Source organism: Oncorhynchus mykiss, chromosome 25 (genome assembly GCF_013265735.2).
Source record: "Oncorhynchus mykiss isolate Arlee chromosome 25, USDA_OmykA_1.1, whole genome shotgun sequence".
NCBI lineage: Eukaryota > Metazoa > Chordata > Actinopteri > Salmoniformes > Salmonidae > Oncorhynchus > Oncorhynchus mykiss.
In genome coordinates, this window is record NC_048589.1 from 23,211,952 (window position 1) to 23,333,847 (window position 121,896).

Sequence of the window (121,896 nt, forward strand, 5' to 3'; positions counted from 1 at the left end):
GACAATGCAGTAATAACCAACAAGTAATCTAGCTAACAATTCCAAAACTACTACCTTATACACACAAGTGTAAGGGGATAAAGAATATGTACATAAAGATATATGAATGAGTGATGGTACAGAGCGGCATAGGCAAGATACAGTAGATGGTATTGAGTGCAGTATATACATATGAGATGAGTATGTAAACAAAGTGGCATAGTTAAAGTGGCTAGTGATACATGTATTACATAAAGATGCAGTAGATGATATAGAGTACAGTATATACATATACATATGAGATGAATAATGTAGGGTATGTAACATTATATTAGGTAGCATTGTTTAAAGTGGCTAGTGATATATTTTACATAATTTCCCATCAATTCCCATTATTAAAGTGGCTGGAGTTGAGTCAGTGTGTTGGCAGCAGCCACTCAATGTTAGTGGTGGCTGTTTAACAGTCTGATGGCCTTGAGATAGAAGCTGTTTTTCAGTCTCTCGGTCCCAGCTTTGATGCACCTGTACTGACCTCGCCTTCTGGATGATAGCGGGGTGAACAGGCAGTGGCTCGGGTGGTTGTTGTCCTTGATGATCTTTATGGCCTTCCTGTGACATCGGGTGGTGTAGGTGTCCTGGAGGGCAGGTAGTTTGCCCCCGGTGATGCATTGTGCAGACCTCACTACCCTCTGGAGAGCCTTACGGTTGTGGGCGGAGCAGTTGCCGTACCAGGCGGTGATACATCCCGATAGGATGCTCTCGATTGTGCAGAAAGATTACCTTACCAGAAATATGTTTGTTTCTGTTTGCGCGATGCGTGGTGAAACCAGCTGGCTGCACCGATTCCGATAGCGTCTCTCCAGTGAGCCATGTTTCCGTGAAGCAAAGAACGTTACAGTCTCTGATGTCCCTCTGGAATGCTACCCTTGCTCGGATTTCATCAACCTTGTTGTCAAGAGACTGGACATTGGCGAGAAGAATGCTAGGGAGTGGTGCACGATGTGCCCGTCTCCAGAGTCTGACCAGAAGACCGCTCCCTTTCCCCCTTTTACGAAGTCGTTTTTTTGGGTCGCCGGCTGGGATCCATTCCGTTGTCCTGGGTGAAAGGCAGAACACAGGATCCGCTTCGCGAAAGTCATATTCTTGGTCGTACTGATGGTGAGTTGACGCTGCTCTTATTCTGACAACATATCCCGAGACAGCCATGTTTCCGTGAAACAGAGAATGTTACAATCTCTGATGTCTCTCTGGAAGGCAACCCCTGCTCGAATTTCATCTACCTTGTTGTCAAGAGACTGGACATAGGCGAGTTGTATACTCGGGAGCGGTGAGTGATGTGCACGTCTACGGAGCCTGACCAGGAGGCCGCTCCAACTACCGCTTCTGCGGCACCGTTGTTTTGGGTCAGCTACTGGGATTAGATCCGTTGTCCTGAGTGGTGGTCCGAACAGAGGATCCACTTCGGGAAAGTCGTATTCCTGGTCATAATGTTGGTAAGTTCACGTTGCTCTTATATCCAATAGTTCTTCCTGGCTGTATGTAATTAGACTTAAGATTTCCTGGAGTAACAATGTAAGAAATAACACCGAAAAAATACAAAATACTGCATAGTTTCCTAAGAACTCGAAGCGAGGCGACCATTTCGGTTGGTGCCATTTTGAGCTAGAAAAAATGACGACATCTGTCAAGTATGGTGGAGGCAATGTGATGGTCTGGGGGTTATTTGGTGGTGGTAAAGTGGGAGATTTGTACAGGGTAAAAGGGATCTTGAAGAAGGAAGGCTATCACTCCATTTCGAAATGCCATGCCATACCCTGTGGACGGCGCTTAATTGGAACCAATTTCCTCCTACAACAGGACAATGATCCAAAGCACAGCTCCAAACTGTGCATTAACTATTTAGGGAACAAGCAGTCAGCTGGTATTCTGTCTATAATGGAGTGGCCAGCACAGTCACCGGATCTCAACCCTATTGAGCTGTAGTGGGAGCAGCTTGACTGTATGGTATGTAAGAAGTGCCCATCAAGCCAATTCAACTTGTGGGAGGTGCTTCAGGAAGAATGGGTGAAATCTCTTCAGATTACCTCAACAAATTGACTAAAACTAAAATGCCAAAGGTCTGCAAGGCTGTAATTGCTGCAAATGGAGGATTCTGTGACGAAAGCAAAGTTTGAAGGACACAATTATTATTTCAATAAAATCATTATGTATAACCTTGTCAACGTCTTGACTATATTTCCTATTTATTTTGCAACTCATTTCATGTATGTTTTCATGGAAAACAAGGACATTTCTAACTGACGCCAAACTTTTGAACGGTAGTGTATATAAGTACAGTAGCTAGAAAAACAGTTTCAATGATTTATTCCTATTCAACAATATGTACTATATTTAACAAAAGACAAGTACATGGTAAAGAAAGTGTTCTCTTTCCAGTATTTTCGCTCCTCTGAAGCAGCAGGTAGTCAGCAGGTTGTCACAGTCAAAAACACAGTTCTTGGAGAGCAATTCTGAGGTACTAATTTTGTGCGGACCGAGTGAGCGTTTATGCGGTGAAGTAGAACTAGAACAGAACAAGTTCACAAATAAAAAACATCTTTATGATACCTTGTGTAGGGATTTCAAAGAGACAAAAATGGGGACAGATGCGGTAAAGTGGTTAATGGAATGCAGACCGTGGAGGATAGGTATTTGGTATTTTATTAGGATCCCCATTAGCTGTGCAAATGGGGGCAGCTGCTCTTCCTGGGTCCACACAAAACATGAAACATAATACAGAATGATATAATACAGAACATCAATAGACAAGAACAGCTTTAGGACAGAACTACATAATTTTTTTTAAATGCACACGTAGCCTACATATCAATGCATACACACAATCTATCTAGGTCAAATAGGGGAGAGGCGTTGTGCCGTGAGGTGTTGCTTTATCTGTTTTTTGAAACCAGGTTTGTTGTTTATTTGAGCAATATGAGATGGAAGGACGTTCCATGCAATAAGGGCTCTATATAATACTGTACACTTTCTTGAATTTGTTCTGGATTTGGGGACTGCGAAAAGACCCCTGGTGGCATGTCTGGTGGGATAAGTGTGTGTGTCAGAGCTGTGTGTAAATTGACTATGCAAACAATTTGGGATTTTCAACACATTAATGTTTCTTATGAAAAGAAGTGATGCAGTCAGTCTCTCCTCAACTCTTAGCCAATAGAGACTGGCATGCATAGTATTTATATCAGCCCTCTGATTACAATGAAGAGCAAAACATGCTGCTCTGTTCTGGGCCAGCTGCAGCTTAACTAGGTCTTTCCTTACAGCACTGGACCACACGACTGGACAATAATCAAGATTAGACTAAACTAGAGCCTGCAAAACTTGCTTTTTGGAGTGTGGTGTCAAAAAAGCAGAGCATCTCTTTATTACGGCCAGACCTCTCCCCATCTTTACAACCAATATGTTTTGACCATGAGAGTATCTAAGGTAACGGCAGGTAAGTTAGTCTCCTCAACTTGTTCAACAGCCACACCATTCATTACTGTCACGATCGTTGGAAGCATACTCGGACCAACGTGCAGCGTGATCTGGGTTCCACATCTTTTATTAGAAATAAGTGAACCACACAACAAAACAATAAAGCCAAAACATGACGAAAATGGAGTGCTAACATGCAACTATACATAAACAATATCCCACAAAACACAGGTGGAAAAATGCTACTTAAATATGATCCCCAATTAGAGACAACGATAGCCAGCTGCTTCTAATTGGGAATCATACCAAACACCCACATAGAAAACAAAACTAGAACCCCACATAGAAAATATAAACTAGACTAACCCCCCAGTCACTCCCTGAGCTAATCCACCATAGAAAATAAGGACTCTCTATGGTCAGGACGTGACAATTACCAGTTTCAGCTGACAATGCTCTTAGTTTTAGAGATGTTCAGAACCAGTTTATTACGGGCTACCCTTTCCAACACAATCTGCAACTCTTCGTTAAGGGTTTTCTGTGACGCTGGATTGGCACACATTCAACAATTGTTTTTTTTATTTTTTGTTTTTTTACCTCAACACAGTGTGAAATATACTTTAAAACAATAGCCTCAATGTAGGCAAATTTAGCTGGGGGACAATGGGGAGATTTGGGATGTAGATGCATGTGGGAAAATGGTGCAGCCTTTTTACTACTTCTGAGCTCCTATGTCAAGCACCAGGAAATGGACTCCAACATCTCAGAAGAGGTATGGTCTTGTCTTTTCGTTTAAGGAGTTTGTAATCAGCTGGATGGCTATAGCAATTAGCCTTGAATCACTACAAGTGGTGTGGTGCAGACCAATTTATTGGATGCATATGACAGCTCCCCAAAGCACAAGAAGTATGATTGCTCTGACTTCTGAGGAGGCCGAATCACAGTAAATGCAGTACGGGCCACTGCAGATGTCGGATTGACCACGCAGAGGCTTTTACTCAATGCAGATGTCAGTGGGTGCATGGCATGGAGGAGCAGGCAGGGTTTGGGGGTTATGGAGTTTTCGGGGTTAATGGGGTAGAGGGAGGCCCAGCAGCTAACAGCAGCTCCACTTAACCAGAGCACTGTGTATTTTATGAGGCATGGCCTTGTCATTATCAGGCATGTTTCCATTGCATATACTTGATGTTGGGGGCTCCACTCCAGAGGGAAGCTTTCATGGTTAAGTAGCAGTCCCTCCCTCCAGCTCAGTTTGCATGTTGAGGCAGGCCTCGCCCCTGGAGGAGAAATTAAAGGCACTGGTTTTTACTGTTTTTATAAGGTGAGTGATTGGTTTTCATCTAGAGAGGATTACATGCTCTCACCAAACTGGCCTCATAAGTATTTCAGTAGCTGTAAGAATAGTACTGCTAATACAGTATTTATTCAGTTGACATTGAGCTTCAACCACATCATACATCCCAATAACAGTTATGGTGAATGGTTTTATCCCATTAGTCATTTCACTAGATGTCTCTAGTTAGTCTGTCTCTCGTTGGAGATTTCAGGCGTAGTTGAAACTCTTCAGTGCATTACTTTGACTAACAAAACAATTATTTCAGAACTTTCCTGGGTATAGGACCATCCACAAAATGTATGTCAGAGGTGTGTTTTTCGAGACTACCTTCTCTCCTTAAAGCAATTATATCACAGTTTGATTATGATGTGAGAATAAAATGGGACAGGGGAATCTACAGCACACACCCTTTCACTGCTCACACAGCTCATTTTGGTTCCAGAACTGTCTGAACAGAGCAAGGGCACAGGATGTTACATGCATCCCTCGCCTGTTAACCGTGAATCTCATCGGGGCCTATAGAGACGTAGTGGAGATTTACCGTCTCAGACAGGGGAGTGGGTGGAGGAGAAGGCAGCCGTGTGCCAGGTCTCTGTGTGCTGTCACGAGCCATCCATGTCAGGACATGCCCTCTCGCCTCCCTCACACACCCTCCACACACACAAAACTCCTCTCCAAACACAGTGCCAGGCGAGTCACACACCTCAAACACAGCCCAAAAACAGGACAGGACAGGAGACTTCTCAGTCACGCTCAAATAGTCTTAGTCCAGGACAGACTACATTCACCACAATATAACATCTCTACTGCTTTGCCTAGGCCCTAGAGGAACAAAGTGTTATTGAATTTAAATTGAATCTGTCTCTCTCTTTTCCCTCTTCACCGATGAAGCACTGTTTATCAAATCAGGATGTCCTCATCCTCAACTTGTAAATCAAATCAGGATATACACTCCTCAGGAAAACTGAAACAGCGAAGATGGAACAGCATCTAGTCTAATGGTGAACACTTGTGTGTGATGTAAAATGTGGAGTAATGTAGAAACTATGGTAGAGTATGTTCATGAATGATGGATCACTACTTCGGAGAGAGAGTACTCATAGGGCAGAGTCATGTCATTCGAGATCGAAGACGATATTCAACGTTTGTCCAGGTCGAAAAGACGTCGGGAGATGACTTCAAAAACACCACACTATAAATACAAAGGTATGTGGACAATCCTTCAAATTAGTGGATTCGGCTATTTCAGCCACACCCGTTGCTGACAGGTGTATAAAATTGAGCACACAGCCATGCAATCTCCATAGACAAACATTGACAGTAGAATGGCCTTACTAAACAGCTCAGTGACTTTCAACGTGTCACCGTCATGGGATGCCACCTTTCCAACAAGCCAGTTAATCAAATGTCTGCCCCGGTCAACTGTAAGTGATGTTACAGCTCAGCCTCGAAGTGGTAGGCTATACAAGCTCACAGAGTAGGACCGCCGAGTGCTGAAGCGCATAGCACGTAAAAATCATCTGTCCTCGGTTGTAACACTCACCACAGAGTTCCATACTGCCTCTGGAAGCAACGTCAGCACAATAACTGTTAGTCGGGAGCTTCATGGAATGGGTTTCCATGGCCAAGCAGCTACACACAAGCCTAAGATCACCATGCGCAATGCCAAGCATCGGCTGGAGTGGTGTAAAGCTTGCCGCCATCTGGAGTGATTAATTACATCTGGCAGTCCATCTGGTAGTCCAACGGACAAATCTGGGTTTGACGGATGCCAGGATAGTGCTACCTGCCCCAATGCGTAGTGCCAACTGTAAAGTTTGGTGGAGGAAGAATAATGGTCTGCGGCGGATTTTCATGGTTCGGGCTAGGCCCTTCAGTTCCATTGAAGCGAAAACGCTACAGCGTACAACGACATTCTAGACGATTCTGTGCTTCCAACTTTGTGGCAACAGTTTGGGGTCCTTTCCTGTTTTAGCATGACAATGCCCTCGTGCACAAAGTGAGGTCTGTACAGAAATGGTTTGTCAAGATCAGTGTGGAAAAAATTTACTGGCCTGCACTTCAACCCCATCGAACACCTTTGGGATGAATTGGAACGCCGACTGCGAGCCAGGCCAACATAAAAAAAGTAGGATCAGAAAACCAGTCAATATCTGGTGTGACCACCATTTGCCTCATGCAGTTCGACACATGCAGTTCCCACTCCTCTTAATTGGTTGTGTGAAGTTGCTGGATATTAGCGGGAACTGGAACACGCTGTTGTACACGTTGATCCACTGCATCCCAAACATGCTCAATTGGTCTGGTGTGTATGCAGGCCATGGAAGAACTGGGACATTTTCAGCTTCAAGGAATTGTGTACAGATCCTTATGACATGGGGCAGTGCATTATCATGCTGAAACATGAGGTGATGGTGGGGGATGAATAGAACGACAATGGGCAGCAGGATCTTGTCACGGTATCTCTGTGCACTCAAATTGCCATCGATAAAATGCAATTGTGTTCATTGTCCGTAGCTTATGCCTGCCCATACCATAACCCCACCGCCATCATGTGGCACTCTGTTCACAACGTTGACATCAGAAAACCGCTCACCCACACGACGCCATACACATGGTCTACAGTTGAGGCCGGTTGGATGTACTGCCATATTCTCTAAACCAAAGATGGAGTCGGCTTATGGTAGAGAAATTAACATTAAATTCTCTGGCAATAGCTCATGGACATTCCTGCAGGCAGCATACCAATTGCACGCTCCCTCAAAACTTCAGACATATGTGGCATTGTATTGTGTGACAAAACGGCACATTTTAGAATGGCCTTTTATTGTCTCCAGCACAAGGTACACCTGTATAATGAGCATGCCGTTTAATCAGCTTCTTGATATGCCACACCTGTCAGGTGGATTGATTATCTTGGCAAAGGAGAAACATTAACAATCAGGGATGTAAACAAATTTGGGCAAACATTTGGGAGAAATAAGCTTTTGTGCATATGGAACATTTCTGAGATTTTTTATTTCACCCCATGAAACATGGGACCAACACTTCACATGTTGCATATATATTTTTGTTGAGTATATAAGAATAACATTGCTAATGCCTTCAACAATCACTTAATTGCAGCAGGCAATCTTTTTGAGAAAATGTTGACCACAAATGAAGGAAGAAAATACATTGCGAAAGTATTCGGCCCCCTTGAACTTTGCGACCTTTTGACCTAAATGTTGACCTAAATGACTAATGATGATAAATACAATCCACCTGTGTGTAATCAAGTCTCCGTATAAATGCACCTGCACTGTGATAGTCTCAGAGGTCCGTCAAAAGCGCAGAGAGCATCATGAAGAACAAGGAACACACCAGGCAGGTCTGTTTGAAGCCTGAAATGTGGCAAAAGGTCGCAAAGTTCAAGGGGGCCGAATACTTTCGCAATGCACTGTATATATTTGAAGGGATTATGCATGAGAATGCTGATGGTCAGGGTTTCTCACAAAGCCTCTTCACAGGGGAGAAAGTTATAGATGCCTTGCTCAAGATAGACACTAAGAAAGCAACAGGGGCTGGCAAATTTGACCCAGGGTTGCTGGCTAGAGCTGTACCACTTATCACTCTTACTAATATTTTTTTTTACCTCACGTTGACCTCTGAGGTCATACCTAAGATTTGCATAACTGCCTATGTGCTGCCTCTGCACAAAGGTGGGGATACTGGTGACCTTGATAATTATCGACCAATCTCTGAGATGTCCTGTCTTGCAAAAAAAGAGTAATTGGTAAATGAACAGCTGCGCTCTTTCTTGTCTGACAACTGCAAACTGAACACATTTCAGTCCAGTTTTAGACCAGAGCACAGTACTATCACAGCCACCACACTCGTTGTAAATGATATTGTAAGAGCCTTGGATAAGAAGTTGAACTGTGTTGCTTTGTTTGTTAACCTGTCGAAGGCTTTCGATGCAGTTGATCATTCTCTTCTGCTGAAGAGACCTCATTGGGGTTGGCCTCAGATACATGTTTGTGGTTTCAGAATTATCTCAGGGATAGATCTCAGGCTATTATTGCAGATGGGGTAAAATCTGTTCACAAAGGAGTCCCACAAGGTTCGATTTTAGAGCCTTTATTATTCACTATATACATAAATTATACGTAATTTGCAACCTTCATTTTAATGCTGATGACACAGTACTATATGCAACAGCCCCATCACTCGCTCAAGCATTTACGTTCCTTCAGTTTGACTTTCAATTGCTTCAAGATGCACTTGTAGATCTAAGGCTGGTGCTTAATTCAAGTAAAACTAAGTATATGGTATTTTCACAATCCAAAAGTATACAATTTGAAAATCTGAACATTGCTACCCATGATGGCTCTCTTTTGGAACGTGTTCCCACCAATAAATATCTTGGAATTTGGTTAGATGATAATCTCTCTTTTAAAACTCATAAACTCAACAAACAAAAAAATAAACATCCTCTCACTGTCAACTGAGTTCATTTTCAGAAAACTTAACGTGTAAATATTTACACATGTCAACAACTGAAACATAAACTGAACAAGTTCCACAGACATGTGACTAACGCAAATGGAATAATGAGTCCCTGAACAAAGGGGGGGATCAAAATCAAAAGTAACAGTCAGTATCTGGTGTGGCCACCAGCTGCATTAAGTACTGCAGTGCATCTCCTCCTCATGGACTGCACCAGATTTGCCAGTTCTTGCTGTGAGGTGTTACCCCACTCTTCCACCAATGCACCTGCAAGTTCCCGGACATTGCTGGGGGAATTTCCCTAGCCCTTACCCTCCGATCCAACAGGTCCCAGACGTGCTCAATGGGATTGAGATCCGGGCTCTTCGCTGGCCATGGCAGAATGCTGACATTCCTGTCTTGCAGGAAATCACGCACAGAACGAGCAGTATGGCTGGTGGCATTGTCATGCTGGAGGGTCATGTCAGGATGAGCCTGCAGGAAGGGTACCACATGAGAGAGGAGGATGTCTTCCCTGTAACGCACAGGTTTGAGGTTGCCTGCAATGACAACAAGCTCAGTCCGATGATGCTGTGATATATAGCCCCAGACCATGATGGACCCTCCACCTCCAAATCGATGCCGCTCCAGAGTACAGGCCTCGGTGTAACGCTCATTCCTTCGACGATAAACACAAATCCGACCATCACCCCTGGTGAGACAAAACCGCGACTCATCAGCGAAGAGCACTTTTTGCCAGTCCTGTCTGGTCAAGCAACGGTGGGTTTGTGCACATTGGCAACGTTGTTGCCAGTGATGTCTGGTGAGGATCTGCCTTACAACAGGCCTACAAGCCCTCAGTCCAGCCTCTCTCAGCCTATTGTGGACAGTCTTGTTACTGATGGAGGAATTGTGCATTCCTGGTGTAACTCGGGCAGTTGTTGTTGCCATCCTGTACCTGTCCCACAGGTGTGATGTTCGGATGTACAGATCATGTGCAGGTGTTGTTACACGTGGTCTGCCACTGCGAGGACGATCAGCTGTCCGTCCTGTCTCCCTGTAGCGCTGTCTTAGGCATCTCACAGTACAGACATTGCAATTTATTGCCCTGGCCACATCTGCAGTCCTCATGCCTCCTTGCAGCATGCCTAACGCACATTCACGCAGATGAGCAGGGACCCTGGGCATCTTTCTTTTGGTGTTTTTCAGCGTCAGTAGAAAGGCCTCTTTAGTGTCCTAAGTTTTCACAACTGTGACCTTAATTGCCTACCGTCTGTAAGCTGTTAGTGTCTTAACGACCGTTCCGCAGCTGCATGTTCATTAAATGTTTATGGTTCATTGAACAAGCATGGAAAACAGTGTTAAAAACCTTTAAAATGAAGATCTGTGAAGTTATTTGTATTTTTACAAATTATCTTTGAAAGACAGGGTCCTGAAAAAGGGACGTTTCTTTTTTTGCTGAGTTTATAACTAAGCTGGTAAAGAAGCTGAAATTGAGAACTTTATTTTTTTATAGAAATAAATCTAGTCTATCACAGCACAGAAGGGACATCGTTTTGGCCACTTATGTCAGTGCTTGATTATGGTGTTGTTTTATATACGCATGGATCAGCATTAGTACTGAGGAAATTGGATGCAGCGTTGCGCATTGTTACTGGTGCAAACTTTTGCACACATCATTGACTTAAATGTATCCAAGATGGCGTAGCAGTCAGACATCTTTGTCCTTCGTCTTGACGTGTCCCATGTATATATCTTTTTATATATTTTTCTAAACCTCAACTTCAAAATACTCTCCTGCAGCCCGCGTCACCCAATGTGGTGTGGATCTGTTTTTTTATTTACCTCGGAACCGGAATCCCCCATCAGAAGCTAGCCAGCTCACTAGCTACTAGCTAGTAGCTAACCTTTAGCTCAGAAAGCTCTCACCAGTTTGTACAACGCGATTCAAACCAGAGCATACCGGACCTATTTTCTCTCCATATCCCCGGCTAGGTTCCTAGCTCTGAACCTTTTCAAATGGATCATCGCAGCTAGCTAGCTGCAATCCAAGTGACTACTCCTGGCTAACGTCTGTCCCGAAGCAAGCACCAATTAGCCTGGAGCTAGCCCATGCTAGGCCCATCTCCCGGCTAGCTGAAGAGGCCCATCAGCCACTCCTGGGCTACAATACCCGGACCCCTTCTACTGCCGGTACGGGGCACGGAACCCCGCCGATCCTTCACGACTGGACTACCGACGTAATGTGCTCGAGGGGGTAATCAACAGACCCCTACGTCGCAACATCCCCTGAATGCCCATCTGCTAGCCTGCTAGCCGCAGGCCCACTAGCTGTCTAGAGAATATCGGACTTTTAGCTAATAGGCCCATCGGCCAATTTCTCGGGCCACTATACCTATTTTGACAATTGGCCTGGGCCCCTTTTACTCAACGAAGCCCTGCTTATCCATCCCGACTGGAATACCGACGTAATCTGCCCAAGGTTTTTTTTTCCAACAGACCCCTCTGTCGCAACGTCCCCTGAATGCCCATCTGCTTGCCTGCTAGCCGCTACTAGGTAACTTAAACTGGGACATGCTTAACACCCCGGTCATCCTACAATCTAAGCTTAATGCCCTCAATCTCACACAAATTATCAATGAACCCACCAGGTACAACCCCAAAACCACCCTCATAGATATCATCTTACCCAACTTGCCCCCCAAATACACCTCTGCTGTTTTCAACCAAAATCTCAGCGATCACTGCCTCATTGCCTGCATCCGTAATGGGTCTGCGGTCAAAGGACCACCCCTCATCACTGTCAAACGCTCCCTAAAACACTTCAGCGAGCAGGCCTTTCTAATCGACCTGGCCCGGGTATCCTGGAAGGATATTGCCCTCATCCCGTCAGTAGAGGATGCCTGGTTATTCTTCAAAGTGCCTTCCTCACCATCTTAAATAAGCATGCCCCGTTCCAAAAATTTTGATCCAGGTTCTCTCCAGACCTGACTGCCCTTGACCAGCACAAAAACATCCTGTGGCATTCTGCATTAGCATCGCATATCACCCGTGATATGCAGCTTTTCAGGGAAGTTAGGAAACAATATATACAGGCAGGCAGGAAAGCTAAGGCCAGCTTTTTCAAGCAGAAATGTGCATCCTGTAGCACAAACTCAAAAAAGTTCTGGGGCACTGTAAAGGCCATGAAGAATAAGAGCACCTCCTCCCAGTTGCCCACTGCACTGAGGATAGGAAACATTGTCACCACCGATAAATCCACCATAATTGAGAATTTCAATAAACATTTTTCTACGGCTGGCCATGCTTTCCACCTGGCTACCCCTACCCCGGTCAACAGCCCTGCACCCCCCACAGCAACTTGCCCAATCCTCCCCCATTTCTCCTTCACCTAAATCCAGATAGCTGATGTTCTGAAAGAGCTGCAAAATTTGAACCCCTACAAATCAGCCTGGCTAGACAATCTCAACCCTTTCTATCTAAAATCATCTGCCGCAATTGTTGCAACCCCTATTACTAGCCTGTTCAACCTCTCTTTCGTATCGTCTGAGATTCACAAAGTTTGGAAAGCTGCCGCTGTCATCCCCCTCTTCAAAGGGGGAGACACTCTAGACCCAAACTGCTACAGACCTATATCTATCCTACCCTGCTTTTCTAAGGTCTTCGAAAGCCAAGTTAACAAACAGATTACCGACCATTTTGAATCCCAACGTACCTTCTCTGCTATGCAATCTGGTTTCAGAGCTGGTCATGGGTGGACCTCAGCTACGCTCAAGGTCCTAAACGATATCATAACCGCCATCGATAAGAAACAATACTGTGCAGCTGTATTCACCAACCTGGCCAAGGCTTTCGACTCTGTCAATCACCACATTCTTATCGGCAGACTCAACAGCCTTGGTTTCTCAAATGATTGCCTTGCCTGGTAAACCAACTACTTCTCTGATAGAGTTCAGTGTGTCAAATCGAAGGGCCTGTTGTCCGGACCTCTGGCAGTCTCTATCGGGGTGCCACAGGGTTCAATTCTCGGGCCGTCACTCTTGCTGCTAGTGATTCTCTGATCCACTTCTACACAGACACCATTCTGTATACCTCTGGCCCTTCTTTGGACACTGTGCTAACTAACCTCCAGATGAGCTTCAATGCCATACAACTCTCCTTCTGTGGCCTCCAACTGCTCATAAATGCAAGTAAAACTAAATGCATGCTCTTCGACCGATCACCGCCCGCACCTGCCTGTAAACTCTCCTTCCAGACTCAAATTAAGCATCTCCAATCCAAAATTAAATCTAGAATCGGCTTACTATTTCGCAACAAAGCTTCACTCATGCTGCCAAACATACCCTCGTAAAACTGACCATCCTACCAATGCTCGACTTCGGCACATAATTTATGTAACGAATCTCGTCCTCGTCTAATGAGGAATATGACAGATCAGACCAAAATGCAGCGTCGTACGTGTCCATGTTAACTTTATTAATCTGAACACAAAATAACAAAGGTGAAACAACAAAAAAACAAAACAGTGCTATCAGGTGACAAAACACAAAACAGGAAACAACTACCCACAAACACAGGTGGGAACAGGCTACCTCTGATTGGGAACCATACCAGGCCAAACACAGAAATACAAAACATAGAACAAAAACATAGAATGCCCACCCCAACTCACGCCCTGACCAAACCAAAAATAGAGACATAAAAAAAGGAACTAAGGTCAGAACGTGACAATTTACAAAATAGCCTCCAACACTCTACTCAACAAATTGGATGCAGTCTATCACAGTGCAATCCGTTTTGTCACCAAAGCCCCATATACTACCCACCACTGCGACCTGTACGTTCTCGTTGGCTGGCCCTCGCTTCTTACTCGTTGCCAAACCCACTGGCTCCAGGTCATCTACAAGTCTCTGCTAGGTAAAGCCCCGCCTTATCTCAGCTCACTGGTCACCATAGCAGCACCCCCCGTAGCACGCGCTCCAGCAGGTATATCTCACTGGTCACCCCCAAAGCCAATTCTTCCTTGGGCCGCCTTTCCTTACAGTTCTCTGCTGCCAACGAACTGCAAAAATCACTGAAGCTGGAGACTCATATCTCCCTCACTAGCTTTAAGCACCAGCTGTCAGAGCAGCTCACAGATCACTGCACCTGTACATAGCCCATCTGTAAATAGCCCATCCAACTACCTCATCCCCATTTATTTATATTGCTCCTTTGCACCCCAGTATCTCTACTTGCACATTCATATTCTGCACATCTACCATTCCAGTGTTTAATTGCAATATTGTAATTACTTCGCCACCATGGCCTATTTATTGCCTTTACCTCCCTTATCCTACCACATTTGCACACACTGTATATAGACTTTTCTACTGTATTATTGACTGTATGTTTACTTATTCCATGTGTAACTCTGTGTTGTTGTATGTGTAGAACTGCTTTGCTTTATCTTGGCCAGGTCGCAGTTGTAAATGAGAGCTTGTTCTCAACTAGCCTACTTGGTTAAATGAAGGTGAAATAAATAAAATAAACACAATTTAGGGGCCTTCCGGGTGGCGCAGTGGTAGGGATATACTTGTCTCATCGCGCACTAGCGACTCCTGTGGCGGGCTGGGCGCAGTGCACGCTAACCAGGTCGCCAGGTACACAGTGTTTCCTCCGTCACATTGGTGCGGCTGGCGTCCGGGTTGGATGCGCGCTGTGTTAAGAAGCAGTGCGGCTTGGTTGGGTTGTGTTTCGGAGGACGCATGGCTTTCGACCTTCGTCTCTCCCGAGACTGTGCGGGAGTTGTAGCGATGAGACAAGATAGTAACTACTAACAATTGGATACCACAAAATTGGGGAGAAAAGGGGGTACAATTGAAAAAAATTATAATAATAATAATAAATAAATAAATACAATTTTCACACTTCGGTTGGCTGGGACTCCCTGACTTTTAGAATTGTTTTTATTTTTTACTTAACCTTTATTTAGAAGGGCCAGACACTGGTTGATATTTGTTTATAAAGCTGTCTAACAGAAACTTCCTAATTATCTTAACTCAAAAATCCAGTGGTCAAACAGTATTTATCAGACTCGTTCACAGGACATGCTAGCGCTAGAGATAACCTGGATTCACTCTGAGTTTGGCAAAACGGCATTTGAATATCATGCTCCACACTCATGGAATGAATTGCAGAGAGAACTCCAGTTAGATGTTTTGGTGCCTGCTAAATGTACATTACATGAACTTTTTATTATAAACTGTGATTGCTTTTTGTAATGTGTTTTTCTTATACAAAGTCATTTATTTAAATATTTTTAATCTCCATCTTGTACTTTTTACATGTTTTTAATTTTGTTTGGTTTTAAATTCTTATTAATTGCTGTGTTGTTTTTATTGTTGTATCACAGGGCACAACTGTAAAAGAGACTCTGTCTCAGCTTGTTTCTCCTGTTTAAATAAAGGTTAACAAATAAATATACACTACCGTTCAAAAGTTTGGGGTCACTTAGAAATGACCTTTTGTGTTTTATAGAAAAGCACTTTTTTTTTGTCCATTAAAATAATATCAAATTGACCAGAAATACAGTTTAAACATTGTTAATGTTGTAAATGACTATTGTAGCTGGAAAAGGCTGATTCTTTTTTAAATTGCTTTTTTTTCAAATACAAGGACATTTCTAAGTGGCCCCAAACTTTTGAACGGTAGTGTGTATATATAGACAACTTCCTAATAATGACTTGCTTTAACCCATAAACGTATTAATGAATGCCTAAACTTAACCGTTGAAATTTGACGTTTATCCCCCATATTAATAGGAGGTGTGTGCAATGCTGTTGGGAATGTGTTTGAGAAGACTTAAAAAGGGTTGGGGAGTAGATTCATATCGGTACGGTTTGGGGGATACTAACTTGTCTAGTAATGCAACATAAAAATGTTTATATATTTTAAGAAACATTTAGATAAATGAGGTTCAGGCTGATATGTCAAATCATGGGGGTAAATAAAAGTTATGTATGAGTTTTAGTGACTTTAATAGAGTTTATTATTAGCTTTCTTGGTTTAGCCACAGAGTTTCTAATCCCAGATGTGCAACAAGCAGACCAAGCAGACCAGGCGGGGTTTGGGGTTTGAGAAGTCAATGAGAGAAGTGAAAAAGTATTTTGTAGTTGTTAATTTTCTCAATCTAAAGGCACAGCCTAGATTCAAGCCAATGTCTAAAGTAGTTAAACATATTATTACTCCAACCTTGTGAAAGTGACAAACTGACACATTTTGATTTTCGTCAAAAACTGATTCATATTGAAGGAGTACATTTGACTTGACAACCTGCACATGTGCAGTTCGAGGGGGGGGGGGGGGGGGGGGGGGGGGCGTTAGACCCGATGACTTGTTTCTGCGGATTAGGTTAGCTAGCCAACATCGCCATTGATATCGCCTACAAGTGTGATCAGGGATTTCTATTGGAGAAGCAGTTTCTGTCTATCTTCATACTGTACTGCCTTTGGTTTAACGTTGTCTGTGTGTGTGACGAGATTGAAGCCCAGGCGATTCTGATGCACAATTTCCCACAAAGCACCTGTTTTTCCTCAGAAAATTCAATTTTCCGCTTCCTCAGTAGACCATGATGTTCTCAAATGTGCCCGCTGTTCCGTTTGTGACAAAGCTGTGCCATTTTCGCAGTTCCCATGGCAAGACTGAGGCCCAGGGTGTATTGCAGGCTCAGCGAAACAGACAGAGAGATAAAGAGGAAGAGAAACAAATTATGAGGGAGGATTCAATTAGACAGAGGTGGCTTTCCTCCAGAGGCAAGAGTGAATCATGCTGCCAGACCACTGGCCTCTGTGGGCCAGCTCAGAGTCTCAGACACCAAGGATCTATTTGTTTGGGGTATTATATGGTTATAAACTGGTTGACCTTATTTCATCAAATCACACTTGGTCAAGTCAACTCTGATACAAAAGTGAACTTGTCCAGCAGGACCCTGACTTCAAATTGGCCATCATGCATGTTGCCCAGCTTTTTGCCTGTTCCCTGCACTGCACTATACATTTCACATTATACACATTGAGATAACAGCACGGTAGCTTAGCCTACGTAGAACTTGCAACATATATTAGGCACGTGATATTGAGCAGAAATGGAATCTTCTAATTGTTTATGCAAAAATAAATCAAAAACAGATGGGAAAACACGTGCATTATCATAATTATGATTATTCTAAGTGTAAATAGTGTGACTGAGACAGATGACTCTCTAATCTCAACCACTCAATTACCCTCTTACCCCTTAACGGGGCTTTTATACACTCTAACAACCACTTCTATTATCCCTTTTAGTATTAGCACAGAGAGAGAGAGAGAAATAGAGATAATTAGAGAGAGAACGCACAGGAGGTTTGTTTTAATGTTGGCCATTAAACCAAATGAGTCCTGTGAAAAGGGATCAGAAAACAAACAGGATGCTCTAGAGTGGTCCCAACATCAACACAGGGAATTACCATTATCATTATTATCATCATTATGTTTATCAGACCTCTCGCTCTCACTTATTGCCTCAGTATGAGACTGCACATTTCTCTGTCAAGTTGCCATTTGGAAATTCATTTAAAAAGCCACATTTTAGATTGAGGGCAACTCGCTGCAACTCCCCAACGGGCTCAGGAGAGGTGAAGGTGGAGTCATGCGTCCTCCGAAACATGACCCGCCTAACCACTTCCTCCTTAACACACACCAGCTTAACCTGGAAGCCAGACGCACTAATGTGTCAGATGAAACATCGTTCAACAGGGGGGAAAGGGTTGCTAGAGTGCAATGAACCAAGTAAAGTCCCCCCGGCCAAACCCTCCCCTAACCAGGACGACGCTGGGCCAATGGACTCCTGGCCACGGCCAGTTGTGGCACAGCCCAGGAATGAACCCGGGTCTGTAGTAACGCCTTAGACCGCAACGCCAATCGGAAGGCCCACAGCTTTGACCTTTCTGAAGTGGAAAATATTTAAATAAATGTAATTAACTAATTAAGGACAATTAACGACCTCAAGAGTCTCCATTGTACCCCAGGAACAGCTGCAAGTACACACACACAGTTGCTATGGATACCTTAAGGATACCTTATTTTGATAAGGGATAACCCCCTCCTCTCCCTCTGTGTGTACGATGGATCTACTTTCATGTGTTGCTCTGATGTTACAAATAAGGTTCTTTACCCGCTGCCCCTAACAGACTACCTGCATTGTCCCTTTATAAATACATACATTGAGCTGATTGTATTTAGATTATGTATGAGCAGGCTGAAATACATTGTGCTGTCAGTTTGTTTAGTCTTAATTACTTAATTAACCTTTCTCAACAGACCAATTAGTACAATTCTGGGACCCACCTTAGCCACCCCCTCCCCTCCTCTTCACCCTCCTCCTTTTCCAGAGAGGTCTGTACAGTTGAGTTGCTGGTAATCACTCACAGTCTGTTTCTACATAACTACTAGGCTCATTACTGGTGGAGAACAGGCATATGGTACCAGAGCAGACAGTCATGGTTTCCAATGTTTGCTCTTTGTCAGGGAGTGAGGGCGGAAGGGGGCTGTCTGGCAGCCCATTTTCATTTCTAGCATCTCTCAATTCCAATAAGAGATTGTAATTGCTGTCCTACTCCTACAAGTGTAAGACACCCCCCACAAATATGAATGTGCGTGTGTTGGTGCCCATACATGCATGCGTGTATGTATGCATGTTTGTATTAACACAAGCTGCCTCTCCTCAGCCTCAGAAGGGGCTAGGCTGAGCAGCATGGCGGTCTAAACACTTCCGCATGCATCACATCACTGACTGCACAAACAGGTTACATAACATTCACTCTAGGGAACAGCCCTCTCCTCCCCCTCCACACCTCTCGCGTCATCCTGATTCAGTGCACGGAGGCAGGCAGGGTGATGACCAGGCTCTGCCACAGGGGTTAAAGCTCTCATCCCACTCCCCACTAGGGGAGAAACCTCTGCTTAGAGGCTAACCCCAGCTCAGCTATCACTGTCAGTACTGATCACAGCTATGGTGGGGTGAGAGGGGGAGAGGGAGAGAGGATACTGCCCTAAAAAAGGGGAGAAAGAGAGGGGGAGAGAGAGAAGCTCAGTCATATTTATGTCAGTGTTTTCTGTTGCAGTGCACAGAGGGATATATATGGAGAGCCAGAGGGGGAATGGAGAGCTCAATGAGGCCAAGCTGAGGCCAAGCGTCGGCAATATTTTTTCCATATGTATCTGTTTTACATTTGTACATCCCCTTTGCAGCAATGCTGTCCATGGAGGACCGCAGTCTTTTCCAAATGCATGTAGACTCTAGTCTACAGAGAAGGTGGCCAGTTTTGTTTCCCAGCACAGTGTCCCACATAAACCCAGCAAATAAACCTCAATTACTGAATAATTTATTCAGCCTTTAAAAGCAGACTGTTATCAATGGGAACCGTAGATAAAGAGGATGGGCTGGATGGAGGCAGATCAGAGCAGAGCAGATGGGAGGATTTCAACATAGCTGTGTGTGATGCAAACTCACAAGTCACTAATGATCTGGGACATGAAATGTTACCTGCAGCGATGTTGTCTGTGTTGTTGTTGTAGTAGACGTTGTTCTCACTCTCTGTGTGTGTGTGTGTTTCTGCACACTTGTGTTTACGCATCTGTGTTTGTGTCTGTCTGTATCTGTGTCTGTGGGAGACATTAGTAAGTTTTGACAGAGTGTGGGCTATAGGTTGACATGGGAACAGAACTCCTGTCAGAGTGATTTTTATTGGGATAGGACAGGAAAGTTGTCGGGGTTATAGAACTGTTGCGGGATTGGGACAGTACACAACAACAATTAACAGGACAGGACAGGAATTAATTCATTTTTACTCACGTGTCAACCTCTTGTGTGGGCTGTGGACATGGACCAGGACAATACAGAATGCTGTTACAGTTACAACTCTTCCATCTAACCCCACAACACAACACCTCTCCCCATCCTAACCCAAACATAGACAACAACATGACCAAGCCCTCACCTCTGGATGCGGAATGCTAATTTAGAGGAGACGAGGAGTTGCCCGGAGAAGATAAGAGAAGGGTTACATGGGGAGGAAGTTTGGATGGGATGTTGGGGTGGGGGGTTCCAGTATGGTTCTGTAGATAACAACAGTCTGGTCATTACTGAAGGTGTCAGGTGAAGAGTGGGCGAGGAGGAACATGGTGTGTCAGACACATTTCCCTGTGTGGATCTGCTCATTAATCTTCACACGACCTTCATGGATGGGAGAATGAGAGAGAGAGAAAAAGAAAGAGGTGTAATATCAGGATGTGCTGATGAGTGTTTTTGTGGACAGGTTTGAAGGATGAGGGTGTTGTATGGAGATTACATTTCCTCCCTGTTGACAGTGATGGGAGACAGCTGTTTCATAGCGCCAGCAGCATACCACACTGCATCCCACTGCTGGCTTGCTTCTGATGCTGAACAGGGTCGGTCCTGGCCAGTCCCTGGATGGGAAACCAGGTTCTGCTGGAAGTGCTGCTAGGGGGCATTCTTCCCTCTGGTCTAAGGAGATCCCAATGCCCCAGGGCAGTGAATGGGACATTGCCCTGTGTAGGGTGCTGTCTTGCTGATGGACGTTAAACAGTTGGCCTGACTCTCTGTGATCATTAAAAAACCCATGGCACTTCTTGTAAGAGTAGGGGGTGTTAACCCCGGTGTCATGGCTAAATTCACCACCTGGCCCCATTCCATCATGGCCACCTAATCATCCCCCTAATTGTGTGGTGAGTGTTATGGCACAAAATTGGTTGACGTGCATCACCTTGGGGTGGCAGGTAGCCTAGTGGCTAGAGCATTGGGCCAGTAACTGAAAGGTTGCTGGATCTAATTCCTGAACTGACAATGTAAAAATCTGTTGTTCTGCCCCTGAACAAGGCAGTTAACCCACTATTCCCTGGTAGGCCGTCATTGTAAATAAGAATTTGTTCTTAACTGAGTTGCCTAGTTAAATAAAGGTTACATTTAAAAAAATGAAAATAAAAAACTACCTGGTGGGTGCTACACATGGGTGGTGGATGAGGTGAGTTTCCCCCTAGTATGTAAAGTGCTTTGAGTACCTCAGTAGGTAGAAAAGCGCCACATATACTGAACAAAAATATAAAACGCAACAATTTAAAAGATTTTACTGAGTTACAGTTCATATAAGGAAATCAGTCAATTGAAATAAATGAATTAGGCCCTAATCTATGGATTTCACATGACTGGGAATACGGATGTGCATCCGTTAGTCACAGATACCTTTACCAGTACGTATCTGGTGTGACCACCATTATCCTCATGGAGAGCAAAACATCTCCTTTGCATAGAGTTGATCAGGCTGTTGATTGTGACCTGTGGAATGTTGTCCCACTCCTCTTCAATGGCTGTGCGAAGTTTCTGGATATTAGCAGGAACTGGAACACGCCGTCATAGACATTGATCCAGAGCATTCCAAATGGTCTGGTGAGTATGCAGGCCATGGAAGAACTGGGACCATTTCAGCTTGGGGCCGTGTGTTATTATGCTGAAACATGAGGTGATGGCAGTGAATGAATGGCACGACAATGGGCCTCAGGATCTCGTCACAGCATCTTTTTGCATTCAAATTGCCATCGATAAAATGCGAAATTGTGTTCGTTGTACATTTTATTTTTTTAAACATTTTTTTCATAGCTTTTGCCTGCCGATACCATAAATCCACCATGGGGCACTCTGTTCACAACGTTGACATCAGATAATTGCTCGCCCACACAACGCCATACGCCATCGAAGGTGAGCCTTTGCCCACTGAAGTCGGTTACGACCTCGAACTGCAGTCAGGTCAAGACCCTGGTGAGGACGACAAGCATACATATGGGCTTCCCCAAGACGATTTCTGACAGTTTGTGCAGAAATGTTTCTGCTGCGCAAACCCACAGTTTCATCAGCTGTCCGGGTGGCTGGTCTCAGACGTGAAGAAGCCGGAGGCGGAGGTTCTGGGCTGGCATGGTTACACGTGGTCCGCGGTTTTGAGGCCGGTAAGACGTACTGCAAAATTCCCTAAAACGACGTTGGAGGCGGCTTATGGTAGAGAATTGATTGTTCATTTTTCTACCATAAGCCTCGAATTTGGTAACAGCTCTGTTGGACATTCCTACAGTCAACATGCCAATTACACGTTCCCTCAACTTGAGACATCTGTGGCAATGTGTTGTGTGACAAAACTGCACATTTTAGTGCCCTTTTATTGTCCCCAGCACAAGGTGCACCTGTGTAATGAGCATGCTTTTTAATCAGATTCTTGATATGGCACACCTTTCAGGTGTATGGATTATCTTGACAAAGGAGAAATTCTCACTAACAGGGATGTAACATTTCTGGGATCTATTATTTCAGCTCATGAAACATGGGACCAACACTTTTACATGTTCCATTTATATTTTTGTTCATTTAGTATGATATGTTCCGAATTACAATTCGTAAGATATTACGACCAGGCTGGGTATTTTGGTTTGGGGGTTAGGGATTAGTATGGGGGCTGTTGGAAGGGGGGTAGAATATTCACGATATGGGCATGTGCAATCAAAGGAAGGGTGAAATTCCCACTAAACTTCTGACCTGGGATGTGGGATGTTCCACTGTCAAAATTGGATTTCAACCTTCCATATCCTAAACCCACACTAGTCCAGACACTCACTTTGGGATTTAGTCATCCGATTAGAGTTAATTGTCTGAAGCAACATCATAATGCTCTTAAATGCATATTTGCAATGTTCAACACCTACTCATTTATACCAGACATGTCTGATTATCCGACCTTTGGCCCACCAGTTCTGTGGTGTGTGTGTCCTAAAACACAGGATTGTGTATGAGTGGGCTATAGACAGTGTCTCTGTGTTTTATCTAACCTATATTTAGCCAGGTAGATCATCGAGAACACAATTTACAATGACAATAATGTGTAATATACAGTAGGCCTACACTCATCCAGCCTGATCACCTGCACTCTCCACAACCATTGAATTATTTATCCAGCCTGGTGAAGTAACACACATTAATAATTAATTCCGTCTCTCTTGCATGATATCACCCGCCCTGTAGCACATCTAGTGTAGAACCTGACAGAGGCGTGTATTTGCTTGCTGCCCGTCTACTGTATCTGTCTTGTTTCTCTACAGGAAACATTTGCACACAGAATAAGAATTAAAACATTTTCAGAGGTCTCAATTTCCCCAGTGCCAATGTCTTAATTAGTTGGGGCAAATATTGTTTGTTTCTGAAAGGGGAGACTGTAATTGAGAGAGTGTATGCTGTATCACAACCGGCCATGATTGGGTGCCCCATAGGGCGGCGCACAATTGGCTCAGCATTGTCTGGGTTTGGCCGGTGTAGGCCATCATTGTAAATAATAATTTGTTCTTAATTGACATACCTAGTTAAATAAAGGTTCAATAAAAAAAAGCATTACAAATAAAAAAAAACAATTGTTAGCTAGTAGGCAGTAGTGTCACTTCTCTGATCTACAGGATCATACTGCACTGATCCAAGGCAAGTACAGGGAGGATGCCCGGCTCCCACTCCAGCTCTCATCGGCCGGAAGCACTGCGCTGAAAGACTTCAACACACACATTCCGTAACATGGGTTATTTTATCAATTTTCAATCTGTTATTCAACAGCAAAATCACATCTCAGAATAATGCTGCAACCCCCATGAGAGCAGACAACCTCAGATCACATTAACATTAGAATAGCTGCTATGACAGCTATGGGACAGAAACAGGTTGTGTTATTATAGAGGAATCAATCAAACACAATGACTGTGTCCCAGGTGGCTGTGAAATTTGATGACCTATATCCCCCCTGTTTTCATCATGGTTCTCCTGGAGACTTCCTCACTTCCTGTAACTGGGATGAGGGGGAAACAAGCAGGATGATGGAGAAGACATCAACGCAGTGTTGGCACAACATCAGATAGTCCCCTGGGGGAGCGAGACAATGCAGATATATGTGCAGCAGTTTACCTAGTGTCTCCAGAGACATCACTCCCTCTCACAGAGACACTGGACCCACAGGAAGTTGCTCAATGTGTTTTTCAGCATGGTTGTTGTTGTTTGTGTGAGTCATGACATCCACAGGAAGTTTTGTATGCAACTTCCTGTAGTCAACCAGCATGAGGGCACCTCCAATTTAGTAGAAAGGTTACAATGCGGAAAGAGGGAGAAATTAACATCCGCCATCCTTAATTGTTCACACATTCTGAGTGTGAACTTTTGGATCGTTGTGCCCTGTCTGCAGACATGCTGCAGCTGCATTGTTCACACAGAGACTCAGAGCCTATGGGCACTACTGCACACAGGGAGTGGGGAGTACTGAGTCCCCCTCGGGTGTGAGAGTGAGCGGGCTGAGACAAATGAACATGTCAGAAACATCATCCTGAAACTGTTTGCAGCATAACGCAGACTTTGCTACATTGAAACATGAGCCAGGATTGGTAGTTTGTCACCCATAACAGAGAGGAAAAAGACAAGATGGATATTGAATCCCATCAAGGTATTCATGAAAACAGCACATGGGGGAGAGTCTGTATCTGCTTGGCGATTGGCAAAATTCAGCAGGAACCTTTACGGAATATATTCTTTGTCTTATGTGAATCGGGGGGTTGATGTGTTTTGTTTTGCCGTAATGGGGGATATTCAAAAGCGTTATCTACACACGTTTACATTAAAATAAGCGTGATATGAATATTTCATATCAATGACGGGGGGGGGGGGGAGAACTTTTGAGTTAAGCAGTCTGGTTTGGGTGGTTAAATTAGCTTTTTGCCAGCGATCTTTCCAAACAGACAATGTTCTCACTCTCCTGCTGTGGGATAGATTTTGGAATTGTATTAAGGTCCCCACTAGCTGTTGATTTGATTTAATTTATCATGACACTAGGCGAGGCCCAAATGCAGACACAGGTTGCAGATGGTTGGAGTTTAAGATGTTTAATAAATCCAAAGGGAAAAGGCAAGAGAATGGTCGTGGACAGGCAAAAGGTCATAACCAGATCAGAGTCCAGGAGGTACAGAGTGGCAGGCAGGCTCGAGGTCAGGGCAGGCAGAAAGGTCAGGCAGGCGGGTACAGAATCCAGAACAGGCAAGGGTCAAAACTGGGAGGACTAGAAAAAGGAGAAAAGGCAAAGCAGGAAAAATGGGAAAAACCGCTGGTAGGCTTGGACATACAAGACAAACTGGCACAGAGAGACAGGAAACACAGGGATAAATACACTGTGGAAAACAAGCGACACCTGGAGGGGGTGGAGACAATAACGAGGACAGGTGAAACAGATCAGGGTGTGACACTTCTGCTCTTCCTGGGGTCCACAAAAACATGACATAGAACAGAACATTAATAGACAAGAACAGCTCAATGACAGAACAACATACATTTAAAAAAGGCACACGTAGCCTACATATCAATACATACACACAAACTATCTAGGTCAAATACGGGAGAAGCATTGTGCCATAAGGTGTTGCTTTATCTGTTTTTTGAAACCAGCTTTGCTGTTCATTTCAGCATATCAGATGGAAAGGAGCTCCATGCAATAATGGCTCTATATAATACTGTACGCTTTCTTGAATTTGTTCTGGATTTGGGGACTGTGAAAATACCCCTGGTGGAATGTCTGGTGGGATAAGTATGTGTGTCAGAGCTGTGAGTAAGTTGACTATGTAAACAATTTGGAATTTTCAACACAATGTTTCTTATAAAAAGAAGTGATACAGTTTGTCTCTCCTCAAGTAGTATTTATATCAGCCCTCTGATTACAATGAAAAGCAAGATGTGCCACTCTGTTCTGGGCCAGCTGCAGCTTAACTAGGTCTTTATTTACAACACTTGACCACATGACTGGACAATAATTAAGATAAGACAAAACTAGAGCCTTCAGGACTTGCATTTTAGAGCGTGGTGTCAAAAAAGTAGAGCATCTCTTTATTACGGACAGACCTCTCCTCATCTTTACAACCATTGAATCTATATGTTTTGACCATAACAATCTAAGGTAATACCAAGTCATTTTTATCTCCTCAACTTGTTCAACAGCCGCACCATTCATTACCAGATTCATCTGAGATCTAGAACTTAGGGAATGATTTGTACCAAAAACAATGCTCTTACTTTTAGAGATGTTCAAGACCAGTGTATTACTGGCCACCCATTCCAAAACAGACCACAACTCTTTGTTAAGGGTTTCAGTGACTTCATTAGCTATAGTTGCTGATTCGTGTATTGTTGAATCATCAGCATACATGGACACACATGCTTTGTTTAATGCCAGGGGTAGGTCATTGATTAAAATAGAAAAGAGTAGAGCGCCTAGAGAGCTGCCCTGCAGTACACCACACTTTGCGTTTGACATTAGAGAAGCTTCTATTAAAGCAAACCCTCCGAGTTCTATTAGATAGATAGCTCTGAATCCACGTTATGACATTGGTTGAAAAGCCCTAACACATACAGTAAGTTCTTAACAACAGGTCATGGTCAATAATATCAAAGGTTGCACTGGGATAAGTTATTTTCCTCTTCTGGTGCATATCTTCAGGATAGTCTTCATTAAAGAAGATATACGTTCCTCTCAAGTTCTTGGCTCGTTCCAGAACAGCTACCTTGTCCTTGAACCTCAGGAACTTGACCACTATTGGCCTGGGCCTGTCACCTGGGCCGTTGGCGCGTTTTCCAGTTCTGTGGGTTCACTCAACCTCAATCTTCCTGTGGTCCATCTTCAGTTTCTCTGAGAATATTTCCCTTACTTTGTCCTCAGTCTCATGTGGAGATTCTGCAATTCCGTCCACAACCATCTTGTTCTGCCTTGTCTGCCTTCCGTATCTCAGAGGGAAGTTGGCCGAGCTACAGCGGTGTTTGTCAGACCATGAGACATCCTGAAAATCAGTCTTCTCACAAAAACTTATGTAGCGTCCGAACAGTTTGGCCTACAAACTAATATGACCACTCTATGGAAAGTTTTGCTCGCCCCAACAGCTTAGACTTTTAGAGTGTTATGTAACCATAGCAAACATATACAAATTTGAGTGGGCGGATTTATGTTAACTATGTTACGTCTAGTCTATGAGACCAGGCTACTGTGGTGTTTTGTATTTGTATTTTGTATTTATTATGGATCCCCATTAGCTGCTGCCAAAACAGCACCTACTCGTCCTGGGGTCCAGCAAAATTAAGGCAGTTTAAACAATTAAAAAAACATTACAATACATTCACAGATTTCACAACACACTGTGTGTCCTCAGGCCCCTACTCCACACCACTACCACATATATACAGTACTAAATCCATGTGTATGTATAGTGCATATGTTATCGTGCGTGTGTGAATGTGTCTGTGCCAGTGTTTGTGTTGCTTCACAGTCCCCGATGTTCCATAAGGTGTTTTTTTTATCTGTTTTTTAAATTTAATTTTACTGCTTGCGCCAGTTACTTGATATGGAATAGAGTTCCATGTAGTCATGGCTCTATGTAGTACTGTGTGCCTCCCATAGTCGGTTCCGGACTTGGGGACTGTGAAGAGGCCTTTTGTGGCATGTCTTGTGGGGTATGCATGGGTGTCCGAGCTGTGTGCCAGTAGTTTAGACAGACAGCTTGGTGCATTCAACATTTCAATACCGCTCACAAATAAAAGTAGTAATGAAGTCAATCTCTCTTCCACTTTCAGCCAGGAGAGATTGACATGCATATTATTAATATTAGCTCTCTGTGTACATCCAAGGGCCAGCCAAGGATCTTAAATTGAAGATGTGGCAAATAGGAGTGGCAATATCGTCTGCTATTATCCTCAGATATTTTCCATCCAGATTGCCCTGTTCTGAGCCAATTGTAATTTTCTTAAGTCCTTTTTTTGTGGCACCTGACCACACGACTGAACAGTAGTCAAGGTGCAACAAAACTAGGGCCTGTTTTATAGCTTTATTATATACAGACTTCTCCCCATCTTAGCTACTACTGCATCAATATGTCTTGACCATGACAGTTTACAATCTAGGGTTACTCCAAGCAGTTTAGTCATCTCAACTTGCTCAATTACCACATTATTTATTACAAGATCTAGTTCAGGTTTAGGGTTTTGTGAGTGTTTGTTCCAAATACAATGCTTTTAGTTTTAGAAATATTTAGGGCTAACTTATTCCTTGCCACCCACTCTGAAACTAACTGCAGCTCTTTGTTGAGTGTTGCAGTCATTTCAGTCACTGTAGTAGCTGACATGTATAGTGTTGAGTCATCCGCATACATAGACTCTCTGGCTTTACTCAGTCAGTGGCATGTCGTTAGTAAAAATTGAAAAAAGCAAGGGGCCTAAACAGCTACCCTGGGGAATTCCTGATCCTAACTGGATTATATTTGAGAGGCTTCCATTAAAGAACACCCTCTGTGTTCTGTTAGACAAGTAACTCCTTGTCCACATTATAGCAGGGGGTGTAAAGCCATAACACATACGTGTTTCCACGATCGATAATGTCAAAAGTTGCACTGAAGTCTAACAAGACAGCCACTCAATCATTTTATCGTCAATTTCTCTCAGCCAATCATCAGTTATTTGTGTAAGTGCTGTGCTTGTTGAGTGTCCTTGCCTATATGGATGCTGAAACTCTGTTGTCAATTTGTTTACTGTGAAATAGCATTGTATCTGGTCAAACACAATTTTTTCCAGAAGTTCCAGTTCCAGTACTAAGGGTTGGTAACAGGCTCATTGGTCGGCTCTTTGAACCAGTAAAGGGGGCTTTACTATTCTTGGGTAGCGGAATGACTTTAGCTTCCCTCCAAGCCTGAGGGCACACGCTCTCTAGTAGGCTTAAATTGAAGATGTAGCAAATAGGAGTGGCAATATCGTCTGCTATTATCCTCAGTAATTTTCCATCCAGATTATGAGACCCCGGTCCGATATACTTGGATGTGTAGTGTCAGCATTTGTTGCTGGCATGTCTTCCCTAATTTGCTTATCTTACCAATGAAAAAGTAATTAAAGTAGTTTGCAATACCAGTGGGTTTTGTGATGACTGAGCCATCTGATTCAATGAATGAAGGAGCCGAGTGGCTTTTTTCCCAAAATGTAATTTAAGGTGCCCCAAAGCTTTTTACTATCATTCTTTATGTAATTTATCTTTGTTTCATAGAGTAGTTTATTTTTATTTAGTTTAGTCACATGATTTCTTAATTTGCAGTACGTTTGCCAATCAGTTGGGCTGCCAGACTTAAATGCCATAAATTTTGCCTCATCCCCCTCAACCATACAATTTTTCAATTCCTTATCAATCCAAGGGGATTTAACAGTTCTTACAGTCATTTTCTTAATGGGTGCGTGCTTATTAGTAACTGGAATAAGTAGTTTCATAAATACATCAAGTGCAGCGTCATTACACACCACAGACCAGGAAATGGTCATTGATCCAAGATGGCGTAGCAGTCAAACGTCTTTGTCCTTCATCTTGTCGTGTCCCATGTATATATCTTTTTAAATCTTTTTCTTCGCATATCTTTATTTATATTGTTCTAAACCTCAACTTCAAAATACTTTCCTGCAACCCGCCTCACCCACTGTGGTGTGGATCTGTTTTTTCTAAAGTATTTTTATTTACCTCGGAACCGGAATCCCCCAACAGAAGCTAGCCAGCTCACTAGCTACTAGCTAGTAGTCAGCTAACAACTGCTAGCAGTCATCAGGTAACCTTTAGCTCAGAAAGCTATCGCCAGTTTGTACAACGCGACTCAAACCGGACCTATTTTCTCTCCATATCCCCGGATTCCTACCGCAAGCTCCGAACCTTTTCACCGGATCATCGCAGCTAGCTAGCTGCAACCCGAGTAACTACTCCTGGCAAACGTCTGTCCCGAAGCAAGCACCCATTAGCCAGAAGCTAGCCCATGCTAGGACCATTGTCCCGGCTAGCTGAAGAGGCCCATCAGCAACTCCTGGGCTACAACACCCGGACCCTTCTACTGCCGGTACAGGGAACGGAACCCCGCCGATCCTTCACGAATGGACTACCGACGTAAGGAAAGCTAAGGCTAGCTTTTTCAAGCATAAATTTGCATCCTGTAGCACAAACTCAAAAAAGTTCTGGGACACTGTAAAGTCCATGGAGAAAAAGAGCACCTCCTCCCAGCTGCCCACTGCACTGAGGATAGGAAACACTGTCACCACCGATAAATCCACTATAATTGAGAATTTCAATAAGCATTTTTCTACGGCTGGCCATGCTTTCCACCTGGCTAACGATCAACAGCCCTGCACCCCCCACAGCAACTTGCCCAAGCCTCCTCCATTTCACCATTTCACCCAGATAGCAGATGTTCTGAAAGAGCTGCAAAATCTGGACCCTTACAAATCAGCCAGGCTAGACAATCTCTATCCTCTCTTTCTAAAATGTTCTGCCGAAATTGTTGCAACCCCTATTACTAGCCTGTTCAACCTCTCTTTCGTATCGTCTGAGATTCCCAAAGATTGGAAAGGTGCCGCGGTCATCCCCCTCTTCAAAGGGGGAGACACTCTAGACCCAAACTGCTACAGACCTATATCTATCCTACGCTGCCTTTCTAAGGTCTTCGAAAGCCAAGTTAACAAACAGATTACTGACCATTTCGAATCCCACCGTACCTTCTCCGCTATGCAATTTGGTTTCAGTGCTGGTCATGGGTGCACCTCAGCCACGCTGAAGGTCCCAAACGATATCATAACTGCCATTGATAAGAGACATTACTGTGCAGCCATATTCATCGACCTGGCCAAGGTTTTCGACTCTGTCAATCACCACATTCTTATCGGCAGACTCAACAGCCTTGGTATCTCAAATGATTGCCTCGCCTGGTTCACCAACTACTTTTCTGATAGAGTTCAGTGTGTCAAATCAGAGGGCCTGCTGTCCGGACCTCTGACAGTCTCTACCGGGGTGCCAGAGGGTTCAATTCTCGTGCCGTCTCTCTTCTCTGTATACATCAATGATATCGCTCTTGCTTCTGGTGATTCTCTGATCCACCTCTACACAGACGACACCATTCTGTATACTTCTGGCCCTTCTTTGGAAACTGTGTTAACTAACCTCCAGACGAGCTTCAATGCCATACAACTCTCCTTCCGTGGCCTCCAACTGCTCTTAAATGCAAGTAAAACTAAATGCATGCTATTCAACCGATCACTGTCCGCATCTGCCCGCCCGTCCAGCATCACTACTCTGGAAGGTTCTGACATAGAATATGTGGACAACTACAAATACCTAGGTGTCTGGTTAGACTTTAAACTCTCCTTCCAGACTCACATTAAGCATCTCCAATCCAAAATCAAATCTAGAATCAGCTTCCTATTCTTCCTATTTTCGTTTCTTTGCATCATCAAAATATGAATCACTACAAAATGTATTGTATGACCTCTTATATTAGGCCCAGCCTTTAGAACTTTGGTTTTCCTAGATATGGATATTATATTATGATTACTACATTGTAGATTGTCATCTAGTTGAAAGAGCTGTCCTAAATGTCGACATTAAGTAAAATCCTCACATAAATCGCCTACAGAGTCTTAAAACATGTATGCGTACGTACAGCAGTGTTCTAGAATATCGGACAGTTGGCTTTCATACCCAAGCAATTTCTCCAACTGTCAACACAGTCAAATTAAAAGAGGTCGTGTACCAGGAGACGCATTGGTTGAGAATTTTGGCAAAGTACACATTCAGGCTGTGCTTCCCCCTCAGATAGTGGTCTCAGAGCAGCATAGCTTAGTCACAATGGGACACCGGACTATCGTGTCACTGCATCTGTGGACTGAATTACGCTTAACGCTTAACACACTGAATTCACTTTTTGTCACTTATTATATTTCACTCTCTGTTCTATAAGAGATCAGAGGTCATGGGCATTAGAGGTGGGTGGATTTAACATTTGCGTCTTGTGTTCATGGGAAAGTTTGTGAGCCTATGCATGCAGCCCCAGGCTGGTATGGCATGCCAACACTGATCGTGGTACTGGAGGGTGAGAGGAGGAAAGGGTGACTGTGACACAGATGCTTTTGAGAGTGCATTTAACAGCTGACAACACTGACAGCCTGCGCCAGTTAATACCAAGTGATTACTTTCCCACACATCCACACAGGCTGACACATTGATCCACCTGTTGAAAGTAACAAGCTTCATTTAACAGCGCTGTAACTGGCAATTTGGCCATCAGAGAATACCTCCACATGCTATTAACATGGATAACAATGGCATTCTATTGTAGGTAGCTGAGTAGCACCACAAAAGCATCCCTCTCACCGAAGCCTGGCTGTGTGTATTCACAGTCAACCTGCTCCTGTCTGCTCTGATAGCAGCTTAGACTACAGAGCTAGAACACTGTAGGAATCATGGCTAATTAGTACAAAGGTAAATCCCCCGCAGAAACAGCTAAAATCAATTAGCCCACACTCTGGATGGGTGAGCTCAAGCCACGCCACCTTTCTCACGATCCTTGGGAGCTCTGGGAAGCTGGGCTGATCGGTATGGAGCGCAGCCCCACTCCCAGATGTCCCCCTGAGGCTGGATCACTCCCCCTTACACCCCTCCCTTACATCCCTCTCTCCAACCTGTACCAGACAGACTGGCCATCACATTACTGTTACAGAGGCAACTTCCATCATTCTCCCTGCCTGTGAGTACAAACCATTCATCCAACCAAACATAACTGAAGAGAATACCACCTATCCTACATTATATCAATCAAATTTCAATCAAATGTATTTTATATAGCCCTTCGTACATCAGCTGATATCTCAAAGTGCTGTACAGAAACCCAGCCTAAAACCCCAAACAGCAAGCAATGCAGGTGAAGAAGCACGGTGGCTAGGAAAAACTCCCTAGAAAGGCCAAAACCTAGGAAGAAACCTAGAGAGGAACCAGGCTATGTGGGGTGGCCAGTCCTCTTCTGGCTGTGCCGGGTGGAGATTATAACAAAACATGGTCAAGATGTTCAAATGTTCATAAATGACCAGCATGGTCGAATAATAATAAGGCAGAATAGTTGAAACTGGAGCAGCAGCACAGTCAGGTGGACTGGGGACAGCAAGGAGTCATCATGTCAGGTATTCCTGGGGCATGGTCCTAGGGCTCAGGTCCTCCGAGAGAGAGAAAGAAAGAGAGAATTAGAGAGAGCATATGTGGGATGGCCAGTCCTCTTCTGGCTGTGCCGGGTGGAGATTATAACAGAACATGGCCAAGATGTTCAAATGTTCATAAATGATCAGCATGGTCGAATAATAATAAGGCAGAACAGTTGAAACTGGAGCAGCAGCACAGCCAGGTGGACTGGGGACAGCAAGGAGTCATCATGTCAGGTAGTCCTGGGGCATGGTCCTAGGGCTCAGGTCCTCCGAGAGAGAGAAAGAGAGAAGGAGAGAATTAGAGAACGCACACTTAGATTCACACAGGACACCGAATAGGACAGGAGAAGTACTCCAGATATAACAAACTGACCCTAGCCCCCCGACACATAAACTACTGCAGCATAAATACTGGAGGCTGAGACAGGAGGGGTCAGGAGACACTGTGGCCCACTCCGAGGACACCCCCGGTGTATACAGTTATACAGTTAAATGTGACAGGGTAGGAACCAGTGGAGGCTCCTCAGAGGAGGAAGAGGAGGACCATACTCAGTGAAATTTCCTCAAAATTAAAAGTGAAACATGAAAAAAGTTATCCTTTTTAGATGAAACTGTATTAAATATATTCATTTGTCACCAAATAATTGATTAAAATACACTGTTTTGCAATGAAGGTCTACAGTAACTTCAAAAGCACTGTCTGGGGTAGCACCATGGTGTAGCCGGAGAACAGCTACCTTCCGTCCTCCTCTGGACACATTGACTTCAATAAAAACCTAGGAGGCTCGTAGGCTTCACCCCCCCACCCCCCATCCCTTCCATTTATTATGACCACTTCCAGAGGACGTCCTCCAACCAAACAAAACTTTTGCAGTATGAACTGACATGTTGTCCATCCAATCGTAGAATTAGGATCAGAGAATGAACCTAGTGATTTGTATTGTGATTGTGCTACAGAACATGTGAGCGTTCTGTGTTGAGAAGTTTGGTGACATTGTTGGATAGAGGTTAAGAGTGAAAAGTGATAGTTGAGCATTGTTTTTATAATATTCAATTCAAATTAGTTTTTTTCAATTAACAGGAGACAGAGGAAGTATATTATAAATAGTTTTCTTGCTTGTAGAACTTTATTTTTGTGTCCAGTTAGTGCAATTTATTTACATTTGCCTTGCTAACTTCAGTAGCTAGCTACTAGCGCAAGTGTGCAGTTTTCTCCACCAGAAGGATAGAATGGCCAAAAAATTGTGGATTTTTTGTTGAAGAACCCCTTTCATTCTCTGGAGTACACGGTGCGAATTAAAAGTGAGGGTCGACCTCTGCCTGAGATCAGTTTCATGAAGAAGGATGAAAAGGTGATTGCGTTCAATACCAACTGGTATCAAAAGTATAGCTGGTTAACAGGAGCATTTCATCAAGCCTCCTCTATTGCTGGCCTTGCCTGCTTTTTGGAAAGTCTGAGCCTTGGTCGAAAGGTGGGTACAGTGACCCGAAGAACATCGATCGCTCAGCAGGCAGCATATAATCTAGTCTAAATATAATTAATATGAACAATAAATATGAGGTAACTGCAGTTTGACAGGGTTTTCATCCCCCCCAGGGTCAGGAGTTTTTTTCCCGTTTTTAAAACCATGTGACCTGATTAGGAAAAACTGGTCCCATCATAGCCCCTATATAACCTTTTACAACTGATTAATCACGGTCATATCTTATAGGATCCAGAGTTTTCCTGGTTAGGTCAACAGATAAGGAAAGACTCTGGGCCATAGGGGGTAAAAATTGCCCCCCCGCTCTGGGACCAATGGTGTCACCAGTCTGCTTGCAGTTGCATTTCTGTTCAAAATTGTGTATCAATGTGCCCAATTTGTTTATTAACAACTTTTCATGTTCAAAAATGTGCACTCTCCTCGAACAATAGAATGGTCTTTTTCCACTGTAATAGCTACTGTAAATTGGACAGTGCAGTTAGATTAACAAGAATTTAAGCTTTCTGCCAATATCAGATGTCTACGTCCTGGGAAATATTCTTGTTACTTACATCCTCATGCTATTCGCATTAGCCTACGTTAGCTCAACCGTCCCGAAAGGGACCCACCGATCCTGAAGAAGTTTTTAACCTCTTGAAGCTAGGGGGCACTATTTTTATATTTGGAAAAATTATGTTTCCAAAGTAAATGGCCTATTTCTCAGGACCAGATGCTAGAATATGCATATAATTGACAGATTATGATAGAAAACACTCTAAAGTTTCCAAAACTGTCAAAATATTGTCTGTGAGTATAACAGAACTGATATTGCAGGCGAAACCCTGAGAAAAATCAAACCAGGGAGCCGGCTACTATTTTGAAAACTCCTATCGCTTCCTCAAGGTGTCAACAGTCTTCAGACATAGTTTCAGGCTTTTATTTTGAAAAATGAGCCAGAACGATAACATCGCGTCAAGTGGTCACATGAGTTTTGCTCGCGCAACAGAATTTGGACAGCTATTGTTTTTCCCTCTCCTACTCTGAAAGACATTTGCGGTTGATATATTATCGATTATATATTTTAAAAACAACCTGAGGATTGATTATAAAAAACGTTTGACATGTTTCTGTGAACATTATGGATACTATTTGGAATTTTCGTTTGCGTTGTCGTGACCGCTCTTTCTTATGGATTTCTGAACACAACGCGACAAACAAACGGAGGTATTTGGATATAAAAATAATCTTTATGGAACAAAAGGAACATTTTTGTGTAACTGGGAGTCTCGTGAGTGAAAACATCCGAAGATCATCAAAGGTAAACGATTAATTTGATTGCTTTTCTGATTTTCGTGACCTAGCTACTTAATGCTTAGTGTACATAATGTTTTGTTATGCTGTCGATAAATTTACACAAACGCTTGGATTGCTTTCGCTGTAAAGCATAATTTCAAAATCTGAGACGACAGGTAGATTACCAAAAGGCTAAGCTGTGTTTTGCAATATTGCACTTGTGATTTAAATATTTTTTTGTAATATTATTTGACTGTGGCGCTATGCTATTCAGCGGTTGCTGATGACAATTATCCTGCTTAAGGGATGGGTAGCGTCAAGGAGAGGTATATCTATAATTCCATGTGTATAACTTGTATTATCATCTACATTTATGATGAGTATTTCTGTTGGATCGATGTGGCTATGCAAAATCACTGGATGTTTTTGGAACTAGTGAAAGTAATGCGCCAATGTAAACTCCAATTGTTTTATATAAATATGAACTTTATCAAACAAAACATACATGTATTGTGTAACATGAAGTCCTATGAGTGTCATCTGATGAAGATCATCAAAGGTTAGTGATTAATTTTATCTCTATTTGTGCTTTTTGTGACTCCTCTCTTTGGATGGAAAAAATGGCTGTGTTTTTCTGTGGCTTGGTGGTGACCTAACATAATCGTTTGTGGCGCTTTCGCTGTAAAGTCTATTTGAAATCGGACACTGTGGTGGAATTAAAAACAAGATTACCTTTAAAACGGTATAAAATACATGTAAGTTTGAGGAATTTTAATTATGCACTTTCACTGGCTGTTGTCATATCATCCCGTTAACGGGATTGCAGCCCTAAGATGTTTTTAATACCAGAATTACTCTATGTAATGACTGGTATTGTCTCCGCACTAACAATGGGAGTCATTGTCATAAAGGCAGGCGGGAGGAAACGAGATCAGGTGGGAACATTCTAGCCAATGAGAGGGCAGATACGCACATGAACGACAGACAATTCCGATTTGAAGTAGCAACTTCGAGAAAAACTAAGATGCAACGAGCGTCCACTTATTTCAATATATTCATAACAACCTAATCATTACGGAACTTATTTTAGATCAAATAAGCCTATATTAGCAAATTAGCAATATAAGAAACGTGTTGACCAAATTCAACACTCTCTCATAAAGGTCCATACAAAAAATACCTACCTGGTCTGCTTGGAAAGATTTTGACAGTGGAGTGGAGCCTCTCGCTTTGCCTCTTTCTCTCTGTTTATACTGTCTACAAGTCCAACACTATTTTGGGTTCCCTGGGAAACACTGATCAAAACATTGGTTCCTACCTTATCACATAAACATAACTCAAGAGAATACATCCTACCTGCCTAATAAGTGTGCAATACAATGAGATAATGACCAGTAAGGTACAGTAAGATACTGTGCCCAGGGCATAACTGATTGTTGACCCTAATGGAGCTGTACCGTTAGTTAGCTGGGAAAACACTTAGTAGAGGGAATGTTGATGAAAGTAGCTTCCAGTTGAATTTAATCCACATTAAGGAAACAAACATATTTCCAGCCATCCCCAGCTCCCAGGATGCTGTGTGTGAGGATGAAGTATGTTGAGATTCCCTGAACAGTAATAGAAACTGACAATAAGGAGTAGTTGGAGGGGAGGATTTCATTTGGAAATAGAACAAGACAACGATCTCTTTTCAAAACAGCAAAGCAGAGATACTGTATCACATTTGGTGAGGCTTGTGTAAGGTTTTCATTCCGCTGTGACATACATAACAGGGGTTGTGAGGTGTTGGGTTGACTGGTACTGAAGATGTGAGCCTGACAGAGACCCAACCAAGCAGACAGATTCAGAAATCAGACGTTCCATCTCAGAGGAGTAGCGCGTGCAGACACACACCCTCCCGGTTCCAGCAGCTGTGCACACAGAGAATAACATTTACCCAGCCAAATCCAGCGTGTTCTAATTAATTACTGCCTCTTCCAATGAAGAGAAAAAAAAGAGTACCTGAGTATTTACAAGAGGAGACTCTTAGAGCAGATGTTTGTGCATGCCCCTCCCGTGGTAAAACATGGTGCTGCAGGCTACTGTGGATTCACTGAGGAGAACTACAGCTGGGGCTGGGATGACTGAGTTTGATCCAACCACAGAGAGACCATGATTCAGCTCAGACTCACATCCTCACATGCCAGCGCATGGCTAGACCGAACGAATAAACAATCACATAAGCAAGTATGCAGACAGACAGACAGATTATATAAACAGACAAGGCAATATACAGCCCTGGCAGACATTGTGTTGGACAGGCTCTGTGTGTCTCGCCCAGTTCACATTATTCTCTCCCGTCTCGGTCTTTCCTCTTTTTGTTTATCTTTCCCTCTGCTTTCTGTCTTCCCCTTTCTCTCTTACGTTCTCTCTGCAATGTTATGTATGCCAGCTCCCATGCAGATCTGGGCTTGGACAGATGGTCACAAGCAAATGTGTTTACTTCCACACGGTTCCCAACAAAATTAACAGATGCCTGCATGTGTCTCCACAATAATGGTGTTAATAATGAAACAGAGCTGAGCTGATGGGAGAACAGCAGAAAGTGGATGGCAGTGAAATTAAGACAGTATTGACCCTTACCTAGTCCCTCACTGCAGAGATTGAACAGGCATTCCCACAAGCATACCCACACACCATGCACACACCCTTCCCACAGGCCTACAGTGCCTTCAGAAAGTACTCACACCCCTTGAATTTGTGTTACCAAGTGGGATTAAAATGGATTTGTCTTCTATTTTTATTTGATCTACACAAAATACTCTGCAATGTCATAGTTTTATTAATGAAAGCTGTCTTTCTAAAAGCCTCTCTAAAAGTCTCTAAAAGCTATGCACACCTGGATTGTACAGTGTTATTTTTAAAAATTATTCAAGCTCTGTGAAGTTGGTTGTTGATCATTGCTGGACTGACATTTAAGTCTTGCCATATATTTTCCAACCGGTTTAAGTCAAAACTATAACTAGGCCACTCCGGAACATTCAATGTTGTCTTGGTGTGCAACTCCAGTGTATATTTGGCCTTGTGTAATTGTCCTGCTGAAAGGTGAATTTATCTCCCAGTGTCTGTTGGAAAGCAGACTGAACCAAGTTTTCCTCTAGGATTTTGACTGTGCACCGTGCACCTTTATTCCGTTTTATTTTATCCCCCCAAAAAACTCCCTAGTCCTTTTATTTATTTATATACACTGCTCAAAAAAATAAAGGGAACACTAAAATAACACATCCTAGATCTGAATGAAATATTCTTATTAAATACTTTTTTCTTCACATAGTTGAATGTGCTGACAACAAAATCACACAAAAATTATCAATGGAAATCAAATTTATCAACCCATGGAGGTCTGGATTTGGAGTCACACTCAAAATTAAAGTGGAAAACCACATTACAGGCTGATCCAACTTTGATGTAATGTCCTTAAAACAAGTCAAAATGAGGCTCAGTAGTGTGTGTGGCCTCCACGTGCCTGTATGACCTCCCTACAACGCCTGGGCATGCTCCTGATGAGGTGGCGGATGGTCTCCTGAGGGATCTCCTCACAGACCTGGACTAAAGCATCCGCCAACTCCTGGACAGTCTGTGGTGCAACGTGGCGTTGGTGGATGGAGCGGGACATGATGTTCCAGATGTGCTCAATTGTGGGATTCAGGTCTGGGGAACGGGCGGGCCAGTCCATAGCATCAATGCCTTCCTCTTGCAGGAACTGCTGACACACTCCAGCCACATGAGGTCTAGCATTGTCTTGCATTAGGAGGAACCCAGGGCCAACCGCATCAGCATATGGTCTCACAAGGGATCTGATGGCAGTCAGGCTGCCTCTGGCGAGCACATGGAGGGCTGTGCGGCCCCCCACCTTCTTGCCACAGCTCGCATTGATGTCCCATCCTGGATGAGCTGCACTACCTGAGCCACTTGTGTGGGTTGTAGACTCCGTCTCATACCACCAGCATTCAAAGTGACCAAAACATCAGCCTGAGAAGTGGTCTGTGGTCTGTGGTCACCACCTGCAGAACGACTCCTTTATTGGGGGTGTCTTGCTAATTGCCTATAATTTCCACCTGTTGTCTATTCCATTTGCACAACAGCATGTGAAATTTGTCAATCAGTGTTGCTTCCTAAGTGGACAGTTTGATTTCACAGAAGTGTCATTGACTTCTTTGTCACTTTTGTTTCGCTACAGCTCCCATACGGGGAGCTCGAAAGCCATGCGTCCTCTGAAATTCAACCCGGAAGCCAGCCACACCAATGTGTTAGAGGAAACCTTTCGGTTACTGGCCCAACGTTCCTACCCTACTTTGCGAGGCACCTGCCGCCTAAGAGTGGTACTTAGTGATGTGGTGTGCTTGATTTACCCCAAACATAACGTTTGTATTCAGGACAAAAAGTAAATTTCCTTGTCACATTTTGCATTATTACTTTAGTGCCTTATTGCAAACAGGAATATGGATTTTTTTTAAATGTTGTACAGGCTTCCTTCATTTCACTGTGTCATTTATGTTAGTATGGTGGAGTAACTACAATGTTGTTGATCCATCCTCAGTCATCTCTTATCACAGCCATTAAACTCTAACTGTTTTAAAAATCACTGTTGGTTTCGTGTTTTTTTACCCATCTACCAATAGGTGCCCTTCTTCGCGAGGCATTTGAAAACCTCCCTAGTCTTTGTTGTTGAATCTGTGCTTGAAATTCACTGCTCAACTGAGGGACCTTACAGATAATTGTAAACTCAGCAAAAAAATAAAAAATAAACGTCCCATTTTCAGGACCCTGTCTTTCAAAGATAATTCGTAAAAATCCAAATAACTTCACAGATCTTCATTGTAAAGGGTTTAAATAATGTTTTCCATGCTTGTTCAATGAACCATAAACAATTAATGAACATGCTCCTGTGGAACGATTGTTAAGACACTAACAGCTTAAAAACGGTAGAGAATTAAGGTCACAGTTATGAAAACTTAGGACACTAAAGAGGCCTTTCTACTGACTCTGAAAAACACCAAAAGAAAGATACTCATCTGCGTGAACGTGCCTTAGGCTTGCTGCAAGGAGGCATGAGGACTGCAGATGTGGCCAGGGCAAAATATTGCAATGTCCGTACTGTGAGACGCCTAAGACAGCGCTACAGGGAGACAGGACGGACAGCTGATCATCCTCGCAGTGGCAGACCACGTGAAACAACAGACCGCGTGAAACAACACCTGCACATGATCGGTACATCCGAACATCACACCTGCGGGACAGGTACAGGATGGCAACAACAACTGCCCGAGTTACACCAGGAATGCACAATCCCTCCAGTGCTCAGACTGTCCGCAATAGGCTGAGAGAGGCTGGACTGAGGGCTTGTAGGTCTGTTGTAAGGCAGGTCCTCACCAGACATCACCGGCAACAATGTCGCCTATGGGCACAATCCCACCGTCACTGGACCAGACAGGACTGGCAAAATTGCTATTCTCTGATGAGTCGCGGTTGTCTCACCAGGGGAGATGGTCGGATTCGCGTGTATCGTTGAAGGAATGAGCGTTACACCGAGGCCTGTACTCTGGAGCGGTATCAATTTGGAGATGGAGGGTTCGTCATGGTGTGTCACAGCATCATCGGACTGAGCTTGTTGTCATTGCAAGTAAACTCAAGGCTGTGCGCTACAGGGAAGACATCCTCCTCCCTCATTTGGTACCCTTCCTGCAGGCTCATCCTGACATGACCCTCCAGCATGACAATGCCACCAGCCATACTGCTCGTTCTGTGCGTGATTTCCTGCAAAACAGGAATGTCAGTGTTCTGCCATGGCCAGCAAAGAGCCTGGATCTAAATCCCATGGTGGGGCTAGGGCCATTCCCCCCAGAAATGTCCGGGAACTTGCAATTGCCTTGGTGGAAGAGTGGGGTAACTGGCAAATCTGGTGCAGTCCATGAGGAGATGCACTGCAGTACTTTAATGCAGCTGGTGACCACACCAGATACTGACTTGATACTTTTGATACTTTTGATTTTGACCCCCACTTTGTTTAGGGACACATTATTCAATTTCTGTTAGTCACCTTGTCTGTGGAACTTGTTCAGTTTATGTCTCAGTTGTTGAATCTTCTGTTCATACAAATATATACACGTTAAGTTTGCTGAAAATAAACGCAGTTGACAGTGAGATGACATTTCTTGTTTTGCTGAGTTTATGTGTGGGGTACAGAGATGAGGTAGTCATTAAAAAATCATGTTAATTACTATTATTGCACACAGAGTGAGTCCATGCAACTCATGTGCCATTTTTCTCCTGAACTTATTTAGGTTTGCCACAAAAAAAGGGTTGAATACTTAGACTCAAGATATTTCAGCTTTTCATTTTTTTATATATTTTTTTTATTTCTAAAAACATAATTACACTTTGACATTATGGGGTACTGTGTGTAGAGACAAAACACAAAATGTAGAAAAAGTCAAGTGGTGTGAATACTTTCTGAAGGCACTGTAAACATATCCACGCTTTGATGATTTGAACCCATTTGATTGGCCCCTACTGAAGAGCTTGATTAATGGTATGAAATGCAATAAGCAACACGGTGACTGCGTATACAGTATGCAAACATTCAAATCAAATAGAGCGTGTGGGATTATCCCCAATAAGTCTTATTTAAATATTACCATCATTCTAGCAGTGTGTGGGACCAACTTGGGATACCTGCTAATTAGATGCTATAAATAGAGATCATTATTTATTATGGCTGATATGGATTAATGTGATGTTGAGCTTAGTGTAGGTTTATGAGCACGTCCTTGAGGAAAAGCCATCCTACAAGAAGATGAAAATGATTATTGTAGCCTATCAAACTGACACCAATAGCAGATGAATGATTGGTTTATCTGATTTTAATTTAACCTTTATTTAACTAGGCAAGTCAGTTAAGAACAAATTCTTATTTTACAATGACGACCTACCCTGGTGAAACCCTCCCCTAACCCGGACAACGCTGGGCCAATTGTACGCCGCCCTATGGAACTTCCGATCACGGCTGGTTGTGATACAGCCCAGGATCGAACCAGGGTGTGTACTGACGCCTATAGCACTGAGATGCAGTGCCTTAGACCACTGAGACACTCAGGTTCCTCTACTACAGTATTTCCAGGCTGTCAATATTGAAATATTCAGAATCTGGATCACCGACTAGAAAAAATGCATTTAGGCAGTTTTGCAACCAGAGAGAACAGGATGATTGGGAATAACAATAGAGAATAGTATATCATTATATTAGTCCTTTAGAATCAGCACAGAGTGTTGATTTGGCCGATATTCAGTCTGCCTGAGAAACACGTCATGGTGTTCTGATTACGTTGCGTTCTTTAAATTTCAAAGCAGAACATGGAGGATTTAGAAGATTGTCTTACATGCTACATTCCTCTGAAGAAGGTTTCTATTGTTATCTTGGCTGGTCTTGTTGTGAGTGTCTAGATGAGTGTTAGAGTAGGTAATATCTGTGCAGGGAATGGGAATTAATTTAGAGTGTCTTGCTGTGGTGGTTTTTCACTGAAAGGTGCCATAATCAACAAAGTGCTTACAGCATGTCTGTAGGTGGGAGATATAAAAACACCAGTGCAATGCTATATCGTTCTCCATGGCTAATCAGTACGCTCCCTGGATGGATATCATTATCATGTCAACTGGAGCATGGGCGTTCTTCTGGTTCATTCTGGGCCCTTAGTGTATCCAGTGAGAGTCCTTTTCTCATTGTTTCACAGATGACTCATCTTCCCTGATTGCCACTTAGAGGTGTTTTGGGGGGTTGAGGTTTTGTGGAAGGCTAATCGTTACTCTCTCTGACTCCTCTCTTCTTCTGTACTGGCTATTACAGCATAAGTCCATCCCAGTGCCTGCCCGTCTGTAGGAAAACACTTAATAAACACACACCCAAATAGGCAATTAGAGTAAAGTCCACAGGCACAAACGTCCTCCTACAACCATCTCATCTCCTCTTCCTCCCTCCTCTCAGGGGCATGTCGTGACAAGGCAGGGGCTTATGGAGCAGAGAATCAGGGGACTGAATAGGCACCTGATCTCCACTGCAGTGTAGCAAAACAACAGAGAGCTACACTAAACACACCACTATAGACCCATAGAAACATTACATATAGTAAGTCCACAGTAGCACTGAGGAATGTGAGGACCAATCCAGTGAGCGAGATTTAGAACAAAGAAGATGAAATGGTGTGTCGAGTTATGGAGTTAGGGCATCTACTCTTACACACACCCCCACCCAGCGAGCCTGCTGAGAGATGACACCCCAGCATGGAGCCATGGACACCCCAGGGTTTTCACAGTGGTTCCTCAGCTTGGGTCACTGGAGCAGGGTAACAGTGTGCTTGGCAACGCTCTGTTGCGCTCTCAGTCAGGCAGTCAGAGCTCATATAGCAGCGAGCCTGTTCATCATCTCTAGTTCAGCTCCCATCTTGGAATAGTCAGGCTATGGAGCCATCACCATGCCACCAGGATGGAGCACAGTGGTGGGTGATCCTAGGAGAGGACTGGAGACTGGTGGGAGAGGTGGATGGAGATGAGGCTGGTTAGACACAGACACAGGGCAGGAGGTACACTGGCCAGAGAGACCAGCCAAGGCAGAGCAGAGCTGGCTGAGAGACAAGACCACAGCTGGTTGGCTAATGTCCACTTTCTCACTGTGTGCATGTAGGCACCATGCCAGAGGACAAATCCCAGTACTTCACATAACAGGTGGCCCAGATGACAAGAAATTATCCAGGGAACTGAGATCCTCGCTGGATGTCAAAGTAACAGAACATCAGGTATCATCATATCCGTGTAGCCATTCAGACTGAAAAAAACGAAATGCTCCACAAAAGACAGGAAAAATAAGGTAATATGGATACATTCGTACATAATCAGTGAATATGTATGTAATATAATGCTGTGTGTGAACAGTAATACAAATTATAGATCGTTGTTGTTCACTGCCTGGTCTGGGATAAATTATGAATCTGCTGTGGATGTTGGGGATGGGCGGGCACGTGTCTGATGCAGCTGTGATGAGGATAACCTGGGGTCTGGCAGGGACCAGGGCTCTCAGCTCCTATCCTCTTCCGAGGTCTCAGGGCCTGTCTGTCTGGGTGGCTCTCAGCCCAGATCCACCAGACAATGTGTGTGTGTGCGTTTGTATTAGAGTGTGTGGACACGCAGCTGTGTGAGGCTGGATGTTTCCTGGCTTGGTTCCCAAGGGCACCCTGATGAAGCCTGGTCTGGCCTGGATGGAGGGAGGAGAAGGGAGGAGAGGGCGGGCTGGAGTCTGGCAGCTGTACAGAGGTCGGTCTATCTCTAGCCCTCACACTGCAGTCTCATGAGCCAAACCCTGCTGAATGATCCACAGTCAACACCTGCCCATGTACCAGTGTCCGGGACACAAATAAACGAGGATACTCTGTAGACAAGAGGCGACGCTACCTCTGGAAATAACTGGGTTATATAGACCCCTCCGCGCCCACGAGATTGATGAAACTCCTACTGAGAGAGGACAGAGCCCACATGGTCTGTTTAATCAGAATCATCCCTCTCGCTCTCCCTCCCTCTGTTCCAGCCCTCTAATCAAGAGCCAGGTGTTCAACATGCGCTACAGTCAGTTCCCTCACCATCTCTCTGTCTCTTTCAATCTGTCTCAGCATCTTTTTTTCTCTCCTCCTCCCATCCCTCCCTCTCACAGGTGGGTTTGTGCATGGCTCTAACCCTGTAATTAAACAGTATTATCCACCTGCGCCATCGAATCAGATCTGACTTGAGATCATTATAAGGCTGCTAGGGTAGCTGCAACACAACAGAGTGGAGGAGCACAGGGGAGTCAAGGCCAAGGGCACCAGGCTCTGACCCCACAGTGAGACCCTGTTGTGTGGGTGCACTCAAGGGGAGGTGGAGAGGGCAGAGGAGGCAATAGTGGGCTCACAGATCAGAGGGAGCTGTATGTTGGAACAGACAGGTACACACTCATACAGTATATGCACGTACACACACAGCTGGAGGTATGGGGAGAGAGTTAGATCTCATTTCTCTCTGTGATGGGGGGTTTCTGACAGAGGGAGTTTGGTGTGTGTGTGATAGCGAGGGTCTGCCATGGGAGTGGTCTCCACAGATGGGGTTCAGTAATCCCTTAATGAATTAAATTACAGAGATGGGACCATAAATCAACTGAGCCCAGAGCTGAAGGCAAACTCATCTGTTGCCACAGAGAAACAATTTAGCCCTCCTCCTCCAGCTCCACATGTTTACAGAGATGAAGAGGCCAAAGGATTTATGTTTGTGAATTAGAAGCGCTTGCTGTAGCTGATGCTTGGACTCTGCTATACCGCCCAAAACTAAGTTAGGCTGAATGCCTCGAGAGCCAAGCAGCAGTTCTCTACTCCCTTAACTATGCCACTGGTATTACAGAAGTGAAACAAGACATGTAACTGGAAATATAAAAACATAACTTGGTGTTAAACTCATAACATAATGTAAGGCTACTCAACACTTTCCTGTGCTTCAAAGGTCACTCCCATCCAATGTCAGTCATACCTGTATGAAGATGTCAGCAAAAATCTGACAAAAGATGACAGCCTCTGTCTATGACAATCTTTATCTTCTCAGATGATAATGCCTATAATAGGTATTCAGAGCAACAGAACACATCCACATCTATATTCCACAGTGGACAGCATAGCCTACAGCAGGGAGGTTGGTGTACAATGAGATTACAAAGAGAGAGGGTAAAGGAATCCCTTTAAGCTAAGGTCCTAGGAAATAATTGGGGTGAGGGAGCCAGGAGGGAGAATCAAAGTGCTGATGCAGAGAAAGGCAGAGTGAAGTGGAGGGAGTTCAAGGCAGGTGGGATTATTAGGGAAATTATTCTGGCAGAACAGCAGCAGAGTCTGAGCAGACAGGCAGTGGAGGGCCGAGCCTAGCAAGGTGCCTTTGAGCTGGCTGCCATTGGGTAAAGTTAGCGCCCGCCGCTAAACTGCAGCTGTCAGAGAGAGGGAACCAACCAGGAAGGAGGAGAGGGGGTCATGCATCGGCTGCCTTCATGTACTGTATGTTCATCTGCCTGGGCCGAGAGTATGGAGAGCAGGAAACAAGGGGGAATAGGGGGAGGAAAGGAGGAGTGGGATTTCTCTCTTCACCTCTCTGAATCTACCTCACATCAATGCCAGAGGTCCTCTCCAAAAGTCTCATCGGCATTAGGAAAATTGCAGTTTAGTCAACTAGCATAAAAACATGCTGAAGAATGAATCCACACGGCCTTCTTGTCTGTTAGCACTGTGAAAGCGCATTACGGTCGCATAATACCACAAAACTACACAACCAACACATTTTTCCTTCCACAGACATTAAAGGTGACTGGAGTTACCAGACAAAGAATGAACTTCTCTACAGAAACATACAGGAAAATACTCATGTCAAACTTTTGTGTAGAAGATGAAGATTTAGATGACATGGGAAAAGGTACGGTGGCCCTAGGGTGCAAATTAGCTTGGTAATTTGGTAAAAACCATCAAAATATTTAAAAGGCCATCAAAATACTTCAAAGGCCTGCAGATATTTCAGGCTGCAAATTTAGTTAAAAAGCAGATAAATATTTTAGCCTTTGAAGTTTGGTAAAATGCTATGTCGTTAGTAACCTAAGCTAGCTAAGTCATTAGCAGGGATAACATGTTAGCTACGATGTTACCATTGCTAGCTACATCATTATCAGCGCTATCTAGTTAGCAACGGTAACAAGTTAGCTTTGATGTTATCAACAACAGCTAGTTAGCTACATCATTAACGATGCTAGCTAGTTAGCTTTATCGTTAGCAGTGCTAACAAGTTAGCTACGACGTTAGCAGACCTATCTAGTTAGCTAGGTCATTAGCAACGCTAGCTAGTTAGTTACAGCGTTAGCGAGTTTGCTACAGCATTACTAACTGTTAACAAAATTGGGGGGCAATTTTGTTAGCATTACTAACTGTCATATACATTATGAAGCAGGCATAATTGCAAACTTGACCACACGTTGGCCCGGTTTTGGAATTTAGTGGGGAAGTAAACCCCACCGGAGCCCATGTTGAAGCTATGCGGGTAGCGCTTGAATAAAAAGCACACTGGTCCGTAAAATGTATTTGTAATAAATGCTGTAACCATAAGGCGATTAAAGTTTACTTTAAAATGTACCGCATTTCAGGGAGATATCCAGGATGTTTTATTATCACGATATAGGGAGTCCAATTTGTTGAGTAATGATATTGTAACGACCCTGGGTTTATACGCGTGGATATCGACTCTGCCGCTTGAGCATGCTTGTGGAGCACAGTCGATAGCGCGCTGGACTTCGGGCTAGAAGGCCGAGGGTTCGAGACCTGCTCCCTTCCCTGCCTGTTTCATTACACTGGTGTCAGAAGTGATTGGACCTTGCTTGGCCGGTGAGTGCGTTCCTATATGCTGTTGAGTCGTAAGCTAGCGCAAGGATGCGCTCTTTAAAAGGAGGGAGTTGTGTAACAACCCTGGTTCTATAACGAGGAGCTCCCTAGGCAGCTAACAGCCTGAGAGAGAATTATGCACACACCTGCAGCCAATAGGAGTACACAATCAGCCTCCCATTATCTTCAGCAACAAGACTGGACTGAAGAAGTGAAGAGAGAAGACTCAGAATTGAACCTGCTGTCAATATCCTGGTCTCGACGTTGTCCTTCATGAGCACTCCACCCCCAAGAGCTCATGGTGGCTGCTGACACACACAACTTATGTTTCATGTGTTTGGGTTCACACAGCATGCTAGGGGCTGCCTCACAGATCCCTAGCTGCACCCTCCTTTCTTTAAAGGAGAGGAAACAGAGGTGGTGGTTTTTCTGGAAGATACCATGTCTGTGAGGCGTCATATGACGACGGCGCCTCCGGAGATGACGAGGATGTTGGTAAGTGTCTGGGTTTTTTTCTGGAGAAAAACCCAGTCAACTGACCGAAGCGGAAATGACCCCCCTCCCTAAGGAGAGCGAGGGGAACGTCACATCCTTGGGTCAGGAAGAGACGGGCTCTGAGTTCTCAGCAGCCCCCTCCAACGCAACGGCTTCTCTGCGCTCTGACTTTACAGGACTCATTGAGCGGGCCACCTAGAGATTACACTGCCCCCTATTCCCCCCAACCCGGAGGTGGAAATTATGGTGGGCGGCCCTTAATCTAGACTGAGACCGGAGGCTGTGCCTTTGGCACCTGCCATGCCCTCACTGGCGAAATACGTGGAGGGTGCAGTGTGGACGGAAAACAGCCTCAGGAGATCCCTAGGCTAGAGGACGCCCTAGCCGCGTACCTCGTCCCAGGTTTGAGCTCCTGGCCGTCGTTCCGGAATCCCACATTACCTACGGCAGACTCACAGCCCAGCTGGTAGGGAAGTCCTTCGCTCTAGGTGTACAAGCTGTAGCAGCAGCTGATAATATTGCGTTCCTGGCAGCCTCCCTCTCCCGTCTCACCATGGGTAAGACTGAGCTGTCGGGAGAGAAGAAAGAGGAAGCATCAAGGATTTCCGGTGCCATCCTCTGGCTGTATGCGCAGGGAGGATGTAGTTAAGGGTTTAAAGAGCAGCGTACACACACAGTCCCATGTTGACCCGATGACGCAATCGCTGTTGGGGGCCGGCGCACTAACTCAGGCAGGCGCCTCAGTTAGTGCAGCTCAGGCCCATGCTGTGTTCACGGAGGGCTGGAACCACAAGGTTACACATATAACCAAAGTGTCGGCACCCCCGTTTCTCACAGAATGCTCCAATATTTCCTCCCCCTTTCGAGGGGCGCCCACCCTGGGCTATCCCAGCACTTCAGTGTCGAGGGACAGCGGTGGCTTGGGCCATAGAGGAATACAGATCCTTTCTACTGTCTGTACCACAGATTCACGCTCTCAGAGCATTACTCGGAGTGGCAGCGAAGCTGCACCCTCTCCCCCTGGCTAAGTTGGACCCTGCAGAAGGGTTATGCCATCCAATTCCACCGAACTTCTCCCCCGTTTTTGGGCGTGGTGGAGGCGGTGATGAAGACGCCAGAGAAAGTAGCCGCTCTTGTAAGAGAGTTTACGGAACTTTTGGTGAAGGAGGCAGTCACAGTAGTTCCCCAAGAGCAAAGGAACAGCGGGCTATATTCACCCTACTTCCTAGTGCCAAAAAAGACTGGGGAAGAACGAGGCCAAACGGCCCTTTCTAATGTTTACGACAAAACGTCTGCTGGACGTATCCACACCAATACTTTTGTATAAGCATAGATCTAAAGGACGCATATTTTTATGTGCCGGTGCATTCGCGTCACAGGAAGTTTCTGCATTTCGCCTTCCAAGGGGTGCCGCGCGAGTATGCCATTAGAGGTACGCCACGGCACCTCATACCTTTTCCAAATGCATGGAGGCGGCATTGGAACCGCTGCTTCGTCAACGGATACGGCTACTAGCCTACCTAGACAACCCACTGGTTCTCGCCCTGTCAGCAGAGCTGGAGATCGCACACACGACAGACAGTGACCACACGTCTGGGATTCGCTATGAATTGGAAAAAGAGCACGCCTTGGCCCAGTCATCAGATTGTCTACCTGGGATTACAGCTAGACACTGACTATGAAGGCTCAAATTTCGGATCCTCTACGGGATGTCTTGTTGCAAGCCCTACGAAGGTTTATCCGGATCATATGGTGATGACGCATTCCGTCATGACACTCCCATGTCGTCTGCCCACTCCGTGGTTCCGCTGGGACTTCTGCACATGCACAGAGCACAGAGATGGTTTGCCCAAATACGACTGGACCCAGTGAAGCACTTTATTTGTGCGTCCTGACGTAAGGGGTCCCAATAGGCAGTGTCCTCCTACAGTTTGTACGTTTGCCCACTGACAAAGAAATGATCCGTCTATAATTTTAATGGTAGGTTTATTTGAACAGTGAGACAGAATAACAAAAAAATCCAGAAAAACGCATGTCAAAATTGTTATAAATTGATTTGCATTTTAATGAGGGAAATAAGTATTTGACCCCTCTGCAAAACATGACTTAGTACTTGGTGGCAAAACCCTTGTTGGCAATCACAGAGGTCAGACGTTTCTTGTAGTTGGCCACCAGGTTTGCACACATCTCAGGAGGGATTTTGTCCCACTCCTCTTTGCAAGTCATTAAGGTTTCAAGGCTGACGTTTGGCAACTCGAACCTTCAGCTCCCTCTACAGATTTTCTATGGAATTAAGGTCTGGAGACTGGCTAGGCCACTCCAGGACCTTAATGTGCTTCTTCTTGAGCCACTCCTTTGTTGCCTTGGCCGTGTGTTTTGGGTCATTGTCATGCTGAAAAACCCATCCACGACCCATTTTTAATGCCCTGGCTGAGGGAAGGAGGTTCTCACCCAAGATTACATGGCCCCGTCCATTGTCCCTTTGATGCGGTGAAGTTGTCCTGTCCCCTTAGCAGAAAAACACCCCCAAAGCATAATGTTTCCACCTCCATGTTTGATGGTGGGGATGGTGTTCTTGGGGTCCTAGGCAGCATTCCTCCTCCTCCAAACACAGCGAGTTGAGTTGATACTTATTGCCCTTGTTAAAATGCAAATTAATTTATAACATTTGACATGCGTTTTTTCTAGATTTCTTTGTTGTTATTCTGTCTCTCAAGGTTCAAATAAACCTACCATTAAAATTATAGACTGATCATTTCTTTGTCCGTGGGCAAACATACAAAATCAGCAGGGGATCAAATACTTTTTTCCCCTCACTGTACATTCCAGTGTTTACAGAAGCTTGTCTGACTGGATGGGGAGGGACATGTCAGGCTCGGGATGCCACAACCTCCTGGAGTTGGAGACCGTTTTACTGGTTCTGACCCACTTCGTGTCTACCCTATGGGGTCAGGACGTGCTGGTCTGGTCAGACAACCGAACAACAGTATCCTACATAAATCGCTGAGGAGGAGTCAGGTCTCCTGCACTAAACCGGCTGGCAGAGAAATTGTGGCTGTGGGCTCACGAGCACATTCGCTCGTTGACAGCAGCACACATTCAGAACGTCGGAGCAGACCTTATGTCTTGAGGGGGTCCCCGAGACGGCGATTGGCAGCTGCACCCCGACATTGTTCTCTAAATATGGGAACGGCTCGGGAGAGTCGAGGTGAACCTGTTCACGTCACGTGTGAACGCGCAGTGTCCCCTATGGTTTTCCCTACGAGCCCAGGACGAACCGCCACTAAGGATTTTTTTTGCGCACCAACCATGGCCAGATGTTCTCCTGTACGCATTTCCACCGCTGTCCTGCATTCTCCCACTGCTAGCCCGCATGAGAACAGCAGGGCTGTCAATCATATTGATAGCTCTCAATCGCCCAGGTGCTCCATGGTACGCAGAGATGACTCAAATGTTGATTGCGCCGATAAAAATCGGCCAACCACTGAGGCTCTGGCCCCTGAGAGGGACAGGTTAGAGCGCCGTGGGGTATCAGATTCAGTAATAAGAACCATACAGGGCTCAGGTGCCAGTTCCACATCCATGATGTATGCCAGCAGATGGAACGTGTTTTCACAATGGTGTGCCACAGAGAATGTAGATCCCGTGTGCGGTCAGGTCGAGAGCGTGCTCTCTTTCCTACAGTTCATGTTTGACAAGCAGCGCTCACCCGCCACCATTAAGGTGTTCTTGGCAGTGATTCCAGCTTGTCATGAGGGGTTTGGCAGAGACAGTCTTCAGTCTATTGGGAACGCGGCGGCTTAGGCCAGCAGCTTGAGCCACGCTGCTCCAGTGGGATTTAACTTTGGTACTCGAGGCGCTCCGTGAGATGCCGTTCGAGCCATTGAATCAAATTCCCCTCATGATGTTGTCTCTGAAGACGGCACTGTTGCTTGCCTTGACTACAGCCAAGGGTGTCAGTGATTTGTGTGCTCTTTTGACGAGACATGCCTGCCTTGCCATCAATGGCGACTTGAGCAGAACGGTGTCACATCCTAACCCGGGATTTATGCTGAAGATTATTAAGAGCCCATATAGGTCACAGTCCGTTGAGTTATGGGCCTTCTCCCCCCCGCCCTCCCCCATGCGGAGCAGAGAGGAGAGGTTTCATCGCCTGTGCCCGGTGTGCGCCTTCGCGTGCTAAGTGCAGCACACGGCAATAATTAGGTCATCGCCTCAGCTGTTTGTGTCACGGTGCTAGTATACTTGGTAGACCACTTTCAAAACAGTTGTTGTCTCATTGGCTTTGCGAAGGCATTGAGATGGCTTATGAAGCGACAGGGTGGGCACTGCCTCAGGGCGTCAGAGCCCACTCCACTCATGGAGTAACGGAGTCTACGGCCCTTTTCAGAGGAACAGCAGCGGTAGAGGATATTTGAGCAGCGGCGTCGGGGTCGTCACCGTCTCCTTTTATCCAACTCTACCGGTTAGACATGTCGTCTAGCTTTCTAGCTCGTTCTGTGCTCAGCATGGCTGAAGGGAGAACTTCAGTTAAGAAAAGATGCAGGACGATTGGGAAGGGTTCCCATTAGGTCCACTCTTTTTTGTCGGGAGTGAGACACGTGCGACATGACCTTTGTCTGACACTGTCAGTACAGCAGGGAATGTTTAGACTGCACACCAGTGTATCACTGTATAGGGGCGGAGTGATGAGGGAAATAGTGCTGTAACTAGTATTACTTTACTATTAAACTGGTCACTGAAATTTATGGAATATCGAGGTATCATCTATCTGCTTAGGCAGAGTAGTTGGCCCATATTCTATTATCTGCCCACAAATCATTGGCTTTGCCTATGGATTGAGTGTGGCGGGTTACACTGAGAAATCAGTGAGTAGGTCTTCTAAATTGGTTCAGCCTGTACTCATCTTTTCTGATGGGAAGGCTAGAACTAAGGCGGGAAACGTAGGATCAATGGACAGGGTTTCCATCAGGTCTGCTTTCTCTTATTAGAATGATTACATGACATGACTCCTGGCTGGGGGTTCATGTGTTGTATCTTACCCACAAGTCTATGACTGTGTTTGGGCAGAAGGATTAGGGATATAGTTTCTATAACTGGTGTTACAGTACTATTTGACCAATCTTTAATACTTAGAGTTTGAGTTCATCCATCTGCTTGTACAGATTAGTATAGCTCATTCTGTTTATCTACCCACTAGTCATTGGCAGTGTCTCTGGACTGAGTAGGGTGGATTAGACCTATTAGGTCTATGAGTGGAGCGGAGCCCCATAGGACTTAAGGCCCTGCCAACCCCCATTCTCGCTGAAGGTAATTTTTCAGGAGGCTGTTTGTGGGGAAGCATCCCCTTATATTGGGACACCTGTACTCCTATTAGCTGCAGGTGTGTGCATCATTTCTCAGGCTGTTCGCTGCCTAGGCAGCGGGGTAATCCACTAGGAGCAGAGCTCCCCTATGGGGCTCCGCTCCACTCATAGAACTGGAGTTATAAACCGATAGTTACCGGAGTTGTAAGTGCTGATATCTACTCTGCCGCTTGAGCATGCTGTTGGGGCAGTCGATAGTGCTCTGGACTTCGGGCTAGAAGGCAGAGGGTTCGAGACCTGCTCCCTGCCTGTTTCCAGCAAAGTGGTTACATGAAACTTTACCAAATAGGGGAAAAAACAACAACCATATGAATTTAAAAAACAATGACCTGAACTTGGGCTAATTCAGGCCAAACTTCAGAACCGGACATATTTCGAAGCCTTTTACCAAACTTCGCAGCCAATTATTTTGAAAGCTGGTTTGCCCCTTAGGGCCACTGTAAGAAGGGGAGTGGGTGATATTAATCCTAAACCTGTTTCACAAAGATTACTTGACAGGGCGGCCATTTTACATATCATAAAACAGTATATCAGATGAGGTCGTAAAATTATACTGAAAAAAGCTGAAAAATAGCCTACGCTCCAGGCTTTGATGGCTCTGGAGGAGTTAAATGTGATATCTACACACAATGGTGCTGTAAAGCCCCCATCTGGGTGGGAGGTTGGGTTCAGCTGGCAATGAAGAGAGAAGAGGATGACGTGCCTCTGAGGTGAGGTGTGGTAATGTTCTAACATGTCAGCCCAGCCCAGACAGACCAGACCCTCTCAGTGACAGGGTTTGATGGGCGGGGGCGAGGAGACCCAGACCTCTCCATAAAGTTAACTGTACACCTCTGCCAAGGGTGATATCTGATAGCCTTGAAAACCAAACACCACTATAAAAAGGACAGGAAAAAAATGGAATAAGACACCTCACCTTCTCTAAACCTTGCTTTATCCATTTGGAGATGCTAGGATGAGGATGCCTTTTAGCCAGCAGCTAAGTTACTGTACCATTTAACTTTGTTGATATTACAATTAGAGGAGACTGGTCACTAAACCCTGTTGTTTCATGTATTCATGTCAAAAGCAGTTCTAACACTTATATCAATACACGACGAAAAGATGATAGTAGACAAATTAGAAAAGAGAATAAGAACAAAAGTTTCCTGTTGGTAGGAGCTTTACTGAGACAGTCAATGCAAAACAAGTAACCTTCAACACAGACGGGTTAGTTGACGTCACGAAAAGGATGCGCACACTTCAAAATGGGGCAGAAGTCTGTTGTGATTCTGGATGGCCAGATAGCTAGCAACAATGACAAGAAACTGCCATGTGGGGAAATGTCGGTGTCTTGTTTTTAGGTGTTTTCACTGATGTCACATCTATGCTAATATGGCCAAAAATGTGCTAGCTAGCCAACCAACGACGTAGTGATCATTGTGCAAATGTATTTATGTTTTCAATAACACTGTAGACAAAATATAGTTTGTCAACAATCTAAGCCAACCTTGTTTTTCCCCATAGTTTTGCACGCGGCGGTTTTGTTGCTAATCAACCAACCCGTCTATATACAGTAGCAGCAAAGTGGAAGGAGAGGCTGTGAACATTAGCCACATCCTAACTTCTCCTTAAATACAGTTGTGTCAACACAGTAAACAAACCACCAGTGATCCTCCCAGTCAACATTTTCCAAATAAAATACTAAAAGCGCATTTACAAAATAAATCCATAACACAATGTCATTCATTTGGAATGGATAACATTGCATAGTTGATCATCAACAATGAATATATTTGGCAGCTTTTTGTACAATTAATTAAAGCTGAGATGTGCGGTAGGCGCAACAAGCAATCCTGCATCATGGTAGAAAAAAGAAAAAAAATCGTAGTACATACTATGCTGTTCTATCGCACGTGCAATGATTTACGAAAAAAAAAGTGTTGTTTGACGTAATGTCTTTGTTGTTGTAATACCCCAAACGGACGTGGCAGTATCACCGCAATGGATTCCAGCTTTAACACGTTAGTGATTATCCAGTCCAAAATAGTTTGCAGAATTCTTCTCCATAAAACAAATAATGAGAAATCATACCACATTAAATAAATAGCAGCTGTTGAAAAAGAAATCCAAAACCAAATCAAAATGCTACCAGTTCAAATTGAGCTAATCCTATAATACAGGTTTCAAGACTTCATTGGCTGAATGCAACTTCATCACCTTGATTAACATGAGCATTTAAACTGAAACATACTCCATATGATTTTACATATTCAAGGCATGATTATTGAGCAATACTTTGGCTTCAGACGCAAGCTTGCATACAACTTCTTTCATACATGATTTTTGAAATACTGATTGGACTAATACCTATCTGTTATGACTGTTCCCAACACATTAGGTAGTGTACTTCACTTTCATGTAATTACAGACATACTTATCCATGATAGAGGGGGGGGGGGGGGTCAAAAAGCTAAGGCAAAGTCAACATACACTACCGTTCAAAAGTTTGGGGCCACTATCTACAATAGTCATTTACAACAATAATGCCTACTCTGTATTTCTGATCATTTTGATGTTATTTTAATGGGGGAAAAAAGGTGCTTTTCTTTCAAAAACAAGAACATGACCACAATCTTTTGAATGGTAGTGTATACTTGAGTGACGTGAAATGTAGGATGAGACATTGCGGTTAGTCTCTTTGTTCGATCCAGCTCAATACTACCCATAATCTCTTTCCTAGATAAAGGAGATATCCTGAGAAGAAATGGATCCTGTCATCATCTCCATCCTCTTCACCATTCTGCGAGCATGAAAGGTGTCTCCGCCGTCTCAATCAATGAGTCACTCTCTCCAAATGGGACAGGGGGTTGGAGTAGCACAACGGTCCAGACAAACAGGCCAAACCCAGTAGTGCTAGAAACCATCATCATCATCACATCCATACTCTGGAGTAAAAGAAGACCAAATGATTACTCAACTGCTCTCAAAATACATGTTTTCAAACATATGTAGACACACTGGTAGCCAGACAACATGGCAACCCAACCAATGCAAGATGAGTTGGATAATGCCGATCAAGAGATCTGGCTAACAGGCTAGTTTGAAGTATCTATCTTACTGACCGTTGCCTCCCAGCAGCTCCATGGCGCTGACGCAGGGCTCCTCCTCATCCTCCTCTTCCTCATCTGCCACATCGTCATAGACCACAGGCCCACTCTCGACCAGCACAGAGTGGGGCGACACCTCAGAGGCCACTGGCAGGGGGATGGCTATCTGAGAAAACAATAAGGAAAAATCCACTAAATCAGTCCAACTAGTAATATGATTCTGCACACTCAGCCTGAAAGCCTGAATAGATGTTCAATACGGAGGTTATAGCTAGCCTGATCCCCCCCCCCCCCCCCCCCATCCGAGTCCTACTGCATGTGGGTGTGGGCAAGGCAGGTGGGGGATCCAGTGTGACGGAGACCCATTTCAGCTCCCTCTGCAGCAGTGTGTTTAAGCTCCTGCTGGGCTCTCTTCCCTCCCTCTCTCCATCCCTTCATGGTCACCCTGCTGGGCCTAGCCTCCCAGTGCAGAAAATGTATCCTTATAATAGGAGCTGGAAGTCTCATTAATTATCATCAAAAGGAGGAAGAAAAAATTATATAAATTATTCTCCAGACTAATTAGTGGGTGGGTGGCTACTGGGTGGTGAGGAAGGGTCTGAGTCCTGGGAAGGAGTTATAGGAGAGGCAGGGAGTGTTGAAAGACCCTTTCAGAGGGAATGAGAAGACATACTGATACAACAATCTTGACCCCGGACAGTTTTAAAGGTGAGAGAACTGGGTGACCTTGGTGGAATCAGGTCAGTCATAACAGTGTGATGAGTCAGTGGTTCTCTGCCATTGCTTACACTGGGGGAAGGGCTTGATGAACTTGACTAGCCTCTCAGCTTTAAAGCCAGGAACAGTGAAATTAGGCTAGTCTCTATTCTATTGCAGAGGTTTATCACAGGAGCCTGCCAGTTTCTCTGAGCTTGACGTTGAAACAGACATTTATTGCCAAGACTGTCAGGCAGAAGCACTGCACTGGGTAACTCAAAGTGCCATTTACTCCTAGGACATTTGTTTTGGAAATACAAAGAGAACCAGAAAAACTGCCAGGCAACAGCAAAGCACACATCTCCTTTATCTCTTCTGTGCTCCTTTTCCTTTCCTTACATAACATGAATTCCAAGCAAACCCGGACCCAACCAATCAGAGAAGCCATTTGATGCCAGTTCCCAGGGGGTGGTGAGGGGTTGCTTAGTAACAAGCTTTGTTGACCCAGCCCCTCGTGGCAAATGTTTTCTTCCTGGTTGCTGTAGCCTGCACTGGGAGATTCCATTCATGGCTGCCAACACCACATGAGTGAGAGAGAGCGAGCAAAAGAAGGGAATGGAGCGAGACACAGCAGCAGACAGATGAAGAGTGGGTGCAGGAGAAAGTGAGGCTCCCTCCTGTACTTTCCAGCCCACACCGCTTGAATGCATGTGAACAACTCAGCGGGACATGGCCGCAGTCCTCTCCCATTAGTGAGCCTGCTGCTGAAGAAAGTCTCTTCCCCCCCGGGCCATAGGAGACTAAAGGGTTGGTTAAAGAAAAGACTCACCCAATTTGAATATTATATCGTATTTGTGCATCTCTGAGCAATGTTCTATCGATTCCTGGGGTCATTTCATGTTTTCATGTGTATCTGAGCCATCATCGTGCAAGCAGGCAGAAATACTGTAAGATGAGTTTTGCATCCTATGAAGATATAACATTCAAAATGGGTGAAAACCATAGGTCATGATTCCTTTCCCCCCTTTTTTTCTCAAGATATAGTGTTAGCGATAGTAGGCTTGGGCGGTATACCGTATATAGCCTTTCGAAAAAGCCACGGAATGGTTTTCCAATACAGGCAAAACTATTCTTATACAGCTTCTTTCTTTAAAATTTTACCCCGTTTTTTTCTCCCCAATTTCGTGGTATCCAATTGTTAGTAATTACTATCTTGTCTCATCGCTACAACTCCCGTACGGGCTCGGGAGAGACAAAGGTCTAAAGCCATGCGTCCTCCGAAACACAACTTAACACAGTGCGCATCCAACCCGAAAGCCAGCCGCACCAATGTGTCGGAGGAAACACCGTGCACCTGGCTACCTTGGTTAGCGTGCACTGCACCCGGCCCGCCACAGGAGTCGCTGGTGCGCGATGAGACAAGGATATCCCTACCAGCCAAACCCTCCCTAGGCCAATTGTGCGTCGCCCCACAGACCTCCCGGTCGCGGCCGGCTGCGACAGAGCCTGTCAGCTATATCACTTATAAATTAACTAAGATGTGCCAAATAAATTATCTCTAACTGGGTTTTGCTAACGTTGCTAACTTGCAAGATCAAGCTTCTTGGTAACAGCAGCAGAGGCAATCCCCTCCTGGATTAAGATTCCTGCTGTCTAATATTTGTTTTGTGTGTGCTGCAAACTGCGTTTTGAGATACTTGCATAACTTTATGAGCTGGGTTCTGTCTTAGTAGTAAATGTTTGCAAGTGCTCGTTACCATTTACCTAGCATCCACTATGAGAACTTCTTAGTACTTCTTAGCATTCTGGTAAGTGACTTTTTTACATTTATATATTTTTCAATAGCACCCCTTGTGTGCACTACCGGTAATACCGTATATCCCGGGATGGCACAGACACAGTATGGAAATCTGGATACCCTTAGCGATAGTAAAAGTGTATGTAAGAGACAAAAGCATGTGTAACATCTTACCTGGTCTAGAGCCAGCTTCTTAGGGGGGTGTCCTGATATGAAGGGCCGTAACCTGAGAGAAACAAAAACTTTGAACAGACCACGTGGCTGCAATGAATGGCAGAGATGACCGTTCAGAAAAAGGACATAAAGGCTGGAGCGACAGACCGACACAGAGGGAGAGAGAGAGATATTCTAACAGACAGAACACAGAGAGAGATGCAGTTGAAGTCGGAAGTTTACATACACTTAGGTTGGAGTCATTAAAACTTGTTTTTCAACCACTCCACAAATTTCTTGTTAAACTATAGTTTTGGCAAGTCGGTTAGGACATCTACTTTGTGCATGACAAGTAATTTTTTCCAACAATTGTTTACGGAGAGATTATTTCACTGTATCAAAATTCCAGTGGGTCAGAAGTTTACATACACTAAGTTGACTGCCTTTAAACAGCTTGGAAATTTCCAGAAAAAGATGTCATGGCTTTAGAAGCTTCTGATAGGCTAATTGACATCATTTGAGTCAATTGGAGGTGTATCTGTGGATGTATTTCAAGGCCTACCTTCAAACTCAGTGCCTCTTTGCTTGACATCATGAGAAAAATCAAAAGAAATCAGCAAAGACTTCAGAAAAAAAAATTGTGGACCTACACAAGTCTGGTTCATCCTTGGGAGTTATTTCCAAACGCCTGAAGGTACCACATTCATCTGTACAAACAATAGTACGCAAGTATAAACACCATGGGACCACGCAGCCTTCATACCGCTTAGGAAGGAGACGTGTCCTGTTTCCTAGAGGTTAACGTACTTGTGTGAAAAGTGCAAATCCATCCCAGAACAACAGCAAAGGACCATGTGAAGATGCTGGAGGAAACAGGTACAAAAGTGGGGGCAGCAGGTAACCTAGTGGTTAGAGCGTTGGACTTGTAACCGAAAGGTTGCAAGATTGAGTCCCCGAGCTCACAAGGTAAAAAAATCTGTCGTTCTGCCCCTGAACAAGGCAGTTAACCCACTGTTCCTAGGCCGTCATTGAAAATAAGAATTTGTTCTTAACTGACTTGCCTAGTTAAATAAGGTAAAATAAAATAGTATCTATATCCACTAGAGGTCAACCGATTATGATTTTTCAAAGCCGATACCGATTATTGGAGGACCAAAAAAAGCCGATACAGATTAATCGGACAATTTTTTAAAATGCATTTGTAATAATAACAATTACAACAATACTGAATTAACACTTATTTTAACTTAATATAATACATCAAAATCAATTTAGCCTCAAATAATGAAACATGTTCAATATGGTTTAAATAATGCAAAAACAAAAAGTGTTGGAGAAGAAAGTAAAAGTGCAATATGTGCCATGTAAAAAAACTAAGGTTTAAGTTCCTTGCTCAGAACCTGAGAACATATGAAAGCTGGTGGTTCCTTTTAACATGAGTCTTCAATATTCCCAGGTAAGAAGTTTTAGGTTGTAGTTATTATAGGAATTATAGGACTATTTCTCGCTATACCATTTGTATTTCATTAACCTTTGACTATTGGGTGTTCTTATAGGCACTTTAGTATTGCCAGTATAGCTTCCTTCCCTCTCCTCGCTCCTACCTGGGCTCGAACCAGGAACACAACAGCCAACCTCGAAGCAGCGTTACCCATGCAGAGCAAGGGGAACAACCACTGCAAGTCTCAGAGCGAGTGACGTTTGAAACGCTATTAGAGCGCACCCCGCTAACTAGCTAGCCATTTCACATCGGTTAAACCAGCCTAATCTCAGGAGTTGATAGGCTTGAAGTCATAAACAGCTGCTGGCAAACACACGAAAGTGCTGTCTGAATGAATGCTTACGAGCCTGCTGCTGCCTACCATCGCTCAGTCAGACTGCTCTATCAAATCATAGACTTAGTTATAACATGATAACACACAGAAATACGAGCCGTAGGTCATTAATATGGTCGAATCCGGAAACTCTCTCGAAAACAAGACGTTTATTCTTTCAGTGAAATACGGAACCGTTCCGTATTTTCTCATAAATCTATTGCACAACCTTCAATGTTATGTCATAATTACGTAAAATTATGGCAAATTAGGCAGCCCACACTGTTGCATATACCCTGACTCTGCGTGCAATGAACGCAAGAGAAGTGACAATTTCACCTGGTTAATATTGCCTGCTAACCTGGATTTCTTTTAGCTAAATATGCAGGTTTAAAAATATATACTTCTGTGTATTGATTTTAAGAAAGGCATTGATGTTTATGGTTAGGTACACATTGGAGCAACGATACGCACCACATCGATTATATGCAACGCAGGACACGCTAGATAAACTAGTAATAACATCAACCATGTGTAGTTAACTAGTGATTATGATTGATTGATAGTTTTTTATAAGATAAGTTTAATGCTAGCTAGCAACTTACCTTGGCTTACTGCATTCGCGTAACAGGCAGTCTCCTCGTGGAGTGCAATGTAATCAAGTGGTTAGAGCGTTGGACTAGTTAACTGTAAGGTTGAATCCCCTGAGCTGACAGGGTAAAAATCTGTTGTTCTGCCCCTGAACGAGGCAGTTAACCCACCGTTCCTAGGCAGTCATTGAAAATAAGAATGTGTTTTTAACTGACTTGCCTAGTTAAATAAAAGGTGTAAAAATAAAATTTGAAATCGGCCAAATCGGTGTCCAAAAATACTGTTATAATGTTATGAAAACCTGAAATCGGCCCTAATTAATCGGCAATTCCAATTAATCGGTCAACCTCTAATATCAACAGTAAAACAAGTCCTAAATCGACAACCTGAAGGAAGAAGCCACTGCTCCAAAACCACCATAAAAAAGCCAGGCTACGGTTCGCAACTGGGCACTTCCGGCGCCGACAGAGATGGCCGCCTCGCTTCGCGTTCCTAGGAAACTATAACTACTAGTTTTTTGTTTTTTTACGTGTTATTTCTTACATTAGTACCCCAGGTCATCTTAGGTTTCATTACATACAGTCGAGAAGAACTACTGAATATGAGATCAGCGTCAACTCACCATCAGTACGACCAAGAATATGTTTTTCGCGACGCGGATCCTGTGTTCTGCCTTACAAACAGGACAACGGAGTGGATCCCATGCAGCGACCCAAAAAAACGACTCCGAAAAAGAGGGAAACGAGGCGGTCTTCTGGTCAGACTCCGGAGACGGGCACACCGTGCACCACTCCCTAGCATTCTTCTTGCCAATGTCCAGTCTCTTGACAACAAGGTTGATGAAATCCGAGTAAGGGTAGCATTCCAGAGGGACATCAGAGACTGTAACGTTCTTTGCTTCACGGAAACATGGCTCACTGGAGAGACGCTATCCGAGGCGGTGCAGCCAACGGGTTTCTCCACGCATCGCGCCGACAGAAACAAACATCTTTCTGGTAAGAAGAGGGGCGGGGGCGTATGCCTTATGGCTAACGAGACATGGTGTGATGAAAGAAACATACAGGAACTCAAATCCTTCTGTTCACCTGATTTAGAATTCCTCACAATCAAATGTAGACCGCATTATCTACCAAGAGAATTCTCTTCGATTATAATCACAGCCGTATATATCCCCCCCAGAGCAGACACATCGATGGCTCTGAACGAACTTTATTTAACTCTTTGCAAACTGGAAACCATTTATCCGGAGGCTGCATTCATTGTAGCTGGGGATTTTAACAAGGCTAATCTGAAAACAAGACTCCCTAAATTTTATCAGCATATCGATTGCGCAACCAGGAGTGGAAAGACCTTGGACCATTGTTACTCTAACTTCCGCAACGCATATAAGGCCCTGCCCCGCCCCCCTTTCGGAAAAGCTGACCACGACTCCATTTTGTTGATCCCTGCCTACAGACAGAAACTAAAACAAGAAGCTCCCACGCTGAGGTCTGTCCAACGCTGGTCCGACCAAGCTGACTCCACACTCCAAGACTGCTTCCATCACGTGGACTGGGATATGTTTCGTATTGCGTCAGATAACAATATTGACGAATATGCTGATTCGGTGTGCGAGTTCATTAGAACGTGCGTTGAAGATATCGTTCCCATAGCAACGATTAAAACATTCCCTAACCAGAAACCGTGGATTGATGGCAGCATTCGCGTGAAACTGAAAGCGCGAACCACTGCTTTTAATCAGGGCAAGGTGTCTGGTAACATGACCGAATACAAACAGTGCAGCTATTCCCTCCGCAAGGCTATCAAACAAGCTAAGCATCAGTACAGAGACAAAGTAGAATCTCAATTCAACGGCTCAGACACAAGAGGCATGTGGCAGGGTCTACAGTCAATCACGGACTACAGGAAGAAATCCAGCCCAGTCACGGACCAGGATGTCTTGCTCCCAGGCAGACTAAATAACTTTTTTGCCCGCTTTGAGGACAATACAGTGCCACTGACACGGCCTGCAACGAAAACATGCGGTCTCTCCTTCACTGCAGCCGAGGTGAGTAAGACATTTAAACGTGTTAACCCTCGCAAGGCTGCAGGCCCAGACGGCATCCCCAGCAGCGCCCTCAGAGCATGCGCAGACCAGCTGGCCGGTGTGTTTACGGACATATTCAATCAATCCCTATACCAGTCTGCTGTTCCCACATGCTTCAAGAGGGCCACCATTGTTCCTGTTCCCAAGAAAGCTAAGGTAACTGAGCTAAACGACTACCGCCCCGTAGCACTCACTTCCGTCATCATGAAGTGCTTTGAGAGACTAGTCAAGGACCATATCACCTCCACCCTACCTGACACCCTAGACCCACTCCAATTTGCTTACCGCCCAAATAGGTCCACAGACGATGCAATCTCAACCACACTGCACACTGCCCTAACCCATCTGGACAAGAGGAATACCTATGTGAGAATGCTGTTCATCGACTACAGCTCGGCATTCAACACCATAGTACCCTCCAAGCTCGTCATCAAGCTCGAGACCCTGGGTCTCGACCCCGCCCTGTGCAACTGGGTACTGGACTTCCTGACGGGCCGCCCCCAGGTGGTGAGGGTAGGCAACAACATCTCCTCCCCGCTGATCCTCAACACTGGGGCCCCACAAGGGTGCGTTCTGAGCCCTCTCCTGTACTCCCTGTTCACCCACGACTGCGTGGCCACGCACGCCTCCAACTCAATCATCAAGTTTGCGGACGACACAACAGTGGTAGGCTTGATTACCAACAACGATGAGACGGCCTACAGGGAGGAGGTGAGGGCCCTCGGAGTGTGGTGTCAGGAAAATAACCTCACACTCAACGTCAACAAAACTAAGGAGATGATTGTGGACTTCAGGAAACAGCAGAGGGAACACCCCCCTATCCACATCGATGGAACAGTAGTGGAGAGGGTAGCAAGTTTTAAGTTCCTCGGCATACACATCAGACAAACTGAATTGGTCCACTCACACAGACAGCATCGTGAAGAAGGCGCAGCAGCGCCTCTTCAACCTCAGGAGGCTGAAGAAATTTGGCTTGTCACCAAAAGCACTCACAAACTTCTACAGATGCACAATCGAGAGCATCCTGGCGGGCTGTATCACCGCCTGGTACGGCAACTGCTCCGCCCTCAACCGTAAGGCTCTCCAGAGGGTAGTGAGGTCTGCACAACGCATCACCGGGGGCAAACTACCTGCCCTCCAGGACACCTACACCACCCGATGTTACAGGAAGGCCATAAAGATCATCAAGGACATCAACCACCCGAGCCACTGCCTGTTCACCCCGCTATCATCCAGAAGGCGAGGTCAGTACAGGTGCATCAAAGCTGGGACCGAGAGATTGAAAAACAGCTTCTATCTCAAGGCCATCAGACTGTTAAACAGCCACCACTAACATTGAGTGGCTGCTGCCAACACACTGACACTGACACTGACTCAACTCCAGCCACTTTAATAATGGGAATTGATGGGAAATGATGTAAATATATCACTAGCCACTTTAAACAATGCTACCTTATATAATGTTACTTACCCTACATTATTCATCTCATATGCATACGTATATACTGTGCTCTATATCATCGACTGCATCCTTATGTAATACATGTATCACTAGCCACTTTAACTATGCCACTTTGTTTACATACTCATCTCATATGTATATACTGTACTCGATACCATCTACTGTATCTTGCCTATGCTGCTCTGTACCATCACTCATTCATATATCCTTATGTACATATTCTTTATCCCCTTACACTGTGTATAAGACAGTAGTTTTGGAATTGTTAGTTAGATTAGATTACTTATTACTGCATTGTCGGAACTAGAAGCACAAGCATTTCGCTACACTCGCATTAACATCTGCTAACCATGTGTATGTGACAAATAAAATTTGATTTGATTTGGAACTGCACATGGGGACAAAGATCGTACATTGGAGAAAAGTCCCCTGGTCTGATGAAACAAAAATAGAACTGTTTGGCCATAATTACCATCATTATGTTTGGAGGAAAAAGGGGGAGGATTACAAGCTGACGAACACCATCCCAACCGTGAAGCATGGGGGTGGCAGCATCATGTTGAGGGAGTGCTTTGCTGCAGGGGGCACTGGTGCACATCACAAAATAGATGGCATCATGATGCAGGAAAATTATGTGGATATATTTAAGCAACATCAAGACATCAGTCAGGAAGTTAAAGCTTGATCGCAAATGGGTCTTCCAAATGGACAATGACCCCAAGCATACTTCCAAAGTTGTGGCAAAATGGCTTAAGGACAACAAAGTCAAGATATTGTAGTGGCCATCACAAATCCCTGACCTCAATCCTATAGAACATTTGTGGGCAGAACTGAAAAAGCGTGTGCGAGCAAGGAAGCCTACAAACCTGACTCAGTTACACCAGCTCAGTCAGGAGGAATGGGCCAAAATTCACCCAACTTATTGTGGGAAACTTGTGGAAGGCTACCCGCAACGTTTGACCCAGTTAAACTATTTACAGGCATCACTACCAAATACTAATTGTGTGTATGTAAACTTCTGACCCACTGGGAATGTGATGAAAGAAATAAAAGCTGAAATGAAGCAATCATTCTCTGTTATTATTCTGATATTTCACATTCTTAAAATAAAGTAGTGTTCCTAACTGACCTAAAACAGGGAATTCTTACTAGGATTAAATGTCAGGAATTGTGAAAAACTGAGTTTAAATGTATTTGGCTAAGGTGTATTTAAACTTCCAACTTCAACTGTATATTCTAACAGACAGGTAGACACAGGCAGAAAAAATATATATAATTACTTAACACATTGGAAAGAATTAACAAAAACAGAGAAGATTAGAATGCTATTTGGCCCTAAACCGAGAGTACACAGAGGCAGAATACCTGACCACCGTGACAAACCCAAAATTAAGATAAGCTTGACTATGTACAGACTCCGTGACCATAGCCTTGCTATTGAGAGAGGCCGCCGTAGGCAGACCTGGCTCTCAAGACAGGCTGTGCACACCGCCCACAAAATTAGGTGGAAACTGAGCTGCACTTCGTACACATTTCCCATTCCAATAAAGCCCTATGAATTGACTTCAATTCTAAGAGGGCAAGAGACTAACAGGCAGAAGGGTGCCAACAGCAGCAGTAATTCCTGGGGAAGAATATCTCCAGTGGATGAAATTAGAATCTCTTGGAGGCTCTCTGCCCCCCCTGCCTGCCCACCCTCTGCCCCCCCTGGTGAGACCCACTCCCCTGGGGGCTTACTGTAAGTGCCTTACTCACACTGATAAGAGTGGAGAGAGAGCACTTTTAATTAATCTGCTTTACTAGGAGGAGGGTGGAGGAGAGGGTGTGTGTGTTCACTGTTCAGCAAGCATGGCATCTTCACTCCCTTTGTCAGAGCTTATTAGAAAAGCATCCAGCAGCACCAGCCTATTCTGGTGCTAGCCTACAAACCTTGTACTAGACAGGACTGGGTGAGCAGGGTTCCCCAATAGGTCCCTTCCACAAACACAGGATCTTAGAGGTACCAGCACACACAGTTATACACAAGGTAATCTATTCACTGTTGTGAGATGGAAAATGCATTAGTTAAATTAGTAGTATGAGGAAGCTATGGTATAAATATATGGACTATGATAAAACATTTTTTTTTAAATAAATCAGGGCTTCAAACTACATTTTCCAGGCAGGGCCTGAAGTCTGAGGCAAAGTACCTCCCTCCTCACCATCAAACTATGCATAAAGATAAACTACCCACAAAAAAACTGTGGTGCCCACTCGCCCGTTTCCAGTATACACACACTTATTCTCCCAGTTTCTACTTTGGCAGGGCAGGCTGAGCGCAGTCCATTCACCCTAAAGTAGATTCTGGGACAGACAGAGCAGAGCTTGGCAGCATGAGACACTGATAGGGCCAAAAGAAGCTCCACATGACACTGACACCATTCATACTCTACTCTAGCATCTCACTACAACACACTCAAACATCTCCCACACACCAAAATACCTGCTTGAGTAAGAACACAAACTCATAGTGTATGAGGGTCCAATGTTTATGATTGTTTAGGCTAGAAGACCAGCCTTGTTTGTTACAAAACAGACATGGCATTTATGAAAGGGAGATCATGGGCTTTATGAAAGGGAGATCATTCTGCGTGGCCCTGGGGAATTCTGACCTCTAAAGAGGATGTTGGAGACATATTGGGTCATATGTGGCCTTTTTTTAAAGTCATGTGTGGCCTGGAGATTGGCCCTGCATTCCCATGTGCCTCTGGGTCTGGGCTAGACCCACACACACACATCAGAGGGATGTGGTCGGGGCTCAGGATGGTGGCATTAGCCAGTAGAGTGACGGCATCTGTCTGACCATGCCCACCAGGGGGAGGATCACAGGCTGATCACACAGACAGGATCAAAATGCTACTACTGTACTACAGGTTCACTACTACCATCCTGGCTTTGAGTATCACAGGCTCAATATGATCACAGACAGCCTGGGAGGATCAGACACACACTACTACTGCATTAATATCATACTAATAACACACTACAGGGACACTACTACCACGCTAACAAGGAGGATCACACAAAACACAGACAATGCGGTCAAAAGAGAGCAGACTGTCTCACACCAAAAGGCAGGCAGAGACAATGTCAGAAATACCAAACAGTCCATTTACTCATTATTAGTGACGAAGGGTATACCGAAACATTGCTACTTTTTAAATACAACATAAAAAACGATTTGATATTAGAATTTTTGTTGCTTTCGGTACACCAAATGTGTCCCACGGATCAAAAGCCTGTATCAGTGAAGGTGATGTCCCCCTAATAATGCCAGCCCACACTGCCTATTCCACTTAGCCCAGCACTGGGAGTCTGGGCTGCATCATGTTAGCTCCCCACTCATGCTGCACACTTGAATAATGTGACACGGCATTTAGAAATGTTGAAACCATTACTGTTGCAAAACAATGTCAATACAGGCTAGAACACTTTACAACGCAAGAAGATACCAGTAGCTTCCAGCTTTATAGGCAAACTTTCCTTGCTAGATTACAGCTAAAGCTGACATCAGTTCACCTCCCTAGTACTTTGTTTGTGATAATATGCCAACCATAACATGCTGATTTTAAAGATAATTGCCACCAAAACTTTATTAATTCACTTTATTGGCCACTCACATTTCTCCCAAAGATAATTTATTGTCTCAAACAAGTAGGGTCTATCTGCAGACCGTGTTAACTACATGCCTCAGCACTACACTACAATTCAATTGATTGGACATGATATATTAGGTCTCACAGTTGGCAGTGGATGTCAGAGCGAAAAACAAGCAATGAGGTCATAGGAATTGTCCGTAGAGCTCCGAGACAGAATTGTGTCGAGGAACAGATCTTGGGAAGGCTACCACACAATTTCTGCAGCATTGAATGTCCCCCAAGAATACAGTGGCCTCCATTATTCTTCAATGGAAGAAGTTTGGAAGCACCATGACTCTTCCTAGAGCTGGCCACCTGGCCAAACTAAGCAATCGGAGGAGAAGGGCCTTGGTCAGGGAGGTGACCAAGAGCCCGATGGTCACTCTAACAGAGCTCCAGAGTTCCCGTGGAGATAGTTGTTCTTCTGGAAGTTTCTCCTACCTCTGCAGCACTCCACCAATCAGGCATTTATGGCAGAGAGGCCAGACGGAAGCCACTCCTCAGTGAATTGCACAACAGCCCACTTGGGAGTTAGACAAAAGGAACCTAAAGGAATCTCAGGCCATGAGAAACAAGATTCTCTGGTCTGATGAAACCATAATTGGACTCTTTGGCATGAATGCCAAGCATCAGGTCTGGAGGAAACCTGGCACCATCCCTACGGTGAAGCATGTTGGTGGCAGCATGCTGTGGGGTGTTTTTCAGCGGCAGGGACTGGGAGACTAGTCAGGATCGAGGGAAAGATGAACGGAGCAAAGTACAAAGAGATGAAAATCTGCTCCAGATGCACACAGGACCTTAGACTGGGGCAAAGGCTTACCTTCCAACAGGACAATTTAACATTTTATTTAACTAGGCAAGTCAGTTAAGAACAAATTCTTATTTACAATGACGGCCTAGGAACAATGGGTTAACTGCCTTGTTCAGGGGCAGAACAACAGATTCTTACCTTGTCAGCTCGGGGATTCGATCTAGAAACATTTTTGGTTACTAGTCCAATGCTCTAACCAACAGGCTACCTGCCCAATGACCCTAAGCACACAGCCAAGACAACGCATGAGTGGCTTTGGGACAAGTCGCTGAATGTCCTCGACGAGCCCGTACTTGAACTCGCCATAACATTTCTGGAGAGACCTGAAAATAGCTTTGCAGCAACGCTCCCCATCCAATCTGACAGAGCTTGAGAGGATCTGCAGAGAAGAACATGAGAAACACCCCAAATACAGGTGTGCCAAGCTTGTAGCATCATACCCAAGAAGAATCAAGGCTGTAATCACTGCCAAAAGGTGCTTCAACAAAGTACTGAGTAAAGGGTCTGAATACTTACAGTATCCGTCAAAAGTTCAGACCCACCAACTCATTCCAAGGTTGTTCTTTATTTTTTACAATTTTATACATTGTAGAATACAGTGGAGACATCAAACCTATTAAATAACATATGGAATCATGTAGTAACCAACAACAAAAAGGGTTAAACAAACCTAAATATATTTTGACAGCTTTGCACGCTCTTGGCATTCTCTCAACCAGCTTCATGAGGTAGTCACCTGGAATGCATTTCAATTAAGAGGTGAGCCTTGTTTAAAGTTAATTTCCTTCCTTCTTAATGCATTTGAGCCAATCAGTTGTGTTGTGACAAGGTAGGGGTGGTATACAGAAGATGCCCTTTTACCAAATAGGGCTGTCCATACTATGGCAAGAACAGCTCAAATAAGTGAAGAGAAACGACAGTCCATCATTACTTTAAGACATTAAGGTCAGTCAATCCGGAAAATGTCAAGAACTTTGAAAGTTTCTTCAAATGCAGTCGCAAACAACATCAAGCGCTATGATGAAACTGGCTCTCATAAAGGACCACAACAGGAAAGGAAAACCCAGAGTTACCTCTGCTGCAGAGGATAAGTTCATTAGAGTTAGCCGCCTCAGAAATTGGAGCCCAAATAAATGCTACAGACTTCAAGTAACAGACACATCTCAACATCAGCTGTTCAGAGGAGACTGCGTGAATCAGGCCTTCATGGTTAAATTGCTGCAAAGAAACCACTACTAAAGGACACCAATGAGAAGAAGACTTGCTTGGGCCAAGAAACACAAGCAAAAGAGATTAGACAGAGTCCAAATTTGAGATTTTTTATTCCAACCGCCTTGTCTTTGTGAGACAGAGTAGACGAACGGATGATCTCCGCATGTGTGGTTCCCACCGTAAAGCATGTGATGGTGCTTTGCTGGTGACACTGTCAGTGATTTATTTAGAATTCAAGGCACACTTAACCAGCATGGCTACCACAGCATTCTGCAGCAATACGCCATCCCATCTGGTTTGCGCTTAGTGGGACTATCATTTGTTTTTCAACAGGACAATGACCCAAAACACTTCCAGGCTGTGTAAGGGCTATTTGAGCAAGAAGGCGGGTGATGGAGTGCTGCATCAGATGACCTGGCCACCACAATCACCTGACCTCAACCCAATTGAAATGGTTTGGGATGATTTGGACCACAGAGTGAAGGAAAAGCAGCCAACAAGTGCTCAGCATATGTGGGAACTCCTTCAAGACTTTTGGAAAAGCATTCCAGGTGAAGCTGGTTGAGAGAATTCCAAGAATGTGCAAAGCTGTCATCGACACTTTTTTGGTGACTACATGATTCCATATGTGTTAGTTCATATTTTTACGTCTTCAATATTATTCTACAATGTAGAAAATACTAAAAATAAAGAAAAATCTTTGAATGAGTAGGTGTCCAAACTTTTGACTGGTACTGTAAGTGATATTTCAGTTACATTTTTTTATGAATTTGCAAAAATGTGTCATTATGGGGTATTGTGTGCAGATCGATGAGGAAAAATAAATGTAATCAATTTTAGAATAAGGCTGTAACATAACAAAATGTGGAAAAATCAAGGGGTCTGAATACTTTCCGAATGCACTGCAAGTCCCAAATATAAGGGAAACAAATTGTCATATGTAGCCCCATCCCATGAAATCAGCCAAACAAGCTCAATAACTCAATGCATGCACACTGTTGAATATACATCAACCTGTATTGTGAATAGGCCTTGGCTCATCTAGATTTACCCAGTTTATCAATAGAGATTACCATTCAGATGTAGATAGATTGTTTTTACCAAAGTCAAATTGATTGTATAATTGATTAATTAATGCATACATGTTTGTCTCTGAAAATGTTTGAGGTAAAACAATTATAATGTAATAATACTGAACTCAAATGATGCCCAACGATTGAACAGAGCAGTAGCTGAGTCTCACTGTCTGGATCAAGAGCCATTCTGTGACTTTGGCTAATATGTGTTTTTTTTCGCCGTGGGATTGTTTTGTTATTGAGTATCATGATACACAACCTGGTATCTAAGTCAAAATTCTGGTATCGTGACAACACTACTCATTATTGCGACACCACCTCAGCTAGAACAGTGAACATGTTCTAAAAATCTACTTCCCCCTCACAGAAGAAAACATGTCTGACGTCTCCTCTCTAATGAGGGCAGGGGTGGTGTAGGTGTGACAGGAGTGACAGAGATGCCTGCACAGACCAGACCCGCTCCATCCTTCCTCCCATGGCATGTCCCCTCTCACACCTCATCCCCCATGAGCTCACACCTTGGACTGGAGTAAGCATGGACACAGCTCAGCTCATTTTGGGGAGACACACAGTAACACTGCTCTTTCATTAGGGAGCTGTACCACACCACCACCACACACCTCCTCCATACTGTCAGATGTCACAGTGACAAACTATACATAGCCTTTGAGAAAGCCCAGAGGACATCAACATTAGCCGTGGCTTCTAAACCTCACAGAAAAATACATCTGTCTGGCTAAAATCTAAGGCTACAGATGTTCCATAAAAGCTTACATCCAAAGACAAACTACTTATCGACTTGTTGGTCCCCAGTGTGTCAATATTTCCATAGTAACCGTCTGTAGTTATTCTACATCCCAAATAGAAAAGCTTCATTCTGATTAAGCAGTGATCACTTTAAGCCTCATTAACCCAAAATATGCAGGCACTATCCTAGATCCTAGCTCCTCCTCCTGCAAGGGGACAGATCTTGTCTTAAAGTTCAGAGGTCAAACTGCTGTTCGAAATTGAGCCGGCTGCCAATAACGACAGCCTCCTAGGGAGCCCTTTCCCTCTGAACATTGATATCAGCAGTGGGGAGTGGCTCCTTGGACAGAGGAGATGTGACATGTATAAATCACCTCTCCAAAGACAATGGGACATATGAAGCACTCCTCTATTGGCGTGACGCCCCCCTCCACCTCTCTAAAAAGGTCAGACAGGAGACACTTGGGGAGACTCCAACACTCTCCCACTTTCACTCCCTCTCTTACTGCCTCAGTCTTTCCCCCACCACTGCTGTCCATCTCCGACTCTCTCTCTGTTAGACTATTAGTCTCTGCTGGGCTTAACACATTTCTAAATCAGCTTACTGCCAATGAGACTAAGCCGGAGCTGAAAAGGCGATTGACGGAGAGCGTCTAGCCAGTGGCTGGCAACTGGTTAGAGCTGGGGGATGGCAACTATATAATTAGAAGAAAATCGTTAAAGCCAAGAGTGAGAGGAGCGAGACTAAAAGAGATGGAACCCTTGAGGATAATGTTAAGGTTACATCAGTAATATAACAAATTTAATGGGGAGATGATTACAGTGAATGAGAAACAAAGAAAGCATTTACCCTACATATGAATGTATAATCTGAGATGTTTGTGTACGGCCCATGCTTCCTGCCATCCAGGACCTCTATACCAGGTGGTGTCAAAGTTGTTTTCAACTTTCCCTTACGGTACTTGTCGACTATCGGTCTTGTGCCGGTATTTAGCCTTAGATGGAGTTTACCACACGCTTTGGGCTGCATTCCCAAACAAAGACTCCAGCCACCCCAGTCATAGACTGTTCTCTCAGCTACCGCACAGCAAGCGGTACCGGAGTGCCAAGTCTAGGTCCAAAAGGCTTCTGAACAGCTTCTACCCCACCACCTTTAAAAAATATATATACTGCTGCTACTCGCCGTTTATCTATGCATAGTCAATTTACCCCTACCTACATGTACATATTTCCTCAATTACCTTGACTAACCTGTACTCCCGCACATTGACTCAGGACCGGTACCACCTGTAAATAGCCTTGTTATTGTTATTTTATTGTCCTTTTTTTACTTCTTAACATTCCATTGTTGGTTAAGGGTTTGTAAGTAAGCATTTCACGATAAGGTCTACACCGGTTGTATTCGGCGCATGTGACAAATAACATTTGATTCTGTCACTATGTGATGATGAGCACTTCACACTGGCAGAGGGTGAGAAACCAGCAGTAGTGAGAAAAGGATTTGGCTGGTGCCAACAGTCAGTCCTTCTCCTCTGGGATCTCCAGACAGACCACTCTGGTTCAGACACTTTCACTGTTTAGTATGCCCCTGGGCTCACAGAACTGAAAGAATAATTGTCTGAGTGCTTTGATACAAGATGACTCCCTTTGTCACCAAGGCAGGTGCTAATACATGAGTGGTGAGTATAAAACAGTGTATAGTGAGAAAGGCACTCAGTGCATCCGTCAGTCCATGCGTTACTACTCAAGAGCGACTATTTGACTGGTTCAGGCTGTGGAACAATGAACTACGACTAATATAAACTCTGCCCATCTCAACGGTTCCCGTGGTGCTTCTTGGGCTGTAGATGGATATACTGTGGGATGGAGTCCAAACGGCCCACTTTGGAGCTCTAGTCCGAAAATGTCCAACCTTCATTGGCCCATTAGTTGTGGTAAAGCATTAGTAGAACAAAGGTTTGGCTGTAGACAACTGTTTGAAAATCTAGAAGAGAGAAAGCTACTGCTAGCGGAGCTGGATGTCCAACAGAGAAAAATATGCAGTTTCCCAGCAGTCTATTGTCCTCCTGTCCAGCCCAACGTATGCCTCACGTAGGATGGGATGCCCTCTGATCTGTAGCATTGTAACGGGTGGAGACTGCCTGGCAGTGGCACCCAAAGAGTTGGTTCCTGTGAGAAGCAAATCAAGAGAAATCCCATGGAAATACTTAGTGGTCACAGTCAGTCAGGGGTTGCAGGGCAGTGGGGGAGATCAGAGAGAGGCCAGGGAAGGGCTGGAAACCAGAGGGAGATTATACTCTCCCAATAGAGCTGCTACTATTAGTAGAAAAACAATTCTTAAAAATGGACTGAAAATAAAGTGTGAAACATATTGGTCCATGTGGGGATGATCTGATGTCCCTACTCTGCTGATGACACCTGCTCTGAGAGGCTGAATAGAAATGCAGAGAAAGTTGTTAATTCTTCACAGGCAGCAGAGAGAAAATTGATGGTCAAAAACTCTTGCCACAACCCTGTCCATTAGACCAGACTGTGGATCAGAGCTTCCACTAGAACTTTAGGGTTCGATTTACACTTCTGAAACCCAACACAGACCGAAACCATACAACCCCCTCCCCTTGGTGAAATATGCAGTCAAGTATTCCTCCCCAAAAAGTTGAATGGGGAAAAGGGCTTTAAAAAGAGAGAAGAAAGAAAAACAGCTTTGAATGGGAACAGATTAAGGAGGGAGAAGAGGGAAGAAAAAAAAGCACTGGAGGGCAATTATCTGGGCTATTTCTGGAAGAGTGCTTTTCCATCCTCCAGTCGGAATGAAGGGAACAGGGAGGCCCTGTTTGGCAGCTGGCTGGAGAGGCGTGGAGGAATAGGAGGGAGAGGGATAGAGGGATTGAAGGACTGTCGGGTGGGAGTCCTGTAAAGTACAGGCCTGTGACCGGGTGAAGGGCTGGGGAAAGGGGGAGCTCAGAGGCCTTCCCTGGAGGCCAGGCTGGCCATGACCGAGGATGGGAGACCCTGTATAAAGCAGGCTTGAGACTGTGCAGGAACGGGCCGGTTCCTACAGGGAAGAACCTTTAAGTGGAGTGGAGTGTGGGGGAGCAGAGCAGTGGTTGGAGGAAGGTGAGAAGGAGTACAATGCTTCAGTGTAGCAGTCAGTAAGGTCTGGAAGCAGGCAGCACAATGGACTTACTGTCAGCCACCGCTCTCCTCCACTTTAATAGTTCTCCCTGACTCGCCTTTTAAATAACCATACAGCAACCTTTTCAGAGCCCCAGTAAGGGTGTACTCGTCAAACAACCAGTGAAAGGACTCTTTCTGCAGTCAATGGGCAAGTTATGTTTTCATTTGAATGTTACAATTTCTGAGGTACAGCAAAGATGCCAAATTATCAACATAGTGATATAGAAAAAGTAACTGTTTGGATAAACCATGGTGTGATCCCGTCCTGTGGTTAAAACTATTTTTGTTGAGCAAGCAGAACTAAAGTGCAAAGTTCCAATTTTTCTCAGTCTTAAAAGCTACCTGCTAGCAAAAGCACTGTTCCATTCAGGAAAAACAAGTGTTGAAAGTGTACAATGAATGATTCAATAACCATAATGTACATGAATCATTTACTGACATGAATGCATTTTTTTTTTTAAATGTACGGGTGGACAGTTGGAGGGAAAATTGTAATTCTTAAAGGGGGGAAAGGTTCATCCATGAAGCCCTCTTCAACAGCAGAAAAAAACACGTAACTGGAGATGTCTTGAGTGTGTAAACTACAGTAAACGTCAGCTTTCTAAAGAAGTGCTAGGCTACTCTGACTGGTGCAACTATACTGAACAAAAATATAAAACGCAACATACTATATTTCAACACTTCTACTGAGTTACAGTTCATAAAGGCCCACCCACTGAGGAGCCAGGCCCAGTCAATCAGAATGAGTTTTCCCCCACAAAAGGGCGTTATTACAGACAGAAATACGAATCAGGTTGCTGGTCTCAGATCATCCCGCAGGTGAAGTAGCAAGATGTGGAGGTCCTGGGCTGGTGTGGTTACATGTGATCTGCGGTTGTGAGGCCGGTTGGACGTACTGACAAATTCTCAAAAATGACAATGGAGGTGGTTTATGGTAGAGAAATAAAGATGAAATTCTCTGGAAACAGCTCTTGACAAGGGAAAAATGCTCACTAACAGGGATGTAAACAAATTTGTGCACAACTTTGAGAAATAAGCTTTTTGTGTGTATGGAATATTTCTGCAATCTTTTATTTCAGCTCATAAAAATGGGTTGAGAGGGTAGGATGAAGGGAGGAGCTGCAACCAGATGACTCCAGTAACACTTACTGCACTAAGAAGAGGGGGGGGGGGGGCTCTCCTGGATGTCACTAAAAGGCTGGCTCTAGGCTGAGCTGGGTCTAGGCTGAGCTGGGTCTAGGCTGAGCTGGGTCTAGGCTGAGCTGGGTTTAAGACTTGTACACCTGCAAGACGGTTCCACACAAATGAGATTTATTGAGTGTTTTTGAGGAGGTTTTTTTTAATGGAAAGTTGGGAAACCAATTTCAGTAATACCAAGCAAACAGAAAAGTCAAAACTCAAAACTGAAGAAACTGATTAACTTCAGAAGAAAGCCTCACAGTGGATCATAACATACTGAATGTGTGTGTTGAGAAAGCGGGAAAGAAAGAGAGAATGAGATCAAGCAAATCCTGGCAGAAAGAAAAGGTAAATCTCAGGGAAGCACATGGGAGTGAGTGGCGGTCTGAGTGAGTCCACAGCCTTCCAGAAAAACTAAAAAAAGGAACGCGAGCATCTGTCTGGTTGTCGCTGGTGATTATTCCAGGCTAGAGGAAAAGTGCAGCCTCATCATTATTGAGAAGAGCAGCAACATCGCTTCAACAGGCTGGGAAGTGGGCATGTTGCCCCTAGTGACAGACAGGAGGCTCAGAGAAGGACAAAAATACTGTTGCATCACTCACATTTCCATTCATCTCCCATTTATTCAACACTGCTGCCATCAGTCAGTCTTGAAGCTTAATCAGCCAATACTGAATATATTGAACAATATATGACAGTGAACAGCAGTGGTATTATTAGATAGACTGAGTCACCCTGTGGTTCTGATTCACCCACCTCTTGCCCAGGCTGCTGAGTGGTGTGCCCAGGCTCAGAGGGACATTGTTGGGTTTGCGGTATCGTCCAGTCAGCCTCTGGGCTCCAGGGGTGGCTCCTTTCGGAGACTCTGCTGTCTGGCGGGCTGGACTGGCGCATGGCTTGACATTCAGCTCCTTCAGGATATCGTAGTTGATCTTAGTGGAGATCTTCTTCTGCTCCAGCATCTTCTCTATGGCCTCGTCGGCTGTGCTGGCATGGATCGGAGCCCGCTTCTTGGAGGTCTTGGGCTACAGGGCACATAGTGGGGTTTCAAATCACTCAGTGTCCAGTCAAATGCAATTACTTATGCAAATTAGTGCTTTAGCTTAATGTACATTTGTAACTATACTTTGCACAACAAAGGGATGCTCTAGCTATGCGGCAGTATTATGGGAGGGGGCTGATTGTGAATTTGGACAACATGGCATAAGGTGGTTGGATCAGTGCTGTCAAAGATTCCACACCTCATTAGGTATCTATTGCGCTGCAGTTAATCCAGCTAGTGAAAACCAGAGAGCAGATGTTGGACCTAACAAGGAGGCTGGGCCTTGCCAAATACTGACGTGAAATGATGAACCCACTAGAGTGGAAAACATGCACACACATTGACACACCACAGCTTAGCATATATCCAGGCCACCCCAAGATCACTGCTTCTTTATACCAGTGGTTCTCAACTGGTTTAGTCTCGGGACCCAAATTGAACCAGGTTGTCTATCGCGATCCAATAATCCTGTCACGATTTTTTGTTGTTGCCAAAATGCAATCTGGAAAATGTTTAATGCTATATTGACAGTAAATGCACCAATTATATGACAAAGGAACAACAGTCCCACCTTTTTCCATTGCCAATAATTCCACTTCGCCCATATTCTTGATGAAGAATGTTAAACTCACTGGTGTGAGATTTTTTTTAACCTAATCCACTAAAGTCACTGCTAATAATTCTAAATTGAGAACTGATTGAAAAAAAATAAAAAATACATTAAAAAACAAAATAGGTTCATTATCATTTATACACACTTTCTACCTGATTTTAGTAGTTTAAGTTCAGACTGGTTTATTTTGACAAAAAAATTAAGTGTTTATTTGTATTATTCAGACACTCGCAACACATTCAAAACCTCCCAAGACCCAAATTTGGGTTGCAACCCACCAGTTGAGAATCGCTGCTTTAGATTGTCAGGATTTACCTTCTTGTCCTTGTAAATCCCCAGCTCCTTCTCTTTTGCTATCCGCTCTTCCTTTTCTGAAAGTATAAATGGATTGGGGGAATTCAATTGTAAATATAGTTATTTGTAAAGAGTCAATACAAAACAGTTTATTACAATATGTGCCTGGTGTGTTGTGGCCACAGGGGCTCTCTAAATAAATGCTAATTTAACCATTCTTCTAGTTGTTTAAAATGCAGTGGTAAATATGAAAATAAAAGCTTCCAATGAAATTAACATCCCCACCTGTCATGATTTATTTCTATGTGGTGGCACTGTCTACTCAGTAGTGCTGAATTTTGACCTCAGCTGAGCTCCTTCATGCATAGATTTTTCTTTGCACTTCCTCATTTTCACCATGCGTTTGTGATTAAAATAGCCTTTATTCCAATGCATTTAATTTATCGTTTGCTTTTGTCAGTCAGCTGTTCAGAGCGCACACTGCTTTGTTTTTCAGGTGCGTACAGATACTGATGTTCTCCGTACCATCCGGGCCAGAAGTAGGCCATTTATTTTGCTTTATTATTGTCTATCAATATTTGTTTTCTTTCCTGGATCAGCTGACGGTCGACAATATCACTAGCCTAGAGCTAGACACCAATGTGCATCCAATAAGTATACGTTAATGATACTATGCCGATAGTTTCGGTTAGAAGCATTTGATTTTGCAATGACATAAGATTACATTGTCTGGGATTTGTGTGCCCATGGGAACTGTTTCCACGGCGAAACAAATCCAATCTTATTGGTCACATACACGTGTTTAGCAGATGTTATTGCGGGCGTGCTTCTAGTTCCGACAGTGCAGCAATATCTAACAAGTAATATATAAAACAATTTCACAACAAATACCTAATACACATCTAAGTAAATTAATGAAATCAAGAAAATATAAATATATGGATGAGCAATGTCAGAGCGGCATAGACTAAGATACAGTAGATAGCATAGAATACAGTATATACAGTTACATACACTTTAGCCAAATACATTTAAACTCAGTTTCACAATTCCTGACATTTAATCCTAGTAATAATTCCCTGTCTTAGGTCAGTTAGGTTCACCACTTTATTTTAAGAATGTGAAATGTCAGAATAATATTAGAATGATTTATTTCAGCTTTTATTTCTTTCATCACATTCCCAGTGGGTCAGAAGTTTACATACACTCAATTAGTATTTGGTAGCATTGCCTTTAAATTGTTTAACTTGAGTCAAACACGTCGGGTAGCCTTCCACATTCTTCCCACAATAAGTTGGGTGAATTTTGGCCCATTCCTCCTGACAGAGCTGGTGTAACTGAGTCAGGTTTGTAGGCCTCCTTGCTCGCACACGCTTTTTCAGTTCTGCCCACCAATGATGTGGGCAGATGTTGCTTCAATATATCCATGTAATTTTCACCACATAAAGTGCACCAGTCCCTCCTGCAGCAAAGGACCCCCACAATATGATGCTGCCAACCCCATGCTTCACAGTTGTGTTCTTGGGCTTGCAAGCCTGCCCCTTTTTCCTCCAAACATAACGATGGTCATTACGGCCAAACAGTTCTATTCTTGTTTCATCAGACCAGAGAACATTTCTCCAAAAAGTACGATCTTTGTCCCCATGTGCAGTTTCAAACCGTAGTCTGGCTTTTTTATGGTGGTTTTGGAGCAGTGGCTTCTTCCTTGCTGAGTGGTCTTTCAGGTTATGTTGATATAGGACTCGTTTTACTGTTGATATAGACAATTTTGTACCCGTTTCCTCCAGCATCTTCACAAGGTCCTTTGCTGTTGTTCTCGGATTGATTTGCACTTTTCGCAAAGTACATTCATCTTCTAGGAGACAGAGAACAGCTCCTTCCTGAGCGGTATGACGGCTGCGTGGTCCCATGGTGTTTATACTTGCGTACAATTGCTTGTACAGATGAACGTGGTACCTTCAGGCGTTTGGAAATTGCAACCAAGGATGAACCAGACTTGTGTAGGTCTACAATTATTTTCTGAGGTCTTGGCTGACTTCTTTTGATTTTCCCATGATGTCAAGCAAAGAGGCACTGAGTTTAAAGGTAGGCCTTGAAATACATCCACAGGTACACCTCAAATTGACTCAAATGATGTCAATTAGCTTATCAGAAGCATCAAAAGCCATGACATCTTTTTCTGGAATGTTACACTAAGTTGACTGTGCCTTTAAACAGCCTGTATGTAAACTTCTGACCCACTGGAATTGTGATACAGTGAATTATAAGTGAAATAATCTGTCTGTAAACAATTGTTGGAAAAATTACTTGTGTCATTCAAAGTAGATGTCCTAACCGACTTGCCAAAACTATAGTTTGTTAACAAGAAATGTGTGGAGTGGTTGAAAAACAAGTTAATGACTCCAACCTAAGTCTATGTAAATTTCCAACTTCAACTGTACATGTGAGATGAGTAATTCAAGATATGTAAACATTAAAGTGACGAGTGTTCCATTTATTAAAGTGGCCAATGATTTCAAGTCTGTGTGTAGGCAGCAGCCTCTCTGTGCTAGTGATGCCATTTAACAGTCTGATGGCCCTGAGATAGAAGCTGTTTTTCAGTCTCTCGGTCCCAGCTTTGATGCACCTGTACTGACCTCTCCTTCTGGATGATAGCAGGGTGAACAGGCGGTAGCTCGGGTGGTTGTTGTCCTTGATGATCTTTTTGGCCTTCCTGTGATATTGGGTGCTGTAGGTGTCCTGGAGGGCAAGTAGTTTGCCCCCAGTGATGCGTTGCGTAGACCGCACCACCCTCTGGAGAGCCCTGCGGTTGTAGGCGGTGCAGTTGCCGTACCAGGCGGTGATACAGCCCGACAGGATACTCTCAATTGTGCATCTGTAAAAGTTTGAGGGTTTTAGCTGACAGGACAAAATTCTTCAGCCTGCTGAGGTTGAAGAGGCGTTGTTGTGCCTTCACCACACTGTGTGGCTGGACCATTTCAGTTTGTCAATGATATGTACGCAGAGAAACGTAAAAAAAAACGTTCCACCTTCTCCACTGCTGTCCTATTGATGTGGATAGGGGGTTCTCCCTCTGGTGTTTCCTGAAGTCCACGATCATGTCCTTTGTTTTGTTGCCGTTGATTGAGGTTATTTTCCTGACACCACACTCCCAGAGCCCTCACCTCCTCATGTAGGCTGTCTCGTCGTTGTTGGTAATCAAGCCTACTACTGTCTCGTGTGTAAACTTGATAAGTGAGTTGGAGGTGTGAATGGCCATGCAGTCATGGGTGAACAGGAATTACAGGAGGGGGCTGAGCACGCACCTTTGTGGGGCCCCAGTGATGAGGATCAGCAAAGTGGAGATGTTGTTTCCTACCTTCACCACCTGGGGGTGGCCCTTCAGGAAGTCCACGACTCAGTTGCACAGAGCGGAGTTCAGAACCAGGGCCCAGAGCTTAATGATGAGCTTGGAGGGTACTATGGTGTTGAATGCTAAGCTATAGTCAATTAACAGCATTCTTGCATAGGTATTCCTCCTGTCCAGATGGGATAGGGCAGTGTGCAGTGTGATGGCGATTGCATCGTATGTGGACCTATTGGGGTGGTAAGCAAATTGAAGTGGGTCTAGGGTGACAGGTAAGTTGGAGGTAATATGACCATTGACTAGTCTCTCAAAGCACTTCATGATGATAGAAGTGAATGCTATGGGGAAATAGTAATTTAGTTCAGTTACCTTTGCATTCTTGGGTACAGGAACAATGGTGGCCATCAATTTTACATAATGAAAAGTTACGTTGACAGTTACACTTACAGCGCATTTTCCAAGATCTCCAAGATCCATGATTTGTACAGGGTTTAAGTTCATGGTTCTAATTCAATTGTTAAATGCTTAATAATGACAAATAACTGTCATGTCATTGATGTAAGAAAAGGTAGTGCTATGTAAAAAAAAAAAAATATTCAACTCATGTATTATATTGAATGCTTCCTAATCAGCGTGTGTTCATGAGTTTAAAATTGCCTTGACTGAGAGGGTAGGCTACTGGCAGTAGTGTAGGCCTAGCGAGGGTAAACTCAAGTAAATGCCGTTTACCCACCTTTTTTCAGAAAAATGCATTGAAATTACCGGGAGCATTACTTTTTTCACCGTTTACGACCTATATATTTTTTTACTACTACACACTGGCTACCGGTAAGGCCTATTTAAAGTTTATGGTAATACACATTGTAGCCTAGTCTAGAAAGTTGACCGTGTGTGTTAGGGAGATGGTCCCGTTTTTCCCGGGACAGTTTAAGCCCCATTTCAACTGTCCCGAAATTTCAGGCTACAAGAAAGGCTCAATTTGTCAGCAAGACACATCAATTAATTTATGCCTAATCAATGGCAATCGCTGAAGGTCATTAGGCACACATGTTGGTGTTTTGTAACAGATGTTTATTTCCATTAATCAAATAGAGTGAGTAGGCTGTACATGCAGTTTGGATGCTGGAATTATTTGAGTGGGCGAACAAGCACAGGTAGCCTACTTTGACGTGATTTATTTGACAGAAAAATATCATGACTAGTTGTATTCCTGCCACATTAAAAGGTAATGTACAGTTCAAATGACGTCTATTACTAAGCACATGAATTTTGCAATACAGAGACCCCCTGGGTGTGGCTGTACCTTTCTGCTCTTTCAAGTAGTCTTCATTCTGTTTCAGCCAAAGCTCAGTCTTGATTTTCACCTCTTTGTCATTCAGGAGATACTGCAGAGAAGGGTACATAAATGACCTTAGTTATGCATTTCCAGGCTTTATTTGCTGGCAATCCTGTAAAGTCAGAATGAATAGATGGTTCAATATTAGGTGCAACTTAAATTAAAATACAGTACATACCAGCTCAATCTCATCATCATCAATACCACTCAAGTCCAGCTCTCCATTTTCAGCATCCTCATCTGAAAAATAAATTCAACATTATTATTATAAATGTTAAGTATTGTAGGTTCTCAGGTACGCCAACCCACTCTGGGAGAAAGATATCAATTCCACAGCAGATAACACTTTACGAAATTCATCCAGTGTGTTTCTGCAAAAACAATTGTGCCTGGAGTTTCAGTAAATAATAAGCACCACAAATTTAAAAAAACAAACAATAAGTAATAGGTTTAAGCCTGATTTAAGCAGATCTGCCTGTACAGATTGGCTTTTCAATTACAATACGCTTTCAAGATTGTGGTACGCTTTATTTTCATGGAGTTGCTGAAACGTCAATTTACATTTTGATGCGAGACAATGGATTCCTAAGCCTCATTTCCATTTTTACCCTCCTTCCTCTGGTGATTGTTCAGGTTGTCTGAGAAGAAACAGCCACCTTTATGCCGAGACAAGACAGGAGTGTTCTCAAATCCCAGGGAACTCAACACTTCAATGATGGACTGGGAAGAAAAACGTTCTCACAAAGGAAAAGTCTGATTACCTTTGATAACAGAGACAAAATGATTGAGGGTTTGACTTCGGCAAGAAAAAAATGAATACAACATCTTTCACACACAGATGAATCTCCTTGATTAGCCATTTTCTAATAAAGTGAGACTCCTTCGCCTGCCTACACACAGACAGTCTCAGTCAAAGGGAAGAGAATCGCGTCTTAAGGGGCAACATGTGACAGGTTTATGGGAGCCGTTTAACTTCTGTCACCTCTCTGTTTGACGTGTTCAGAGAGCCATGCTTCCCTAGGTTAACACACTCACCACAGAAGCACACTTCAAAGCCGTGCCACACACATCCAGACAGGCTTCCCAGATAATTAAAGAGAGACAGGTGCTCAGGACACGCCACACACACACCTGCAATATTACAGAAGTTGCAATCCAGTCAGTCGTGTTCAGTAGGTCCCAATAGGTCTGGCCCAGCCCTCTCAAAACTTCCTTTCAGTGAAGTGTGAGGGGAATTTTTTTAATTTAACTTGGTGAGTCAGTTAAGAACAGCAGGATAAAAGGCAGTGCAGTTTACATTATATTCTCCTTTAATAAAACCCTCTTAAAAATGACATCATGGTGGGAGATGGGCTTCTACAGTTTTTGTTCACACACTCTTGCACAGCACACCCTGCGTATCAATGCCACGAGCCCCAGGATTCCTTAGGCCTTTCCTTTCCCAATGAACACTTCTTTACCAGTAGATCCCCCTCCCCCTGGAGCACTCTAGAACACACTCCAAATCCACCACGGAGGGGAGGAATGAAGGGTAGACCACTGTCAGATCATCAACTGTGGGGGCTGTCCAGAAGCTAATAACACCCAATTCTGATGTGATGTCAGAGATTAGATGCTATACCGCAGAGCTTCACTTTTGTGTGTGAGTGAGAGAGAGAGAGATTGAGAGTCGCTGAGCTCCTTGAGCCTATATTTCAGAGAGAGAAAAAGACAGGGGAGAAAGAAAAAAAGTATGGTCCAGCAAATTAGAAGGGAGCAACAGTGCTTCGAACCTGCGTCCTCCTCCCTTCTCCGCGCTATGCCCAGAAAACACTCTCCAGAGTTTGTGATCGTCAGGATGAATCAGCTTGTGGCATGGTGCTGTTCACGGTGGATCACTATTACCTAAACATCAAGACTCCCTTGAGGTCCCCAACAACACCGCTGTTCCAAACACAAGGCTTTCCCTTAACCTGAGAACATGACAAGTCTCATCATCATTCAAAACCAGCCCAGTGGTAAAGTTAAGCAGACTACATGGCAGCTCTGTGCTGAAGACAACCAAACAGAGCAGAGGAAATAAATAAAGTGTAATATTCTCCAACTGACATGGGCAGGCTGGTTCACCATGTTGAGCACATCTCTAGCACTAACCTTGGGACAGGGACCCACCAAGCATTACAGCCCACTTCATTATCTGTTCCAACCCTACCACATACATCAAACAGCATTCAGATATGTTATCATGGTGCCTTGACAGTCCTTATGACATAATCCTGTGTTTGTGCCCCCTCGTTTCCACCATGCTAAATCAATAAACAGGTTTTAGCCCTGATGCACGCACAGCGAGTTAAAACCCTATGTGTGTGTGTGTGTGAGTGAGAGAAAGTAACAGCCTGAGGCACAGGACTTCCTGCTCCTCCGTGGTAAACGGCAGCTGTCATCTCCACTCAGGCTGGGAGCTACAGACAGAGCATCTCCTTTTCCTCCCCAGTCCACGGAGACGGATCATGTCCAGTCACGAATCGCTCATATGACATGTGTCACAGACTATGATGCAGCATCTCACCAAGCCTAGGAGACACTACTGCAGCTCTTGAGAAACACAATCAGCCTGGTTTTACATTTGAAATCACAAAGGAGCTTTGTGAGACTTCCTGACAAAGTGCAATAGGCCTGCAGAGATTAAAATACATACTAGAATGTTTTTATCCTAATCTTCCCGCTTTTGACATATGCATATCTCTATGATGTCATCAGTAGTCACCTTACCCCACCTTCCTCCGAGGGGCTGGCCATCCGGCCATCTGTCATGCTGGCCCTGGCCCTACAGACTGTACTGCCCCTAGGCATTGTAAAACACCCCACATCTCCGCCTCCTCACTGTGGAATTGAGGCATCTCCAGATGTCAGGCAGAGAATGTAAATGACAGAGCGGAGGACCTTTGTGTGTGTGTGTAGCTTCATCTGACCTCTATGATTGCCTTTTTGTTAAATGTGAAGGAAGATAAACACCACAGTTTAAAGGCTAGCCCAGGTAGGTAGGTCGGATGGGTAGAGTGGTGCTGCTGCTGACTCAGTGAACATTTCATTCTATTCCACCTTGAATAGCTTCTAAATAGACCTTTAAACAGCCTAAAATTAGCAACTAGAGATGTTCTCACTGTTCACTTGGATCTGCCTTAAGACATTCACACACCAGAGGTCGTTATGCTCTCTGAATTATATTATGTTTAGCTGTAAGTTTACAGAGTAGTAACTGTAGTCTTAGAATTGGAGAGTCAGGAGCCATGCTTAGGTAAGCAGGAGCCTACTTATTTACCAATGACTTTAAGCACTGGCAGTGGACAACTCCAGTCCTTGAGCGCTTGGTTGTCCAATGATTGATTGACTTTCAAATCAAAACCTAGTATGTGGGGGAAAATAAGGCACAAGTTTGTTTTCTGCGCAAACATCTGAAATGGTTCAGGAAAGTGCCAAGATTCACCTAAATCCAGAGGCCCAACACCTTTAAATGGCCCTTGCTGAGTGCTGACATTCTCAGCCCATAAAAGCAGAGCCGTTTAAAAAGTGCCAGAGGCTGACTGTGCTCAGTGATGCTGTTAAGGTCAGGCCCAAAGTCATTGATTGGACTAAGTGCCTGGATGAAAACACAGGCCTTCAATCAATGACTGCTCTAATGGTAAAGGACAGTGCTCCCTGAAGACAAAACTATATAGACGTTTGCGACAGAGTTATCATGTGGTTGCCGAGTCGCAAAGCATTGCCAAGACTGGCTGCTCTCTCCCTGACTCAAGTGTAAATGAATATGCCATTACTCAGAGACTAGAGCATCTAAACTACAGCACACCTATTGTAACAATCTCTAGTCATGCCTCTGGTTTCCACCCTTCACTTAGAAGTCATCTGTACCAGAGACCGGATCTGGGAGCAGAGAGGGTTCCAATCGAGATTTCTAAATAAAACCACGGGTCTGGGTCGGATCCGATATGATTGTCACGGGTCTCAGGTATGTGCAATTTTAACTGACTTGTCTGGAAGGGCCCATACAGATCCAAACACAACTGCTGCAGTATAGTGAAAGACATTTTATCATTCATGCTGCTGCTCTTGCTTTTCATGAGTGGAGCATGGCGCATGTTGGCCAATCATGAATCAAAGTGGCACAAGGCGACAGGTATAAAACCTGTGCGTGTGGCAAAAGTTAGAAGATATTTAATCAATGGAAGATGGAATAAATTACAGAATAAAAAAGTTATTGGAGAAGGATGGGCACCAATGACTAAGAACCACAACAGGTAGGCTGCTACTTAATATTCTGAACAGAGGTAACTGTAGGATGAGAAGGCATATTCACTGCAGCCTCAATTAGCCTAGCTAGTTAACTCCCGGGTTAATGCTGTCAAGACAGGTACTACATAATCATATTGGATGATAAATCACCTAACTATGGCAACTATTAGTCTACTATAGCGCGAGTCTGCTTGTTTGGTTGCAGTCTCATCTCTCATCTGCTCACAGTATGGCCCCTCTGTGCCTGCTAGAGCAGCACCCCTCTCTCCCTTTATCAGCTCCAGTTAATAAAGTAGCATAAATTACTTTCCCCACACTCTAGCTGTCTCTATGTTTTAAGAATTAATTTATGCATATCAGGTCCGGGTGGCAAAGCCCCAGGTCCATTTCGAAACGGGTCCAACATTTTGGACTCATGAAGATCCTCTCTACCTTCAATACAGGCGTTAGGGATGAATGACAGATTGGTTTAGTCTACTCAACTCCATCTTTAGTATCTTAAACACATGAACAGACTCAAAAAGGACCCCTCCTCCCTTTCCTCTTAAGCCGTGCCCAAACCAACAGTGCACAAAAACATAACTGATCACACACACACACACAGATGAAAGACACCGTACTAATGACAAGGTCCTTAATGCTTCAAACATTGAGCTGGGGACCCTTGAACCTCCACCCCTCCCAAACCCGCCAGTTTTGGAGAAGCTACTCTGAAAATATAGTTTACCAAGCTACCAATTACTTCACACCGGAAGAAGTTAAGCTACACTAAAGCTACCCTTACGAAAAATCTAGTTTACTAATTAGAAAAATATAGTTAAAAAAAATTTAAAAAAATATTTGGTTGAATTTTACCCCTTTTCTCCCCAATTTCGTGGTATCCAATTGTTTAGTAGCTATCTTGTCTCTTCGCTACAACTCCCGTACGGGCTCGGGAGAGACAAAGGTTGAAAGTCATGCGTCCTCCGATACACAACCCAACCAAGCCGTACTGCTTCTTAACACAGCGCCATCCAACCCGGAAGCCAGCCGCACCAATGTGCCAGGCAACCAACACCGTGCACCTGGCAACCTTGGTTAGCGCGCACTGCGCCCGGCCCGGCACAGGAGTCGCTGGTGCGCGATGAGACAAGGGTTTCCCTACCGGCCAAACCCTCCCTAACCCGGATGACGTCGCCAATTGTGCGTCGCCCCACGGACACGACAGAGCCTGGGTGCGAACCCAGAGTCTCTGGTGGCACAGCTGGCGCTGCAGTACAGCGCCCTTAACCACTGCACCACCCGGGAGGCACCTAGTTAACTAAAGTTAATTAGAAAAATTGTTCACTACTTCCAAACTACATTGTGGAAAAAATATCCAAATCTGAAATGTCATAGACTTCAAAAGAACCATCGCTCTGTAGTCAGATGTAAATAGAATGTGTGATTTAGCCAATTAAAACACAAAGCGAGCATTAGGTTTCAAGTGTGAATTGGGCAGATCTGATGCCAAAAAAGGAAATTCTTGCCTACGTCGCACATTTTTAGGAAAAAAAAGTGATTATAGTTTTATTTCATTTAACCTTTATTTAACTAGGCAAGTCAGTTAATAAGAACAAATTTTTGTTTACAATGACGGCCTACCCACGCCAAACCCGGACGACGCTGGGCCAATTGTGCGCCGCCGTACTCCCAATCACGGATGTGATGCAGCCTGGATTCGAACCAGGGACTGCAGTGACGCCTATTGCACTAAGATGCAGAGCCTTAGACCTTATTAACCTGGCAGTCCTAATTCCAGCAGTTAGCTACACCAATGTGGCATTAAATAAATGATTAACTACTGAAAAAAACTACCAAGATTTGAATTAATTTCAACCACCACCAAGATAATGCAATATGTAATTCAAATATTAGTTGAACTACAGGTAGTTCACTACTCCAACACTACAATTAGCCAGGCCTGAGACACCACTGGCAGACTGCATCCATGACACAACCATTGCAGACACACAGCTCCATGAAAGCAGCCCCAAGAGGTACACACACCAACACTGACTTGCTTTAAATAATCCTCTCACTAGATCAGCCACATATTAAAAAGTATTCTATTAGAATGAGTCAAAAGGTCAGCCAATGTACAGTACCAGTCAATTCAAGGGTTCACTATTATTTCTATGTTGTAGAATAATATTGAAAACACAAAAACTAACACATGTAATCATGTAGTAACCAAGAAAAAAGAGCTATACAAATCCAAATATATTTTATATTTACAAAGTAGCCACCCTTCACCTTTTTGACAACTTTACACACTATAGGCATTCTCTCAACCAGCTTCACCTGGAATGCTTTTCCAACAGTCTTGAAGGAGTTCCCACATATGCTGAGCACTTGTTGGCTGCTTTTCTTTTACTCTGTGGTCCAACTCATCCCAAACCATCTCAGTTGGGTTGAGATTGGGTGATTGTGGAGGACAGGTCATATGATGCAGCACTCCATCACTCTCCTTCTTGGTCAAATAGCCATTACACAGCAATGACAGTGTTGGGTCATTGTCATGTTGAAAAATAAATGCCAGTGGGTCTAAGCGCAACCCAGATAGGATGGCGTATCGCTGCAGAATGCTGTGGTAGCCATGCTGGTTAAGTGTGCTTTGAATTCTAAATAAATCACCTACAGTGTCACCAGCAAAGCACCATCACACCTCCTCCTCCAAGCTTCACGGTGAGAACCACACATGCGGAGATCATCCGTTCACCAACTCTGCATCTCACAAAGACAAGGAGGTTGGAACAAAAAAAATCTCAAATTCAGACTCATCAGATGAAAAGGACAGATTTCCACCGGTCTAATATCCATTGCTCGTGTTTCTTGGCCCAAGCAAGTCTCTTCTCTTATTGGTTTATTTGCTTATTTGAGCTGTTCTTGCCATTATATGGACTTGGTCTTTTACCAAATAGGGCTATCTTCTATATACCACCTCTACTTTGTCACAACACAACTGATTGTCTCAAACGCATAAAGGAAAGAAATTACACAAATTAACTTTTAACAAGGCACACCTGTTAATTGAAATGCATTCCATGGCACTGGTTGAGAGAATGCCAAGAGTGTGCAAAGTTGTCAAAGGCAAAGGGTGGCTACTTTGAAGAATCTAAAATATATATTAATTCAACACTTTTTTGGTTACTAGATGATTCTTTATGTGTTATTTCATAGTTTGTCTTCACTAATATTCTACAATGTAGAAAATAGCAAAAATAAAGAAAAACCCTTGAAGGAGTAGGCGTGTCCAAACTTTTGACTGGTACTCTATATCTTTCCCTTTCACGGACATGGAGGATGAGATCCACATGACAAATGTACATTGAGATAACTCAAACTCACATCAGTCAATAAAGCCTTTTGATACATTAATTTGAGAAGCATTATAAACTCAGCAAAAAAAAGAAACGTCCCTTTTTGAGGACCCATCTTTCAAAGATAATTCGTAAAAATCTAAATAACTTCACAGATCTTCATTGTAAAGGGTTTAAACACTGTTTCCCATGTTTGTTCAATGAACGTTAAACAACTAATGAACATAAACCTGTGGAACGGTCGTTAAGACACTAACATCTTACAGACGGTAGGCAATTAAGGTCACAGTTATGAAAACTTAGGACACTAAAGAGGCCTTTCTACTGACTCTGAAAAACGCCAAAATAAAGATGCCCAGGGTCCCTGCTCATCTGCGTGAACGTGCCTTAGGCATGCTGCAAGAAGGAGGCATGAGGACTGCAGATGTGGCCAGGGCAATAAATTGCAATGTCCGTACTGTGAGACGCCTCTACAGGACGGACAGCTGATCGTCCTCACAGTGGCAGACCATGTGTAATAACACCTGCACAGGATCGGTACATCCGAACATATTTTTATTTCACCTCTATTTATCCAGGTAGGCTAGTTGAGAACAAGTTCTCGTTTGCAACTCCGACCTGGCCAAGATAAAGCAAAGCAGTTCGACACAGTTACACATGGAAAAATATATACAGCATGTGCAAACGAGGTAGGATAAGAGAGGTAAGGCAATAAATAGGCCATGGTGAAGTAATTACAATATAGCAATTAAACACTGGAATGGTAGGATGTACAGAAGATGAATGTGCAAGTAGAGATACTGGGGTGCAAAGGATCAAGGTAAATAAATAAATACAGAATGGGGATGAGGTAGATTGGATGGGCTATTTACAGATGAGCTATGTACAGGTGCAGTGATCTGTAAGCTGCTCTGACAGCTGGTGCTTAAAGTTAGTGAGGGAGGTAAGCGTCTCCAGCTTCAGAGATTTTTGCAGCTTGTTCCAGTCATTGGCAGCAGAGAACTGGAAGGAGAGGAGGCCAAAGGAAGAATTGGCTTTGGGGGTGACCAGTGAAATATACCTTTTGGAGCGCGTGCTACGGGTGGGTCCTGCTATGGTGACCAGTGAGCTGCAATAAGGTGGGGCTTTATACCTAACAGAGACTTGTAGATGACCAGGAGCCAGTGGGTTTGACGCCGAGTATTAAATGAGGGCCAGCCAACGAAAGCATACAGGTCGCAGTGGTGGGTAGTATATGGGGCTTTGGTGACAAAACGGATTGCACTGTGATAGACTGCATCCAATTTGTTGAGTAGAGTGTTGGAGGCTATTTTGTACATCACACCTGCGGGACAGGTACAGGATGGCAACAACAACTGCCCAAGTCACACCAGGAACGCACAATCCCTCCATCAGTGCTCAGACTGTCCACATTAGGCTGAGAGAGGCTGGACTGAGGGCTTGTAGGCCTGTTGAAAAGGCAGGTCCTCACCAGACATCACCGGCAACAACGTCTCCTGTGGGCACAAACCCAACGTCGCTGGACCAGACAGGACTGGCAAAAAGTGCTCCTTACTGACGAGTCGCGTTGTCGTTTCATGGTTGGATTTGCATTTATCGTCAAAGGAATGAGCGTTACACCGAGGCCTGTACTCTGGAGCGGGATCGAGTTGGAGGTGGAGGGTCCGTCATGGTCTGGGGCGATGTGTCACAGTATCATCGGACTGAGCTTGTCGTCATTGCAGGCAATCTCAACGATGTGCGTTACAGGGAAGATATCCTCCTCCCTCATGTGGTACCCTTCCTGCAGGATCATCCTTACATGACCCTCCAGCATGACAATGCCACCAGCCATTCTGCTTGTTCTGTGTGTGATTTCCTGCAAGACAGGAATGTCAGTGTTCTGCCATGGCCAGCGAAGAGCCCAGATCTCAATCCTATTGAGCACGTCTGGGACCTGTTGGATCGGAGGGTGAGGGCTAGGGCCATTACAGCCAGAAATGTCCGGAAACTTGCAGGTGCCTTGGTGGAAGAGTGGGGTAACATCTCACAGCAAGAACTGGCAAATCTGGTGCAGTCCATGAGGAGGAGATGCACTGCAGTACTTAACACTGCTGGTGGCCACACCAGATACTGACTGACTTGATTTTGACCCCCCCCCCCCCCCCCCCCCCCCCCTTTGTTCAGGGACACATTATTCCATTTCTGTTAGTTACATGTCTGTGGAACTTGTTCAGTTTATGTCTCAGTTGTTGAATCTTATGTTCATACAAATATTTACACGTTAAGTTTGCTGAAAATAAATGCAATTGACAGTGAGAGGACGTTTATTTTTTTGCTGAGTTTATGATTCAAGCCGATGACTCATTTTAAATCACATAATGGTGAGTCTTAAAACCAACCCCATCTAATAATCTATTCTTCTGACAATAGATGATGTTTTGTCCTTAGTGGCTACACTGATCCTTCCATAGAGATTGACTCGGTTAGTTTTGAAACTCATTCCCGTCTATGACTAGATTTTCTTCACCTTCTCTCTACACTCCCCAGATGCCCACTACCATGAAAACCAATCTGCTTCACCACATCAGGACATAAAGTCAACATCCTCCCCATCTCTTACACCTTTGAAATCCCCCACACCTTGACATTTCTAGATATGAAGTAGAGGGAGAAGTAGAGGGAGAAGTGAGAGACAGTGGAATATCAAAATTAAGAAGGAGCAGTAAGGAATATTTCCGATGCAAACTAACAGCAGGACAAAAAGCATCTAGACAAGCAACAGGTTTGCTAACCGTTCTCCTTCTCCTCTTCGATGCACTTGCTGATAGACTCTGGGAGGCCGAGGCTGGCTGCGGTGGGCATGGGCCCCAGGAGGGAGGCCAGTGATGGGCCTCTGCGTGGAGGTCTCTCCTCCTGCCCGTCTCCATCCTCCTCTCCAGAGATCACCTGGTCACACAGCTCCTTATTGAGGTGCTGGGCCACAGCCTTTAGCTCCTCGTCCTCCCTCTCCTCCCCATCAGGAAGAGATATTTCATCGTCCTCTTCCTCCTGGGGGCCTAGGAGAGGTGGAGAGAAAGAGCAAGACATCCAAATAAAATCCTATAAATCCTACATGCAATGACATTTCTTAATTAAACTGATGAAAACTAAATGATGCAGAGAACAAGTAAAGAGACTGACATTGCATTTCAAGGCAGATTGATTTAGTCGCTGTTGTGGCTGATTATGAGAATAATTCAAACTGTATGACATCTGTGTTTTCAATTAAGTCAAGAGTCCTTCATGTAGTTATGGGTGAATCTATCAACCCGGCTAATGAGACAAGGCACCTTATAAAAGAAGCACCTGGTTTAATTCTACGGTACCATCAAGCTGTCAGCCCTCTTAGTGTTGATAAAAGCCCAGTGTGTGTGTGTTATAATTGTGCTTCCCAGGCCAGGCAGAAGAGCAACAGGCCTACATCACGCTGACAGACAGCCAGCCAGCGGCTCCTCTACAGAGGGCGTGCAGAGATTAAGAATGAAATGCAACACAATCAGCTAGGGGGGCACAGATGGTTGGAGGGGGTTTAGCACATCACAGTTAGATGGCAAATGTGCGTCATCATAACATTCTCATTTGCATTGAGTGAACAATTGTTTTGTTTTTTTCTGAGTATTTAGATAAATGGAAGTTTCAGGCTCTAGCGACAGACTGGCAGCATGGTGAGATAGGACCCCCTGGGAGGGGGGGGGGGGGGGGGGGGGTGTAACTAGAGAACTTGCATGGCTGCTGAGCACGACCCCTGTGTCGTACCGGGTTTTGCATAGGAGGCGTACATCCCTCTCAACTTGGGCCGGCTCTGCTCCAGCTCCATCTCAATCTCATCCTGGTACTCATGGATTTCACCTGTTGAGATAAAATCCAGACAACTCTGTAAAGTCAGAGTGGAGTCGGCAATCTTTGCACATTTATCTTTTTAAAGAGTTTTTTGGTTGGCACTTGACTAGACATTTTTCATAACCGTACCTTGAACATCATCAATCTTCTTCTCCAATTCTTCCTCAAGCTAGAAGGAAAAAAACGAAATATCAGGGTGTGAATGTAAAAAACAGCAGTGCCATATTGAGACAAAGCACCAGTTAAAACATAGGACAAGATAAATAAGGGTGGTACGGTTGTATCCTTCCTGCAGTTCCTCACCAGTTTCATTCTTTTCTTCCTCTGGCCAGCGATGAAAGAGGGCGGGTCACACTCCTGGTCAAGATCCACTTTCATAAATTCCTCAATGGTCAGCTGGCTGGTGGGCGTGTCCTCAAACTCATTCAATCTGAACCATGAGAAGGAAAAGATTCAGCATACTCTTCATATAGATGACGGAGAACATGCCAGGCTAATCCGATTTCATTTGGAAGATGCTGTAATGTGCTTTTCAAGCAGCGCTCACCTCTTTCGTAGTGTGGCCTCGCACACCTTCACTACACTAATGATTTCTTTGATGGTACGGCGGAACTCGTGCATGCGAGCAGCGACCAACAGGGCTGAGAACAAAAACACACACAGGTGAAATACTCCGTCACAGAAACAAACTTTGCCGACAAGTTTAATATCCACATATATTTTTCAATTTACCTACCAATTGTTGTAATATTCACATTATAATAATCTATTAATGTTGGTAGAACATGTAGAGCTTGCAATGCCAGGTTTGTCATTTCAATTCCCACGAGGGAACAGTGTGAAAATGAATGCACTCACTCTGAATACGAGCGTCTTCTAAATTACTAAAATGTAAATAATCTAAGCCATTAGATAAATCATCAATTCAGTAGTACTGTAACCCATGTTTTATGTAACTGACAGTAGCAAGGTCTGTTTGAAGAAGGATGTAAGGTTCTGTTCTTACGCAAGTAGTTTGAATGGTCTTTGTTGTTCTAGTAGCCTGCTTTTAGAAATCCCATGGTCTATCTCACACATTCACTTAATATTGAGTAACAAGTTCTAAACTTCTCTTCCCTCTACGTAAGTGAATCCTCTACATGATTAATGATAAGCAATTCATTCATCTGATATTGCAGCTGAGGAAAAGCAAGGCAGAAAAGTGGAACCAGGAACATAAATGTCCACATGCCTGGGGAAGTTGGTTCTTCAGTTTCAGGATGTCTTGCCAGTAATACATCTAAGCAGGGAGTGTTCTGTTCAGGTCAAGTAAGTAGGGAACAGACTGTAGTACATTGTCACTAATTGGAGCCTCTGTGGTTACTTATGAGTGTTACCTGTGATTAGGGGGTCACCTATGATCGAAGCTCGCATGATCTGAGCTATGATTACAGATCCCTGTGGTGAGCGATACCAGTGGACATGGTTACCCTGTAGTTTCTGTTATTCATGATAAGGACTAGCCTACCTGCGATTGTGGTGGTAACCTGTGGTGTGGTTTACCTGAGCTCATTGTTACCTGCGCCACACAGTCCTGAGGGTCTCCGTCCCGTGTGCATCCAGTCCCTTTTCATCCTCTGCAGCAGTCGCAGTGCTGTCATGGACACCTCATGGTTCTTCTCTCCAAATTCCAGCATGTGGGCAAAGCGAGGGATGTACAGGCAGGGGTCTGGAATGGGAGATTGAGAAACTGAGATCCAACCCAGACAAGCAACATTATTATGCTAATATATGAATTGCAGATGTCTAAATGGTGTACAGCAGGGTACTGTTTACAACTCTGTAGACATTGATCAGAAAGTGATGTGTCTTCTTTAATGAAAAAGTCAATATTATTGGATATACTCATATTATTCCCAGTGGAACACATTGTGACCAATAAGGACGAATACTTCTACACTGCATTTGCAACCCAAACTACCTTAACTCCTGCCTTTCCATCATCCGAGGCAAACTAGTGACATTCAATCTCCATCATGTCAATTTAAATGTGTCGTTTCTCCTTTTTATGCACTTTGTGATTATTTTCTGTAATGAAAAGCACTATACAAGTTAAGATTATTACTGTAGAATCAAATGACCCATTTGGCAGTGGCAGAGCCTTCTGTTGGAAAGCTGGAATACATTCAGTTGCCAAACATTGCATATAAAAATGCCATGAATAGAGCTGACATGATTCCTTATTCTACTTGTCAGGGAGGGATATTTTTCTCTACAAAGAAATAGGCTATATCTGAACGTTCCAAAACGTTGCATCCTGCTGAATGCACTCCGGGTAGAGCAGGCTGCTGGTAATAGGATATGGTAGGAGCCCAACCCCCATCTCCAAATCTAACATGTCTCCTGGGCTGGCTCTAGTCAAGTCTCTACAAAGCAAACTTCAGGAACGGTCCCCTCTAATCTAACGCGCCAACATTCAGCCAAGGTAAACAGAAGTGCGGTCTTCTGTTGTCAAAGCTTTTGCTCGTGGCTTGCATCCAGTGGAAATAAAGTGGTGCGGCTGATGTTACTTAAACAATGCAAAACAGGATCAAACAAAGCTCAACTAATTCTGCATCAAACTTTCTCATTTCTGACGAGTGGAGATATTACAAAAGTAAACCAATCGGACATTAAATTATGAATGGCTTAAATCCAAATTAAGCAGTGATTACGCATAGGCTATAATCGGTCATTTAAATAAATGTATCATTTACCTCAGAAACAAGGACGTGGATATATATTTTTTTGAGTTGGAAATAGAAACAATATTTTCACTAAGAGTTTGTGCGATCTCAGTCCGATGCTTAATGTCCATATTTGGACTTCGCATTGAATTAATGCTGCATTCGTAACCAAGTGGGAATTGACCATATAGGACAGGAAAATTTCAATAGAAAAATCCTCCAACTGGTAATTACTAGTTGAGAACTATCATCCTGAGCTCCCACTTCTCCTACATGCTAACATCACCTACTAAGGAAATTAGCTTGCACGCCTCCAACTCAATCATCAAGTTTGCGGACGACTCCACAGTGGTAGGCTTGATTACCAACAACGACGAGACGGCCTACAGGGAGGAGGTGAGGGCCCTCGGAGTGTAGTGTCAGGAAAATAACCTCACACTCAACGTCAACAAAACAAAGGAGATGATTGTGGACTTCAGGCAACAGCAGAGGGAGCACCCCCCTATCCACATCGACGGGACAGTAGTGGAGAGGGTAGTAAGTTTTAAGTTCCTCGGCGTACACATCACGGACAAACTGAATTGGTCCACCCACACAGACAGCGTTGTGAAGAAGGCGCAGCAGCGCCTCTTCAACCTCAGGAGGCTGAAGAAGTTCGGTTTGTCACCAAAAGCACTCTCAAACTTTTACAGATGCACAATAGAGAGCATCCTGTCGGGCTATATCACCGCCTGGTACGGCAACTGCTCCGCCCACAACCGTAAGGCTCTCCAGAGGATAGTGCACAACGCATCACCGGGGGCAAACTACCTGCCCTCCAGGACACCGACACCACCCGATGTCACAGGAAGGCCATAAAGATCATCAAGGACAACAACCACCCGAGCCACTGCCTGTTCACCCCGCTATCATCCAGAAGGCGAGGTCAGTACAGGTGCATCAAAGCAGGGACCGAGAGACTGAAAAACAGCTTCTATCTCAAGGCCATCAGACTGTTAAACAGCCACCAATAACATTGAGTGGCTGCTGCCAACATACTGACTCAACATCAGCCACTTTAATTATGGAAATTGATGTAAAAAATGTATCCCTAGCCACTTTAAACAATTCCACTTAATAATGTTTACATACCCTATATTACTCATCTCATATGTATATGTATATACTGTACTCTATATCATCTACTGCATCTTTATGTAATACATGTATCACTAGCCACTTTAAACTATGCCACTTTGTTTACATACCCTTCATTACTCATCTCATATGTATATACTGTACTCGATACCATCTACTCCATCTTGCCTATGCCGTTCTGTACCATCACTCATTCATATATCTTTATGTACATATTCTTTATCCCTTTAAACGTGTGTGTATAAGGTAGTAGTTGTGGAATTGTTAGGTTAGATTACTCGTTGGTTATTACTGCATTGTTGGAACTAGAAGCACAAGCATTTCGCTACACTCGCATTAACATCTGCTGTGACAAATAAAATGTGAGCTTGATAACAGCATTTTCGGCAGTTAAATACAACAAAACATTTATACAAACCAATCTATTAATATGGTATTTTAACTCTAATTTGTTTGCAAAGATGATAGGTGTACTTTTAGTTCATGGTTTATATTGCTTGTTGGCCATTAGCCAATTGGCGTTTCTCAATTACTTCATAGCACGTGAATGCATCCAACTGGTATTTACGACTTCACAACTGGTAAATTACCACCTCCCACTTAGTTAGAAACGCAGCATTAGCGAGAGCTGGTCAGAGGCTTGGAGGAGGCGCTTCTGACGTTGACGGTATGCGTAAATCTGATTTGTTGTTGGCAGCGAGCTGGGCGTCCGAGATGATTATATCAAATAAAATAAAAAAAATTCACTGCAACTAAAACGCCAGACCCGACAAATTACAATTCACATCGTATCCACACATCAGCTAAGGAGGAACCCGCGCCTTTTCCTCGTTGATAAGTAGCTTTTGGAGAAAAACATCTGCCAGGATTTGCGCAGGAAAACAGCGAACTCCAAGCGAGCAACGATGATCTGTATTTACCATCAGCACAAAAAAGGGAAACAATACGTTTCGGGGAGAGCTCAGTGGCAATAGAGGATGAAATGAGAAAGGAGTATACTGCTTGAACTTGTTATACAACCTCAATCACTGGACGGATATTTTGTATGTTTCTCTTACAATTGATTCGGGGTTCGTAAGACTTAATCGCTGAATTTATGCAACATTTGCATCTAAAGGTCACGATTTGTGTATCAATTGTCAACGCAGATTAATAGTAGATCCTGGAGTTCGTGGTTTATTTTTAGGGAAAGGGCCAACGCTTTGTGTGCCGATGCCAACGGCAGATTGCAGGTTGCTCCATCATGGTCGGATCATGAAGTGTCTGACTTTTTTACTCTTACTTCCAGAAACACTGAAAAAGTCTAAAACGACTGGGAAACACACAAGCAGGTTACCAGTATGCTATGAGATTCTAACCCTGTCCTTGAAGAAGAAGATGGCTGCAGAACTGTACCCTGCGACCAACAACGGTACTACGGTGACCGGCACTGACAAGAAAAGCAATGTGCAGGTCACCCAGTCAACAACCACTGCAACAACACCGACCACCCAGCAAAACATAAACAACAACAACGTCGAACCTCCGAGCTGGCAGTCCTCGCACCCCACGCTACGGGAGAGGTACTCAGCTTCTTACTTAGATCAAATTATTTCGATTTAGTTCAAATATGGCTATTGTGAACCAAGTCAATGTCCATAATTGGAATCACACTTTATAATGCTCCATTGTGTAGGGCAGGTTATAATATTGTCTTGCAAAATACTTTTATGGAATAGCCCAAGTTGTCATATCTTATTGACAAATTTCCTCCCTTCTAGGAACGCCTTGATGTTCAACAATGAACTCATGGCCGATATCCATTTCATTGTTGGTCCCTTCGGTGAATCTAAGAAAGTGCCAGCGCACAAGGTAAGCTCCCTCTCTATTTGGAGAAATAAGTTGACTTTTCTGAACCATCACGCCTATGATGAGTGACTAATCATGTGTCCGTTTTCTTTCCCTCCAGTATGTGCTGGCAGTGGGTAGCTCAGTCTTCTGTGCCATGTTTTATGGGGATCTTGCAGAGGAGTCGTCCGAAATCCATATCCCAGATGTAGAACCTGCTGCTTTTCTAATTCTGCTGAAGTAAGCCACTCACTCCTCATATTAAACATGACCAGCACAATGTCACTTCAAAATAAATTCAAAGCAAGACAAGTGCCAAAATGCTAGATCAAAGGGCACGGGGAGCACTGTAGAGAACTGTAATTGCTTGTTTCTTTGCTCATCTTGAAACATTTCTCATTCAAAGCCAATGATTTACCCAGAAGGAATAAGCAGTCTAGAGGATAATGACTTTTTGTTGATACTATAACAATTCGTCATCCACGCCAATGCAATGAAACGTTGCTGCTTTTTATCCACTTGGGAGAATAGTGGAAGCTGTGCCAAGTCCACATCCTATTTTCCTAGAAGGAATAGCCGTCATGAATTCTCCACGTGCTGATTTGCCTTCTTTACTAAACTAAAATCTCATTCTATTCCTCCATTTTGTCCCCTTCAGGTACATGTACAGTGATGCAATAGACCTGGAGGCTGACACCGTGCTGGCCACCCTGTACGCTGCCAAGAAGTACATTGTACCCGCCCTGGCCAAGGCCTGCGTCAGCTTCCTGGAGACTAGCCTGGAGGCCAAGAACGCCTGTGTGCTGCTGTCCCAGAGCCGTCTGTTTGAGGAGCCTGAGCTGACGCGGCGCTGCTGGGAGGTGATTGATGCGCAGGCAGAGCTGGCCCTGGGCGCAGAGGGCTTCTGTGAGATTGACCTGCAGACCCTGAAGATCATCCTGCAGAGAGAGACCCTCAACACCAAGGAGGTGGTGGTCTTTGATGCTGTCATGAGTTGGGCCACAGCAGAGTGTAAGAGGCAAGGACTGGGAGAAACCACCCGCAACAAGAGATCTGTCCTGGGCAAGGCACTCTACCTGGTGCGCATCCCCACTATGACCCTGGAAGAGTTCGCTGATGGGGCAGCCCAGTCAGACATCCTGACACTGGAGGAGACGCATGACGTCTTCCTGTGGTACACAGCGGCCACCAAGCCCAAATTGGACTTCCCACTGGCACAGAGGCAGGGCCTGGCACCCCAGAAGTGCCACCGGTTCCAGTCGTCAGCCTACCGGAGCAACCAGTGGCGCTACAGGGGCCGCTGTGACAGCATCCAGTTCGCAGTGGACAAGCGGATCTTTATTGCTGGACTGGGCCTGTATGGGTCAAGTGGTGGGAAGGCAGAGTACAGCGTCAAGATTGAACTGAAGCGTCAACGGGTGACCCTAGCACAGAACCTGACCAAGTTTGTATCGGACGGATCAAGCAGTACATTTTCTGTATGGTTTGAAAACCCGGTTCAGGTGGAGCAGGATGTCTTCTATACGGTGAGTGCCGTGCTGGACGGGAATGAGCTGAGCTATTTCGGCCAGGAGGGCATGACAGAGGTACAGTGTGGAAAAGTGACATTTCAGTTCCAGTGCTCCTCGGACAGTACCAACGGGACTGGGGTGCAGGGGGGACAGATCCCAGAGCTGGTATTCTATGCATAAACTGAACTGGTCATAACGGACAAGTAGAGGACATATGGACTGTACATCCATGTGTTTAAGCCTTCTAAATAATGTAGCATTATTATGTCACTAAACAAAATACTATTTTTAAGTGAAGGAATGCTGTTATTTATTTTAAAATTATTTTAATTATTAACTGCAAAAAGCAGTCCCTTGTAAAAAGTCGTATTGCACTTGTGGACAGCCTCTGCAATGTTTTTTTTTGTACATAAAGTACGGTTATATGGTGTGCAGCTTGATGCTGATCAATCCTGATGTTCTGTGCGAGAGCTTATGAACCTGCAGAAAATCATAAAAGTTATGCGAGATAAGCCACAGATGTTGCTGCTCATCATTATATAACTCGCTTGCATGTGTGAAATTTGTTTGAAGGGTTATTTTGTTGTTAGAGCACCCTCTAGGTACACAGATGAGTGCTACAGGCAGGTTGGTAAAAGTGATGTGGTCAAACCTTCATGACGCCTTTGTTGGAGCAAAGTCACTAATTTGACCACTTTTAATAAGCGGTAAATAGGTTTGGTTCTCAGTGGCAAGACAACACTTAAAACAACAGCATTTCTCCAAAAAATACATTCAACAGTATGGTTCTTTGTTTACAATAACACAGGGAGTATTGCAGGGAGACGGTAGGTACCTATGGCGGGGGCATTGATGCAGAGCTCTCTGGCCAGGACCAGGAAGGTTCTACCCAGGACGTAAACATTTACCTGAGGGAGGGAAAAGAGAATTAAGAGCAAACTGGCGTAAACTGGCGTACTATCTAGAAAGCCCATCGATTCTCCAGAACAGGGGCAGACTAAAGCTCTAGTTTGATCTCCGACCATCTCATTCTTTCCGGCTAACGCTCCAGACCTTAGGGCAGCGTTTCCCAAACAAGTCCTGGGGCCCACCCTGGGTGCATGTTTTGGTTCTTAACCCTAGCACTACACAGCAGATTCATAGCTTGATGAGTTGATGGGAGGTGGGTCACAATGCCTTCCCGTGGGAGAGGAGGGCAGTGATCACTGGCCTGGGTGGGGCACCACAAACTGTGGATTTGTGGAATATCTACCCATAGCACACTGATCCTTGACCGGATAGCACACTCCTACCCTTCAAATACCAGGGGGTAGGGTCAGCTCTTCCAAGGACAGCTGAGAGCATAAAAATACAACTGACCAGCTGTGTCTGAGAAATGTCCCTCCACCCTAACACTGACTTTATACACAGAAAAAAATGTGGGCCTATATTTATACTGTCCTTGGCTTTAGTTAAAAAGCTCAACATACTGCATAAGCCAACTTCCATCTTGTTGGATGTTATATCATGGTCAGTGTGGGGATGGGATTGTGTATACTTAAAAAATAAAAATAAACATCCTTGATGTATCGGACTGTTCAATTATATTTCAGAAGAGGTTTTTATTAATAAAACATATTTAAAAAAGGGCTAAATGTCAACGTCGTGGTGCAAACACTCAGAGTTGAAAAAAAGACGGAGAGAAATTAGTGTAGGCCTACTCATTGGAAACTCACCTGCAGGAGGTCACTGAGGTCAAGCAGCATGTCTGTAAAGGGGGGGGGGGGTTAAATCAAAACCACAGGATAGTACACAATTACATAATTTGGGTTTCCATTCTCTGCAAATGGTACAGCCAAGTGTGTTTGTTATTTTCAATAAAAAGTATTTCAAACTTCCTAACCAGCATTCATTAATACAATATTACAGACGTTAGAATATGAAATACATTTTCAGGATCATTTCTGGTGCAGTCAACAGTGTACATTAATTGAACGTGTCACCTCAGGCCAGCAGCATTTCTACATATACTGAGCAACAGCTTCTGGAGAATGAGCCACCCCCTTTAACCTCTGAACCCCCCCCCCCCCCCTCAGTCTCTGTGGAGACACTCGTCTCCTGGTGACCAACACAGCCCCTGCATCAGTCTCTGTGGCGACAGGTGCACGTGTCCGGGGGCGGGTAAAGTGGATTAGCGACAACCCTTTTCAAAAAGCCTCACAATGGGATTATGGTCACCACTGAAATGGAAAAGATAATCATACAGTCTCGATATGAGATTACAGACAAGTCATCATAATAATGAAAACAAGTCCCTCTGTGCAGCTGATTTTCTCAGAGATAAGTTGCCACAAGCATCCTGTTTTACCATTTCAGTAGTATGGGGAAGGAGGGAGGGAGGTTACTTCCTAGCCCTGCATGTAAAACGTGTGGAGGTTTCATTTTGACGTGAATACTTGACTGTAATTCATCAAGGTCATGAATGTGACCATAACCTGGCCCTTCCCAACAACAACACCTGTGGGAATGATCCCATTAAATGTATTAACTAGCATTTAATTGAGGGCCCCCTGAGCAATCATTGCAAATATCCAGATGTCCCTTCACTGAGCGCCATGCCATTTCAGCTGCTAGACACTGAACAATGTTTGCCTCTTGATTCCTTTTTCTCTACTCATCATTCCAGTTCTCTGTGAAAGTTCTACAGATCGTTTTCCCCAACTGTGGAAAAGGAAGTGGAGTGGAGCCATGGTTACTTTATCCAACCCTCACCCACGACCCATGTAAACAATGTAATGGGAAAGGCTTTGCTCTGCTCCCTCCATCCTCTTGTTCTAGCAGATAAAACTGTCCCCTGCCCTTCCTGTGAAACCACCGGCTGTTACATAACCACATCATACTCAGTCAATGACAGGAAACGATAAACCAACAGCCGTACAAATGGGATATAAAAAGCTGATCTGCTTAACATTAGGACAGTACAGAAACGGGTATTGAGTGAAACACATGACCACAAGTCATGTCGAACTCCTGGAGATTGATGCTACAGCTACATATATACACTACATACAGTGCATTCTAGGGCTGTCCCCGACTAAAAAATAAATCTTAGTCGACCAAGAGTCGTCTGTTCTTTCAACTCTTTATACTCAGGTCTGTGAGTATAACAGAACTCATATGGCAGGTGAAAACCTGAGACAAATCCAACCAGGAAGTGGTAAATCTGAGGCTTGTAGTTTTTTTTTTTTAACTGAGCCCCTATTGCAGATACAGCGAGATATTGGTTATGTTGCACTTCCTAAGGATCCACTAGATGTCAACCGTCTTTAGAAACTTGAATGAGGATTCTACTATAAGAGGGGCTCATAAAAGCAGTTTGAGTAAGTGGTCTGGCAGAGAGCTCTCGTTCCATTGCATTTCAACGGACAAAGGAATTCTCCGGTTGGAACATTGTTGATGTTTTATGTTAAAAACATCCTAAAGATGGATTCCATACTTAGTTTGGCATGTTTCTATGGGCTGTAACGGAACTTTTTGAACTTTTCATCCGACGTTCGGCGCAAAAAGAGCTTTTGGATTTGTTTATCGAACAAATCAAACATTTATGGTGGAACTGGGATTCCTGGGAGTGCATTCTGATGAAGATCAAAAAAAGGTAAGTGAATATTTAAAATGCTATTTCTGAGTAATGTTGACTACCCAATATGGCAGATATCTTTTTGGCTACTTTGTTGTCTAAAGGCTTTACTCAGATTATTGCATGGTTTGCATTAAGGAGAAGTTTATCTAAAGTTCCATGTATAACAGTCGTATCTTTATCAATATTTATGAGTATTTCTCTAATTTGATGTGGCTCTCTGCACAATCACTGCATGTTTTAGAACTACTGATCGTAACGCGCCAATGTAAACTCTGATTTTTTTTATATAAATATGAACTTTATCAAACAAAACATACATGTCTTGTGTAACATGAAGTCCTATGAGTGTCATCTGATGAAGATCATCAAAAGGTTAGTGATTCATTTTTATCTCTATTTCTGCTTTTTGTGACTCCTCTCTTTGGCTGGAAAAATTGCTGTTTTTCTGTGGCTTGGTGGTGACCTAACATAATAATTTGTGTTGCTTTCGCTGTAAAGCCTTTTTGAAGTAGGACACTGTGGCTGGATTAACGAGAATTGTATCTTTAAAATGGTGTAAAATACTTGTATGCTTGAAGAATTTTAATTATGAGATTTTTGTTGTTTTGAATTTGGCGCCCTGCACTTTCACTGGCCGTTGGCGAGGGGTTCCGCTAGACAGGTTAATCAAATCAACTATATTCACATTCACTATATTGTCTGATGCTTTAAGCATACGGTTTGATTAATTGACTTGATTGTGCTGGGCCAGGCTCAGACTTGCTGCATTGTTAAAAAAAAATAAAAAATGAAGACTGACTGGCACCCGTTGTCTCGCTCCCCTCCCTGCTGCAGCGACCACCAAAGACCAAAGTGTTTATCGCGCTGTCCTTGTTGCTGAAGATGCAATATAATTACAGCCATTTCTGACAAAAAAGTTCTGTTACCGAAATTCCTAATTTGTTTAGGAAAAACTATATTCTCTCAACCCTGGCTCTTTATGTGACACGTATGCATTGCATGCACGTGTCCAAAGACCTATTCACACAGGACTAGTATTACTAGAACGTTGGTTATGTAATTATTACTCAAAAATGTCAGTTATTCCAGAGGATGATTCGTTTTTTTCAAACTGCCCCCTGTAATTCTTTATTTTCTTCCCAATGAATTGACCGTTATGATGCAAGCCTGGAGGTTTTTATTCTAGGCGTGAAGATACAGTATTTCAACATGTCAAGGTCATAGGGCCACACTGATAACTCAAGCTTGGATCCCAAGTTTCTAAATCATACCAAACCATCTCCTCACTCTGCAGCTGCCTCCGGCATTGTTCTCAACACCAATATGCTGGTTAACTTTGCTATTATGCACAAAGCAACCTGGTCTAGGCGCCAATTCAACAGCGCACTGATGTGTTTCAGAACCGTGGACATCGAACTCGATCCAACAAAAGCGCATGTTATAAAATAATATTTTTTTTATTAGTGTTGCACCATTGTTCTTATGTAATATAACCATATACAATTTCAGTAGCCCATCTTAGACTGGACTGTTTCATTCCCACGACCTCCACAATGGATCAGTCAACAGCGCGAATCAGACATATCTTGTACACCATGAGAGAATATATATATTTATTTTTGCTCCTGCTCGACTAAATACTTTTGAATGCACTGGGGTCAGCCCTAGTACATTCGGAAAGTATTCAGACCCCTTCCCTTTTTCCACATTTTGTTACGTTACAGCCCGATTCTAAAATTGATTCAATTGTTTTTCCCCCTCAATCTACACACAACACCCCATAATGACAAAGCAAAAACAGTTTAATTTAAAAAATTAAAAAATATATATATATTAGAGTAAGGCTGTAACGTAACAAAAATGGGCAAAAAGGGAAGGAGTCTGAATAGTTTTCAAATGCACTGTGGACAAGAAGTATGTGGACACCCCTTCAAATAAGTGGATTTGGCTATTTCAGCCACACCATTTGCGGACAGGTGTATAAAATTGAGCAAACAGTCATGCCATCTCCAAAGACAAACATAGGCAGTAGAATGGCCTTACTGAAGAGCTCAGTGACTTTCGACGTGGCACGGTCATAGGATGCCACCTTTCCAACAAGTCAGCTCGTCAAATTTCTGTCCCGGTCAACTGTAAGTGCTGTTATTGTGAAGTGGAAACATCTAGGAGCATCAACGGCACAGCCGATAAGTGGTAGGCCACACAAGCTCACAAAACTGGACCGCTGAGTGCTGAAACACGTAGCGCGTAAAAATGGTCTGTCCTCACTACCGAGTTCCAAACTGCCTCTGGAAGCAACGTCAGCAAAATAACTGTTCATCGGGAGCTTAATGAAATAGGTTTCCATGACTGAGCAGCTGCACACAAGCCTAAGATCACCATGTGCAATGCCAAGCGTTGGCTGGAGTAGTGTAAAGCTCGATGACATTGGAGCAGTGGAAACGCGTTCTCTGGAGTGATGAATCGCGCTTAATCATCTGGCAGGCCGACAGATTTTTTGTTTGGCGGATGCCAGGAGAACGCTACCTGCTCGAATGCATAGTGACAACTGTAAAGTTTGGTGGAGGAGGAATAGTAGTCTGGGGCTGTTTTTCATGGTTCGGGGTAAGCCCTTTAGTTCCAGTGAAGGGAAATCTTAATGCTACAGCATACAATTACATTCTAGACAACTCTATGCTTCCAACTGTGTGGCAACAGTTTGGGAACGGCCCTTTCTTGTATCAGCATGACGATGCCATGCCCCATGCACAAAGCAAAGTGCATACAGAAATGGTTTGTCGAGATTGGTGTGGAAGAACTTGACTGGCCTGCACAGAGCCCTGACCTCAATCCCATTGGGATGAATTGGAACGCCATCTAATCAACAAACATCAGTGCCCGACCTCACTAATTGTGTTGTGGCTGAATGGAAGCAAGTCTCCACAGCAAATGTTCCAACATCTAGTGTAAAGCCTTCCCAGAAGAGTGGAGGCTGTTATACCAGCAAAGGGGGGGGGGGGGGGGCAACTCCATATTAATGCCCATGAGTTTGGAATGAGATGTTCGACGAGCAGGTGTCCACATACTTTTGGTCGTATAGTGTATAATGGTAACAACTATTTGGTTGTAGCATAAACATTTTGCATTCCCCTTTTTTCAAATCAACCCCTTCCCTCCTTCCTCTGTTACTCCACCATCCCTCTCTGCAGTGTGTAAGGATACGAGGTGTTCCTTCCGTCCTGCAGACCAGGTAGAGGCATGCGGCCACCACGTGGGCCACCCTTCGGCCCCGTGTCAGGCGTTTACACACGGCCATCTTGTAGAAGTTGAAGGCCGTGTCCAGGCAGTGCTGGTTCAGCTGCAGCTGGTGGCCCAGTGTGTTGATCTGACGTCTCCCTGGAGACAAACACAGACATGTTATTACACACAGTTCGAAGTCGTACACACTCAGACGCACAATCATATGCACTTAAGACATATAATAAACAGAGTAGACAAAGATCCACACACGACAGGGATTGCAATTACCCTGACGTTCAGGTCAGGTGTTTCAAAATCAGTGTGTCCTTTGCTCTCCTGATTAACTTTGCATGAAAACACTCAGACATTATACACAATCAGATGTCCCAGTGAATACACACAGGTACTCGTAAGATGTGTGTGGCAAACTACTGCTGCTGAGGTAATGCAACATCTTAGTGATTAAATATTCCCCCTGCTTTGCTGAACAGATTGCTTCAGATTATAGGGCAGCCGCACATCACCAGCATTAGTCATACCTAGGGTTGTACATTTTGGGGAATATTCAGAGGTGGAAACTTTCTGTAGGAATATATGCAAATTAATATTACTACCATTTAAAATGGTCACTAAAATTTCACTGAACAACAAAAGGGAATATTGAATGATCCCCAATGACCCATCGCATCTCCCAAAAACGTTTTCAACATAAATTATAGTAAAATGATAGTCTAAAAACTAAAGCTTTGGTTGTCTTCCTCTCAGGGTTCCATGTCTTTTCCCTGGACCTCCTCAATGTCCACCTCTTGAACATCAGACTCTGAGGCCTCATCTTCACTGTCACTTTCCAACCTTGAGGATGGCTCGTTGTCAGGCTCAAAAAGCCAAAAATTTGCCCGGATGGCCATCAATTTTTCAACCCTTGTATTGGTCAGCCTGTTGCGTGCTTTGGTGTGTGTGTTCCCAAACAAGGACCAGTTGCGCTCTGAGGGCAGAAGTCAGGCAGAAGTCTTCACGCTTTTTGATGCATTTCAGAACTGCAGTTTCCTCTGCTTGGAGCAACAGTGAAGTGGGCAGGGCAGTACGGATGTCTTCTCTTTCATCTGCAAGTAGAGTCTGAACATCATACAGGATGGCATTGTATCCCTCAATCCGTGCAATGGCTACTGCTATAGGTTTCAGGAGTTTCAGGCTGCTTACCACTCCCTCCCGAAATGCATCATCCAGGAGGATCCTCTTGATGGGCCTATCCATATCGGCAGACTGTGATATGGCCATTTCTTGGAGAGACTCCTTCCCCTCCAGGAGACTGTCAAACATGATGACAACACCACCCCAATGGGTGTTGCTGGGCAGCTTCAATGTGGTGCTATAATTCTTCTCACTTTGCTTGGTGAGGTAGATTGCTGCTATAACTTTATAACCCTTCACATACCTAACCATTTCCAAGGCTCTCTTGTAGAATGTGTCCATTGTTTTCAATGCCATGATGTCCTTGAACAACAGATTCAATGCATGAGCAGCACAGCCAATGGGTGTGATGTGAGGGTAGGACTCCACTTTAGACCAAGCAGCCTTCATGTTCACAGCATTGTCTGTCACCAGTGCTAATACCTTCTGTGGTCCAACGTCATTGATGACTGCATTCAGCTCATCTGCAATGTAGAGACCCGTGTGTCGGTTGTCCCTTGTAGAATACTGGTTGAAGGGTGGAGATGTAGTTAATTTTTTCTTCCCCACAAACAATTGACCACCCATCAGAGATGACTGCAATCCAGTCTGCTTTCTCTATGATTTGCTTGACCTTCACTTGAACTCTGCATTCAGCAAATGAGTAGGTCAAGCATGTCTGGTTGGAGGGGTGTATGCTGGGTGAAGAACATTCAGAAATCTCTTCCAATACACATTGCCTGTGAGCATCAGAGGTTAACCAGTTGCATACACAGCTCGAGCAAGACATTCATCAGCATTTCTCTGACTACGTTCCGCCATTGAGTAAAAAAAAAAAAAATGTTTCCAGGAGGATGTTGCTATGGATAAGGTGTCTGATTAATATTTTTCACCTCGAATAGAAGTAGGGGGACTTTTGTCAGAGGTTGCTTGTTGTGAGTGCTGAGGGAACTTTATGCATTTGGCCAGATGATTCTGCATCTTTGTTGCATTCCTCACATATGATTTGGCACAGTATTTTCAAATGTACACAGCTTTTCCTCCTACATTAGCTGCAGTGAAATGTATCCACACATCAGATGTGGCATTTTCCTGTAAAGATTAGAAAAAATATAAATAGTTAAGTAGTTAGATTAAACAACTCCTTTGTAAGATAACTGTTTTAAGATTAAACATGTATGGAAACAGGTGAATTAACACTCAGTTAGCAGGCTCAAGCAAGCTAAAAACCCACATGGTAGCCAAAACTAACTAGCAGAAATTGTTAATAAGTTAGATATGATTTAAACACACTTTGCTGTAGGCTACTATTTACTAGTTAACAAAAAATCATGCATGTCATAAAATATATTAACCCCACCCAGTATTGTAAACAAAACTTACCAGAAAGCATGTAGTCCTTGGCTCAGACAGTGTAGTAGTGTGGGCTCAATAACATATCATTTGTGTGCAAGATCTTGAGAATCAGCTGTGATGGAAGAATGCACTGTGCATGTAGAGGGTTGCAATTCCATTGAATTAGGGATAGTTTGACCAAAATATGCCACAAGACCTAGAATTGCCTTGTGTATCCAACAAAGGTTCACTGTTATAAGCTAACTTTGATGAATTTAAGCAAAATTCTCTTAACTTCCCATGGCAAATTTCCGGAAAAAGTCCAGAAATTTACCGGAAAGTTTCCGACCCTTTGCAACCCTACTCATACCACTCCCTCCTCATTCCCCTCTCCTCCTCAAGTTGTGACAAACTAAATATCCTGATTTCTATACAGCTTTGTCTATGCATCTTCCAAACCCCAACCAGCATCATCATCATCATCCGGTACATTTATTGTGACAGCTGGATACAATTGGAAAGCCCCACACTAGCGATATATTGAGGCAGTTTGGGTCAAATGCAGGACATATGAGATTTCTCCAGTAATGGGAAAAGGAACCTGTGTTGGTCATTGTGAGGAGACGTGATGAGTTAGAGTGGGGGTAGGGACGGGGGAGGATGATGCATTAATCAAAGTGTGGGTGGGTGGGTTGGAGAGCAGAGGGTGGCCTGGCCAGACACTTGGGATGTTTATGGAAGAGAGCATTCCCTCACAGCACCACTCTTGTTCTCTCAGAGCTCCATAGACACTATATATCTCCCCGCAGCATGACAGACCTATTACCCCATACAAACTCACACCCGGCTGTATCTATATATGTCTGTTCTTCTCAGACACATATATTAGTCATCGTCCACAAAGTCTGACTAACATCTGTCTCATCCCTACAGACACACTCTGACAGTGCTATGTTTGCAAGCCCCACACACACACTCCTGCTTAGCAGTTAGCCAGCACTATATTGATCATCAGTACCATGGGAGTAGCAGGAGCCACAGACGACTACTCACATTAGGTTACTGGGAGATAATTGACATTTTACGGCTGAGTAAAAGTAACTTCCAAATAAACGTGACTAAACAAACAGGAAATCATCAAAACTAGGCAACACAGACTGAATGTGTCCGACCAGACAAAGGAAACGTATGACATCAGCCCTTTCCTGAGGCATTCAAGCATGCGATGGATGTTTGCTTGTGCCAACCAAGCAATGCTGTAGACACACCCTGTTAATCTCTCATTGGACATTAAAGGAAATGGGTTGTCCCTACCAAGTTTGTTGTGCTTCTGAAATAAGGTCCCGATACAGATGCCACTTTACGAGGGGATGAGGACCATGTAAAGCAGATGGCATCATTTTAATCTGTCTAGTATAAGACTAAATGCTTTACTTTCAAGACATCATGAAACACAGCATTAAAAACAAAGGTTAATATCCTAGCGCACCCACATTTGAGGATTAGGCCTGCTGTAAGTGTAATGAGCTCTTATGATGCATGCACGCCAATGCTTTAGGAATGCAAGTGGTGACCCCTAATGTTAACTCACCGTTCTGCAGGGTCTGGGCCCGGGACTCCCTTCCAACGCCCGTATAGAGCCCTTCCCCAAAAGTGGGGTTCCTTCCAGAGGCTATAAATACAGGAGAAAGAGAGAAGCGTTACATCACGACACCAGGAGTGCAATCTTTAACATTTACAAAACAGTAGGGCTGTGACGATACTTCCTTTAAAATCCTGCTGTATGTAAGATATTGTGTGCAATAGCTTGGAAAATAAATACATATGAGACTGGATGACATAATGACATTAGGGCTGTTTTCCTAAATAAGTTAAATCTGCTTCATGTTTTGTTTCTTTTCCACGGTACTAGCGAGTTTCACGATACTGGTATCACACAATTTAGCAGATCTTATAGCAGGTCCAGCAAAATGCTTACAGTGCCTTCATGGTATTCACAACCCTTTACCTTTTCCACATTTTGTTGTGATTAAAATGGATTTAATTGTCTTTTTTTTGTCAACGATTTATAGAAAATAAATTTAAACATTTGTTAAAAATGTATGAAAAATTAAACACTAATATCTTGATTAGATAACTATTCAACCCTCTGAGTCAATACATGTTAGAATCACCTTTGGCAGCGATTACAGCTGTGAGTTTTTCTGGGTAAATCTCGAAGAGTTCTTCACTCCTGGATTGTGCAACATTTGCCCATTATTCAATTTAACATTTTTCAAGCTCTGTCAAATTGGTTGTTGATCCTTGCTAAACAACCACTTTCAGGTCTTGCCATAGATTTTCAACCAGATTTAAGTCAAAATTGTCACTTGGCCACTCAGGAACATTCACTGTCTTCTTGGTAAGCTACTCCAGTGTAGATTTGGCCTTGTATTTTAGGTTATTGTCCTGCTGAAAGCTGAATTTCCTCTCCCAATGACTGGTGGAAAGCAGACAACCAGTCATTCCTCTAGGATTTTTCCCGTGCTTAGCTCCATTCGGTTTCTTTCTTATCCTGAAAAACTCCCCAATTAGTTAACAATTACAAGCACACCCATAACATGATGCAGCCACCACAATGCTTGAAATGGAGAATGGTACTCAGTAATGTGTTGTATTTGCCCCAAACTTAACATGTTATATTCAGGACAAAAGGTTAATTGCTTTGCCACATTTTTTGCAGTATTACTCGTGTGCCTTGTTGCAAACAAGATGCAGGTTTTCAAAATTTTTTGTTATATACAGGCTTCCTTCTGTACAGGCTTCCTTCTGTTAATTGGGTTAGTATTGTGGAGTAACTATAATGCTGTTGACCCATACTCAATTCTCTATTGCAGCCATTAAAATGCTGTTTTAAAGTCACCATTGGCCTCATGGTGAAATTTCAGTTTCCTTCCTCTCCGGCAACTGAGTAAGGAAGGACGCCTGCATCTATGTAGTGACTGGCTGTACTGATACACCATCCAAAGTGTAATTAATAACTTCATTATTTATATTTATTTAACTAGGCAAGTCAGTTAAAAACAAATTCTTATTTACAAAGAAGGCTAAAATACTCAAAGGGATATTCAATGACTGCTTTTTATTTTTATTATCCCCCCAATCTACCAATACGTGCCTTCTTCGCGAAACATTTGAAAACGTCCCTGGTCTTTGTGGTTGAATCTGTGCTTGAAATTCACTGCTCGACTGAGGGACCTTACTTATTGTATGTGTGAGGTACAGAGATGAGGTGGTCATTAAAGAAATCACGTTAAACACTATTATTGCACACAGAGCAAGTCCATGGAACTTGTGACTCAAGCACATATTTACTCCTGAACTTATTTAGGTTCACCATAACAAAAGGGGTTGAATACTTGACTAAAGACATTAAAGCTTTTCATTTTTAATTCATAAAAAAAAAATGCAAACCATAATTCCACTTTGACATTATGGGGTATAGTGTGTAGTAAGTAGACTTTGAGCATTGGCTTGCGAGAGCCAGAACAGCTCATAGGGCAGGATGCCTGTTTCTGTAGTGCAAGGCAGCTTGATGTACAAGTACACCACCTGGAGAGGACGCTAGTCTATCACAGGGCCTTACCACCAATCTATCTAAAAAAATAATAATACATTTTAAATTCAGGCTGTTACAACAAAATGTGGAAAAAGTCAAGTCATGGATTGAGATTGGACTTCTGGTTTTTACTTAATTCTCTGTACAGGCCAATGATTATGACAACGATTCTGATCTAACCATAAATTAATATATTGCGGCACTGGCCTGAGAAGATTGAAGTTCAATATCTAGCCTAGAATTAGTCTAGTAGGCTCACGTTAACTATACTGAACAAAAAATATAGACCCAACGCGCAACAATTTCAAAGATTTTTCTGAGTTACAGTTCATGGAAGGAAATCAGTCAATTGAAATAAATTAGGCCCTAATTTATGGATTTCACATGACTGGGCATGGGCACTGCCATGGGTAGGTCTGGGAGGGCAGGCCCACCCACTGGGGAGGCAGGCCCAGCCAATCAGAATTTGTTTTTCCGCACAAAATGCCTTTATTACAGACAGAAATAAACCTCCTTCCCCCTCAGACAATCCCACAGGTGATCCCGAGCTGGCGTGGTTACACGTGGTCTGGGGTTGTGAGGCCGGTTGGACGTACTGCCAAATTCTCTAAGAAGACATTGGAGGCAGCTTATGGGAGAGAAATGAGCATTCAATTCTCTGGCAAAAGCTCTGTTGGACATTCCTGCAGTCAGCATGCCAATTGCACGCTCCTTCAAAACTTGAGACATCTATGGCATTGTTTTGTGTGACAAAACTGCACAATTTAGAGTGGCTTTATATTGTTCCAGCACAAGATGCACCTGTAATATCAGCTTCTTGATATGCTACACCTGTCAGGTGGATGGATTATCTTGGCAAAGAAGAATTGCTCACTAACAGGGATGTAGACAAATTTGTACACTAAATTTGAGATAAATAATCTATCCGTATAGAACATTTCTGGGATCTGTTATTTCAGCTCATGACACCAACATTACATGTTTTGTTTATATTTTTGTTCAGTATAGCTAGCTAACTCAGGTCCATTGTTGCCCATGCGAGGAAGTTAGGCTAGCAAGCATTTTAGCTAGGTAGCCTATGACAAAATGTAAGTGTACCGTATGAGCCATAGACCGTTTTGCCAACATGAAAGAGGAGGATGGCATTGGCGTAGGGTGAGTCCAAAAACATTTTGCGCATGCACAAAGAAATAAGTACCATGGACAAGCACATGATATTTAGCTAAATTGATTGGAATAAATTGTTTTTGGTAATTGGCATCTTTAAGTTTGTTTTCAGTGTATTAAACTTAGTATATATAGCCTTGTTTTCATGATGTTTAAATGTTTAAATTGAAATAGTGGTGGAATAGCGGATGCAGTGCTCCTGTTGTCTTTGTGCCGACTTGCCAACTCAGTGGTTCTAAATCAGTAGTTGTTTAGTAAACTGTCGAAAACATTAACTTAAACATGCTGCAGGTCATATAACTGTTTGGAACATGCAATATTTGCTTTGTGGACTGCTTTGTGGTTTTGTGATGAAACAAATATGTAGTTGAATTTACCACGGTGGCGTATGAACGAATGGGTTAGAGCAAACAATGCAAATATGACAACAACGGTTGTAATATGGCTTTCTTACTGGCTTAGCTTCCTCAGAGATATCACCCACGCACAGCTACTGGAAAGACTAGCCAGGGCCATGTACTCTGCAAAAAATACCATTCTGCAATCCAAGTGACTAACTTAATGTCATGAAAAACTGCAGGAATAAAGGGATATAAAAGTGTTTTATACTTCTTATAAGCAATGTCTCTTAGCTCTCAAAAACCCTTCTCTCCATAAGGTTCCACGGCTGGCTCTGTGTGAACTACAATTCCAACGCTGTGTTTTAACGTTTAGAAACTTCAATAATCATTGCTTGCTAAACGCTTTTGAAACATAACCCTTCTTTCATATCAGCAAGAAATATTATTTGAAATAAAAAAGACATGCTTACTGTATCTGATTTGCACAGATCCATAAGCTGTGTGTGCCTCCAGTTGACAAACTACACTTCCTTCAGAGTTATGCTAACACACAGGTGTTCAGAGCATTAGCACAGGTGGTCACTGGCTGTTTTTCGTAAACAAGTGCAGTAACATGGAGATCTGGCCATGTGGAAACACTAACCCTATAAAAGGTGTGTAGTAATTATTTTGTGCTGATTTGAAAGACATGTTCCTTATGCTTCCAAAAGGTACCGCGAGTGATGCGTGTTAACGTCTAGAGCAAGCATCAGGGCTCTTAAAAAAAGAAGATACCGTCATCAATAGGCACTAAAAGGTAGTCATCTATGAATGGGCTACCTCTCAGAATAATGTAGCTCTTGTCATTATAACCAACCTACAATCCATCTGCACATACCATCTCCAGCTACAAACTGTCCCACAGCAGAGGAGCCGCCCCCTCCTGTCTCCATGAACTGGACCTCGGACACGATAATGTTGTCCTCCAGGACCGAGCCACAGCCCACGCACACCGCATCGCCTCTGGCCTGGTCCACATCGATGTCTGTGCCCCCACAGTTCTTACACACTCTTGAACTCATGGTGAAGTCTGCTCACACTGCTCAGCCTGGGGAACAGAGAAAAAAAAATGGGCCACATTTTTGTGGAAGTCCCATTTTGTAAGAGTTGCATTTATTGGCTACATAAAAATCTACACATGTCATGTATTCTTCCAGCCAAAAGGTGGTGGCCTACAAGCATAACCTACTGCCAACAACAATTAAATCAACTTAAACTGCATGAGTGACTGCATATCACGTTTGGAAATAATTACTATCACAATAATATGATAGCCTAACTAACACTTTCATAAATCCTCTGTAACCTGACCCTGGACGCTTGGGGTATAAATGCGCCACTACACCCCTAGCTAACGTTACGTGGCATAGAGTGGTGATCATTTATCTAACTAGTTTGCTGTACATTTAAGTGTCATTTGTGTCAAATGCGCTTGTACTGGTCTAATGTGCTTGACATTTCCGTCAATGATTGTTCCGCATGTTTAATCTCGTACCTAGATGAATTAAATAACGACCCCGTTTTAAATCTTTAATAGCCGTGAGCGTTGGAATCACTGACCGCAAACTTTCTACAATCTACTAGGTTAGGTTTTGGTATTAAAAATAATTATGTGTAGCCTAATGGGTAACATGGTTTCCAAAAGGTGGTGATGAATTGTTGAGAAAATACTGGATAATGAATACGCACCAGCCAATTCAAAGGCGATGCTGCTGACAGCGATGTGGCTAGCAAACTTTAGCTGATAGCAAGTCTCCCGAGTAGATTTCCAAGCCAGTGCGTCAGCTAAATCTATGTAAATGTTTTGTAGTGACTAGACAATGTATATAGCCTAAATGTACTGTTATTTGGATTCTAAACCACACATTATTTACTGTAATGAGGTAACAAGATAGACAGACTACCATGCATGCAATCCTTCTTGTAACCTCATTGCCAAGCCCACATGTGCGTTTTCATGCTTGGCAAATGGATTGGTCCAAACTGATTTTCGAGGGTGATATGCCCAGTAGTGATAATTCTATATCCCTTTCTTACAGAAATGTGTCATCAGAGAATGTTCCTGCCTCGTACGTGATTGGTAATGATATTTGTTGATCCAGTATATGAAGAAAAAAATACTCAAAATCTAAAAAAATATCAAACTGCTACTACAAACACCCCCTTTTAGCTCCACATGATAGCGACCCATGTACACAGTGAACGCAATGGACTGACATTTTTAAAGAGACACGACCCAAAATCCTTGTCTTGTGACTTGACATCTTTCTTTTCGGTGTCATCATAACCTCATTCTAAACATAAGATATACTTTTTGGACACCACACTCCACAAATCAATCTTGCAGGCTCCAGTTTTATATATTTTTTATTGATTATTATCCAGTCAAATCAAATCAAATTTTTATTTGTCACATACACATGGTTAGCAGATGTTAATGCGAGTGTAGCGAAATGCTTGTGCTTCTAGTTCCGACAATGCAGTAATAACAAGTAATCTAACTAACAATTCCAAAACTACTGTCTTGTACACAGTGTAAGGGGATAAAGAATATGTACATAAGGATATATGAATGAGTGATGGTACAGAGCAGCATAGGCAAGATACAGTAGATGGTATCGGGTACAGTATGTACAAATGAGATGAGTATGTAAACAAAGTGGCATAGTATAGTATAAAGTGGCTAGTGATACATGTATTACATAAGGATACCGTCGATGATATAGAGTACAGTATATACGTATGCATATGAGATGAATAATGTAGGGTAAGTAACATTTATATAAGGTAGCATTGTTTAAAGTGGCTAGTGATATATTTACATCATTTCCCATCAATTCCCATTATTAAAGTGGCTGGAGTTGAGTCAGTGTCAGTGTGTTGGCAGCAGCCACTCAGTGTTAGTGGTGGCTGTTTAACAGTCTGATGGCCTTGAGATAGAAGCTGTTTTTCAGTCTCTCGGTCCCAGCTTTGATGCACCTGTACTGACCTCGCCTTCTGGATGATAGCGGGGTGAACAGGCAGTGGCTCGGGTGGTTGATGTCCTTGATGATCTTTATGGCCTTCCTGTGACATCGGGTGGTGTAGGTGTCCTGGAGGGCAGGTAGTTTGCCCCCGGTGATGCGTTGTGCAGACCTCACTACCCTCTGGAGAGCCTTACGGTTGAGGGCGGTGCAGTTGCCATACCAGGCGGTGATACAGCCCGCCAGGATGCTCTCGATTGTGCATCTGTAGAAGTTTGTGAGTGCTTTTGGTGACAAGCCGAATTTCTTCAGCCTCCTGAGGTTGAAGAGGCGCTGCTGCGCCTTCTTCACGATGCTGTCTGTGTGAGTGGACCAATTCAGTTTGTCTGTGATGTGTATGCCGAGGAACTTAAAACTTGCTACCCTCTCCACTACTGTTCCATCGATGTGGATAGGGGGGTGTTCCCTCTGCTGTTTCCTGAAGTCCACAATCATCTCCTTAGTTTTGTTGACGTTGAGTGTGAGGTTATTTTCCTGACACCACACTCCGAGGGCCCTCACCTCCTCCCTGTAGGCCGTCTCATCGTTGTTGGTAATCAAGCCTACCACTGTTGTGTCGTCCGCAAACTTGATGATTGAGTTGGAGGCGTGCGTGGCCACGCAGTCGTGGGTGAACAGGGAGTACAGGAGAGGGCTCAGAACGCACCCTTGTGGGGCCCCAGTGTTGAGGATCAGCGGGGAGGAGATGTTGTTGCCTACCCTCACCACCTGGGGGCGGCCCGTCAGGAAGTCCAGTACCCAGTTGCACAGGGCGGGGTCGAGACCCAGGGTCTCGAGCTTGATGACGAGCTTGGAGGGTACTATGGTGTTGAATGCCGAGCTGTAGTCGATGAACAGCATTCTCACATAGGTATTCCTCTTGTCCAGATGGGTTAGGGCAGTGTGCAGTGTGGTTGAGATTGCATCGTCTGTGGACCTATTTGGGCGGTAAGCAAATTGGAGTGGGTCTAGGGTGTCAGGTAGGGTGGAGGTGATATGGTCCTTGACTAGTCTCTCAAAGCACTTCATGATGACGGATGTGAGTGCTACGGGGCGGTAGTCATTTAGCTCAGTTACCTTAGCTTTCTTGGGAACAGGAACAATG

At 43.8% G+C, this 121,896-nt stretch overlaps 2 protein-coding genes across 6 annotated transcripts; one reads left to right on the plus strand and one right to left on the minus strand.

Annotated features, from left to right (window-relative positions):
• Positions 1-55,592: 55,592 nt before the first annotated feature.
• On the minus strand, positions 55,593-119,940 carry brf1a (BRF1 RNA polymerase III transcription initiation factor subunit a). 2 transcript variants are annotated; one of them, XM_036962240.1, is made up of 19 exons: positions 119,694-119,940; positions 118,628-118,837; positions 114,236-114,316; positions 110,122-110,295; positions 105,017-105,048; positions 104,137-104,209; positions 97,680-97,829; positions 96,669-96,762; positions 96,425-96,551; positions 96,251-96,290; positions 96,038-96,130; positions 95,035-95,298; positions 84,826-84,887; positions 84,615-84,696; positions 79,987-80,042; positions 78,773-79,041; positions 60,206-60,257; positions 57,553-57,703; positions 55,593-57,375 (listed from the first exon to the last, which is right to left on the minus strand). In XM_036962240.1, exons 2-19 carry the CDS (start codon positions 118,809-118,811, stop codon positions 57,344-57,346), a joined length of 2,016 nt encoding a protein of 671 aa, XP_036818135.1. In that variant the 5' UTR covers positions 118,812-118,837; positions 119,694-119,940; the 3' UTR covers positions 55,593-57,343. The 2 variants fall into 2 exon arrangements, with proteins under 2 accessions (XP_036818135.1, XP_021440664.2); XM_021584989.2 differs by having other exon boundaries at positions 119,479-119,937.
• Positions 96,647-103,844, plus strand: LOC110505640 (BTB/POZ domain-containing protein 6-B). 4 transcript variants are annotated; one of them, XM_036962242.1, is made up of 5 exons: positions 96,647-96,784; positions 101,252-101,525; positions 101,724-101,814; positions 101,912-102,030; positions 102,449-103,844. In XM_036962242.1, the coding sequence occupies exons 2-5, from the start codon at positions 101,341-101,343 to the stop codon at positions 103,479-103,481; spliced, it is 1,428 nt and encodes a 475-aa protein (XP_036818137.1). In that variant the 5' UTR covers positions 96,647-96,784; positions 101,252-101,340; the 3' UTR covers positions 103,482-103,844. The 4 variants fall into 4 exon arrangements, with proteins under 4 accessions (XP_036818137.1, XP_036818136.1, XP_021440665.1 ...); XM_036962241.1 differs by lacking the exon at positions 96,647-96,784 and adding an exon at positions 100,640-101,006; XM_021584992.2 differs by lacking the exon at positions 96,647-96,784 and adding an exon at positions 100,641-101,033.
• Positions 119,941-121,896: the final 1,956 nt, after the last annotated feature.

Excerpts from the sequence above, each read along its gene's own strand:
- LOC110505640 (XM_021584990.2), top strand. The coding sequence starts at position 101,176 with ATGCCAACGGCAGATTGCAGGTTGCTCCATCATGGTCGGATCATGAAG. Across the intron at positions 101,526-101,723 it reads CACCCCACGCTACGGGAGAG|GAACGCCTTGATGTTCAACA; the intron begins GTACTCAGCTTC and ends CCTCCCTTCTAG. Across the intron at positions 102,031-102,448 it reads GCTTTTCTAATTCTGCTGAA|GTACATGTACAGTGATGCAA; the intron begins GTAAGCCACTCA and ends TGTCCCCTTCAG.
- brf1a (XM_036962240.1), bottom strand. The coding sequence starts at position 118,811 with ATGAGTTCAAGAGTGTGTAAGAACTGTGGGGGCACAGACATCGATGTG. Across the intron at positions 104,210-105,016 it reads ACCTCAGTGACCTCCTGCAG|GTAAATGTTTACGTCCTGGG; the intron begins GTGAGTTTCCAA and ends TCCCTCCCTCAG. Across the intron at positions 97,830-104,136 it reads CATCAATGCCCCCGCCATAG|ACCCCTGCCTGTACATCCCT; the intron begins GTACCTACCGTC and ends CTCCCATTCCAG.